This window comes from Coffea eugenioides, chromosome 9 (genome assembly GCF_003713205.1).
Source record: "Coffea eugenioides isolate CCC68of chromosome 9, Ceug_1.0, whole genome shotgun sequence".
NCBI classification, from domain to species: domain Eukaryota; kingdom Viridiplantae; phylum Streptophyta; class Magnoliopsida; order Gentianales; family Rubiaceae; genus Coffea; species Coffea eugenioides.
In genome coordinates this window covers 40,752,353-40,880,645 of record NC_040043.1, presented here as the reverse complement: position 1 = coordinate 40,880,645, position 128,293 = coordinate 40,752,353, and the positions used below count along the sequence as shown (strand labels likewise).

Here is a 128,293-nt window from a genome sequence, read left to right as displayed (position 1 = left end):
TTTTTTTTTTACTTGGTGGTAACAGTAAAGGAAAGTTCATTAATATTAAACTAGTACTAAATTACAAAGCGTGGGGCAGTCATGCCCCTAACGTCTCCATCCAGAATAGACATGATTTCTTTGGTTGGGGTGTGTGTTGTGGTGGCTGGGTGCGTGTGTTGGGTTGGGGGCCTTAATCGAATTCGAAACAAAAGAAACATTTTGATCACATTCTAATAACTTTCCTAAGAGCATCAGCCGCTTAGTTTCCTTCTCTGTGTAGACATGATTGAGGTCAATCCCTTCTATGGATGAAATCAGGCACCTGCACTCCACTTTCACACAGGCATCAACTGTGTTGTGTTTGCCTTAATTGCATTATAATCTTCCCTTTGCTTCCACTTTTAATGTTTTTTTTTTCTGGGATATATTCCTTTTTGGTTTTAAAAAAAAAAAATGAAATAAATAAAAAAAAGGAAGATAGAATTATAGGTAGCAAACAAACCCATTTAACTAAATTTATTCATACTTATCCATGAATAGATTGGTATGGGTATCTTAAATTTTTGCATATGAGTATAAATGGGTTACTCAATAATTAAATGGGTATTATTAAATGGATATTATTGGATAATTCATTCAACCGAATTAACCCATTTGAAATTGTTTTCCCCAGGTCTACTCTCTTCTCCCACCCTCTTTTTTTTTTTTCAAAATTTTTATTTTGTCATTATGTTAACTACATTTGTTTCATTATTATTATTATTATTATTTATTGGTTTTATTTTATCATTTTATTTTCTCTTAGTTTGTTAACTTGCTCAATTTATGACAAGTTTTAGTCTCTTTTCCTACCTTTTCAAAATGAAATTTTAAATTTACACACGAAAAAAATGCTGGGGGTTAAAAATTTTTGAATTAAGTTTTTATGTTAAATTATATGGTACTTAGTTCAAATTTTTATATTTTTATTGTTCAATTACTAAATAGTATATAGTTTTGCGACATAGAGTACGGATGGAAAAAAAATTGGTAATTAGACTTATTGAACATTACAAGTAAATATTTAAAACTAATGATGGGTGCAAATGGTGGTATAAATTGATAACTTAGTTTGCAAAAATGAATTTAAATGAGTTTATAAAAAGTTAAAATAAATGGGTTATAAATGGGTAATTGGGTTATCCAGTTCATTTTTTGACTTATCCATTTATACTTATATAATTAAATGGATATAAATGGGTTGACTCATTTATATCTATTATCCATTTTAACCAACCCTAATCCGTCCAAGTCACTCATTTTGACAGTTCTATATAGAATGTAGGAGGAAAGAGAGAAGAGGGAAATACCCCTACTGAGTGAGAAAGCCTATGATCTGCTATTGTGAGAAATTCTGGTCTCAACGTTCTGCACATGTTGTCTCCCTTTGTCTGCTTTCTAACGTCCCCATCTCTAAACTTCAATAAAGATTTAGCATCAGCACAGCATTTTAATTGATCAACGATTTCCTCAAGCATTAAAAAGGTATCATATCATATCTTCTCCTATACAATGAATTTAGACATCTTATTTTCAATCAACTTGTAAACCACTGTGGGATTGCGATGGGTTATTCGGAAATCCCTGCATTTTTTGGGGATGCGCTACTTTTGGATAGTGAAATTATTTCAAATATTATTTCACTTGCATCATAAACACATTTTCTAACTTACTTTTTTATATTTTCAATCACCTTTTTATCTCACATACATCACATCATAAAAAGTGTTACAGTAATTATTTCAAATAATATTTCAAATAATACTCTATCCAAACAAAGTCAAATTTTTCCAACTAGTGTTCATTAATATTTGGTTCCACTTTATTACTCCATAAAAGCACTTGTGTCTTTTTTCGACTAGGTACTTAATGAGCGCCGTTTACACCCTAATTTATATCTAACTTATAAATTGATACATATTTTATTATACCCGTTGTATTTAAATAAATACTTTTTCAAATTAACTAAATCATTGTTTGGAAAGGGATTTTTTACCAAAAAAAAATTTCTTTGTTTTTCGTAAACATATTTTTCAATCACTTTCTTATCTCACATATATCAAATCGTTACAGTACATTTTCTATAAAAACTTATAAAAATTACAAATCCAAAAACATGATAATATATGGTGCTTGGATTGCAAATTTCTTTAAGTGTGTCATAGACACTCCGAATATCCATTAGCCAAATTCAACTTTAAAACTAGTGGTATGGTACTCAAATATTATGGCCCCGTTTGGCACTTGAATTTTTTGGAAATTTTGTCTAAAACTTTACTGTAGTACACTGTAGAAGTTTTTGGAAAAATTTTTTAACATGAAAATTTTTTTTCCTTTTCCTTTTTTTTTCTTTCTTTTTCTCTTTCTCTTTCTTTTTCTTTCTTTCCTTTTTCTTTTCTTTCCTCTCTTCTTGTTCTTCTTCCTTCCCCCTCTCCCTCTCCCTCTCTCCCTCTATTCCCCTTCACCCTCCCCCTCTCCCTCCGGATGCCAGACAACTCGACTAAACCCCATCGATAATGTGGCCCAACTTCAGAGACATGTGCAATGGGATCCGAAACGATTAACGCTCTGTAAGAGCACGAAGCTGATCATAGGCAAATGGGTGGATTTATGAAAGAATGCAAATGAAGCTTCTCCCTTGGATCACCAAGAACTTGTAGCCCCGATTTTTTGTTTTTTTTGCTTTTTCTCTCCCCCTCTCCTCTCCTTCCCCCTCCCTTTTTGCCCAATCTGGTTGCGTGACTAGATCGCAGCTAGGGGAAGGGGGAGGGTGGCGGGGAAGGAGAGGGAAGGAGAGAGGGAGGGAGAGAAAAAAAAAGAAAAGAGAGGGGAGCACCAACATCGGGCAAAGGGGGAGGGGGAGGGTAGGAGAGGGGGAGAGGGAGAGGAAGAAACGAAAAAATAAAAGGAAAACTGGCGCCGGAAGCAGTGGCGGAGGTGGTGGCCGACGATGAAGGTGTGGTGGATGGGGTGGGGGAGATAGAAGAAGAAAAGAGGAAGTTTTTTATGTATTAGATATTTTGAAGTGTGTAGGTTAAAAAATTTGATAAGTTTTTTTGGGTTATTGTAGCTAAAATTGTTAAAAATCTAGTAACAATCAAATTTGACAAAAAATTTAGGTTCCAAACAGGCCCTATATTACTTGTACGTAATAGGCATAGAACACCAATTCTTGGCTTGCCCTAACAGTGCTCTTGACATATCACTGTAAATTGGAAGAGGGGCAGGAACGGTTGTAGGCAGCTCCTTGCAGTTCATAATCAAGATTTAGCCAAAAAAAAAATTTAAGATTCAAATTCATCTTGTATCTCATTTTTCACACTATATGTGAGGCTCAAAAAATTTTGTTCTATAATTGCACGTTATTGAAAATGAATTACTTCGTATGCAAACAGACAGAATTACGCTATGTGTATTTTACACAAAACTGCCTCGAACGATTTTCATGATAACTGTTCGGCCCCTTGTCCCTGAAAATTTTTCGAGTCCCAAGGTGGGGCTTCACTGGTGGATAAGGGCAGGGACGGTCATCAGAAGGACCATCCCTGCACAGTTCATGGCCAGGATTTTGCCACAAAAAATTGTATGGTCCAGATTACGTCTTGTACCTCGATTTTCATAACGTGTGTAGGACCCATAAAATTTTGTTCTAAAGTTACGCGATATGCAAAATGCACAAATCTGTCAGTAACGGTTGCAGCCGTTCCTGCCCGTGGTCCTTCACTGGCTGACCGACTGCTCCAAAAAGCTCGATAGAGTAGGAATCATAGGTAGGGCGGGTGGAGGAGTCTTCTTTCTTTCTTTCTGTCTTTCTCCAACTCTGGTAGTCGTTCTCATCTTTTCTTTTTTTATCGCATCCCCAACTTCGAGCTTATCTCTTTGGTATACAAAATATCTCACAATCCTCCTGGCTTCTTTCTTTTACTGATTTTTTTTTTTTTGCTTTTGCAAATAGACATAGTAATCCTTTGTACCATCTTCGATTCGTGTTTGAGTAATGGCTATGGGATATTAGTGTACTAGTTACTGTAGTAGTATGCATCCTAATTAATACGGAAAATTACTCAAAATTGTACATCAAGAAACAATTTCAAAATAATTCTTGTTGAGCTCTCAAACAATATGTTAGCATATTACGAATTGCAAGGATCGCAATTAATTTGTAAAGTTACCGTCAAATTTGCCACTTGTGCTGCTGCTGCTTCTGGTTAACGTGTTATAGGTTTGAATATACTATCGTTTACGTCTAGTAGTTTTACATACGGTGTACTCCTTTTAAGTGTTTCGTGTTTAAACGCGAAAAGAACAGAAAACGTTTTGTACCTTTATGTACGTGGCCCACTCCTGAAGTTTTGGCCATCTTCCAATTGGGAATGAAGCAGGTGGTACGGTCATGTTGTATGAAGTTGATATTTATTGGGGCAAAAGATCTGGAAGAGCTAAACTATTGCCATTGTCTATTTTTGGTCTCTCCTCTAAATTTTGTTTTTAATTAGCCCTTGAACAATTAGATTTTTCTTAAGCGCAAGATTTGTGAAGAAAAATCTAATGATATGGTTAAAAAATTGAAGGATTACCTCTTTTGAGAGTTTTGATACTGGCCTCAAAAGTTCAATTATGAATGGACAAAAATGTCCTTTAAATTCGGTCAAATTTATGTCTAAAATCACCCGAAAGTCCTTAAAGTGTGCAGTTTTAATTGTTCAAGAGCCAATCGAAAACAAAATTTAGATGAGAGGCCAAAAGTAGACGACGACAATAGTTTAAAGGCTCTCCAGAATTTTTACTCATATATATTTTTGTTACATATATACATACATACATATACATGTGTATATATATATATATATTGGTATACTCATATAAATTTGTTACACGTATCAACTTTGTTTGTATGCATCAACTTAACGTATGAATGGAATAGCTTATACATGAAAATGTATACCTAATCTTTTGAAAGTGCATCAACCGTCACTATTGTTGTCAAGCACTGGATGTGTTTGAGAATATGCTGATGACTAGACCAAGCACCTTTTTTTTTTTTTGCTTTTTTTTCAGGAATATGTTAACAAGGGGATGATGAGAAGCCATAGATATGTACTCCAGAATGGGAATGGTTAGGAGCGGTTTTAGACAACTATACTATCCTTTCGTAATGCTAAAACCTATTATACCGTCCTTCAATATTAATTCGTAAAAGGGTCTTCAATATTCATCCATCAAAGGGTCTACCGCCCATCTACCCACAAAAGTAAGGTTGAAATATTTTTCTCTGAATCAAGATTTTGTTTCCGCCTGAATCTGTGACATTATTATAACTTAGTAGTATAAGAGAGGTCTCTAACTATTTTGTTGGACTTTGAGGCCTGTAGTGGTTAGCGAACTCCTAAATCCTAATGCGTGGAATCTATGCAAAAACAGCAAGTTGAAGGATCATCCACAGGGAAGAAAAAAGGACAATCGAGAGTTGGTTGTTCTTTTTTGAAAGGTTAATTTGCTAATCTTCAATTGTTCACACTTTGTTTTTCTTCTTTAACTGTTTTTTTTTCTTTGGGTAAAAAACAAAAAAGCCCCATATGGTAAACCTAATACACAGAAAATCCCCTCGTGATTTTAAAATATACGACACGACACCCCGTACTTTGAACTAAATTGTAAAGGTGAAGGAATCCATTAAACTTAACGGAAATGGATGAAATGACAAAAATGCCCTGATATAATTAAGCAAAAGATAATTCAAAAAAATCATTTGTTTTATTCTGTAGATAGAGAGAATTGACGGTTAAGGGGTAGAACAGGTATATTTATTAAAAATTAGGTATAAAATTTTTTTTTTAGGCTCCAATAAGTCATATTCGTTAAGTTTAACGGATTCTGTCACCTTTACAATTTAGTTTAAAGTACGGGGTGTCGTATTGTATATTTTGAAACCACGGGGGACTTTTCTGTGTATCAGGTTTACCACAAAGGGTTTTTTTGTATTTTATCATTTTTCTTTTTATACTCACTCTGTCCCATTTTGATAGTTCTAGTTTTTTTTTTCACACAGTTTAAGAAAAAGTAGTTAACTTTGTTGAAAAAATAAATTTAGATTGCTATTTTCCTAAAATATCCTTACATTAAATAAAGTTGCCTTTTCATATATCAATATGTTTTGAAAAATCTAAATGCATTAAATGGGGTAGGTTATATTCAACACTAATAATCTATATTAAATAAGATAGTTTATAGTAATAACAACTTACATTGAATAAAGGTATTTTAGAAAAATTAAAATACAACTACATTCTTCAATTAGAAAGTGGACTACAATTTGGGATAGACGAAAAAGGAAAACAGGACTATCAAAGTGGGATGGAGGGAGTATTGAACAGGGGCCTCTCTTTTGTTGATGATTAGTGTAAGGTTTAATGCTAAATTCGTACCTTTATTACCAATCTTGTTTATTGTGGTTTTCCAAGGTGGGTTTTCGATTCTGAGAACCAAATAAATTGCAGTGTGTCAAATAGTTTGAGGATAGAAAAGTTTCATGTGCCATAGACACAGGATTGTTTTTGTCTTCGGGATCTCGGAATTATCATTTGTCTGTTTGTGCCCCGTATAAGTTTGGACGTTAATTTACTTCCAAAATAATAAACTTTAGTTTGCGACAAATTTCTATCAAGAATGCACGATAGAAAAAGTCAAAAATTATTTAGTTAATATAATGACAATTTTGGCTTAATACATCTTTTCATGTTATGTGGTAGCTCATTACACTTACCCATTCTAATAAGGATTTTACACACATATATTTATCTGCAAGAGTTCTTTTTTATATGCACAAAATTCTAGACTAGGTAAACATGATTGGGATGGATCCAACAAGTCAACTTGTCAAAAAGTAAAATATAGGAGTTTATTGGGATGATTTATTTGAAATAATTACTATAACACTTTTTGTGATGTGATGTATGTGAGATCAAAAGGTGATTGGAAAGATAAAAATTAATTGAAATTTGTGAAACAATTTATTTTATCTGAAATCATCTCAATCCAAACAATCCCACACTTGTGTATGTATGCAATAAGAAAACATGATATCCTTAGATTTACTCAAGCACATCAACCTATCTTCTATTAATCTTTGTAGCTAGATTGCATCTTCAAGTTCAAAAATTTTGGCAATCAAGATTCTATACTATATCTACTCTTACTCCTACTTTATTCTACACCAGGAGAAGAGGGGATCCATGGGATTCAAGGTGAATCCGGTAGACTGAACTGCCACCAATCCCGACAGATACCTACACAGTCCGCTAGCGAAATTCCAAAAAATCTTGAATTGATTGTAAGCAGCCAAGAGATTTAATCTCTAAACCTACACCTAAGTAGAACCTTAAGGATCACTAGAGTTGTTGGTTGCATCTTGTTAACTCATATGTCATTGAGGTATCCTAATCAGGCCGAGTACATGTTTGTTTATGCGAGTGGTGGGCTGGCATCCTACCAACCAGTAAGACAGCAATCGTGTATGTGGACAAGTAGTTGCAGTACCAAACAGCCAAACTGGAGCAGATACTAGCAGTTTGACTTTGAACGGCAGGTTAAGTAAAACGGCGAGCACCTGTGAATTAATTCCAAGTAGATTTTGAATCCCTCTGAAGTGGGATGGTTACTGTAATAAAAATCGTCATTGTGGCTCTATTATGCCTTGCGACATTAAACTAGCAGACAGGAATAGTGACAAATCATGTAATTGCCTCGAAGAAGCTATCCATCCAGAAGATACTCACTCCATTTAGCATTCAACGCGAATATGTAGATTTTTTTCTCACGTCAAACGATAAAGACAGTTGCAGATTTGACAAGAATATTGACGTAGCATATTATTATTATCTTCACGCACCTTTAAGAGGGGGAAAAATAAAAAATAAAAAAAAGGCAGCAACTTTTTACAGAAATACGAACCAGACAAAAAATTTTCCACAACATCTACACACAATCAAGGAGAAAATTATATATTAATACTCAATAAATTTTGTCGCAAGCACTACTGTTTTTCGCATGTACATATCACCCACGAAAAAGAAAGCCAAAGGTCTCTGTACAAAATTTCCAAGAGTATTGGTGGGAGCAGCACGTAGCAGAACTAAGAAAAGCAGGAGTGGTCTACTACTAGGGAGTATGTCGACCAGTCAGAGCAAAGCTTCAAAAAAGCAGCCTTTTTTTTTTTTTTTGTAGGGGGACAGGTGTTACGTTTGTAGATGGTAAGTCGTTAATGGACGCCGGCCAGTCGAGTTGTCGCCGTCGTCTTCTTCGATGATGCATCACCACCTGCGGGGGCGGCAGCATTCTCCTGATCCTCTTCTTGCTTCTCTTCGTCATCATCATCAGGGCCTCCTCTTCTTCTTCTTCTTCTTGCTCTGATGCTGTCGTTGGCGGGGAACCAGGAGTTGAGAAGCACGAGGAGGACGTCGTTAAAGCAGCCGAAAACGCCAGAGCAGTGGTGCTTGAGGTTCTGGAGGAAGCTGCAGGCGTGGGCCCGGCGATCGTGCGGCGTCATGGCGGGCTGAAGATAAGCCCAGGCGGCGTGTTGCAGGAGCGGGTCCTTGAGATTGATCGGTATGTCCCTCAAGCTGTCTTTCCTGCAGGCGGTGGCGGGGGACGCGATCGCCGGCGCATTGGGAGAACGAGGGGACGGGGGCATCAAGTCCTTGAGGCTAGTATAAGCAGCAGCCGCTTGCAAAGTAATCATCTCGATGTCGGCAGTGATATTGCTGCAGCACCAGCAGCAGCAGCTGTTGTTGTTGTTGTTGTTGTCAATGCCGCCGTTGGGGACCAAATCTTTGGTATTGGAATTGGGAGAATTTAGTCGAAAACCACCAATTTTATAGGCATGATGATGAGGCTTAATTGACGCTGCCGTTTCCATACTGGATCAGAATCATGCGTCTGCCTAATTCTAGTTTGATAAGAAGTCTTTTCTTTCTCGATTTTGGTTCGTTCGTTCCTCAAGTAACCAGGCGCCTTAATCCCTCCTCATCCTCATCATCACCGTCATGTTACGTGTGGGAATTGGGACTGGAGTGGACTGGACTGAGTAGAGTTAGTTGTCTTGGAGGAGAGGGAAGTCGAATCGGAACAGGAGGACAGAAAGAGAAAGGAAAAGAAAGAACCAGATAGAAAACGGAACGGGAAGAAGAACAAGCGAGTGAGGGAGAGTGAGGTATCAGAGATTCGGGTGGATATAGAGTTTGAGAGGATTTGGGGAGAGTGAGGGTCCACGCGCATTGGTATACAGGAGACACGTAAGTGAACCTGGGATAACTCCCTAACTCTTAAAATTTTTTTTTTTTTTTTTACAGAGATAAAATAGAGGATTGTGCCATGTGGAGATTATGGTGTCACCAAACACTACTATGACCAGACAATTGTTGCTCTTCGTACATTCTTACCAATTTAGTGCAAATATGTACATGTTAGGAGGAGGATTTGCATTTCTTCAACTTTGGGCATCCATGCTTGAGTAATTCAGTCCACACAAACCTCCTACTCCACTTAACACTTTTTATCTTGTACAATCACCAATGGAGAGTGTTACTTTTTCTCTAGAGCCATGCATTTCATGTTTTTTTGTAAGATAATTATGCATTAACTCATGACTCATATTTGGATAGATCCGATTTTTAAAAGTTTAATAGCCTAAATTGTATTACATCATCTCATAAAGTCGTGCGACACAATTTGGATTATTGAATCTTTAAAAATTGGATCTAATCAAGTTCTGGCCTTCAAACGAAACTTGTTGAATAAATAATATCCGGTGACTATAGTGTGAATTAAATTTTTTTGTAAAAAAAAAAAAAAAAAGACCTCAGCTAAAGTATCTAGCTCTAAATGAAATGAAGTGCTACTTCATTTAATTTTCCACATAGAAAATGGCAAAAAGAGTTATTAAACTATTCAGAATTTGGTGATTTGATCGCTAAACTATTTATTTAACTACAATTGCCATTCATTCAAATAACCAAAAAGTGCAATTTTTTTTGTGACTGAACTAATAAAAATTTATACTTTTTTAATCACTCAAATAATAAAAATATACATTTCTTTTATATCACGAGAAGTATGTTTTAATTAATTGAATGATCATTTTAGCTAATTAAAAGTAGCTAAAACAAAAAAATATAAACAGTATAGTGACAATTTGTGTCATTTGCTCTTTTCCATAACATTATATTGACTTAATGCTCGAACAACAAAATTTTCACTACTACCCTCCGACAATATACGCACTATCATCGTTAAATTATCTTTTTTCTCTCCTTGCTTTGAATGCCTAAGCTCTGCCGACAAAGCTGGATAAGGCTTCTAATTGAGCACCCAACAGATTTACAAACAAGTTTGACTCAAACATTCTGAATTATAATCATCGTGAAGACTGACTAGCATAGTAGTATAGTAGCTTAATTTTATTTATTTTTTCATAATTTAACTGAGCAAGAAAGTGCCTGTAAATTGTCAACTTACATTTGGAATCATCAGGGACGACCACTTACAGCCAGTATTATTGTTAAGCAAAATAGCTTGGATGAGTTAAAAAGCTCATTCACAATAGGGACTTTTAAACAGAAGCATGCCACAGTATTCCAACTCCATCTGATTATTTTCCCCTGTTTTGGCTTTTTGGTTGAGTGAGAGTAAGTAGGAACGCTCGAGCTCGAGCTCGAGCTCGAGCTCGAACTCAATTAGTTTTAATTATATTTTTTTTAATTCAGAGAAAGAAATTTAAAGGGCCTCCAAAATGAAGCGCGGGTACGAGCTGGCGAACCGCGGCGGGCGGGATTTTTGTCTAACGAAGTTGCCAAGCGGTCCAATTCCATTGGGCACTGGGGAGCAAATGATTATTAATGCTGAAACGCAGGGTCTTACCTAAATCGAAGGGACTCGGACTACCAATAAATTGGGGACAGTCAAGCCGACCACAACCTTAAATAGACTTTTCTTAACGATAAAACAATAATAATTACTATAATATATCCTCTTCCCCCACCCCCACACACTAAAACAAAACAAAACAAAACCCGCAAAATTAACGATTCCGTTTGAATTAGTTGTTTTTTAGATTATTTTTTAAAAACAGCACTGTAACATTTCGTTTTTGAAATTAACAGTTTAACCGAAACAAAACCAAAATGGGCAAGTCATCAATTGTTTGATAACAACCCATTTAACGGGGGGAAAATGAAAAATTTTTTTCCACACTGACTGGCAGTTTCGTCCTCCTTTCCTTTTTTTTTTTTAATTTAAATTGGTAAATGTTATCTTCCGCCTACAAGAATCCCAATTTCTAATCAGCTCTGCTTTTTATAAAAACACGCTAGCCACACGGGACAATTTTTTTTCTTTTTCTTTTTTCTTTATTTGATTAGCAGATGCTAATGACGCGTGTCATTACCAAGCCATTGCAACACTGTTCCCTCCTCCACGTATTCATTGAACGGTTGGTACCCAGTTGGTACATGGTAGCACTCTGCTTTTCTACTTTCGTCCCTCATTCCACGTTTTCTTCTTCTTCCATCATTTTCCCCCGTTAGTTATCAATTAAAGGTTGAAATACCCAGCAGAACAATTCCCAAGGCTCTCAATGATTAATTATGTATGCGCTCAATCCTTGTTGTTCTTGGTGTACATTTTTCCTCTACTTCTTATTTTCCAACTTTTTTAGGTTATTTTTTATGCTAGAATAATTTCATTAGTAGCCAATGAAGTCTTGTTCTTAGGGTATTTGTTAGCCAAAAATCATGTTAATTCGTTAATAAATATTTTAACTAATATTTCCTAAGTGGAGGATTGTGTTATCAAGTAGTTTTGTTGAGATTTTTTAAAGAATTGTCAATTGAAATTGTATTAGTTTGTTCTTTTGTAAATACTATAGATATATTGTTAATGAATGAAGAATTTAAGCTCATTTTTTAGCCTTCAATACAATTTGATATCCTTGTTAGTCTAAGGCCTTGTTTGATGACATAGTTCAACACTTAAATTTAATGGATTTAGATCTTAACATATTTAGACTATTTGATAACCAAAAATTGAACATCTGAATTAATTAAGCAACACTGAATTTTCTAAGCAAAACTTGGGTCCAAAATTAAGTGATAAGGATTTTCACTTATTACTGAATGTGATATGCAGTCAAATGTATTAGATTTACTACTTAACAATTCAATAATTTAATAAATTCAAACTTTAATTTTATCAAACGTACCCTAAGTCTTATCTTCCCCCCCCCCAAGAGTAAGTGAACCTGATGAGGATTCCTTTTCAGTATAAAATTATACACTCAAGCCTTCAACAACAAAATGCCTGGAAGCAACTTCTTGTCCAACCATCCAAGTTTTACTGGAGCTAATTACCAAATTTGGGCTATCAAAATGAGGTCCTATTTGATGGCTAGCGATCTTTGGGATATGCTCGAGACAGACAGACGCTATTCCTGTACTGTCTGAAGATCCAATGATTGCAGAGATAAGAGCCCATAGAGATACAATCGAAAGGAGATAAAAAACATGAGGTGCATCCACTCAGCAATTTCCGATGCAGTATTCACAAAAATTATGACTTGTGAAACTGCAAAAGAAGTTTGGGATGCTTTGAAAGTAGGTTCCGAGCTAATGACAGAACAAGATAGATGTAAATTTTGAACCTTAGGAGAGAATTTGAACTCCTTAGGATGAAAAACACATAAAACATTAAAGAGTACTCTGATAAACTCTTAGATATTGTGAATAAAATTAGATTGCTTGGAGAACAACCATCAAGTAACAGAGTCATATAGAAAGTCTTGGTGAGTTTACCTGAAATGTTTGAACCCAAATTTCCTCCCTTGAAGATTCAAGGGATCTCTCTGAAATCACGTTGTCCGACCTGATCAATGCTCCATAAGCACAAGAGCATAGGAGATCCATGATCCATCCAGAAGGAAGAAGTAGTAGAAGATGCTTTTTAGGCGAAAGACAAAAACCAAATTAGCAAGGTGGCAAGGGGAAGAAACAGCAGTGGAACAAGAAGAACAAGAAAGAGGGTGAGCCTAGCAGAGATGAAGGAAGAAGAGGAAAATTTCCTCAATGTCCACATTGCAGGAAGACTTCACACTTACAACAATGAATGACGACACGAGGAGCATTTCTGGATATTTATTCAACTTGGATTCTGGATACTTTTTCGTGGAATTCAAAGAAGCAAGATATGGTGACTTAATCTAACATTGAGACAAAATATGTTGCTGCTACTAGTGCTGTTAACCAAGCCTTGTAGTTTAGCCAATTGTTGGTTGATTTGAAGCATATTTAACAAGGAGCTACTAATATCTTTGTTGATAATGAGGGTGCCATAGCAATTTCCAACAATCCAGTGTTTCATGGAAGCACTTCAAGACTAAGTATTATTTCTTTCGAGAAGTTCAAAAGAGTGAAAATATTATTCTAGTTCATTGCAAGATTGCTGACCAACTTATAGACATTTTTACTAAGGTCTCGTTCAAAATAAGGTTTGAATACTTAAGAAAACAGTTGGAAATCTGCAGTAAAAGTGACAAGGACGAATGTTGGGATATGTCAATTTTTTTCTATAGATTTTTTAGATTATTTTTTATACTAGAATAATTTAATTAGTAGCTCAATAATTTTTGATAATAAAGATAATGTTAGTTTGTTGGTAAATATTTTAGTTTATATTTGCTAAATAGATGATTATGTTGTCAAGTAATTCTGTTAAGATTTTTTTAGAAGATCGTTAGTTGAAATTGTGTTAGTTTGTTCTGATGCATGAAGAATTTAAACTTATTTTCCGGCCCTCAGCACAGCCTTGACTCTTGATATCATTGTTTACAGTAACTCTATTTTTCAATAAGTTGAGAATAAAGTATTCTGCAGCATCTTCTCCTTTATAAGATACCCCTAGTCACTGCTCCGGATCTATTTTGATGTGCATCCCTCCAACCCAATTTATTTTTTGAGATTTAGCTCTATCTTTTCTGAAAGTCATGGTTCTCGGCCTTCTGGTTCTTCTGGTTGGGCTTTTGATACAGCCTTGCCCAATGTATAGCAAGCAAAAGCATTGGTTTCCAAATTTTCGTCCCTGTGTACCACATGATAAATTTTTATGCATAAAATAATGGACTCGGTTTCCATTATTGCGGTGCTAATTACTGCATTTATGGGATGGTTCTCAGTTGGCTAATATCATGGAACAAAGCCTTACATTATTTGAGAAGTTCTTTAAATAATCAAATATGACTTTAGTGGCAGACTTGGTGCACGATTATATGCTTATATATACTCTTCATCCTGAAGCCTTGATTGTTATCTGATATTGTGATGAAACCTGCTTCATATCTTCAGTTGTAAGTTAATGGCGCGCCATTAGATATGTGTTTCTAGTTGAAAGCATGATTCAAAGTCGCGGTCTGAACCGTTTTACATCGATCTTGACATATTGGTCGTGGTCTCGACGAGACCCAAAATTTTGAAACATTTAATATTCAAAAAATTGTAAAAAAAAATGATAAACAAATATAAATAAAATTAGAAGAAATAATAAATATTCGAGTTGAGTCGGGACGACTTGACCGTTTCTATCCGTCTCGGAGACGACTCGGCCAAGTATTCGGTGATCCATTATTTCGAAATCATTTTGTTCCGGTATTAGACCGGAAAATCCTGTTCCGGTGACGACTTGGTCGAATCGTCTTGGTTTCGGCCGAGTCTTGGAACCAGTTGAAAGAGTCCAATGATACCTACTAATGAGTAGATTGCAGGCGGTCAATTTGATTTGTTTGCCATACTAAAAAATTTAAGATTAAGGGTGAAATCAATCCACATGCAGTTTGCACTAAATTGGTTCTCAGGTCCTAATTTCTGTCTGTTTGACAGTTAATATTACACTACGAATATTCCAATCATTGGATTTAGCTACGAGAGTACTTTCTTTCGCATACAGATACCCAAGTGGCGTTCAACGGACAGGCAACAAGAAAACAAAGAAGCCCTGCAGCTCATATTAGCTGTCTTAGTTCGAAGATTAGCTGCGAAATGCTTGATTTTCTTTGCGGATATTCCAATACGTCCTCCTACCTACGAAGTACCGTTTGTTATCTGGCCGAGTATCGTTTCATCACTTGGGTGAATCGACAAGCGAGTTAAGACAAATAGAATACATCAGACATTGCTGTTCCCTCTGTCAGTATCTTTCTAGTTTTGGCACCTCGTAGGACGGTAGGAGCCTTGAGGGCGTTTTGTACTTTTCTGGACAATTACGGATGGATCCAGTGTAGCCTGAAGGTCGGAAGGAGGGAAGAATATTATGGGTCTGAGGAGGGACAGCCTGAAAGCTTGTCCGAGGGAGAAGAAGTCTATGACCTTGCAGAAACTTTTTGATCTTGATTCTCCCAGAAATGGTGCAAGTAAGCTTGCCAGGAGCAGGAACGGTTCTCCCAGGAAAGAATGCCAGGATTCTGAAAATGAGGAAATCTTCTCTTTGATCCCACATTGTTCCGTCATTTATACCTTCAATAATCCTCAGGAATCTCCTTCACAGCAAGATCTCAAGAGGCTTAAGCTCATACAGCTGCTTTCCATTATAAAATGCTCGAAAACCGCATTCAGTCGTGAGGTTCTGTCCTCTATTTGGTCGATGTTTTCGGCCAATCTTTTCCGCCCGCTCCCCCCCAGTAAGACTTCTCTCATCTGTATCCTGCCTGATGATGACGAGCTTGTTGCCACCCCTTCGGCTGCCTGGTCACATCTGCAGATTGTTTTCGACATCCTCCACCGTCTGCTCATGAAGACTGACCCCAAAGAGCTTCGTGAATACATAGATCATTCTTTCCTTGTCAATCTGCTTTCCCTGTTCCAGTCTGAAGATCCAAAGGAACGCGAAAGCCTCAAGAACGTGTACCATCAGATATACTCCAAATTCACATTCTACAGATCATTCATGCGAAAAGCAATGAATGATGTTTTCTTGCACTACATCTTCGAGGCGGATCAGCACCACTGCGGAATCGGAGACCTTCTGGAGATATGGGGAAGCATCATCAACGGTTTCACAGTTCCGCTCAAGCAAGAACACAAGCTTTTCTTGACGAGAGTCCTAATTCCCCTGCACAAGCCAAAAGGGATGCAGGCTTACCACAGACAGTTGGCTTATTGCGTCTCTCAGTTCGTGCACAAGGACGCAGCTCTTGGTGGGACTGTCGTTAGAGGAATTCTAAGATATTGGCCGGTGACAAACTGTCAGAAGGAAGTTCTGCTCATCGGGGAGTTAGAGGATGTGGTGGAAAACATAGATCCTGAACACTACCGGACTATTGCACTGCCCTTGTGTACCCAAATTACCAAGTGTTTGAACAGTTGGAACTCACAGGTAAAGTACTTTGTTGTCAGATTTCCTATTTGTTCGTCTCCAACACCAGAAGAAACATCTGATCTTGCGAGGCCCTGCCTGATCCAAGTCAATAGCAGCATTTCCTTCTAATTCAGTAAATTATCCAGATGGAAATTCCTCGGGAACGTCCTAAGGACAAACTTCCCTTGCTCTCTTTCACGGGTCAAAAATAAATTCTTTCGTTTTCTCAAATCCATTGTTTAATTTTCTACTCCTCTTTGATCGTACTCATCTGCACCAAACTTGAAACTGAATGGTTTGGAAACAGGTTGCGGAGCGGGGGCTGTACGTGTGGAACAACGAGCAGTTTGTGAAGATGGCGTCGCAGGCAATGGAAGATGTGCTTCCGGTGGTGGTTCGAGGCATGGAAAAGAATCTGAAATATCACTGGAGCAACAGCGTGAAGCAGTTGACGCAGAACGTCAAGGAGATGCTGCAAGGATTGGAACCAAGTTTGTACATCAGGTGCCTCTCGCGGCTTGAACTTGAAGAATCTGCGGCTCAACACAGAGAGATGACAAGAAAAGAGATGTGGGAGAGGGTAGAAATGGCTGCTGCAACTAGGAACCAATGCGTCCACCAATTACGTTGTATATGCGTTTCCAGTTGAACTGGAGACGACAAAAAACAGAAAAGAAAATCATCCCTCCCTGCCGCCTGCTGGCACTTGCTTACTGCCAATCATCATGTGTATAAATTCTTCCATCCCAAGCCATAAATGTAGCCTTTGATGTTCCACGTACATTTCATCATCTTACGCATCAAGCATGAAGTTTCCTAATTACCATTTCCTAAATACGTGTGCCTAATCACAAGGTACTAGTTGGTACTGCTACATTTCATCATCTTAAACATCAAAGCATGAAATTTCCTAATACGTGCACCAGTATGTTCAACTTTGGTTTGACTAGTTGGCGAATCAAATTTGAACGAACTTTTACCAAGTTGAATTCAATTTGAGTATCGCATAAGTTTGTTCATCTTTCAACGCTAAGATGTGCCTAATCATAACATACTAATATGGATGCGTTTGGACATACATTACTTGCAAATAATTAATCGTTTGTATTATAAATATGCTTTTCAATCAACATATTGTTACCTCGCATACTATATCAATATCTACGGTAATTATTTTAAATAATATTTTGAATAATCTCCTATCTAAATAGACTTTTTAATGTACTCGGCATCAAAAGAAGGGGGAAAAGATGAAAATGAGAAACAACTGAAATGACATCAGGACAAAAGCCCAAACACGAGAAACTTCACCCTGCTTGGGCCTTATTACTTTTTTTTTTTTTTTTTTTTTTTTGGGAGAAAACCCTAGGGTCTTGGTTAATAGACTAATGTCTCCTTTTGGTGAAAATTTTGTTGTCACTTTGAATACACTAATTTTCACTTCATAACAAAAATCTAATACTAAAAAATACATAAAAATAAAATACAGGATCACTTTAAATACCAATTAAAATGGTTGGGGGAAACATAAAAGGGACAAAATACGAAAAGAAATCGAGGGATATAGTTTTGAATTAGAATAATAAATAGGATCTTTTAATGCCTTTTCATTGATAGCAATTTTTTCTGACTTGGGCTAACTTGAAATATGTAATGGAGTGTGGTTGTTAAGATTCTCGAACTCCATTTGTTCCCTTTTTCTTCTTTAATTTTTCTTTTTTTATTCTACTTCTTTTGTTTCAATTATATTTTATTGTTATATATTTTTAATTAGACTTTCATTATGCAGTGAAAATTAGTCTATTTAAAGTAGCAAATTTTTTCCACCAAAAGCATTAATTACCACTTAAACTTTTCTGAATTAATTTTTTATACACTGATAATGTAGTGATTTTTTTTTACACTAACAGCTATGAATATATGCCAAATGTACATTATTTGAATTTTAACGTTGAATTCATGTTATGTAGCAATGATTTAAACCTGTTAGTGTGAAAATAAAAAGTATACATTGATAGTTTGTGAAAAGGTTATCCGACTTTTAATGGAGGATAGGTTGGTCGTTTCGTCAATTACTTAGATAAAATTAATTTTTTAAATTTTTTTTAATTGATCAAGGATACAAAGTGCCTTTTAAAATATTTTAAGAGGATAAAGTGCAATTACTATAATAGTGGGTGGAGGTTTTCTGCATTGAACCCTACTTGATGTACTAGATTGTTTTTAAACCCTCAACAATAAAAATAAAAGCAAAAAAAAAAGAAAAGAAAGAATCTGTGTTCGTCGAGGAGAAATGCTAAACAGCTTGATGACAGACCCGTGATGTGTAGACCAAATGCTGTAAATGTGTCAAACCACCTTTATTCTGCATACATAGTTTTGAGTTTTTGACCCACCAAATGTTCGACTGTATGTCACTGCCAAGATGCTATCCTAAAAGAAGCCACCTCTGCTTATTCACTCTTAGTTTTCTTTTGATGGCCTTCCTCTTCTTATTTTCCCAGTGTGAGTCTCCTTACTGATTACGTCCTGTCCGTGGTTTTTAACTACTGTTAAGCCTTTCTCCTATGTTCTTATCTGCACCCGACAGCTGTTTCTTTTCTTTCTTTCTTTCTTTTTTTTTTTTCTCCCTTTTCTAGTTTTTGTTCTTGATGTGGATACTCTGTGACAGAATTGGGTCTAGTTTTTTTTGCATTAGATGGCGCTCTGTTCCAGATGGATGCCAAACTATCAAGGTTCCTCCCTTAATTTTACGTATTGTTTGGTTTGTATATATATATATATATATATTGATATGCCTGATTTGAGTTGTTTTTTCTTCTCACTGGAGGCGTCATTTGCCCAACGATTGGTGTAATTCGTCCTCAGCTACCTTCCCGTATTCATTGTCGCAGTTGGAGCACGTTCAGAAATCATCAAAGCATGCCAGTGCCATCCGGCAAGGTAACTATCCTTGGCCCTCATATTGGTTGTATATCTCCAACAATTCTAGTCGTCCATAATTGGCGTCTATCTTTTTGGGTGAATGATACAAGTTAGCTGAAATTATTTATTACGTTATTTGTAGATGGGCAATGGAAGGACTCCGTGTTTCGTGCGGAATAAATATGCTTTATCTGTAGTAGGTAGAAATCATCAGCTGCCAAGCATTGATGATGATTTTGATCAGGAGCCCTTCTGGTCAAATGTGTTAAAGAAATCTTTCTGGTAATGCAGTTACAAATCGTATTCCCAAAATGTAAATCTTTTCTCACCAAGAAAAAGAAAATTGTCTTCTTTTATGTCCATGGGAATTTAGTCCAAGCCTTTTCCTATTGCGATTGGATTCTATTCTTGAATTTTCCAACAGTTACATTAATGGGAAATTCATTGCTCTGGTGGTGAAATTTTTATTTTTTTTCTCCAGGGCTCTGAAGTCTCTAAGTATATTTCTTGTTGAGCAGCCAAGTCAGTTAAAGTACATAGAATGGCCAAGCTTTCAGAGCACGGTAAGTCTAAATCAATGCCTTACCTTCAGTAATGACTTAAGCTGACTGGTTGCCCTGATTGATAAGGATAACAATGGTTATTGACCTTTTTTGTATGCCACTTTGTGGACTAGACTTTTGCTTAATCTATTTAATCATAAAATCACTAAAGAATTATGAACTAAAATTTAACAAGTTCTCCATATTCCTGATACTACAATAAGAAAAAACATTTTCTTGCCTGCTGCATCAGTGAAGATGATCCTTGATATGTTCACTCACTTTTCTTTCTTGTTTGGAAATATATAATCATCGTGCCTGCCTGATGTGAACGAAAAACTGGATTTGTAAATTCTTGAATTAGGTGCCCCTTTAAATCTAAGCATAAGAACCTTAGGATGGCAATGGGGAGAAGAAAGGGCGTAGTCTGAAGCAATGTCCTCAACTCAATTTCATCACCGTGACTTGTACTTATCCATCTTATAGTTGGAAGTTGCTCTGTTGCAAATATCACGTCACGAGAATGCCCTAGATCCTCAGATTTTTAAATTGTCCAATACACAAAGTTGAAGAGAACTTCTGAGTTTTTGCAGCAATTAGATATGTTTATAATGTTATATTCTAGACCTATGTTTGCTTGCTATGAAATTCTGATTTATGAACGTCTCTAGACTTCCATGTTTTCATAGTTTCACTCTGTTCAATTCATGCACGTAGTTTATTTGTAATAACTCTCATTTAAGCATTGATGAATCCGGAAACTTCTCTGATTTTTCAGCCCTAGAAACTTTTTCAGCCTTAAAAATTTTTATGTGGAGCTGGATGTAGGAGACTTTTCCTCCACCTTCTTCATAATTATACCCAATCATCAATGATCCATATTAGTAAATTGTGGCCACTCTCAATCATGAAAGTTGGGTGTCTTGGTGGTGCCATATGGGCTTTCCTAAGTATACTAATGAGCTTTCCTAAATTCTGTTTTCTCAAGATATCCTTTTTAAACATTTTTATCATTATTTCTTTGTTCTTTTTTTTTTTTTTGGCAAAACAACAATATTATTAGCCAAAATGGGAAAATTTTGTCTACAGCCAATTAGAAAGGTGGTTTTGCTAGAGAGTCCTAAACCAATCATTGTCAACCATCTTTTATACTCTAGGTGATTGTACTTTTCCTGTGGTTAATTACAAAAGTTCCCCCTAGGTTATAGTAGTTCATCAATACGTTTAAAATGCCCCTGTTTTAAGCCGTTGAAATTTGAGAAAAGTATACCTCTCAGCATAGCATTTTAAGAAACAACCCTAGGAGTTTTTTAGGGGAAAAAAAGAGCACCCATATGCACATCATTGATGATTTAAAATCCTGAAAGAGAGACTATATGTCTCTAGTCGTTTTTAGACTTTAGTAATATTTTAGACTAGTTTCATTTACTTTTTGCCTTCTCACATGAAATGAGTGGGACATCTCCCTCTATCTCGAACGTGTAATTTTGGGATAAATTTAACTAGACCCAGTTATATGGCTATATTGGTTTTTTAATTATTACAATGGTATCAATGTTTTTTACACATTATTTGTTTGTCTTGGCCATTATAGAAGAATATAGTTGACTAACAGTCTTAGGATTGAGAAAAAAATGACGTTTGGGGATATAGTGCAAAACAAACTATACCAGGGGCTAAATATGATAGCTAACCTTCAGGGGTTTGAATGTCTTTTAGACATAATCACCATTATAAAATTTTAGAGTTAGACCAAGGGTTTTGGGGGTGAAATGAGGAAAAAAAAAATTAATCTTAGGGGGCAAAGTGAAAAACTCTCTATACTTTAGAGGAATTATTGTAGTTAATCTTTTTTTTTGGTCGAAAATTTATTGATTACAAAATATTGATCTTTGGGAGTTGGCTGCTGCATATGCAAGTCTTACAACCCTCAGAAATTGCGGTACCTTGGATGTGACGAAGTCCTAACATCAAATGAAAGAGCAATCTTGCTATTCAAGCGATGGCTACTGCACTTTTTCAAGTACAATAGTGAAATGATTAGATGATTGAATTCTCTCTTTTTCTGCAGCTAAAGACTGCGACTCTCACTCTTCTTCTTGTTGGGCTGCTCATAATTGCGTTGTCCTCCGTAGATTCTGCTCTCTATTATATACTTGCTTTGCTGTCAAGGAGGCGTGCTTGATTCAGGTCTCTCTGGTAAGAAGAGAGAGTCGCCGGCATCCTGTTATAATTTAACAGAACGTCTCAGGGTCTCACGGGCATAAAAAATCAGATTGGCTGCGAAGCTTGCTCTTTGTAAAAGCATGGCAATTACACCGTGATGGGTAGGTGATAAGAGGCATACATAAACCAGAAGATTGTTTTATGGCTGAAACGATTCCGTGTACAATTTATGCTTTGAGAAAGGATTTGATGACCATTTTCCTTCATTTTGATCCCCATGTATGTATGGTCTTTAAGACATCAATGGGTTCCTTTACCTCCAATCCAATTAGCAATGGGTTCCTTTTGCCTTGGGGAAGGCACAAATTCTGAAACCTTTTGGCAACAAATGTATTACGCAATCTTCTAAGTAGAAAAACCTTTTTGTGAAACTAAATCAACAGGTCAATTTTAAGTTGATTGTGCGTCGCCGCATCTTCCAAGCATTAAAATACTCTCCTTCCCTGAAATATATAACTCGAGAATTCTACCTTTTTTTTTTTTTTTTGGATACAACAGACTGCTAACAGGAGGAATACATTCAATTTGACCACCAAAAGCATCCAACTCGAAACTTTGGTATCCAGAGAGAGACATCAATGCTTATTTTTCCACTCTCCTAATCCAGGAAGCAGCAACAGCATAAGCTTCAGCTTCAAAATGAACAAATATTACAGTTCTACAATTCCAAGTATGACAAATGAATATGATACCGCTCCTAACAAAATCTTGTGGAACTCAGCACACTGACCCTATTGACCAGAACATTTAGTCAACCATCACTCTTCAATCCAACAAGGAAAAATAAAATGTTTTTGACTTCTAAAAATAACTTATCCCCTGCTCTGTTCACAATGATCAAGTGAATCTAAAACCTTGAAAAGCACATCCCTGTACACCAAACCTACCTCTCCAACCTCTGCTTCTCCCTTTTACCTCCGATCGAAAATTGCTTGACAAAGAAAATCCTTCAGAAGCTGTGAAGAGTATAAAATATCTTCATGCTTCAATAGTATGCGTGAAAACAAGACCCAGACTCGGGTCTTTAGACAGAAACGCATGTATGACAATCCTCCACAATCAGATAATACTCAGAACTCACAATATTGCAACTGCAGGTTGATGTACAACTCTGAAGCATCATCATGCAATGGAGATGAGCCCAAACAAACAAGATATACCCTGTTAGATTTTTCGGAAGATTATTATACTCCATACTTTGCTAACTTCTCCTTCACGTGGGGCTCTAAATTAGACATGCATTGCTCCCATGCACCATTGTTGAGCATCTGGGGGACAAAAATTGCAGATTTAAGAACAGAAAATATCAGAAATTTCAAATTGAACAACAATTCAAAGGCAAGAATATACAAGACCAGTCTTGTGATAATTCAAGCTTAGACATGTAATCCCCTTTTTGTATAGTTCTATATTTTCTCAAACAAGTGAAAAGGGGAGTAGCAGCCTAGAAGAGAGGGAAGGATAGGCAATTCCTATAGATGATCAAGAAGGCAAAGCATAAGCTGCCAACCACAGAAAAAGGGAAAGACAAGTGAATGACTTAAACCACTTTATTGGACATCATCCCATAATGTAGAGAGAATCATGCACAAATAATGCAAAACCATGTTCACCAAAAAATGGGATAGAGAGAGAGAGAGAGAGAGAGAGAGTCAATCAGCCAGAGTTTCTGCAATCCAGATCTCATTACTAAGTTTATTGCGTGTCAGCTGTAAAATAAATGAAAATCAAGAAAAGATTTCTTTTTCCATTTTCACTTAATTTTTTTAGGGACTAAATACTACAATTAGTGACTTACTTGTTTATATCCCTGCAAAACCTGGCACACTTCGTTGTGCAAGTCCTCACTCCTAATTTCCTGCACATAGAACTTAGGTAAGACACAGAAACTTTTTTGCTCCTAATAACTTATAGATGAAATTGAGCGAGCAAGATATAACTTACATGCCAACTTGCAATGGCTTGGCAAATATAAACAAGTGAACTTAAAGCCCCTGATGGATTTGTTTTAACCTGTTAGCAAAGGAAAACAAGTTAAATATTATGTATATCATCTCCAACTATCTCCCTGGGAAAAAGAAAAGAAAAAGGAAATGCATACCATTGCGCATAAACCATGGAAGGCATCCTCCTTCTCCACGTCATCTCGTATCCTGTCAAGTGTTTTTAGCAGTTAAAAGGGTATTTTGCTTGCATAGCGAACACTGGAATCACTATGTAACATTCCTTGATTGACAAACAACTTGGATAGTAGACAACAATCTCAAGGAAAGGATACAAGGTTGTACAAAGACAACTGGTTATCTCTTCAACAAATGAAGATCTAATTCTACGTGTTAATTCTGACTCTATTAAGTCAACTAGTTCTTGCAAAAAATCAAGTGAGCTAAAACTTCGATGCATTACTGACAGATTAATCTCATGTAAATCAAACACTCATCTCTACATAATGAAATAATAAAGAATAGACAATGTATCTGAAGCTATTAAAACTTCCCAAGGAACCAGCAACCTTAAGATCAAAGAGTAAATAAATTACTGCTTTATTTGCTAATAATTTGGTTCCTTTTTCAGTGTTTCGCCTTTTATGCAAACATGTATCATATTCACACGTCTGATGTTCTGAAAAACTGATACAGAACAGCATCAATCTTTGTGGTAAAGCCAAGTAACTTACACAGACAAAGCAATGCACCAATGCTGCATGAAATGCCCCATATGTGGTGAAACAAGCTCCGGACAGACCCAAGCTAGACGACCAAGGGTGATTGCACTGTTTTCGATGAGTGATTTGTTCAGGCCCTTTGAAGCATAAAAAGTTTCAATCAAAATGTTCCATAATAAATGTGCATCAGCTTTATAAAACAGAAGTACCCAAAGAAGAAAAGGACAAGACAAATAGAATCAAAAGGCACAGAATTAACATTATGCAACAAACACAGGAAACATAATCACCTCTACATGCTGAAGTATTGGGAGTAGGCATGTTATAACTGTCATCACTATAGAGGCCATATCCTTTTGAACCTGAAACACAATTTTCAACATATAATCAAACACAGCTGCCCACCAAATTAAATCAGTACCTTATTTTCCATTTTACTTGTACATTTAGAGAAAACATGCAACGAGAGAGTCCAAAATGAATAAAAGTTCTCCACATAATGCAGAGTCAAGATGACCACCTAAATGATACCACCAAAAGTTGCATAACTGAGAAAAACTTCAAACTTGAATTAAGAAAAATGGTGTGCCTACACACACACGTGTGCGCGCGAGTCAAATGTCCCATTCAACAAAATATACCGAGAGCAAAGCTCCATGAGACTTGACTAAGAAGATAATGCATACAGTGAATTCACATTTCCCCAATTGAAATTCCTCCTATCATTGGATTGTCCAAAGACACACGTGTGTGTATCGCATTTTCCTATTCAACAAAATATACAGAGAGCAAAAGCTCCATAAGACTTAGTCTAAGAAGATAATACACACAGTGAATTCACATTTCCTCTACCATTGGATCGTCCAAAGATATTGTTGCCTTTCTTACCGTGAAATACTCTAGACAAGAAGAGCATAGCTCTTACCTTAATTCCTTAAATTCAAATAAATGCCATCCTAAAGATAAATACAGACCCATCAGCCCCTTCAGTGTTAGTAACTAAATGCTATCGTCAGCAATACATTGGGTAGACTTAAAGCGCAGCAAACTTTTAGAATTACTTAGACGGCGCAATCCCAGAATTTGAGAGAAAAAAAAGGCCCCCAACTAAAGGCTACAGATTTACAAATTCAAGCAACAAATAATGCATTTGCCTTCCTTCGAAAATCTAACTCATAGAATTTAAGCCATAAACCCGTTTCTAAGGCTTTAAAAGGACATCAATCTACCTTGATGGCTAATTCTCCAATTGCCCAACATGCATTGTTGGCTACTGACACATTTTCCTTCAGATTAGGGGTGCTCTGCATATCAAAACTTGCAAGTGAGAAGAGATTGAAATTATCAAAAATGATGACAAGGATAGGCAGATGATTACCCACTTACCAGTTGCTTAGCTGCAATATCAAGATATTCGGACAGCCGGGAATGCAAATGAATAGGACAAACCTAGTAGAAATGACATAAATGTATCAGACTGTATATGAACTCAGGAACTAAAAGTAAGTTTGATCATAATAGGTTTAAGCTACAAAGTCATAATTCTCAACCCACCCGTGCTAGATCACCAAGCAATGCAAAAGCACTCTGTCGAACATCAGAAGCATCATCCATGCAGCATTGCAGAAGTAAGTCCCTCAAATTACTTTGTGAGACCTACAAGTAAAAGTTCCAATGCAGGGTACAAACTGAGAAATTATACAACATTTTGTCCCGAGATTTCCCTTATCATGCTAAACAGTGGATTGGCAAAGAATTCTATCATTAAATGCATGTAGAAAAGAGACACACACAAACAGCCTGGCTGGAAGGGAAACGCTAGACCAATATATTTATGTGTGTATAAAACCAATTATCAGTGAGGACAACAAAATGCTGGGAGGTTTAGTCCAATGTACCATAGAAGTTAGCAACTTGAAATGCTTCCTTAGCCCATAAAAATGCAAAATAGTCTATTGAAACCATACATCAACTCACACCTTATTAAATAAATGAGCTTCGATAGAATCCATAAATATCTATAACCAAGAGAAAAACCTGGACTACAAAAGTCAATGTTCCTGAAGATGAGTGTAGTAATTTTGATGATTGGTGAGTATCCCATGCACAAATTCAACATTCTAAAAGCTGCCATCATATCTGAGGCCTCTCTATTTCATTGATCTTTCTTTTTCCCAACAAACAAGATCCATATCAAGAAGAAGAAGATTAAAAATTTTTTTGGACAATTTCAGATTTAAACATAAAAAATGGCTTTGTATTATACAAATATTTTCATTCATTGACCCAACACCACAGGAGGTCAGCAAAAATTTCGGAAAAGTACAAACATAATATTTTGTCAACCAGGATAACATCCTAACAGAATGCATTTGAAGTAGGTGCATTAACAGACGCATATAATGCCTGGAGAATTGACGCACCAAACTTTCTATTCCACTGCCAAGACCTTCTGCAAGTCCAGAGAGAAGATCCAAAGAACAGACGATAAACTCTTTATCATACTGGACCCCAGCTGCAACAGGATCAACCTGCAATTCAATATCTCAAATATAAGTGTGCCAAAGAAGTGTGGCTGGATAATTAAGAATTCAACTTTCAATGGTACAAATTGCTCTATATGCAACATAAAAGCACAAAATTGTGGTTTAAAGTAGATAGAGATCAACAGCGTGACATACCACATGATAATAATATGATACATTCAAGAATTTCTTTTTAATTTGCAAACCCAGTCATCTTTTTCGATAAACGGAATTACAGAAAGCATGAATACAGTAGCAGGGGAGAAAAAAAAAACCAAGTAAACACACAGACTAGGAAACCATTTGAATTAATTGGAAAAGTTATCCCACAGAAGAGTGAAAAGCCCAAAAGACAAAACCATATAGAAAAGAACTTAAAGAATGAATTAAGATGGAACATTAGTTTATTATTCCAAATCACATAATGGTAAAAAATCGTGAGAAAGCTACAAAGATAGCATAGCACAAAATGTGTGTCACTTTTTAAAATTGCAAATCTTCTCACACGTGTTAGAATGCCTCTTGTTACAAATAAAACAAAAAGTAATCTGACAAGTGACATGATAAAGACCATATAAAACGTAAAAGTGACAAAACGTAAAAGGTAGAAAAAACACATGATAAAGACCAGAAAATGCAACATGTAGAAGCATCATAAACCACTTGATTCTGAATACAGTTATGTCAAGAAAACAAGGATATCATATTTAGTAAAACCTTTGCCAACTGTTGAGTCTGGATGATGTTTATGCACCTCTGAAATACAGGATGAGCAAATTGCGAAAATCCAGAGCCCAGTGCCTGAAAACAGAGAAAGCAGTTGTTTCAAAACAAAGGAGGAACTCAATGCTTCTTTACATCTTCATTACTTAAATATGTAGCTCTGATGTGCATATTGCATTATTTATTCAGCTCAAAATGGGTTTCACTGCAACCCGTAAAGTAGGCTGGGGAAAGAGAATTCTTAAAAGGTTGCATTCAGCCTTCCACATATGAAGTCTACAAGGACCAGAGTTAGTCATACAGCGGCTTTGCTAAAGTCATATTCATTGTATTCGGAGACTCTCCAACATTATACTGCAAACAACATTCCTGAAACAATAACTCCTGTACAGATAGTAGAAGGATTAATCATGAAAAGAACCTTCCAAGTAACAACTATGCCTCATTTGCACCTCACCCAAGCATTCTTTCAATAACCCCTCCATCTTCAAATCTCTCAATTTAATGCATTATTGCCAAGAAATCAATATTTCATTCAGAAAAAGCATCTTTGCCATTTGACAACCAGTAAAAAATACTATAATCCCTTGTTGACACTCAGGACTCGTCCAAAAGGTACATTTGCCCCAAAAAAAGTCTCTTACTTTCCAATTTTTCTCAATCCTTCTATTCTCCTTTCATTTTCTACTACTTCCAAAGAAGAACAAAAGGAAGCAACAGCAGTTGCAGCCATGGCCAATAAAGCAATGCAGCAGCAGCAGACGGTGCCACTTATTTTAATTCCCCACTCCTTCCCAAATGTGGTGGATTTTACCAAGAAAAACGCCTATACACCCAAACTTTTACTCAAATATTTCAGCCTCAACATTGTGCTTAAAAACACTACCACCAATGAGCAAAACCCTACCTTCAACAACCGCAAATCATCACAAATCAATGAAAATTCACTCCAAACTAAATGCTTTAAAATGTCAATACGAACCATCAAGTGATCCATTCCAAAATTTATCTCAAGGAAACGAAATTGCAATCAACAAACTAAAATATTGCAAATATTTTCCCCACCGGCAAAGTTTGACCATATCATCAACCTCCATCTCTGGACTGTAGCCTGGTATGGTGGAGGTGAATTATGGCAGAGACAACAAAAAACTTGGAGAGAGCAGGGCTTACTCAGAATTGATGGTGACAAGGAGAACAGGTGATCTTGGGGCAAATCAAGAGTCGCTTTCACTTTCACTTTTGACAGTAAGTCATAGCAGCAAAATTAAAATTTTCAGTTTACTCAAATAGGTAATGGGTTAAGTGCACATTTGTTAGAGGATTATGCATCTTGACTCTTGACCCTAACCCACAAAGGGGTTTAAGGGATTTTACCATTTAAAAATACAGGTAAAGCAATTTTCCTAGAATGCCACTATTAAAAAGTAAAACTATCTGCCATGTTTCTCCTCCTCACTTTAGACACAAAACACACCAACTTCAAAACACACTTCACACTGAACACTAGAGCAAATACAGTTGATGTGCAAATGGGCCATAAGAGCAAGAGATAATCTTGTAATCAACAGCAGACAAAATTAACATTCGAAAGCATGCATAAGTTACCTTAACATGGTTCTTGCACCTCAAGATATTTAGCATGTATAGATATATAGGATCCAACTTCTCAAAGGTTTCAGTTTCATGACCCATAAAATATCCTCTCAGATATGGATATGAAAAAGCACTCAGGTAGTGAAAAAGTAACTATTGAATACCTGTGCAATTGATGTGAAGCATTCAAGCAGGGGGAAAATATCTTTGTCTGAATTTGAAAGTTGCTGCCACTTAGCAATTAATGGAGGCATAAAAATTTCAAGATACTTGGGCTGCAGAAGTCACAATAAAGTGCAATTAGATGCGGATTACTTCAATAAATGCTGTTCAATTACAAACATGCGAAGTCTGCCAAGGTAAGAATTCAGACATACTAATAACCATCATGCTCCATCCAACCTACCTGATTTAATTCCCGTCCAACAGCATCTGCCAATGTTCCAATTGCGTCGTATACTATTCTAAGATTTCGCCTCTGAATAAAAGACAAGGCACACATTAGACAGAGGTCAGAGAAGCATAAACAGATCCAACTCCAATATTGACTTGTAAAACACCAAAAATACGAAAATGCAACATAACAAATTAAAGAAAATTAGTATGTATGCCATTATAACATAACATAAAACCTGATATTTTGCAAAAGCACACATCAAATGCTGCAAAATGATATCCAAAAGTGGTGGTAACTCTTCTGCAGCCTCCTGAAAAAAACGAAAGCTCTCAGCTAGATCAATCTTAAGGACAATGACAATCAAAGAAAAGACATTTTTCATCAAGGAAACCTCTTCCAATGTGGCAAAGGCTGAACAAGCAGCTTCCTGCACCCGCTTGTTGTCGTCCAGTATTCTTCGTAAAAGACCCATAAGAACTTTGCTGAATTTCTCACGGCCTTCTTGCTGACTAGTACCCTGAAATTTTAGAAGATCTCCTTCAAGATCAAACCATTCCATCAAATTGAGTATGGTTGTATGTGCAACAGCATTCAGGAGATTAACGGATAGTTTCCCTAGTGTGTCAAGAAAGCTTTTGGAGCACAGATAGTTTCCCAAGTGCCACAAAGAAGGGTTGCCCAAAATCCAATACGGAGTAACTACAGATGATAGAAACAGTTACACCAATTACTAGGACCTTTCAAATGGCTAATCATAAGCAGCCTTACATATCGATGGCATGAGAGACCTTCATGGTAAGGCAACTCCTTGTATGCCCATGATTTATATAAATTAAAAGCCCCAAAATACTGTCCCAATTGGGTTTAAATTGCATGGAAGTTGAACCCTATACTAGTGATCCTTAATCTGCTTTTCCTAGGGCCCAATCTCTGCTTCTGCCAGTCCCTTTTATCTCCTTGTATGCATTACTGTGTTGCTTAGAGACATTGTACGTTTTGAGAACAAGATTAGAAGTCAACCTTAAACTATCACCACCTCTTAAAAAATGCTCAATCACGATCCTCTAGCACCTCTTACTACAACATGAGGACAAAATGTAAAAAAAATACAAGTCAAACCAGCATACGCCAATGCTAAAGATCACTTACATGCACAATATATTTGCTGAAACGGGAAAGTGTCCAGCAGGAAATACTTCGTATCAAAGGGAACTTGTCATCTAAAAGAGGAATAAGAAATGCAACAATCTGCAAAGGGGGGCCAAAAAAAAATTACACGTTATTTTCAGGGAAAAATACTTTTTCCCCGCAAGAATTAAAAAACAAAGAATCTGGTTCATATTCCTTCCTTTAGTGAGGGAAACTACAAGATGGTAAAATAACATATTGCATTGTTTATACAAAGCACTGAAACAAAGGTAACCAATACTGCAGTTTTACTGCACAGTATAATAAAGCTTAAGCTCAATGAGCCACTTGATAGCAGGTCAGCCATTATTAAGACAACTATCGGCTGCAGTAAACATCCAACTCACTTGTATTCATCTCAACAGAATAGCAAAAAGTGGATCCAATACTAAGTTGCACAGGAGGGTAATGTGTCTAATGCGCCCAGAAACTATGAGAAATTTTAGAACAATCCAATAGCAGACTAAGGCTCAGAACTTCATGGCTCTTAACATTTTTATAGATTTTTTAAAGGGGTTAATCAAATCGAAACAGCTTCCATTTTCTTCAGAATTTCTGTTTAAGTTTTTTAATAAACGAAATGGAACCTCAGTTTCTCATGCTTTCTACCTCAAGGACTGGATGGGAAGAAAAAAATGATGGTACTCCATTCTAGGAGATAATCATTAAAAGGTCCCTCTGTTCTTGATAACCAGCACAAAAATGTAGTCCGAATGTTTTTTGGAGAGGGGATAGATGAAAAGAGAGAGAAGACAGCAAGGAGACAAGTGAAAAAGGTAAGGAGAGGAAAGAAGAAAGATGGGGTGAGACAGAAGGAGATGGGAGGCTGACTAACTAAGGAGAAGTAAGATAAGAAGGAAGAACGGTTTAAAATTATGTGTTGGTTCATGCATGTCAGGATTGAACCGTCAGTGGTTTCAAAATACTATTCATCCATGACTTTGAAGTGCCTGGGAAATGCATTTTTCTAATCAATAACTATGTCCTTATTTCATAAACGATTTTATCAGAAAAGCAAAGTAAACAGTTTGGTCAACCAACGCTTCTTTACATTATAAACAGAAGAAGACGTGACATCAAACCAGACCTTAATTACTTCAACTGAAATTGGACAACCATCAATTAAGGTTTTTAAAGTTTCAACTTCACGCAGACTAAATTGAGTTCTTCCAGAAGGTTCTAGATGATTAATACAATGTAAAGCAACAACCAAGGACATCTCCTGGGAATACCCATGCATTAAGAAGGGCGCAGGAAAGCAACACATACAGGAAAGTGATGTAGAAAATTTATAACTAGCTTTTTGCACAAGACTTTAAGCCATAGATGGCAAGTAAATGAAGGCAATGTACACCTCTGACAGATGAGGGTAGAGCCCAGTAATGCAACCCTCAGCTATGGCACCAATAGCCAAAACCGCAGCTTCCCTTTCTTTCCATGCTCCATCATCTGTATTGCCCAAATTTGACTGCAAAGAGTCAACAAAAAAAAAATTCATCTGAAGCACAATCAAGAGTATCATGTCTCTAGCACAGAGAGAGAGAGAGAGAGAGAGAGCGTGTGCGAGGACTCGTGCTTCTGTCTTTGTTAAGGCTCAAAGTGTCAATCCACCAAAGTACAACATCAAATAGTATGAATGAAGGATCTCCATCAGGTCCCATTTTTAGGCAAAGCCATAAGAAATAAATGCTGCCTCCATCCCAATAATAGTGTCATAATTTCCTTTATGGTCTGTAGCAAAATATTTGTCACTAACTAAATTTGTAAAGGAATCTTTTTTTTTTTTCCATAATCTTCTTCTTTGCTACTTGTTTAGTGCATGTAAGGGCCCCGCTGTACATATCTACAGCAGCTGCCTGCATGAAATGCATGAGCAGTCCTTTTAATAAGCAGTGTTAACATGCACACGTGTGGTGTTGTGGAACTTCATAAAACAAAGTTGTCCCGCATGTCAAACCCATCATTTGGTTCAACCTTAAATATTATGAATGAAGGATAAAACACGAATTAGCACCCAATTCCTTTCCTAACCAACCATGTTTACTAATAATATGGAAAGCCAATGAGTGACAACTAATAGAGGACAAAGGGAGCAACAAGCTGCAAAATGGAAGTATAAAACTACACTACAACCCAGAGAGATGCAAAAAACACAGGCAGGCTTGGTATGTATGGGCAAGTTACCTGAATAATAGGCATCAAAGTGGGGAGAATCTCATCGCCAAAAACATTAGAGAGAATATCCAGAGCAGCTGCACTGCATTTTCGCAAATTCCAACTGTTCACAGTGTCATCATCCTGAGATGAGAAAAACCACGAGTATCATGCTTTGACAGTTTAGTCGAATCTATTTGAAACCCTTCGATGGAGTCCATTACCACCCCAAAAACATTACTCTCAAATACAGGACTACAAGGCAAAAACAAAAGGCGCATGATGGTAGAGGCAACGCAACAGTACAAGAAATACAAAGTCATATCTCATTCAAGCCTTTTCCCCGATAGCCCTTCTCCACCAGGAAAATGCCACCCAAAAGATCAAAAGCATGCAAGTCAGACTGCCAGAAAATTCACATGCAAAGGTTTCCCAGTGTCAGCCCAAAATTTGATCTTCAAACACCAAAAGAAATAGTTGGCAAGACCAAGAGATGGCCTGGTAATGTTTTGTCCTTCATGCATAAATGGTACTATTCTAAATTCATTTACGCTCATTTTTATCCTAGAGAAACCCCTTCAAAGAATGTGAAAAAGACAGAAAATCAACAAGATGCTTACATCATCTTCTCCATCCTCCGATCCATGAAAGCGTGATGCATGAAAACGAGGCTTCAGATCCTGCAGGTCACATTTTTCTAATAAGAAACATTCTGTAAAGGTGTTGTAGCAGCATGTCTTTGCATTGGTTGTGAAATGAAATGACAGAGTACCTGCTCTCGATCTGGAAGAGATCCATCTTCCTGCATATATCTTATGAAATTAGGAAAAGAGCATGACAACAAAATGGACAAAAATATCAGTGACAAGATAAATACAACAATATAACCTCAGCATCCACTAGCGATTCATCATCATCAGCATAGGCCATATTCGATAGCAAAACCTACAAACACAATATCGGTGTGCCACAAACATGATTGCCTCTCCATACAACACAGTGAGTTAGATTCAACTCAGAAACAAATAAAGAGGACCATACAGGAAGAAGCCGAGGCAAGAAATCCCTCAAGTTGTCAGGCGGCAACTGGGCATCACAATATGCTGACCTGTCAATCACCAGCAAAGCTATTATATTTTGCAAATAAACACAAGACCTAAGAAAGTTGCATGTGATTGAATCATATCAGCATGTCTGTCCCCTGGTATGCATGATGAACGTAGGAGTTAAGGAAAAATGTAAACCAATAATCAATCTTCTTTTGTTAAACCCAGCACAAGACAGCAACTTAAACTCTTGTTATAACCTACAACTAAGTAATTATTAGAACACTGCAATGAATAGAAATATGAGCAAGGCCCTAGTTTAGGACCTTTTAAATTTATGCATAGCATTGTACATGAATGCGACAATTATATGTTAAGTCAAAAGCTCCATGAGATTTTCGCATGAATGAGACAATTATATGTAAATTTAAAAGTTCCGTGGGCATGCACTACACAGCAAAGATGAAGTTATAATCTTAAATTCGAAAAGGATGCAGTTTAATCCCCAAGAGAACAAAAATTTTGTTTGAAGCATTTAATTTTTCATGTAATTACTGTGAAAAAAATATCTGCATAATTCTACTCAGTGGAAAAAGCTACTATTTTCATACTTTCTATTACCCAACAAAGGGTCAGCACGGTACTTAGCCTAAAGAAGCATATTTATGTGAGTACAAGCAACATAGGAACTCAAAGCTAAACATGGAATAAGACTCATGGTCCCTGAAACCTTTATTCAATAAAAAATCCTCCAAATCCCAGATCAAGAACAGTTAGATTGATGTCATGTCAGGGAACCAAAACAAGTGCACGTCCTTAATCCCATTATCAATGTAGCTACATTCAGCAAGAAAGCCTGCCAGAGTTTCACTCTCTAAATTATATGATCTAAAGCATACTCTCTTTTCCACTAATCCACCATGTAGTTAGCTTAATAGTGATATCCAATCACTAAATAGTCATGGCAACACCGCTCAACCAAATTTGAAATTGGCCAAAAGGGCTTGTATACCACTCATATAGTCAAACGCAACAATGCACACATTTGAACTGTTAGGAGCTCAATGACACAATAATCCAGCATAGTCTTCCAGCAACCTCAGCTATAATAAACAAACTACATAAACTTGTCAACATTTGAAGGGGAGGACGAGAGCTCAAACTTACCAAAATTCACAAGCTTCAAGAGCCACTTCATCATCACGGTCCTTGTTGACTTGTAACATATACTCAATTACATTCCTCAAATGTGGCTGCAGCACATCATTAATTAATATCGATGCAGCATGATAGAAATGGCAGAAATTCATTAAGGGATTAACAAAATAGATCCAACAATAGAGCATTTAAAATAAGCAAAAATTAACATGACTTCAAATGAAACAGTAAAAACATGGACATCAACTAAAGATTACGATATTGAGTAGAAAGAAATATAACCTCCAAAAAATCTGGACGAACATCAATCAGCTGAACAAATGCAGAACAAACCTGTCCAATGCAACAGCAGAAAGCAAACAGAACAAAGGAAAAGTAAGTACTTGAAGTGAAAAAAAAAATGATGTTACAAGGTCCCTAAGTGGTCAGGTCAATCAGTAAAACAGTAAATTGTCATTTAATCAAGAGTTCAAGGATAAAAATGCTCATGTCCAACTGAAACTTGTTCACAATTGTTCATAATCTGCATTAACACAAAAAATGACACAATAGCAAAATCAGAAAAATGATAACTACTAAAAATCAACACAGGAGGGTTCGAGGAAACAAGATAACATAGTACATGTACATGAACGGTTTCTTAGCCAATGGAAAAGAAAAATAAAAAAGTGAGGCCAGTGAAGTCATCATAATTGCATAAAAGCCCAGCATATATTATATTTCAACAGCATCAAACACAGAACCAATTCACCAAAAGTGCTTACCAACTTCCGAACCTCCGGAGCAGGATCATTAGCAAGAACAAACAAACCTTGCAAGTATTTATCCATGGATACATACAAAACCTGCAAAGTTGAGGCGAGTAACAATTGAAAATCAACTAAGATGTAGATGGCTGAGGAATGAAGAATGAGAAGATTAAAAATTCAAAGCTGTTTGCCTTGTACTCACAGTTGGCATTAGCATGATGTATTGATTTACAGAGTTCAATGAAAGCTTTCTTAGAGAAGCACTGGAAGACTGGAAAAGCTGACAAAGCACAAGAAGAAACATCTTGTGAGTTCAGTGTGCAAAGACAAGGCAAAGAAAGCACATAATTTGTTGCTAGCCAACCCTTCTAAAGAGCTGGGGGAAAGATGGTGGGAGAAAAGAGTAAAGGGGGAAAACAGAAGGCTACCTGGAGAAACCTTGGAAGGAAAACATTAATGGGCCGTTCAGATAATCCAGCAATATCAGAATCCAGTACTTGGGGTATATCCTCACAAATCTGAGTAAAGCCCATATGTTACACCATAATTTATAGAAAAGACAACTTATGTTTTCAAGGCACACATATCACCATAACCATCAGAAAAAGAAATCCAGAACTAGATGCATAAGACTCAATAGAAAAAGAATGCATACTCCTGTGTTTAACAGCTTTGTAAACTGGGTGCACGAGAAGGGTAGAGTTACCTTGGACAAAGCATCCATGGCACCATCCATGTGATTCAGATCATTACTATCCAAACACTTTACCAGGGCATGAAGCAACTCAGGCCAGCCAGCAACTCCACCAATCTGAACTAGTACACTAATGATTGTTCCGGCTGTAGACCTGATGTGCCTATCAGCAGCCCCTAAACAAGGTAGCAATTCTGTTTTGATGTACTGCTGATTTGCTGACGGCATGGTATTAAATGTAGTCCTGAGGTTATTCTTTAGAAGCAACCCAGCAGCTTGCCTGACATCCACTGATTTTCCCTGTGACAAACACCCATCTAGCTTTTTATAGTGATGGACTAACCAAGATTTACAATTCCAAGCAGTAATTGAAGACTTCAAAATGCATCCGAAGGACTACTCTTCCGACTCTTTGCTGTAATGTTAGCCTCTTTAGATAACAAATCTAACGTAGCAAAAGCATTTATCACTGCCAGTCTACACAAACAAACATGACACTAACTTTCAAATGAAACGTTAACTATAAATGTCGAACTCTTGGCTAATATCGAATTAATCCTGCATTTCACTGACTAGGACTCGCAATAAATTCAGTCAGACAGTACCGGTTAGAAAATCTGTGAACTTTGCTCAAATACTACTTGCTACTAACAGAAACGAATTGGAAACAACTGACTCAAACAAATCCCACATACAAGGATCAGCAGGCCGTAAGCCATCTTCCAAATCAAACACAGGTAGCCAACAAGTGACGTAATAACAGACTGATCGAAAGCTCAAGGAATTAATTTAAAACTCTTAAAAGTAACTACTACCAGTACTCCAGGACCCAACAGAAAAAGGGCTATGGAGCCACCACAAGAAGGATAAGGAGTGTTGCTTGAGTGCTCAAAATAAATAGATACTATAAGGAAAGCAAGAGAGGCAGAAAGAGGAGAGAAAATAGAAGACCTGAGCACGAGCGAAAATGAAAGCGAGGTAATTATTGAAATCAGGAAACTGAGAATAGTGCTGGAGTTGCTGCCAAATCTTAGACTTATCGGAAGTCGGAGAAATTTGCTGCTCCAGCAATCCGCAGATCTCCGTGAAACCTTCCTCCTGCGCCTGCCAACTTCCATTCGCATTGCTATTAATATTCGCCATCTTCTTTTCTTCTACCTCTGCTTTTCCAGAAGAGGAATAAATAAATTTTCTTCCTTTCTTGTTTATCTATGTATCAGTTCAGATATGTTAAACTAAAGAAGAAAAATCTTAAATGGGGAGAAAAGAAGGAAAGGGAAGGGGGCGGGGGAGCGATGCAGAGCCGACGACGACGAAGACGACGAGGAGGCTCTGTTTGGGAGAGAGGGAGAGAGAGAGAGAGAGGGAATTGGGTTTTGTAGGCCTTTTTCTGCTTTATCAGAGGGTTAGAATCAGACAGGTACGGGCGAAGAGAAACTGGTTTATCAGCCGAATTGGAACCGACTTTTAGCTCTCATGGTTTTCAAGGACAGTCCTCTAAAAATTTTAGGCTTAGTTTGGGAGTTTAGGATAGAAAAGAGCAGAAGGGAATACTTAATTAAGCTACGAGAGAAGAAAAGAGATTGTTATGTTGTTTGGAAGTTATAAAATTAGTGGAATGATTTTGGATATGAAAATCGCTAAATATTTATTCAAGACCCTTCTAAGGAGGCTTTTAAAAAAAAAATTTGACAAGCTTTCTTAAACTTTCTTCCCATTTCCTTTTAATTTGGAAGGTAAAGTTTTGGTTACTATTTATCCTCTTAAAATCCCTCCATTTTCTTTCTTTTCTTTCTTACTAAAAACTAACAAATGAAGGAAAACTTAACTTTCTCTTTTTTTCCTTTCTTTTCTGTCCAAATCCTCCGCTCCCAAACGAAGCCTAGGGTGCCTTTGATAAAACAGAAATCTGAAAAATTGAAGTTTGAAATCTGAAATCTGAATCCATTAATATTGAATTGGTAAATATTAAACCTAATGCATTTGAGTGCATATCATATTCAGTGATAAATAAATAGTTTATTATTTAATTTTAAGAGCAAATTTTGTCTAGAAAATTCAGTACCATTTAATTAATTCAAATGTTCAATTTCTGATTATATATGTTAAGATCTAAATTTATTAAATTAAAAGCTGAACTGAATTATCAAACAAAACCTTAACCACTTCTTAAACTTTGTCCCCTGGTTATAAGCGCCATAGAGCAACAGCTCTATCTTTCGTTTGAAGATAAATAAACCAAAAAGAAGAAGAAGAAAAAGAAAAAACTTCTTAATTCACCAACTTTGGCAAAAATTAGGAGGGCTAGTAATCATCGGTTTCCTCACAACAAACAGAAGGCAATGATTGGTTTGTCGCGGCAACAGTGTGAAACAAAGATGACTAAAGGGCATTTATCAAAAGACAGAAAGCTTTTAGATTAATTCATAAAAATGCGACTCAAATTTACATTACAATCAGAAAATGTCAGTTTTCCATTTCTTTTTCAGAACTTCGACGCGACTGAGATCATTCTAAGCAATCGGAGGAGGGCAAAATTCATATTCATTTTTCTGATAGTGTATCTAAAATTTAATGACAACGAGAATTAGATTGACAGATTGATTTACATTCGAACAATATCAATCATTTATACACATCTACTCTATAACTGTGAAAGTTACATGTCTCTAATCTGGATAATCTTCATGTTTTCCATGACAAATTGCTCAAGAAGCTTTCATAGAATGCCTGTTCTGTAGAGAAGGAAGAAAGAGTTCCCACCCATTCTTTCTTTTTCCACAGGTCCGTCCAGTCCCAAAAATGTGTCAATTAGGCTCATTCATCGCCGGCGCACAAACTTGTGAGCTTATAGCCCTGAAAACATAGCGAGCGCAACCGACACTTGAGAAGAATACAAACTCCAAAGCTGCGATTGGTATGTCAAATGCCTACCCATCCGTATGAACAATGCAAACAGAATATATGTCCAAGTACGGAAAATTACATGGATCTTATAGTCATGTCCTATGAACGTGTATCTACCACGGCCGAACATAATTTTGCTCCTTTCTTTCTGTTACAGAGTCCGCAAGCTGGTTAGGGAGTGAAATTAGAGCTCACGATCTCAACAATTATGAGAAGCAGTCACTGGATGTTGACCACTCGAAGAACATAAACCATGATGGCTTTGAAACTCCAATTCTTCTTCTTACCAGTTACTTCTGCTTCTGAGCAGCCTGTCCTCCGTGGAACATCATCAGAAATCATCCAAACATCAAAAACACCAATTATCAAGTCATCCAACTATCTTTCTTATCCCAATTTGATAAGGAAATTCAGCATTCTAACGTTCAAAGAACAAATTGATGAAAATGACCAGTACAGACGCAAGAACCTTTTCCTATTGCTATTCTACTCTTGTTCATTTTTATTATACTTTCTTGAATTTGTTTAACAGCGGTCGCTTGCAGAACACAAAACAGATATAAGCATACATGACACAACACCATAAAACGGTACATCAAGAAAGAAGAAGATAAAGCAATTCACACTAATGAAAAATAAAGGAAAATAATAATTGCATTTTTATGTCATTCATTCCTGTGAAAGCCTATGAAGTTAATTACCCAAATATCAGCCAACTTCACATCCCTGACAGCCAAGAATTTCCTTAAGGTCATAAGTTTCCCTAACATATAAGTACTCTAAACCATAAAAGCACCCAACTTTTCGATCTAATTCTTAAGAAACCTTCCCCTTTTTAAGAAAAAGTTTGGGTGGGTTCGGTTTCGGTCAACACCACGGGTCAGGACGTACTTCTGAGACCATAGATCGCTTACAGAGGTTTTTACAGATCTCCATCAACACAAGCCTCACATTAGCAGTGGGATTCGAACGCACAACCTTTTGAAAGGAAGTGGCCCGTCCTTGTTAACTGAGCCAACTTGTTGGCTCTTAAGAAACCTTCTTAGAAGTAGCTTGTCAACATCAAAAGTTAGAATCCTATGTTCCTACAGTGTTATCTACTGAAGATGAAGTCATTTCCTCAATTAATCGATAAAATTAAACACGACAACACTAGCAAACAAAAAATTAGATGAGCTCCCATTCCTAGTTGCACGACTTCACATAGACAACATACTAACCGGTAACAAACATACACAATTAATTAGCAGCTAGAGAATTTTTACTGTTATGGAACTGCCAAGAACAATTACTCCTTTCAAAGACTATTCGAAGGTGAACAAAGAAGCATCATGCTCAGGACCAAAATCCATGACACTAACACCCAAAAGCTATTTAAATAAGTGATAGCCATCTCCCTTCACTAGGCAAGTTTCATGTTATAGCCTTTCATAGCAAAATTCTGTGAGGTTACAAATTTCCTAAATTCAAATTATAGGGCTAACAAGTAGAAAAGAAAGGGGAAGAAAAACAGTATCAAAAGAAATATAAGATCATAACAATTTATTTATACCAAATATGATCAATAATATTATAAAAAATTATCAAACCTTTCTCAATTTGTCTAGCACTGAATCTTCAAAGGCCTGATATCCAGCACCCACTAAATTATTGAGTTTTGGTTCATCAGGTTCCACACCATCCTGGGCACAAGAGAATATAGGAGTAGTTTGAGCTGGTTTAAGCGGCAAAACTAGTAACGGATTGGATAAACTGCCTAAGACATTTCCTACAGCAGCAACCTGCAAAATGGAAATTGGTTAGAACAAAAGAACGACTATCCTTAACTTTCATTTAAAAAGCTTTTAAATACTCACAGCTGCATCGTTGGAAGCCATCACAACAAGGGCTGAACCTTTCTTCTTAGAACTCTTAATGACCACATCTTCAACCTCACCAAACCCTTGAAAAATTTCCCTCAATCTATGAGCACTATAATCTTCACCGACCTTTTCCCATGACACCTTAAGCACCTTCCCTTTATCTACAGTTTTCCCTCCATCACCAGTATTTCTCTGTGGCGATTTAGATGTATCCTTTTGAGGGGTAGGGGTAGGGGTAGGGGTAGGCATAGCAGAAGATGCCTTGTTAGTGAACATTGAACGAATTCTGGCAATCTCATCTTTCAACTTCCTAGCAATTCTATCCTCCTCTTCTCGAGCTCTCAACTCAGGGTCAACAGCAAAGGCAGCTCGTTCCCTTTCTTCGAGATCGGACATCATTTTCCGTCGCTTAGTATCCTGTTGGGATTGGCGTTGAATCTTCTCTTTCCTTATACGAACCAAATCATCGAATAATTTCCTTGCTTTTTCATCCTTGAGAATCTCATATGACGTCTTCAGCTTTTGGAAATTAGCATGGGCATTTGGATCATCGGGTCTCTTATCAGGATGTAACTCCAACGCCTTCAATCGATATGCCTTTGAAATTTCTTTCTCACTGAGTCTTGCCCCTTCTTCCTCCGATGGCAGGCCCAATACGACATAGTGATCTATTTCAATATCCATTTCTTTTCTTTTAATAGTGATATGCTGCGCATCAAGAAGACAGACAATTCAGTATTTTGTAAGATAAAAAGAAGTAATTACTGTCCTGTTATGAAAGAAATTATCATCAATACCCCAATCTTTAAACCCTCGCACTCTTTAGAAATCCAATCCTAGTTCCTATACTACAAAACGAAATAATAAAAATCTTCATTCAATTTTTACCAGCTGCAGAATTCGACGAAGTAATTGGCTTAAACACGACAAAGTAATTCGCATAATAGACAACAGCGGATTATAACATAACCTACCTCACGACAAAGTAATTCGCATAATAGACAACAGCGGATTATAACAGTGAAAAACCAAAAATTATAAATTAGGTTGAACATAACGTAATAGCATAACCTACCTCCTCTTCTTGTCAAACCGCCGTGAAACAAGTCGATGGAAGCTACCGGTATAGACCAATAATGCCAGAAGAGACCAGCACAGATTTTGCCAAATGTCAAGACAGATAGCTGAAGAGGAAACTGAAGCACTTATTCGATTATTCGCAGACGCGATGTCGGTTATTACTGGCAGGAGAAAACAGAGGTTGGGTGTGGAAACGTCTCCTGTTGGGATTTGGGGGTTTAGACTGCAAAACTTATTTATTTTTTTTTCCTCCTTTTATGCTTCGAGTATAATTTTTTGTTTTAGAGATACAAAGGCCTCGAACTTTTAGGTTTGCATACGTTTATTATTATTATTTTTACTCTCTCAGGTTTTAAAATTGTACATGTATATCCTCTCATTCATTTGAGTTTATTGATTTTTGCACAAGTCTTTTTTTTTAAAGAAAAAAGTATAAATAGAAAGTTTTGAATTTAAAACCTCTTACTTATACTCTTTTCTCTTCTTCTAGTACCACTTAATCCAACCACCAGCTCTTGGGCTTGGTGGGGAACCTTACCTCCCACCAAAATGCCACTCTTGTGGCTCTTCTTCAAATCCAGACGGGTGCGCAACGCACCCGTCTGGTCCGGTGATGGTTCTGTCCTCATCGATCCCCCGTAGGCATTGTGTACCCATTTGGTCCGGTGGTGGTTCTGTCCCCATCTGTCCCTCGTAGGCTCAGTTGAACCTCCCCCTAATTAGAGTAGGAGTAGAAGTAGAGATGACAATTGACAAAAAAAAAAGTACCACTTAATCCATCCCATTCTCCGAAGGGTAGTCGGATAAAAATGTAAAATGTACACAATCACATTAAGAGTTTTTTATTCAATACAAATTAGGTATCCATGACGTGAGAATTTTATTGGTATAAAACTATGGGAGAATTTGATGTGAATTGTGCATTGAAGTAGTTGGAAACTATAGTAAAAAAGTGCATAATTGTGTTACAGTAGCATATTAGAGAATTTCGTGCCAAAACTTTCATTAACATAATAGAGTATTTTTTTTTTTCTAAAATAATATAGTACAATATTTGTCAATCTTTGATTCTTAATATGATCGTATTTTGCGAGATTCATAGAAAATCAAGTCCAAAGTTTGATACTTACATTAAAAGCAAAGTCCACATGTATAACTTCGTTAAAATTTGACTCCAATAAAACATTAATCAATCTTTAATCAACACCAATTAATAGTTATTGATTAGGCACGAATAGTCATCAACAATAGTTGGTGGAAAAATATGTCAAAAGTATGCTGCTTGAGATAGGTTTCATTAGAATGTTCTTCTTTTGTTAGATTTTGTTTAAGTTTTTTCTCCAATTAAAATTTATGGAAGGGTCAAACTTTTTAAAATGTTAGAAACTAAAAAATACAATTAATAATTGAAGGGTTAAAAGTACACAAAATTAAATGTTCGATGGTCATCATGTTAAGAAAAGTTAAAAAAAAACAAAGTACTATAAAAAATTCTTTATTTACTTCACTTTCCAAAATAGTTATCGTATTTTTCCCCTTCCAAATAGGATCATATAAGAAGCAAAAAGATTTTTTATTTTTTTTTTGGTTTTTATGGAATGTTTTCCGTCTAAACTCGAAAGTTATTTTTTTTTCTTTAAAAAAAAAAAGGGAACGTTTTCCCGTCCAAAGTCCCACGGTTTAACATCTTCCCCAGTTAGTGGAAGGTTTCAAGTAGGGCTGCAAACGAATCGAGCCACTCGCGAGCGGCTCGAGTCAAGCTCAAGTCGAGCTCGTTATTAATCGAGCTCGAGTCGAGCTCGAGCCGGCTCGAGTCAAACTCGAGCTCGAGTTCGAGCTCAGAATATTAAGCTTGTTAGGCTCGCGAGCTTGGGCATATATATATATATATTTTTTTATTTTTATTTAATAATAAAATTACGTATATTATATATATATTTTTTTATTTTTTATTTTTATAGTAAAATTACGTATATATCCTTAATATTTTATTATTTATTAAGAAAAAAAATATTATTTTATTTATTTTTTTAAAATAAAATATTTATTTTTTATTTTTTTTCGAGCTCGAGCTCGGCTCGACTTGATTCGAGTCGAGCTCGAGCTCGAGCTCGAGCTCGAAATTTGCCGACTCGTCGAGCTCGAGCTTGGTAAAATTTAGTCGAGGCTCGGCTCGATTAGCTCAAAGCTCGACTCGGCTCGGCTCGTTTGCGGCCCTAGTTTCAAGCCTTGTCGGTGTCGGGGTTTTTAGGCTGTTAGCGAGGTTCATAAAACGGCGCCGTACCGTCAAACTGAAATGCGGAAGAGACGTAAAAATAGGCTACTGTGGGGAGAAACGACGATCCGGAGGCGCCCTCCTTGGGATTCAAGGGTCACTTTCTTCTTCAATACAAAGGTATTACTGCCGGGAAATTTCTGCATCCTCCCCACAACTCTCCCGGGCTACCATTCAAACCAGGCAATTCATTGCCAAGAATTGAACTTTGGCACAAAATATCAATCTCTAATTCATTTTTTAGTTTTCATTTTTTTTAAATTTTTTTTGGTGAATATCACAGAATCTCTCTCCTTTCCTTTTTTATGTTTTTTGGGTTGTAATTGTTAGCTTTCTAGTACGTATATCACTACCAATTGTCCAAAGTAGATCCAAGGGGTACATTGAGCTTTGTATCTTCAGTTGAGCTTTCTTCCTGTCAATTCTTGCTGAAACTTTCCGCTAGTTGAATAAAAATCACAGCTCCTTTGGATCCCTCCTCTCAGGAAACTTCATTCTGCTATTTGTCTAATCAGTATTTGGGATACCCCGAATTCCCTGAATCATTAATGCATTGAAATGGACAACGATTTTCAACGTTCCGTTTCATTACGGGCCAGTCGTAGGCCGGACCGAATTAATTTATCCTACCAGAAAGGTAACAACTTTTTTTTTTCTTAAACATAATCCGTTGTACTACTATTTTGTTGTATTTCTCTGACAATTTGAGTATTATTATCATGATTGTTATTTTTTAACTTTGTGGATTTGTATACTTTGTGTATGTTTCTTAGGTGGTGGTGGGAACTCAGCGCCAGATTTCTCAATGAAGATTATATGGAAGAAGGGTTTCATTAGATTGGTGTTGGTGGCTGGGATTATTTGGATGCTACTTATCCTTTCTGCTGTGCTGTTTCATATTTGGTCTTGTCAATCTTCTCTTGCTTTCTTTTCAGGTAGTCGTATTTTTTAAACTCATTACTTACTTTTTGGTTTTATATTTCTCGATTCTTTCTTGTTATGCACACTGCACGCTATTATACGGGAAGCATTAGGTTTTCTTTGTTATTTTTTCCCCTAAAAATCCAAAGAGGGAAGAGAGGAGAGATGCTTTATTGTAGCTGATACCGTCAATGCTCTGAAAGTCGAGAAAATCGTTGAAGTGCATAATGTCAACTTTATTTACCATAATAGGGGAGTAGCAGTGTTTCGCCATGAGTTTAAATGAATTTTGAAGTTCGTGTAACAAGTAGCTAACTTTTCACCATAAGGTAAATAATGAAAATCCCTCATTAGGCAAGGATAATAATGCCTTTAGGGTAGACATAAAAGAAATATCTTAAAATGCCGTCAGGAAATTGTCAGCACATTTGCCCACACTCCAGTTTAGTGTGGAATAGAGTGGTGGATAATGTATAGAAACTAGTGTGCTTTCTGATGTTATTTTTTGGTCTGCAGCTTTTTGTAACAAAGATAGCAAGGTATTCGGCAAGCTACACACAATGGGTCTTGTTAGACCACCACACCGTAAGATCGCTGCTGCTTATCATTGCTGCTACACACAAATCTCTGTTTCCTGATGTCCATAACTAGTATTTTTGTTCTTAATGTTTCACTAGGCTGTCCAATTCCTGTCGCTGATGACCCTAATACTGTAGTAATTCCAAAAAGAGGATCCCCTGAGAGATTTGTTCAAAGTTTATCCTATATAATGGAAGATGACATGGCTAGTAATAGATCTGAATCGCCTCCTCTCTTTGGAGGACATCAGACCTGGAAACAAAGAGATAAAAGCTTCAAAGTAAAGCCTACGATGAAGGTAAATAACACTGGTCCTTGCACATTTTCCCATTTAAATCTGACATATTTTGCTTGAATCATGTTTAGTAGGTCAAAGGACTATTACAGTTTGGCATGTAGCTCCTGTGATTGCTTTGAGACATGTATTCTTTCTTCAGGTGCATTGTGGTTTTATGAAAAATGGTGGTGCAGAAATGGACCCAAAGGATATCGAATATTCCAAGAAGTGTCGATTTGTTGTTGCATCTGGTATATTTGATGGATATGACCTACCTTATCAACCATCCAATATAAGCCAGCGCTCGAGGAAGCTATTTTGTTTTCTGATGGTGGTGGATGAAGAATCTTATAACTTTATCAAGGGAAATGTTACAGTTAGAGAGGATGAGGCTGGTGGGCAGTGGGTGGGTATCTGGCGTCTAGTTCTGCTGAAGCATCCGCCTTATGATGAGCCCAGGAGGAATGGAAAGGTTCCAAAGATATTAACCCACCGACTATTTCCTCAAGCACAATACAGCATATGGATTGATGGTAAAATGGAGCTTATAGTTGATCCGTTGCTAATTTTAGAAAGGTATGGTCCTTTTAATAATTTATGGTAGCCTAAACTATACTGGTTATTCTGTGTAAAATGCGGTAGGATTCATCTGTTGTTTGGAATTGGTTTTTGTCTTGGCTATTTATAACATGGTAAAGTGTTGGGTAGGACAGAGTTAATACCAAAGTCGGGGAGAGGAAGGATTGCTTTTCGTTTGGTTTTAATTTTCTGGGCATTGTTCATTTAGTATTTGAATAATGGTAGAATCTGCGCACGATTTTTAGGTCAGGTATAATGCCTCATTCTGTCATGATCAACTCACCTCTGGCAGTAGTAGTTTGGAGAGTTAGATTTTAAATCTGTATGCGACATCATATATATCATAGTTCTTTAACCTCAAGAATTTCTGTTGCTTCAGATATCTATGGCGGGGGAAGCACACATTTGCAATTGCACAGCACAAGCATCATAGAAGTATATATGAGGAGGCTGATGCTAATAAACGTAGAAAGCGATATGCTCGTCCTCTTATAGATCTCCACATGAGAATTTACCGCTATGAGGGGATGGAGCCATGGAATCCAAAGAAAGGCACTTTGAGTGGTATGAGAACTTCTCATTTTGCTTCATAATTATTGCTTGCTTTTATCTATGGAGAGAATTACTAAAGTCCTGCTTGTAGTACCACTGTTTGTTTTACTGATAAAAAAAAAAAAAGGCTAGCAGCACTTGCATTTCTCTTCATCATTCAGTGTTTTAATGGTGTATTATGCTCCTGACAAAATTCCTATTCCTTGCAGATGTGCCTGAAGGAGCTGTTATCATTCGCGAACATACTGCTATGAATAATTTGTTTAGTTGCTTGTGGTTTAATGAGGTTAACCTCCTTACGCCAAGAGATCAGCTGAGCTTTGGCTATGTTGTTTACAGGTTGGGAGGTCTCTTCAAATTTTTTATGTTCCCAAACTGTGAATACAGCTCAATTTTTATTCTGCACCCACACATTCGGGAACATTCGTCCCCAATAGAGTGGGTGAAAACATTAGAGGAGTTTGAGAAAGACCCTAGCTTGAAAGAGACTAGGGGAGGATTAGGCTTGTGGAACCCTTATCCTGGGAATCTTGATTTTGTTGTGCTACCACCTGTAGCTAGAACATCAAAAGCAGGATAACACGTATCTTCCTTCTTTTTTTTCCTTTGGGTGATTGCTGAAGTTTTTCACATTATTGGTCGTTTACCATTTTTCCCCATTTTTCAGGAGAGCATGAGTAAAAAAAATAGTACGAGATAATTACAATTTCTGACTTACCTTGGTTAATTGGTATAGACGATGGTTTTCACCAAGGAAAAAAAATTCATGGCAACTTTAACGGGGAACCTCTGTATGTATCATGTATGTTCAAATTTGGTTGTGGCCTTGCCATGGTCCTTGATGATGTGCAACAGCTTTTCATAGAATATAGGATGCGACTTGATTAGTTAAATCAGAAAATCATCAGTTAGTACCACCAGCTTAAATATCTGAAGCTTCAAGCTACGGGGGTTCAGGTCGATTATTAGTCAATTTCTCATGTAAAGCATCTTTATTTTTACTGTGACTTTTTATCTTTGGTAAATCCCTTGAGCAGAAAATTTCAGGAGGCTGAAAGTGTATTCATCCTAGACATAAATTTGTATTGCATCAGAATTTGTACAGCTGCATTAAGCTAAGCTAAGCTGAACTTTTGTAATCCCGCACTCCCGCGCACTTGTCCTATGGCTGTGGGACACAACTATGATCGAACCAAGTAAATTTGGCCTTAAATGTGATTGCTTTTCTTCGTTGGGAAGGATCAAGCAAGTTTTCTCACCTTTGTTTCTGATGGAGGCCCCTTGCTGCAATTAGCTATCAGAAATTGAATGATTGCTGGAGCATTGATATATCTCTAATATTTTCACTACAGAGATATATATATATGACATATCTAATTTGTCATTTCAATAATGCTAAAAGCAAAACCAGCCGTACACAGCATAAATCACTAACCCAGAATGTATTTGGTCACAATGACTCTTTCGTGGCCAACCCTTATCTCACGCTTTGCCAATTAATTGTGACTGTCACTAAAATGTAGCTCTTCATCAGTTAGGCCTCTCTTTCTCTCCCCCTAAATTAGGCTAAAATAGGTTATACTAATACTATCGTTGCGACCAAACAAAAAAAAAGAATCCTTCATGAAAAACACAAGAATACATGTTTCGAGATGCAAAACAGACGTAACAATATCTTATGGGCGTCGAGTGTCCTAGAAGCCCTCAATATCCCTTCAACTTAACAGGCAAAGCCCGTGATATATTTGGGCAACGACAATAATGATAATAATTACACACACTAATTGCGCTCAACAAAAGAATATCTGTGTCTTTCAGCTTTTCCGGAGAGTGTTGCTCTAGGGGATCCTAGAAGATGTAAATTTTATTCTCGAACTCGACAGATAAAAATACAAAAGCTCATGCCAAGGCAAAGAAATCGAGGAGATCAAGTAAGTGCAGACATCTGTGTTTTGGCATCAATTAGCTGACTCTCTACTGTAATATTGGTCAAGCGTCTTCGCCGGAATGCGGTGGAGAAGCTCGCGTGGAAAGATGCGGAGCAAGGTCCATGCTATATCAAGTGACTGGAAAATGTTCCTGGTATCATATGCTCCTTGAGCAACAAACTTCCTCTCAAATTTGTCAAGGATATCAATTACTTCAATTGAATGAAAAAGAAACAAATTTTCCTAAACTGACCAGATCCTCAGAAGAAAGAGCTTCTTCTCCAACCACAGCTTTCATTGCCTGCACATCCTTCCCAATTGCATAATTTGCGTACAGCTGAAGTTTTCATAGGAAGACAAATCAATCAAGCAATTAACGAATCGATACCATGAAAGAAAAATTTATAGCTTGAACTCCTCTCTCTTAAAAGTTTGCAAACAAAAGAAGGAACAAAAATGAAGGTACAGCAAAGAAAGGCTTGGAATGCTAAAACAACAATACCTGGTTGGACACATCAGCATGATCCCGGCGAGTCATCCCTTCACCGATGGCACTCTGCAGCATTTTAAGCAATGACAAGTTCAACCATTGATGATACGTACAGTCAAAAAATTGTCAAATCATCAAGCTAGCATACAGCCATTAGTCTTCACTTACCTTCATTAAACGAGACAACGAAGGAAGTACATTGATTGGAGGATATATCTGTTTGCAGGGAAAATATACTGTTTTAGGCAATACTATACAAAATTCAACGGAAAAATATGTTAAAATTAAATAAGAAAAATGCATCAGACAGTGAGAAAACAATTACACTCAATATCATGGTCAGTAGCCCAAAAAGCCAGCACAAGGTAAAAGACCGATATCCAGCAAACCTCATGCACTAATTCATTTAGCAATAGGTGAATCAATTGCTTATTTCCTACAAATATATGCTTTTGGCCTTAAATTTGACAAATCCACAACATGCATGTAACCAATGCAATGGCTTACTTTGGCTAAAAATTCGCTATGATTGTAGGACTGGGTTACTCACCATGAGACAACTTCTGGTACCTACCTCATTTAATAAAAATTCAGGACAACGCAATTCTAACAATGCCCAAACAAGCAACTTGATGCATTCCTATACAATCCTAATATACCAAAACAGATGCATATAATTACTGGCAGCATGTACCTGCCTATTGTGAAGCTGCCTGTCAATATATATCTGCCCCTCAGTGATGTAACCTGTAAGATCTGGAGTTGGATGTGTAATATCTGACAAATAAGCACAATAAAAAAGTCAGGAGGACCCCGTAAGTGCATACAATCCAGTGAAATTGAAAAAAAAATCATAAAATTGATTTTCATTTTTAAAATATATTACCATCATTGGGCATAGTCAAGATAGGAATTTGAGTAATAGATCCTTTTCGCCCTTCAATACGTCCGGCACGCTCATAAATGGTTGCCAGATCAGTATACATATAACCAGGATAGCCACGTCTTCCAGGTACTTCTTCTCGGGCAGCAGAAACCTGCAATACAAGTACTTAAACTGTCTCAGACATGTGCTGGCAAATCTACTCAGTAAAGGTTTTCAAATAGCAGCAGTTTTATTCATCATACAGTAAATGTTAAATCAGGCCCATACCTCACGAAGAGCATCAGCATAAGAACTCATATCAGTCAAGATGACAAGGACATGCTTCCCACATTCATATGCCAGATATTCAGCAGTGGTCAGAGCAATCCGAGGAGTAATGATACGTTCTATTGTAGGATCATTTGCCTGGAAGACATACAAGGAAACAGATCAGCATTGGCAGTTTTCAACCCAATTTCACCTAGGGTGCATTTGGTTCAATGACCGGATGAGAGGGGATTACTTTTCCTCGGATTACTCATCTTGGGTTGAGTCATCCTCAGCTGAGTAATCTTATTATCTAGTGTTTGGTTGGTTTCATATTAGATGGGATGTGATAGGAAATAACATCATCCTATGCTTGTTTAGAGATAGGATGAGGTGGGATTATGTAATTATAGACCAAAATACCCTTTTGTCAAACCAACAATTAGGAGTATTAATTGGGTTTGATAAACCCAAACTCAGCTTGTAAAAAGTAGAAATTTTTTATTTTGGGTTTCGGACCAACACTATGAGACCATACTCAAATCACAAATATATTGGAGTTTTGAGCTTAGTTCAGATTAGGCCAAACTCACAAGTCTCAAATGACATATCTAACCTTTCATGAACTGAAATTGACCAAGAAAATAGGGTTTTGTTTTTAGTAGGGATAAATCAGTCTAAAATTTTTAGTAAGCGCAAATTAGTCAAAATATTAATTTTATTAATAGTAGGGGTAAATTAGTCCAAAACTTAGTTATTTCATTAGCATGGGCAAATTAGTCGAAAACATAAATTTTTTATTATTAGGGACACATCTGTCCAAAATTTTAATTATTTCATTACTATGGACAAATGAATAAAAAAATTAGTTTTGTTAATAATATGGGCAAATTAGTCCAACAATAAGTTATTTCATTAATATGAGCAAATTAGTTGAACATTTAATTTTTTATAAGTAGGGGCAAATTTATCCAAAAATTTTTATGTCATTAACAAGGCCAAATTAGTCCAAAATTTAGATTATATTATAGCAAGAGAGTAGAGTTATATAACTTTTAGAATAAAGTATTATTCTATTAGCAAAGATAAATAAGTCCAAATTGGTATTATCCTACCTCTTACTCATCCCATGATAAGTTATACCACCTCCCCCATGGGATTATTTTATCCTCCATATGGGGGATTAATTCTGTTAAGTGGGATGTATCATTTCATGTAAAAAAATCAACCAAACATGGGATGACACGCGATTAGTAATCCAATCCTGTGTCATCCCATGAACCAAACGAACCCCTATATGACGAAAGTAATCTCCCCAACAAAAGACACCACTATACTCACTCAAATTTTAATTTAAAATTAATTACCAGGTTTAGGAAGAGAGTCACTCTCTCCATAGATCCATTTTCCTCAAAATCACGTTTAAAAAACTGTGCTGTCTCCATGTTCACTCCCATAGCTGCAAAGACAATTGCAAAATTGTCCTCTTCTACATCCTGTAAGATTTAATTAGATTCAGAAAGTAATCTGAATACGCAGAAAACAGCGGTAGTAAGACAGAAGGAAACCAAGAACCCATCAATAATCACACTCATAAATTACAAAGGCAAAGGGGACTAGAAATTGTCACAATAAGCTGTCAAATTTTCAAAGTAATAAAACCAGCTAATTTAGCAAATGCTACTGACTCAAAGCAGGCAACTCATATTTCTACTAAATAGAAAACAAAAACATCAATTGCACCAAAAGATTTCTATATCATCGCTCTCAACTGCAAAGTACTCCAATTATATACCTCAAGAAGATTGTCAGATTTCTCCAATCGCTTCACCAAACCAGCCTGACGACAGATCTGGGCTGCAATTTCATTATGCGGGAGACCAGCAGCTGAGAAAAGCGGAATTTTTTGTCCCCTAGCAATTGAGTTCATGACATCAATTGTAGAAATCCCAGTCTGTATCATTTCCTCAGGATATGTTCTCTCACTAGGATTGATGGAACTCCCTGAAGTAGCAGAAGTCAACATGATTTAAATGTATAACAGAAAATCACAAATCTAAACTTCTCCTCTAGCAATACTTGCCAGAAATATCCAAGTAAGCTTCAGGCAAAATAGGAGGGCCATTGTCAATAGGCTTCCCAGAACCATTAAATATGCGCCCAAGCATATCCAGTGAGACAGGAGTTTTTAAAACCTGCAAAGAATTTGTCAAAAAGGAAAATTAATGTTATAATGAGGTACAGTAAAACAGGAGAAAATCAACTAGAAGCAATCGGTCAGAAGAGAACAATGCTCCACGATAATGTGACACAAAATCACACTATAAAGGCAGAAAAGATCTCCCTCTTTCTCAATTCTATCATCTTAATATCCACCTGAACTTATGAAATGGGTCCAAATCCAGAAGTTAAAATGAAAGACCAAGCAGAATTCCAATATTTACCTCATTAAAAGACACTACTTCTTTGTGCAATACTTAATGCGATTAGCTATGGGAAAAAGCCATTTAAAATGCATAGATTTAGTTGAAGTACATCTTATAAAAAGTTGAATTTTAATAAAGGATAACAATATTGGGACAGATAGTGTAGTGAAATTCAAGGCAAGATATGCTTACAGCAGAAACCAATGCAGAATTTCCTTTAAGTGAAGTGCTCTACATGTAAACGTTGTCCCAGAATCAGTGGCGGAGCCAGAAATTCTTCTCAGTGGGGGCAAAACTTATTAAGCTATATGCTTTAACGATGATTTCTGTATCTTGTATATTTTTTTTTCAAGTCCAATTTCGTATACCATTTCAAGTTCATTTTCAAGTTGTCAACCAAATATTTTCTCATTTTAGAATCATCCACATATGTTTGTCTTATTAGGATACCTTTGATATGAAACGTATGGTAAAGTGTAAGAAAATTAGACCGATGTACAAGTTGCAAGATGATAAATAGTTTACATTAACTTTCAGTTTGAAAGAATCCCATCGGTATTTGACACTATATATTTATCATGAATGTTTCTATCATCTTTTGTAGGTTTTTTACAATATATATATATATATATATAGCTGCCAAAACAAAACTTCATTCTAAGTAATTTTTCAATCAAAAAATAAAAGTTTGACAAAAGTAAAAATCAAGAAAATAATGTATGTTAGTCATCAATACTTTTTTGTAGTTTAGATGATCTAAATGATACTCACTGCAAATGGGATAGACCTTAAAATTACATATATTTAAACATTATTTATACCTTAGTGGGGGCAAACAGTTGAATTTATTACTATGTTTGTAATTCTTTCAAGTTTATAACCTATTACGCAAAGGAGCATAATGGAGGCAGTGGAGGCAAGTACCCCCATTGTGGCTCCGCCACTGCTCGGCATTCTATTAGCACAGGGGTAAGAGGGCAAGAAATAAATACTTCACCTCGCCTGTAAACTGTACAGTTGTGAACTTATTATCGATTCCAGAAGTTCCTTCAAAAACCTAAACACAGACACATGGAACAAATATCAAATAATTTATAAAATTAATTAATAACTTAATTTAACAAAAAGAAGAGATAATAACAGTGGGAGGTTAACGTACACATGTTTCAAGACAAGCATGCAGCTAGGTCAATAAAAAGAAGAATGCGAAGCAGAATCTTCGAAAAACACAAATTAAAGGAAAAGAAAAAAGAAGCAGAATCTTCGCAACAGATACACAAGCATAAAACAATATGAATTCAATAAATCATGTAATAATATAATCTAACAAATACTACTCTCCAAAGAAATTAAAATGTCACACCACATGAAAAAATTCCAGGGAGAAGAACACGCAAGCAAAGAAAATATCCCCAATTATTGATCCGAAGAATTAAAACCTGAGTTGAAACCAAATTTATAGTATCCTAGAAAAGACATGCAAAACCCAACTAGCAAGATCTGGTCAAATTGTATCCAAGAACAGTTCCATGTAAGTTTATTTCTTGAGCTATTGGAAAAAGAGATATCTCGTCACAATTCTGGGAGATCACCAGCAATGACCAATATAATTTGGCAAGCAGTGCAAAATTTTTGGCACTCATTTGTTTCTTAGACCCAATTACCAGACACAACAGAAAAGCATCTCAGAGGTTACTTAAAGAAGGAGAAAATAGTCGTCAGAAATTTTCATTTATTCATTTTTCATATTTTTCTATCTTGTAACTTTTCTTTATTTTTTCCTCCAATAATTTAGTGGTTTGCATGGGGGTATCAGAGTGCAGCAAAAAAAAGAGGCTAGTGTTATCAATTAAGAAAGGTGTTCAACTCAGAAGCCCTGTTAAATCCTCATTGCTCAAAGGGATCAGAAGACAAAGAAGAGATGCACTGAAACCCCAGGGATCCCTATCAGATGCCCAGAAAATAAAAATAGTTAATTAATCATATGACAAAATATTGCTTATTAAAGAAAAAAAGCTCAAAAATTGTATTAAAGTTTATCACGAGAAAACCCCTTGATAAATTGACTGGAGTCTTTAACTGGACAAAGGGTAAACACCTGAACAACTGCTTTCTCCCCATCTACTTCCAAGACTTGTCCACGCCGAGTAGTTCCATTTCCTAAACGAATATTAACAATCTCCTGGTATTTAGGTCCCTGAAATGCAAGGACGGATACAATTCACTATATGTCATACTCAAAGTTTTTCATTACTTATCTATTATTGCATTTGTATGTAAAAATCCAGTTCAAAGCAAAGGATATCCACCTTGACTTTCTCAAGAATAACCAACGGCCCAGCAACTCCAGAGACTGTTCGGTATTCTGCCACACCAAAAAAAGAAAAGAAAAAAATTCAGTGAATAAATTTCAGAATCAACACTCCGTAAATCATTTACTTGGTTGGAAAAATACAAAGAAAAGAAAGAACCAAATTCCAACTACAGAAATCAAATTCTTTAAAGAACCATATCTAAAACATGCAGAGTAAACTCTATTTTGAGAACTAGTTTATAGAAGAGATCAATCTGTGATAGGACAGTTAAGAATATACTCAGCTAAAAATATATATATAATAGGATAAGGCAAATAAAAGCACGCTTCATTATTATGAACACCTGAAAAGAAAACTTCACAGATCTCCAAAAAAAGAATTTTTGTCTTAAGGTAATCAAAGTTATTTAAGGAAATAGAAAAAAAAAAGTTGCTGCACAGGCTATGTCAACTACTAAACACAACAACTGATAGAAGAGAAGATAGAATGCTAAAGGGCTTCAATCTTCAGTTCCTAGATTTAATGCCTGTTACTCATTTTCAGGCTTAGTAGCATTAGGAAACCTTAAGAAAACCTAACACAACTCAAGCGCTAAGCACATATTTAATACTATCAATACATTAGCAAGTGCCAACAGCTTCATCCACGAAGTAAGCATGATAAGCTCATTTCGCAAATCGAAGTGTCCAGTAAAGTCCTGATCACAGAGGTTCCTAATGAGTACTTGCAATCAAAAAGAGTACGTCAGAGCAATTAAAAATCACATGCTGGCAGCATCATATCATCTGTTTGCTCAAGCATTAATCAAACAACAGCATAGAGTGAGCAAAAAACAAACAGGTATCTCAAAAAACACAAACGCACAAAACTGTAGACTAAGCATTAGTTAGAAAGCATAGAAGTTACCCATGCCAATCTCCAGAGTTCCCTCCTCCATATCGATATTGTTTTGTGCCACGCCCATGCTATATATTAAAACCGAAAAGTCAGCCACAAAATTTTTAAAAAAAAAAAAAAAAGCTGAAAACGAAACGAAAGAATCAAGGACGAAGTACAGTGAACTGAAACTCATTTGTTCTGACTTATCAGATCAATTAGCAAGTTTTACAGAACAACATATGACGATTAGAAACAAAACAAACAAGCAAGTTCGTCCAGATTGGCTACAAAACGGTACAAATTCTTAATTGAAATCGCAAAATTCCAGCGCAAACAAAATAAACTCAGAAGATTGAATTCAAGTTCGGAGAAAAAAGCCTAACTGTGAAAGGGACGATCATATAGGCGTAAGAAGATTGAAGATATGGATCTGAACGGAAATAAAAATGCGCACCTCTTTGGATTTCAATCTCAGACGCACCAGCCAAGAGGACAGATAAGAGTCAGACACAGAGAGAGATGGACCGAGAGAGAACAAAGAAACCGTGAGATCTGATGGTTGAGATAAATAATAAAAATAATTACTACAGCTATAATTTTATTATATAATATATAATTATCGGGGACTGCTTAATTTAAGTACTGGGCATATTGTAATGTAATGAAAATTTTTTAAAACAAAATTATATATTTTTGGGGATGACGTGGTCCAATTGCTAGTCGTCCCTGACTGGGGGGGAATTTATGGCGATCGCGACTCCAATTTCACTTTTCATCCACCCCAGGAATGGACGATATATTGCCCGTAATTAGTGGTTTCATGACTTGGCTCAATTTAATTAAAAAAAAAAAAAAACAAGAAGAGTACTACTATTAAACTATCTAAATATTATCTAAAATATGTGTCCAAGTGTTAATGAAGCTTTGAAATTATAATGATTAATAGTAGGGTTATTATCACTTTACCCCTTAACGTTCTGTGCCACTATCAATTTTCCCCTTAACGTTATCTTTTAATCACTTTACCTCCAAGACTAACGGTCAAACTTAACGGAGTTTGTTAATTAAAGTAAAAAAATAAGTTTAGCCCTTAAAGTTATTATCATTTTACCCTCATAAACTATACTCTCATTATTAATTTACCCCATAGACTTATTTTTTAGACAATTTATCCCACCATTAAACCAACTTAACAAGTTAAAAAATTTTAGAAGAAAGTACCCTCCTCTTTGTATAACAAACAATAAAAAAATTTAGAGTGACTCTTCTCCTCTTTAATATCAAGAAAAAAAATCAAAATATTAATTTCTTTCTTCTTGGCAATTTTATTAATATTAAAAAAATAGAAAGATCAGGATGAGGGAAGGGAGAGGGGGGGAGAGAGATAGAGATGGAGAGAGAGAGGGAGCTCAATTCTTTTTTTCGAAAATACAAATAAGAAAGAATTAAATACTTTTATTATTTTAAAATTATTTCACTTTACTGTTTACCACCAGATTTCAATCTTAATCCCAACAGTCTTAAATTAATACGATAATGTTATACTTTTTTTTTCTTTGCAAAATCTAATTTTCCGTCTCCTTCTTTCCTATCTCTTTTTCTTTTCATAGTATTAATAAGTGTGAAAAAAGAAATTTGATAAAACCCTGTTATTTTTATATTTTTTGATCTCTTAAAGTGAAAAAAAAAGAAGAATAATCATTCTAAATTTTTTATTTTTAATTATATATATAAGGGTAAATATATTAAAATTTTTTTACCATAGTAGTTAGATTAACGATGAAGTAAAATGCCAATAAAATAATGTTAAGAATTAAATCGATTATATCACTATAATTTAAAGGAATAACGTAATAATAACGGTGTACTAATGTTATAGAATAAAAAGGTATTTTTGTCCAAAATTTCTTAACATGTTGAGTTGAATTACTTATGGGGATGAAATGACTAAAAGATAACATTATTTGGTAAACTGATAGTAGTGGTATAATTTAAGTAGGTAAAATGATAATAACCCTTAATAGTATATCTTTTTGGATTAATTTTATATACACTGTTAGTGTATATACTATTACCATTAGATATATGACATATGTGCAAAATTTGAATTTAAAATTCAAAATTTCCTCATGTGTCATTTATCCAACCCTGATAGTGTATACATTGATAATATATATAAAATTTACTCTATCTTTTTTGGCATTTCCTGATACAATATTCTGTTTATTAATATTTTTGGTTTGTTTGTCCTTCAAAAAATTAAATGTGCATGCACGCACGCGCACATAGGGGTGGCAATGGGGCGGGGGACACTTCCCCCAACCCCCGTCTCGTTGCATTTTAATTCCCCCCGCCCCCGCCCCCGCCCCCGCCCCGTCCCCCGCCTCGCTTCCCTCGTGGGGTTAAAAAAATTTTATTATATAATTTCATTATAATTAAATTTGAGCAAATAATCAAATACTAAAATATCAACACATCACTAAATTATTATTCATTGTAACTTTACAATTGAAACTCATAAAAATAATTAAACAAAGGTTATTTGAATACAATCTAATATGATAAAACAAATATAACTAAAATAATCAAGTTTTCACTTTTGATACAAATACAATCATTAAATTATTATTGTATTTTTTTTAGAAAAAAGTGTTATTGTATTAAGTGTAGTTAGGAATTTAACATACATGTATTAATAAATTTAGTATAAATAATTAATAATTTTTATTATTAGACATGTATAATTAATAGTATAATTGATAATATCATTATATATATATAATTATGTACATATATATGTATATTTTCAAACGGGTGGCGGCCCCGCCCCGTTTCTAAATGGGGGAAAAAATTCCCCCCCGCCCCTGCCCCATCCCCCGCCCCCGTTGCCATCCCTACGCGCACACATAGCTATCTATAAGACACTCATCAACATTTGTTTCTTATACTAGAATCTAAATTGGAACAATCTTTAAGGCAATAGCAAATGTCAATCATATGATATTAGGGTTTCGAGGAATAAAAATAAATATAAATCAAATAATTGGCAAATTGAATCACTACAATATTAGGTAAGCTTAATTTTATATATACAGATCGTGTATATACTAACTGATATGGATGCATGTTATGTGATCCCGTTTTGAATTTGAACTTCAATTCTTATATATGTGACACATATTCATAACTGTTAATGTATACAAGATTAATTTTATTAGGTACTCCACAAATTCAAAATTAGAAAGGTTTATATTTTGAAAATTTGATTAATGAATAATAATTTTGTTCTAAAATAGGTTTTGATATTAAACATTTTTTTCACGGTCAAATTTAAGGTTCAAATCATGGGATTAGGGGTGAAAAAGGGTGTAGGAGCTGGGGAGAGATTAAAAAAAAAATCACGTATATAAGAGAAAATTGTGGCTCTGTACCACAGTGGTCAACTACTAGCAGTAGGAGTAATAGACTAATTGGTCCCAAACGTGGTGGAAGAATCGTGAACGCGTTGTATTGATTGCTACGAGAACCCGAACGGCGGACCCATGGGGGTAGGCTATAGCTCCCGTCCAATTGCCGGTTGCCACTTGCTGTAGCTAGGGGGCCATTACTTACCCAAATAATTGAGAAGGTTTTGAAGTTCAAAACATTTCATATCCTGCCACGAATGAATACAGGAAAACAACAAAGAAATAAATGAATCCCATCCGCTGTGTAGGACCGGATTCGTCAAATTATTCCGGGTACGAGTAGGGATTTAATTCCGTTATTCGAATCCGGACCCGGATCCGTTTTGTCAAACAAAAAATGGGTCAGATACGAAATATAGTATCCTGACTCGTATCCGATCGGGATCGGGATATAAATGGATTAATAATTTAAAATATACATATTTATCAATATAATTTGATTAGGGTGATGTATTTGAGTAAGATCAATTTGATTTCTTTTCTTATTTGGTTTTTTTTGTATTAGTTAGAAGTTAGTTTACAAATTTTTTTTATTTTTGTTAGAAATTGTAAGTTTTGATAGATTTTTTTTCGGGTAAACCCGACCCAGATCCGAGGCTCGTCGGGTAAACGGGTCGAATCCGAAATAATGAATTTCGGCCCGGACCCGGCCCGTTAACAGGCCTACCGCTATGTAGGACTGAAGGTAATCAAATCGATCTTCTCGCGAAATCGAGTGCGAGTCGAGTGCAGGTAATTCGATAATTATTCAAGTCGAGTTCGAGCATGAGTATTGTTTTTTCAAGGATGGTGGCTCGTTGAATCTTATCGAATACAAAGTAATTAATTAAAAATTATATATTTAGTTATTACAATTTTACTGTTTTAGACTTAAAGAGTTGTATAAATTATCAGAATTACTCTTGTAGTCGAATCTAGTACTAGGGATTGATCATATTCGTAAGAAAATTAAGCACAATCGAATCGATCTTGAGTTTTCGAATTATTTTTCGAGTTCAAGTTCGAACTCATTTCTGCTGCTCGTTCGAATTTGAGCAATATCTCTTTACTGTCGAGTCGAGCTCGATTATAGCGATATTTACTCTGACTCGATTTGATTATATCCTGACAGGGAGCACAAATGGTAAGCCCATGCCCACCACCTTCTTATTTCTCTTTTGTGGGAGTAAGCCCACAAAATGGTGGAAAAGAAAAGCAATAACTTCTACTTTTTGAAAAATATGCGATATGTGAGAGCTACCGCCTTGTGGACGAAGGGCTAAAAGAATTCTTTTTTGTAAAGGTTACAGTGATGGAGAATCAGCTGGAAAATGATTGCTTAAATGATTAGAACTACCCATTTTTGTCACTTTCCATTCTTATCGTTCAGAATTCATGCAGACCAGCTTCTTATCGTTCAAATTTCCATTCTTATCGTTCAAATTTACGAGATTTATGTATGTAGTAAAAAGATGGTTAAGGGTAATATTGCCTTAGTCACTGTGTGAATGACTGCAATAGATGGATCAAAATGCAGTAATTGAATCAAGCTGATGAAGTCAATTTTTACAGTCCTCCATCAAAAGATTGCTAATCTCGTGAAGCTCATGATACACCTAGCAACTAGTAGAACATTTTCCAGTCTTGATCCGCATTTTTGACAGATCAAAGAGGTAAAGCGGAAACATATGAGACTGTTGTATTGTTTCCTGTTTCTATGGAATTCCACCTCTCCTAACACCACACCACACCACAATTGTTGGGATCTGAGAGCATCTATTTAATACTGTTCAGCAAGGAATATTCCAAACCGCGCAACAAATGCTGAACATCAATCAGAAGACAGAACTGCATCATTGTAGAAAATAGTCTGACCATGGAAGCTGCCCCCTCAATTCATCAAGGTTCCTGTTTAGACTCCGAAAAGCTTGAATGTGAGGCTCATCCTCTTCCACAGGTATTATTTTAGCAAAAGTTCCCACCTCAAGATAGTCCACCACCCTGTTAGCTGCCTCGAGTCCCGTAACAAAAGATTTCTCCTGTCAAGGTTCACAAAAGAGAATGAACTGCCTAACATCACACAAGCATACCAGCAAGTTGTCAATCAGTGAATGACATCAGTTCATGAGCTTAAACCTGTGACCATGAACCATGACGGCTTATGATCCAGTCTCCAGCCATGAACAGATTTGGGAACGATGTAGAACCACGCATCATGTACTTGTAAGAACCTAATCAAGAAGAACAAGGGGAAAGAGAGAGGGAGGAGGGGGGGTGAGAATGAGAGGGCAATATCCTGTGGTATTGGCAAAGAAAACACTACCAAATCATTACAAGATCAGTTATTGAGAAGTCAAAATACTGTGCTAAATTCCATGTTGTGAATAAAGAATTTTCATGGGGTAGCCATTTGTCTATTTTATTTGATTTGGGGCAATAGATAATGCGTGGAGACAGTTAATCATATAAAACCTCACATGTAGTTCCCCCTGCTGACAAGAAGAAGTTTCCCAGATGCAAGCTTGTCTGAGTGAAAAAGATAGTAACCAAAAGGCAGGTTGAATTTATTGGCTTTGAAATGCTACCATAAGACAAGAACAATAAATGTAACCCATGGCAGAAAATTAAAACCATGTCACTCTTTGGGAACAAAAAGAAAGTGGTAAGAGGACAACCTGGAAAGAAGTGTGGCAAGTACTTGGGAAATCTTTCAATATCTTTATCAACCACCACAGCCTTCTCAAAATCGCCAATGCACTTTGAAAGGCAAGACATTACTCTCTTGACTATTATTTCATCCTTGAGAGGCAACAGATCATTGGCGTGATACTGCACCAGTTGTGCATCATTACATAAACAGAGATCAGACGATCATATCGTATCATATACCAATTTAAGAAACTTGTTGTCTCTAAAGGAGCAAGAAGCTAGCCGACACAGGGAGAGACGGAGGAGGGAAAAAGGGTTATGCGTGCTTACAAAATCAGCTTGAACAACTGTTCCTAAATCGTCATTATGCTCATCGTAAATCATGTTCAGGTTGAAAAAGGTCCACCCAGTTGAATCATCAAATCTGGAGGACACATTGCTTGCATTTGGTATGCTAACCTGGTCATTTAGAACTTACTCAATTTTCTAAGAAACAAATGTATAGCTGTCTGCTAATTAATGAACAACAATAAACTGAGACAGGTCTATTTTGCATGTGCAATGGATTTGAATGATTTATATGGTCAGAAATTCAATTAGATAGAATGAGCAAAAGAAGAAGAAAGAAAAGATGATGTGCCTCTGTAAATGATTGCGAGGCAATAAGCAACAAAATAAAGGGAAATGATCCAGAAGTTGGGATTTCCAGTGTTAATTGTTTTTCTTGACTGCTTCAACCAACAGCAAATTCATGTGAAATTGAAGTCGTAAGGACACAATTGCATGTCCTAAGGACAAGCAAGAGATGACAGGAATATATGACACTAATCATATGAACAGTTTTAAGAAAAATTCATTGCATATACCTTTCTGTCCAATTGCAGCTTCACAGTGAGGATATCAATGCTGTCCAAGTTTAAAACTTTCAGAAACTCTTCCCTTGTACATAATGCTGCACTAGTATTGGAAAAGAGAAGCCAACCGAAGTAAGAAGAATTCTTCTCTTTCAAGATATCTTGCAGTTGTACGTTGCTTTATTTAACATAAAGAACCTCTGAGGAATGTTTCATTTCTAAACCATAGAACAATATCCAAAACTTTTTATTCTTTGTCTTATGGACTATTAAGCTTAAAACTCAAGATTTAACAGCAGCCAAAATGGTCGCAGTCGATGGAACAGTAATAGAGTAGCACTTTTAGGGTTGTTAACCCTTCTATTTTTAGAATGTCAATAATGAACTTATATCATGATACGTGCCTGTTTTCAATTATTTCCTGCATAGTGGAGATTCCAATAGCAAAAATTACAGCATCAGCTTTCAAACTTTCTTTCCCACAAACGACCTCAGATATGCAACCTGTCTCTTCATCAATAGTTATATCCGTAACCTTTCTTCCCGTCAGGAATTTACAGCCTTGGGATTTAAGTGAATCCATCCATGGACCAAAAATCTTATCCTTGACTGTCCCTCGACACAATACCAAGTCAAAATGTCTCTGCAGCAACAAAGCAAAAGTAAAATGCTAAGATCACTCCAGGAAGAAGTAAATAAGAAAACAAGAAGACAAAAAGATTGCAGAAGTGAAATGCATGTTATATATTTTAGCTCCAGAATGTTGTTGATTCCCTTTTGATTGGTGAATTTCCAACAGAATTTTGTACTCACTGACAGTTTCATTAAGCAAAGATTGCAGCAGATCATTCTATGAAACAAATAAACTTGTCAAGCATCTTTTTGCAGTCCAAATTCACAAGATGTGATTTCCAGATATCTACAAGTACTCTCTTACTGTTTTTTGAGACATACTATATCAAGTTCGGAAGCATGATATATGAAGAAATAGTTATTGAGAAATCGATAATACAGCATCTACAGTTAGGAGCATCTAAAATAAGATAATAGCATCTAGAACTGTAGGCATGACACAGCATAATCCAGTAATGTATGGAATTCAATGATAAAAAATAATAAAAAAAGCCGCAAAACCTGCTGAGCAAGGACAAAATAGTAAAGTATTGCCAGAGTCGCTGCAGCACTACATCGCTCTGCAGGAGCAAACAATCCCACTTGTAGCAGTGGATCAAGCACATAGCGATACAGCCTCTCTGAGCAGCCAAATTGTCGAAAGAGCTCCCTTGCAGTAACTAAAAGTTCCAATCTATATATGAGGAAGTGTAACAATGTTCTAAATCTTACCCAAAAACTCCATCTTTTTGAGGCATAAAGTCCGTGAGGTACAGAGTGTACTACTTACTTGGGTCGTAGTTTTCCCAGGCAGCGTCAGTGTTGTCGAAATCAATCACTGCAAATACAATATAAATGTTTTTCTCATCTGTAGAGAAGGTAGTCGTGGCTCATTAAGATGCTTTTTCAAATTAAGACAAGACACCTGAAGAGAACATACCAGCAGCCATTAGAGGAAGAGATGTCAACATGTCCACCCTTGACAGTCGAGCAAGCTACAAAAGTGAATTACCTTTGGAATCGATTTTATTCTTGAAATAAAGATGTCCATAATAATTGAAGACAAACCTGAGTATATAACAATGTCCCAAATGGTGTTGGCAGTTGAGGTACCTCTTGAAATAGAGGAAATTTGACCTGAAGAATGGCAGCAAAAAGCATTCAAAGCAGTTTAAGTTTGGAGCAATATGAGACATGCAAGGAATGCTCATTGAAGAACTCATCCTCTATCTCATTGAAATAATAGCTCATATAGTGCAGAGAAATGGCTTAAAAATCGTTGAGACAATGACCAAAGATGATAAAACAAGGGTAAAGCAATACATTCTGTGACATATTCTATGTTTTAGAGCAAGTTTCTGCTGTATTGCAAGCTGAAAACAAAGAAAATACTGGCAATAATAGTTACCTCCAATCCGTCTCCAGAATATACTGCGGAGGTCGTCCACTTTGTGAAAGGCTTAATGTCCAGCTCATCAACTAGATTAAAAATATTTTTGTAGGGATACCAGAAGCCTGGAAGCAATGAAGAAATTGCACGATACATAAACATGCAGGAGAGACCTATTTGGTAAAGGGTAGTAGAAACTTTGCTGTCTTAATAACTTAATTCTCCCATTGATTAGACCACAATCATTGACATAGGTAAAAAGCCTAAAACTGCCATGTTTGATATGAATAAAGAATCTTTCCTCTTTAGTGGGCTACCAATATCTCACAAGAAAGTAAACTGAAGAAAACGATCTCTCTGGCGCAGGAAAATTTTAAAGGAGTGGAGAAGTTAGAGGATAATAATCTCACCTCGAATGCCAACATCATCTGGAGCAAGAGTTCTATTTTTGGGCCCAAATTCGTAGCCACCTTCAAGAACCGTCACATCCAACGCCTGAAATCGAATCATGAAGCATCATGAACTTCAGACATAGATGGTTAGTTTGGCAGTAATGATAGTTGTGCCGGGAACCTGTTTGCAGAGATGGTGAGCAGCGGCCAGACCAGCCCAGCCAGAACCCACGATCACTACTTTTTTCTTGTTCTGACTTCCACTGAGGGTAGTAGAAGTGAGCTGAGTCTGCTGTTGATCCTCCAGGGCTCTGCAGTAAAATCCATATCCACTAGTGGTGGTGGTAGTAGCAGCAGCACTATATTTACGTTTATTTGAGAAACAAGGTGGTGCGATTGTGATTGTGAAGGAGAACCTCCAGCTACCCCCCAACATCTTTTCTTTCTTCTAATTCCTCTAATCTGCAAAAGACTAACGGTATTCAACTGCCTCTTCTTCTTCTGCACCTCTGTCCTGGCCACAAATCAATCGCTTGATAGAGCATTTTATTTTCTTACAAGAACACCCCCCCCCCCCCTCCCAAAAAAAATCTCCTTTTTTTTTCTCTTTTTCATTAACCGAATTTCTGAAATTAACCACTTTTCTCTATATAGCATTTGATTGACGTTCTGATTTCATTCTAGTTGTAATATAAAAAAAATGAAGGAGTTCTACAATCCGCTTAATATGTATATATATACTTTTATTACAAAAAAAATGTGACATTTCTTTTAAAAATTACTTTCTTTTTTTTTTTCCATTTTTTGTGGTAGATGTTACTTTACAAAATGAATGTTGCCATGTAAAATGGAGACAAAAACATCACAAAGCAATTCTTGAATTGAATTATGGACTCGAAGAAGCAAACATCTGATGGTCCACAAAAATTGGCTAAACACAGGCGAATCCAAATTCCAAACGCATCCCACCTCAGACTCATTCCCCTTCCTTCTACACTACTCCAACAACAGAGGATGCACCAATTCAACACACAACAACACCCACAAAATTCTCTTTGATTTGCACAAATCCGCCTCCCCTTCCCTCCGGGGGAAAAGATAAACACTCAAGATTGAGTTCTACTACTGAAATCCACTTACTAATTTCTCTGCACGAGCAAGAATATTACAAGCGAGTACTATAGACCTCTACATGGTGGCCTCAACTCTCTCGGTCCGGCCAGACCGTACGATCATTGGTCATAATCCGGCTGGCCCAGCCCGGCCTAGACCCCACCTGAGCTCAGCCCATGTTGCCCCCAGGAACCATGATCGTCCAAGATGGTCTGCACTCTTCTCCCTTAATCGCCGCTTGCTAGCTGCAGCTCCGCAAGCTGGCTCCAGAGCCGACGACTCAGCTCCTTTCGAGATGTCCCTGGAGAGTGCCTTGAAAGTTTTGGGCATCTCAGAAGGAGCTTCTTTTGAGGATATTGTCCGAGCCAAGAATTCGATTCTTGCCTCTTCCAATGATGACAAAGAAACTATTGCCAAGGTTCTTCATTTTAGTCTTTAATCGACTATTTTTGTTGAATTATTACGTACTGGTTGCATTGGATTTCCTAGATATGCTTTAGTGGGATGAATATGAGTATTTCATTTTCTGGAAGGCGAGGAAAAAAAAAAGGTTCTCTTTTTGCCTTGAAAGTTAGGATCTTTTTCTCTTCGTGTTGTTGCTTTTAGTAGCTTGTAATGCTTCACTTCTTGATTGCTGGTTCATAGCCTGCTGATTTTCTACGTGGATTGTGGTGTTGTATTTTTGAGTTCTGATGGGGCTTGGCTCTGTCTCTGATGATTTTAAGTGGACTGGTTATGTAGCTTGAAGGAGTAGTATAGAAAATCCGGCACTCTTTTTCCCGGTAATAGAAGTAATTCTCAGGGAATAAAATATTTATTTCTGTAGTTGTTTGGGACGCAATTCGGATAGCTACCAGTGACTTTTCCCAGCTAAAAGTTTATCAATATAAATATCAGGAAGCTTAAAAAAAAATTCCTAATGATGAAGTCTGCAATTTTAGTTTCTATATATATGTAGAACATGTCTAGTTGTATGCCAGTGCCAGAATCTGCTGAAGACGTTGTTGCTTTGGAGGATGTATCAATTTCACTTCATTTATACTCTTTTAGCAATCGGATGGTGTGCATCCCTTGCAATCCTGGCAAGAGTTTTGTTGTGAAGTCATATATTTTTTGTTGAATGCTCAAAGGCCTAGAAAAAATGACAATAAGGATGTTGGACTTTGATCTTCTTACAAGTTTGCTTTGGCTGTCTCTTCTTCTTCCACCTCCCTCCTCACCAGTAAGGTGTTAGCCTTTGGTTCTAGGAAAGGAACATGGGTGGGTAAGATGGTAGAGTGGATGAGCTACCAGAAGGTTTCTTTTGCTTGATCCTTTCTGGTATGCGTGCCCATCTCGCGTGGTGATAACAGCAGTTTATTCCTGGTCTATTACTACCATGAAAACTTACAGCATAAAATAGGAATATGAAGGTGATAAAACGAACTTAGTTACCAATATTACTGTTCACAGACTGAAACACTTTATTGCAGTCTGAACTGAAAGCAATTTTTAAGCTTATACCTGAGTTTCTGCTCCCTGAGATCTGACTACTTGTAGCCTGCATGAGTGCCTGTATTCTTACTTGTTTTCACACAGGGCAAGTGGTGAAGGATTGGTGATGTTATTTGATTCTCCTATTCCACAAGGCTGGATATTTTTTGGAACAACTAGAAGCTAATGGGTTAGGGTTCGGCCTTTTTACATTGAGTTAACCTATTGGACCCATTAACATTAGTATCACGAGCTGTTTCGTCAATTACAATGAAATATCAATGAGTGCATTTTTTTCCTGTAGTTGAATTGTTAGAAAGGAGTAGTTCTCTCTCTCTCTCTATCTTTCTCTCTCTGCGTGTCTCTCTCCTGCTTTGAATAATAAGCATAAGTTAATGATGGACCAAAAACAATCTTAATGCTGGTCTTGCATTTTCGGTAAAATACTAGGTTGGTGTCTATACATTGTTACCTGTCCTTTAGTTAATTATCACCGTATGCAGAGGATTTGCTTGGTTTCAGAATATAATGTGTTCATCTTTTTTTTTTTGTGTGGGTTAATAGCCTTTTTGGAGTAATAAGGTCATTGTTTCCCAGGTAGAGGCTGCATATGATATGCTGCTAATGCAGAGTTTATCACAGCGAAGAGCGGGAAAAGTTGTAAGCAGCAGCATCCGCTATGCTGATGTTAAGCCTGTAAGTGCTCCTAAGCTGGGACCAATGCCCCAGTGGCTGAAAAATTCAGTCTCTGTTGAAGCGCCTTCAACTGGAGATTTAGGCATACAAGCAGGAGTGTATGGAGCTTTAATGGTCTTAACCTATGTAAATGGAGCCTCATCATCTGCAGCACCATATGCTGGAGCTGATGTCCCTGGACTTATTCTAGCATCGAGTTTTGGGGCATCCTTATACTTCATAACAAAGAAAAATGTCAAAATAGGTGAGTATATGTTCATATTGAGAATTTTTATGGATGCTTTTATTTTGATTTTTCCATTTAGTATTACCATTACACACATTTTGGTATGTGGATAGTCACAAAATACATCAATCCTGGCACTGGTTTCAAAGGCTGCACCTTTGACCATCTCTATTGCAAACTTCAGTCCCAGAACATGCTTCTATTTGGCTCTCTTCTTTTTGGCATGTATTGCCAAAACTGTATCATGTGTGATTTGAGCTCATACAATGATAATTTACTTTATAGAAAAGAAAATCTAGTGCTATGCATTGGGCACAAACTGTTTAATGTTCATTATATGTAACTAGAGGTATACAAGGAACAATATGATTTTCAATGTGAAAATGTTGATGTAACCTGCAGTAAGAAACTGCAGTTGTGTGTCTGAGGCTGTATATGGACAATGGAATAAAAGGAGAGGAGATTTCAATAGCCTCCAATTAAATGCAAACTGGCCATTTGCATTCAAATGTTGCTGTATATGTTTAGCAAATATTGAGTATGTGTGTTTGCTGTGGCCAGTTTGTTTTGCAACATAAGCGGCAAGCTATCTATATTGGGTCTTTGGCCATCGTTTTTAAAATCACCTTTTGTTGGTTGGCATACTATAAGCGTGCATTTCAACCAAGCACTAATCATCAATTCAGATGATTTTATTTCAATTACTTATCAGGATGCTGTAGATAATGCTTTAAACCTTAAGATTTGGCTTGTTTTGAATGTTTTGTGGAAGTGATGCACCCAAACATAAAATTGGAGGTAATTGGTTTTGCCTGCAGGGAAGGCTACTCTATTTACAATTGGAGGGCTGGTGGCCGGTGCCGTGGTTGGCTCAACAGTTGAGAACTGGTTGCAAGTCGACATTGTCCCCTTCCTGGGCATAAATTCTCCTGCCACTGTTGTGAGCGAATTTGTGCTTCTCTCTCAGTTTTTGGTGTCCTTGTACTTAAGATAGGACAAGTCTTGGGCTGCATAATAACTGGAAGTGCCAAGCTTAATCTCTTCTTGGTCTCTCTTACTGTATGCATGTCTAGAATACGTATCATCCACACGGTGTACAAATTGAACATTTATTTTTCAATAGATTGTTGGGGACGTATAGCATTTGTGCCTCTGGTGCAAACTTACTGCCATCTCTGCCATAGTTGTGCTGCTGCAGTAGATATGGATTATGGGAAGTGTCAAAAGAGTTTCCCATCCTGTTCGGTACCTTACATAAGATGTCGCAGAAAAGCCAAATGGCTTGGTTGGTTATTAACGAAGTGAATTAGCTTGTTTTTCAGGATCTGCAGATCTTTATTGAGCTTTGACTGTTGGCTTTGCATGGATACAGCTATCACTTATAATTCCCATCTTTCCTATATGCGCACAGGAAGCAATGGAGCACAGAATGCGGTCGAGTTTCATTATTTGGAGAATATATTAAGAATCGTGGCTTTCTTTTTTTTTTTTTGGGTTGATCATTTAGGAATTAGGATGAATAATGAGCAAATAAGGAGATGGAATCACCAAACAAGCCATGCCATAAATGCAATCAAGGATTGGCCAACTTAATTAGATGGATCATGGATGGTTAAGTTGGTTAACCTGTTCATTGCTTGATATGAAAACGGTGCCAGGCCAAGGATCATGCCTGTAACTACCTATCTTTTTTCCAGGCCAAGGACTTTTGATATTTGGACAAACTTAAATCCCGTGAGAACCTATAAAAGCCGGCAACTTTTGAGAGTCTCACAGGAAACTTATCTACTCTACTCCAAACCCTCCAAATCCCGATGTGGGATATCAACCTCCACAAGGGAGCTTGCTGCTAAGACCTAACGAGATCCCAACCCCTCGAAATAAGGCTGATGTCTTTTTTCCAAGCCCAAAGGACTTTTGATATTTGGATAAACCTAAATCCCGTGAGAACCCACAAAAGCCGGCAACTTTTGAGGATCTCACAAGAGACTTATCTACTCTACCCCAAACCCCCCAAACCCCGATGTGGGATATCAACCTCCACAAGGGAGCCTGCTGCTAAGCCTGTAACTACCTATCTGCTGCTAAAAATTCTTACCTGTGAAAATTAGCACCGAAAAGAAACAAGAAAAGCAAAAAAAAACATAAAAACACCATAAATAAGGATTCAGTCGACAAAACTATGAAGTGGTACTAGAGTATCAATTGAACAGAAAGGAAACCTCAATTAAGCTACTCTACCCTATTTTCTTTTTCTTTCCTCGCAGGTTGGAATCCAATCTCTCTCATTATTAAAGTGATAAAAGGGGTTCCATTGCAAAACAACGGGAACAAAGGGAGATTAGAAAAGCTAAGTTTTCAAATTCGGACTAGACTGGCCGATTCAACCGATTGAATCGAAAATCGGTTAGACATCCGATCCAAGCTTAGTTAGAAAATTGGCTGGCAAATGGCTCGGTCAAACCCGGTCAACAACCGGGTTGAACCAAGAAAAACCGGGATTTTGAAGACCCGATTCTTGGTTTCCTAAAGTTTTGCAACTCTTTTTCCCGAAAGGAAAGAAGATGAAGAAGAAGAAGAAAAGAATCAACCTTTCTTTCCTTGTTTTTCAAGCAAATCTATAACAGTGGACTTGTTGCCATTTATAGATCTAAACAAGTAATACAAATCTAAGATCAAGAAGGAAATTTTGCAGATCTAAGATCAAGAAACAAAATAAGAGAAGAAAAAGAGAAATGCAAATGGATAGAAGAGAACGAAATTAATAAGTTTTCATGTTTTTGTTTGATTAATATAGAAAAGAGAATCAAAGATGAAGACCCAGAACTACAAGACAAAATTGATAAGAGAAAAGATTAAAAGACACAAGGAAAGCTAGAAAACGAAAGTGTGAAAGAAAGGGAATAGGAACAAAAGTTCCAGAAACGTGAATGCAACTATATTGATAGCATATGTACAGCATAGAGTGAGAAACTAGAGATGGCTACCTTATGTTTTTGAACATTTCATTTTTCCCCTACTTACATTTCAAATTAGTATCAAAGTTCCTAAAACTTTTTCTAATGTCATTTGCATCATGAATTTTGATGTCTATTTTCAAACAAGTCTCATACATTTAGTTATTGACTTAGAATTTGAAAATATCAAATTGGAGTCGAACTTTAGTGCTTTTGAATTTTATTAAGCTATGTGTTAATCCTAATTTGTGAGGTTATTGGTTGGGTTGTATGTACTTGAGTTTTCAAAGTTGGTTTTGTTTTGTGTGTATGATATGTAGGAAATGTGTAAGAAAAAAGGAAATACCAAAGTATATGTACTTTTTATAACATTTAACGTTACATATATTTAATACATATTTATGACATCATGATGATGTCATCTGATTTTTAAACAGGTTCGACCAACCCCTGACCCCTAAATTTGACCGAATTATTGCCGGGTCCGAGTTTTAAAACATAATAGAAAAGACGTTTTAAGTTATAAGAAGCTACATTACATCTATATGAAATGAAATATTAATGAAAATAGTGAGGAAATATATTACTCAAAATAATAAACAACAGAAATGTATTACTCAGAATAATAAACTAAGTGTAAAAACGGTAGAGAATGAAGCAGTTATAAACAAACACTACTATCTGTCTGCTGCTGTTTTTGCCTTTTTGTGACCTCTTCCAAACAGTTTAACACTATGGCCCCTCAACTCTCAAGGAAAAGACGCAGTTGGTACTTATAGAAATCCGAGGCCAGACTCCCAAGGAGGACCGCAGTCGGCAAATTTGAGTTGAGGTTCCCTATTTAAAATCAAAGGTAAAGGCGAGGCTAACCCCCCAGTTTACCTCCGATGCTTAAATTAGCGACAAGAAGGATATCGATAAAAGATAACCAAATAAGAGTTCTTCAAGTGTGTTACCTTTGGAAGTTCAAGGAGGGTATTTATAGTAGAGTCTCAGAGAAGATCATCGGGTTTTGAGTTACTTTAATGAGGTAGGATGCTACGATAGGTCGGCTATAGACTTGGTCGCACAGCAGAGTAGGCCTGCAAAAGCCTGTATAGATGTCATGTCAATCATTTCTTGTCGATCGGATACTCGACTCACTGGATATCCTGAGTTAAATCGTGACAATGATACATGGTGACATCGTCCCTGGCAAATTGACTTCTTATCACTCAGGTATTCAGCTCACTGGGCATCCCGAGTTAAACCATGGCAATAATACATGGTGAGATCGTCCCTGACGACCTCATCTCGAGATGAAGCTCTCGGGAGGATCTCGGGTACCTCAGTACTCAAGTCCAGTGAGTTCTCATGCAAGCCAGAAGGGGGATGCCGTTAAGTGAGGAGGGTATTTCCAACTCCAATAGTGCTGGGGTTTCGCCCTGTGGCACTCCTGGAACCCCCGCCTCGGCAGTCCCCTCGGGCCGTGACTTCGGCCCAGCTATCACCTCGGTCAAGATCTTCTATCATAAGGCCGAAGTAAAGTATAGAGACCTGACCACCGGAGTTGCGGGACCTGACCTCCGACACCTCTGACACTTCTGATAAAGCTGCCCTGACATGCACCGCCTGACTCTGACAACTGTTCCGGCGCGCCTTTTTGCAGAAGCCCATCACATCAACTTGATGTTCTGCCCATGGCAGATCTCTAGGGACCAGTGCCAGCAGTCCCTCTTTCCTCTCCATCCTCTATAAATACTCAAGGCTTCTACTGAGAAAGGGGATGACCAATTTTCTGGTAAAACCATACACTGATTTTCTCTTCTATTAAACTATTTTCCCAATCCCGAACTGACTTAAGTTTCGGAGTTCTACAAGGGGATTCAGCCCCTCTCGTAACCTAAGCAGGTGACCAGGACCGCCGTGACCTTTCCAGCTATAGCACTACCAGCTCACGGTTCACTCCAACCGGTCAGAATTCACCTCTTCAATTGGCGCCGTCTGTGGGAAAGCGAAAACATCAAAGGATGAAGCCTACGCGTTCTAGGAACAGGAAAGCTCTCACTATTGGGGCTGAGCAGAGTAATGCGACTCAGCAAGAAGATATTTCCGAAGGGCAGGAGTCCCCGAGGACTCAGCTCGCAAACGAAGAAACCATAACCCGTATGGCCGAGTTTGTAACCGAGAACCCTAACATCTTTGAGGAGTTAGGGAGGTATCTTAAGAGACATGGCAAGCAGAAAGCCGAGTTCTTTAAAAGGAAGTCAGATGGATCTTCTGAAGGCTCGTCTGAAAAAGAATCTGACGGGAGGCGCTTGAGCCGAAGTGCCTCAAAGAGACCATTCTCTAAGGCCACTTCTAAGGTAGCCTCCCTGACCAGGTCATTGTCAAGAGGGCTCTTGGGCCGACGACCTGAGGAACCTCGACCCATGGAGAGAGTTGGGGTGGATTACCAGAGGGCTCCACCCTTCACGGATGACATTAACGAGGAGAGGTTTCCTCCCAACTTCAAGCTCCCCTCGATACCATCTTACGACGGTCGAGGTGATCCTGAAGACCACATTCATGCCTTCATCTCGGCCTTCCGCCTGTATTGCATCCCTGACCCCGTCATATGCCGGGCTTTCCTAGTATTCCTCCAGGGGACAGCTCGAAAATGGTTCTGGGATTTAGAACCTATGAGCATTTCAACCCTGGGGGAATTAGTGGAGAAATTTCTTCACCGTTTTGTCTCCTCCCGACCTACGACCAGGATCTCGGCTTATCTATTGAACATGCAACAGAACCCGGGAGAATCATTTCGGTCGTACGTCTAGAGGTTCCACGAAGAAAGCGTGCAGATACCTAATTCTAATGAGCAGGTCACCATTGCTGCTTTTATCCATGGGCTCGTTGCCGGGGTATTCAATACGGGGATCCACAAGAAGTATCCCCGCACACTCCATGAACTGTGGTTGAAGGTCGAGAAGGGCATACAGGCCGAAGACCTCAACCGCATGAAGAAATAGGTCCAGACCACCCGCTCAAGGACCGATCCCCGAAGGGGAAAAGAGGTTGGCCGAAGTGAAGTGGGGGCAGGGAGTGGCTTCCAAAGCCCTAACCGAGACCGCCGCAGCGTGTTCGACCGAATCTCCAAGTGGAAAGCATCCATCCCTGAGTCCGAGTTGACTCCTTTGAACACTACTCGGTCCCAGGTGTTGTCCGTGATGGAACAGAACAATCTCGGGAAGGCCCCTCCCAAGATGTTCGGCAGCCGGGATAAGAGGAACTCGAACCTCTACTGTCTGTATCACCGGGATATCGGGCATGAAATCGAGGACTGCAACGATCTCAAGAGGGAGATCGAGAACATCATCAGGCAGGGGCACCTGAAGCAGTTCATCCGCCGAGGTGGTGGTCACCAACGTAATGAACCCCGACGCGAAAGCCGGAGTAACCAACGCCAATGAGGAGAGGCGGGTATCAAGAAGCAGCTGTAGGCCCCCTGAGGATCCTAAGGAGACGAGAAGGCCTCCCGGAGACGGATCTTCGGGTCAGGGGTTGAGATATGGGTCAAATATAGCTGGGGTCATCAACACCATCGCCGGAGGTCCGACGGGAGGCGACAGTCAGAACTCCCGGAAAAGGTCCTACAGGCAGGTCAATTCGGATCAGGCCGAGTCAAGCTCTCGCCTATCCGAGGTGATCTCCTACGGACCCAGTGATCATGTCCCAACTGCCTCTAGCAGCCATGAGCCTTTGGTGATTGAAGTGCTCACCAACAACTACATTGTGAAGAAGGTCTACATTGACCCGGGAAGTTCGGTGGACGTCATGTATCTCCGCACGTTTGAGAGCCTCAAGTTGGCCAGGGAGCACATGATCCCGGTAAAAACTTCTCTCGTAGGATTCGGGGGACACGTTGTGCATCCCGAAGGGATGGTGACCCTGACGGTAATCGTGGGTCGTCACCCCCGTTGCCGAACTATCCCTGTCAATTTTGTTATGGTGAAGGCTGACTCCCCGTACAACATGCTCCTATGACGACCCACGCTCAACGCTTTGCGAGCGGTATACTCAACATACCACTTGAGTTTTAAGTTTCCCACCCCCGTAGGGGTCGCCGAGGTAAGCAGCGACGTCTGCGCTGTCCGGGAGTGCTACCTCGCCACTTTACAAGCGGCCTCCCCATCAACTTCTAATAGAAGGTCCGAAAAGAGGTCGGACATTCTCTCAATTGATTGCATCGATCCTCAGCAAACGGCGAAGCTCCAGAGGCTGGAAACCGGAGATGAGGTGGAGGAGATTCTCCTGGACCCCACGAATCCGGATCAAACGATTTGCGTCGGCATCTGTTTGCCTGACTCAGTTAAGAAAGGAATGGTGGATCTTCTTAGAGAATACCGGGACGTCTTCGCTTGGGCCGCAGATGAGGTCCAAGGAGTCCCGCATCACATCATGCTACACGAACTTAACGTTGACCCCCAGGCATGTCCGGTCAAACAAAAAAGAAGGCACCTCGACCCTGAGCATAGCCGAGCTGTTGGTGAAGAAGTGGACAAGCTCCTGCCCGCAAAGATAATCCGGGAGGTCCAGTATCCGACCTGGTTATCCAACCCAGTCATGGTCCAGAAGGACACAGGAGCTTGGAGGATGTGCGTCGACTTCACCGACCTCAATAAGGCCTGCCCCAAAGACTGTTACCCATTGCCCAAGGTCGACACTTTGGTGGACTCGGCAAAGGGTTATGAGGTCCTCTGTTTCCTTGATGCCTTTAAAGGGTATCACCAGATCGGAATGAGTCCAGAGGACCAGGAGAAGACGGCCTTCTACACTGACCAAGGCACCTACTGCTACACCACCATGCCCTTCGGGCTGAAAAATATCGGGGCCACGTATCAACGCTTGGTCAACCGAGCTTTCAAATCCCAGATCGGGCGAAATGGCGAAGCCTATGTGGATGACATTCTCCTTAAAAGTCAAACGATCTCCATTTTCCTTTCTGACCTGAAAAAGGCCCTTGAGGTCCTCCGGAAGACCCGAATGATGTTAAACCCCAAGAAATGTGTCTTTGGGGTCACCTCGGGAAAATTTTTGGGTTACCTCGTCTCAAGGCGAGGCATTGAGGCTAATCCAGATAAAGTAAGAGCGATCCAAGAAATGTCTCCACCTCGGTCCATCCGTGAGGTGTAGAGGCTCACAGGGCGGTTGGCAGCGCTGAACCGGTTCCTGTCGCAGTCAGTCTCCAAGGCGTTACCTTTTTTCAAGGTTCTCAAGAAGGCCGACAGCTTCTCCTGGACTGAAGAATGTCAACAGGCCTTTGAGCAACTAAAAGAGTATCTTCACCACCTCCCAACGCTCACCTCGCCTCGGCCAGGGGACAAGCTGTTTTTGTACCTGTCTGTCGCGGCCGAAGCAGTAAGCGCAGTGCTGATAAGGGAGGAGGTTGTACAAATGCCAGTCTATTATGTCAGTCGAGTCCTCCGGGGTCCAGAAACCAGGTATACCCAGGCAGAGAAGCTCGTGCTGGCCTTAATCCACGCTGCTCGCAGGCTCAAACCCTACTTCTTGGCTTACCACATCTGTCTGAGAACTGACCAGCCCCTCAGACAAGTCTTATCACGGCCAGAGGCTTCCGGACGACTGACTAAATGGGCCATCGAGTTGGGAGAGTACGACTTGTCTTACGAACCTCGTACAGCAATCAAGGCTCAGGCACTTGCGAACTTTCTAGCCGAGCTCACTTTTGATGATGTGAATGAGAGTACCCCGGTTACTGCCGAACCTCAGCGGTGGATCCTGCATGTGGATGGCTCGTCTAACAGTGAGGGTAGTGGAGCGGGCTTGCTCCTCGAAGACCCCCAGGGAGACGTGTGTTCATATGCCTTAAGATTCGACTTCGCTGCTTCCAACAATGAGGCCGAATATGAGGCGGTCATCGCCGGCCTGCAGCTAGCCCGTAAGCTCGGAGCCGTGCACATCTTGGTCTACAGCGACTCACAACTCGTCGTGTGCCAGATACTGGGTGAATATGAGGCCAGAGAAGAGGTCATGCATCGCTACCTCGCCAAGGTCTACCAGTTGATCGCACACTTCGAATCTTTTGAAATCCAAAGGATACCACGGTCGCAGAACAAACGAGCTGATGCCCTCTCTCGGCTCGCTTCCACCTCGTTCTCTGACTTGAACAAGTCAGTTCTCGTGGAAGTCTTAGCCGAGCCGGGATATTTAGAAGAAGTCGTGTGCCCCGTTTACCCCGGTGACACCTGGATGGGCCCCTTGATCCGATTTTTCAGTCGGGGGGAACTCCCCGATGATCGAGCTGAATCAAGAAAGATTCAGCGTAAAGCAGCTCGGTATGCCCTTCGACAAAATCTCTTGTACAAGAAGTCCTACCTCGGCCCGTGGCTGCGGTGTATTACACCAGAAGAGGGCCAAAGAGTCCTCTAGGATATACACGAGGGACTCTGTGGTGCTCACGTCGGCTACAGGATGCTCGTCAAAAAAGCTCTGTTGTTAGGGTATTTCTGGCCCACCATGAGGGTAGATGCCCAGATCATGGTCCTTAACTGTCCTGCTTGCCAGCACCACGCCCCTGAGCACCACCAGCCGACCAACCTCATGATCCCCATCACCTCGCCATGGCCGTTCGAACAATGGGGGACTGATATAATCGGCCCATTCCCCAGAGCCCCAGGCAATTTTGCATACGCGGTGGTGGCGGTAGATTACTTCACCAAATGGGTTGAGACCGAGCTTTTGAGAAGTATCACCGGATCGGCAGTTCAAAAATTCTTCTGGAAGAGCGTGGTTTGTTGCTTCGGCCTATCCCGGGTTGTCATCTCGGACAATGGGAGGCAGTTCGTTGATAACCCCTTCAAAGCATGGTGTGAAAACCTTGGGATCAAACAGCATTTCACCTCGGTTGGACACCCCCAGGCCAATGGGCAGGCCGAAAACTTCAACCGCACTCTCCCCATGGCCTCAAAACTAGATTGCATCGAGCCGGAGCGTCCTGGATGGAGGAGCTCCCCAGCGTGCTGTGGTCTTACCGGACTACCCCGAGGTCAGCAACACAGGAGACCCCGTTCTCTCTAACTTATGAGTCTGAAGCGGTCGTCCCAACCGAGTTCATTACTCCCAGCCCGCGAATGGTCGCGTATGCTGCCGAAGTTAATGAAGAAGAGCGGCGAGTTGACCTCGACCTCGCCGAAGAGAAGAGTGATATGGCAGCGGCCAAAGTTGCCCTTTACAAAAATATCCTAACTGGCTACTATAATGCCCGGGTCAAACACCTACGGTTCAGTCCGGAAGACCTTGTGCTCCGAAAGAATTCGGTCAGCCGAGCTGAACCTCAGGGGAAACTCAGCCCCAAGTGGGAGGGACCCTACCGTGTTGTCGAGTCCAGCCAAAACGGATATTGTAAATTAGCTTACCGGGATGGTTCTCGGGTGCCTCGAACTTGGCACGCTGAGAACCTCAGATTGTATCACCCCTAAAGGGTATGTACTCTATTATTTATTCGACTCATCTGTTATTTCTTCCTTAGTATTATTTCATGATATTCTAAGTGAAAAAATAAGGGGACAGAACGGGTACATATTAGCCGAGATCAAATAAATAGCCGAGATCGAATAAAAAAGAAGAAAACAATTGAAAGTTATTGTATTAATGATAAAAACAAGTTACATAGTACCGAGGTCGGGTATGATTCTAAGAATCTGTCACCTCGGCGACTCGATAAGTTCAACACCTACACACCCCCTACCCCGGCTTCCTGGTTGTCCCCGGTCGCCTCGGCTCCTCCACCTCCGCCCTCAGTGCCGTCGTCTTCGTCATGGAGTTCAGCCTTATCCAGATCAAATTCAGACAGCCATTTGTTGAACTCCTCCTTCACATCGGCCAAGTCCCTCCCGGTCCGGATGCCCTCAGCCATGCGGTCGAATAGTTCCTTGGCATCATCGTTAAAATTATCCTTGTTGTGAAGGGACTCCAGCTGTTCCGGAGTGAGAAAGGGAGCCGCATCATGAACTACGGAGGAGTATCCGAACATAAAGCTCGGCAGTGTGAGCTCGCCGAGGTCCTTGAGAAAACCCTCTGATTTCCTGAAAGCCTCCAGTACAGAGGTCCCCGTTTTCTCAATGGTCGCCTGGGCTGACTGTTCCTCTTGGGCCCTCCTATCTTTTTCTTCTTCAAGGGCCGTCGTCAAGGAATTTTTGGTAGCCTCGGCCTGCTCTCGCGCCGCCTCGGCCTTATCAAGTTCCTGCTCGGTCGCCTTCAATTTTTCTTCCAGCTCGGCGACCTTCTTCTCCAGCTCGGACGAGGGCTGATAGTTTTCGACCAGTCTAGCATAGCGATGAGTCAGTTCGGCGAGGAAAGCCGTAGTGGAAGCTCAGGAGACGGAGGCGCTCTGCATCAGTTCGCCCGGAGTGAGCATCCTGGCGTAAGTGTTATCCCTGGGCCGAACTGAATGGACCAGGAGCTCCTGAGCGACCAATGGATTCTTGCAGCAATCGTTCACGTTGATCTCTTACTCCGGACACCATTGCGCGCCGGAGTGCCTTTTATCTTCCCCGACTTCTTGTGAAGGCACGTTGTGAAGGTTAAAATGGATGACCCCGTCACGGGGACTACGGGAAACGCCGTTGTTCCCCTACACCGACGTAGAGAAGCTATAGTTATCCATCTGATGGGCACCCCGACAGGAATGGCCGAAGTGCGGGAACCTTCCCCGGTGATTATCACGGGAGATCTCCTGCTCGCCGTGGCTGTAGTAGTTGTTGCCGGGGTCGTCTTCTTCTTCGATCGAGTGGACGGTTCGGCCGTGTCCTTGCGCTTGGGTGGCATCTTATTTACCCCTGACGTCCCCGCGGTGATCAGGTCGGAAACTTTCGTCACTGCGAAGCACAAAGGTAGAGTTAGTTAGAATCAAAAGAGGAAAAACAGAGTAAGGAGCGAAGAAGTATAATGTTTTTCAAGCCTATTAGAAAAAAATGACGGACGATTTGGGCTGATGAGAGCTCGACTGATTCCGCCGTCAACAAGAACTGCCTCGGAAAAATCCCAGCAGTTGATCCTGAGGCCCGACTCCATCAGCTTTTTGAAGTTATCCTCCACCAGTTTGCCCGGAGAGGTCTCTTTGACCGGGGTGGGAGGCCTCCACCAGAACCCTCTTGGGAAGTCATCAGCCGGGACAAAAATGAAATTCCTTTTCCACTCCTTGATGGAAGAGGGTGCATCTACCACTAACTTCGGGACCTTGTTCCCGAAGTAGTACCATCCCTTTTCACTCCCATTGTTCTTCAGTGAGTAGCAGCGGCGGAAGAGGTTGACTGTGGGAGTTATCTCTTGATGTCGGCACAACATTTGGAAGCCGAGCAGGACCCGAATCGCATTAGGGGTGAGCTGAGTGATTCTCACTCCCCAATATCTCAGGCAGTCCCGGAGAAACCTCGTGGTCGGCACTCTGAGTCCGGCCTCCAACTGGTCGAGGTATATGGCCACTCTACCCCGAGGAGGGAGCTCGGCTGACTGGTCCGGTCGAGGAGGATAGATGCTGTAATCCCTCCTCCAGGGGTACTGACGGATCAGCTCGGCAATCAGGACTCGATTCATCACGCTGCTGAACATAGGGACTAGGCCGTAGTCAATCGCCGCCAAGTTCGGAGGGGTAGCTGGTTCTTGCACTCGCTCATCCCTAGGAACTTCGTTGCCGAGGTCATCGTTGTAGAGGACCTCCGCTTCGACCTCGGTTTCCTCGTTTTGTCCCTGGGGTGTCTAGACTTGATGAGACGCTTCGGCTCCTCCTTCCCCGGCCTCAGAAGCGGTTCTCTCCGCGGAAGGATCGGGCCTCTCTGCCTCGGTGAAATCGGGCCTCACGGTCTCTTTATGGGTACGAGCTGTCCTAGCCATTACTAAAGAGGGAGAAGTAAACTTACTCAGAAGATGTGGTTTAAGAGATTGTCGAAGTGAAAAGACAGAGAAACAAAACTCTGAGGTGATTTTTGATTTCTGGTAAAGAGTGAAACGGTAAAAAGGGACTCCTATTTATAGGCTAACAGGGAGAAGATGAAAAGGCGGTACCTTTGGCATTCTCGAGGGCACGACCTCTCTCCTCATTAATGAGAGAACTGTTCATCTGACCGTTGATTTCACGTCCATCCATGGATCTGACATTAAAGCTGACAGCCATCATTTCACTTCCTTCCCAGTCCCATCCGTGCAGTCATGACGTGTCCTTACTGTATTCCATGTCCTACACTCTTGTCAGCCTCGGGAAGTAGCTATCTCGGAAAGCAACGACCTCGCCCTTCCCAAGGCTTGGGGGGCTTAGTGAGGAGGGTATTTCCAGCTCCGATAGTGCTGGGGTTTCGCCCTGTGGCACTCCTGGAACCCCCGCCTCGGCAGTCCCCTCGGGTCGTGACTTCGGCCCAGCTATCACCTCGGCCAAGATCTTCTATCATAAGGCCGAAGTAAAGTATAGAGACCTGACCACCGGAGTTGTGGGACCTGACTTCTGACACCTCTGATAAAGCTGCCCTGACATGCGCCGCCTGACTCTGACAACTGTTCCGACGCGCCTTTTTGCAGAAGCCCATCACATCAACTTGATGCTCTGCCCATGGCAGCTCTCTAGGGACCCGTGCCAGCAGTCCCTCTTTCCTCTCCATCCTCTATAAATACTCAAGGCTTCTACTGAGAAAGGGGATGATCAATTTCCTGGTAAAACCATACACTGATTTTCTTTTCTATTAAACTATTTTCCCAATCCCGAACTGACTTAAGTTTCGGAGTTCTACCGGGGGATTCAGCCCCTCTCGTAACCTAAGCAGGTGACCAGGACAGCCGTGACCTTTCTAGCTGTAGCACTACCAGCTCACGGTTCACTCCAACCGGTCAGAATTCACCTCTTCATTAAGTAAGACTTTGTGCCAGGATATGTAACCACAAGAACAAAAGATAAAAAACTTAAAACAAAAAACTAACAATCAACTAAAAATTAACATAGCCCAAATGCTACAGAGCTGACCTACTGTATCATGTGTTTGACGGATCCTACAGAACACAACATAGTCGGGAAGGGTCCCGAGTGGACATTGGGGGATATTTACAGGGGAAGCTGTAACTCCTCGTCCAATCTGTTCATTTGGTACAAAATGACACGTGGCATGATGTAATTGACCCGGTTCACCATCTAGCCACAAATTGCCTCTACAGAGTTTACTTTTCAGTTTAGTTGCTACTATTTTGAAATAATTTGTAGAAAAATATACCGCAATGTAATGTGTCAGTTTTTTCTTTTTTGAAATATATTAGTAAATGATATAATAGGATGCATGTGAGATAAAAAAAAATGATTGAAAAGTATATCGTGAGAATATTTCAAGAAATTTTTTTGCGAAAACCATCTAAGATTCTCTTGCCTTGTGCCAACAAGTTCCTGTTCATGGAGCGGGCAATTGTGGCTGCTATTTTGATTTGGACTCTATTTGAGGCGTTGTTGCTGGTTGGGATCCTCAGACCACAGACTTGTGGCTATTATCTTGGACTCTATCTAAGCTGTGGTTGCTGGGCTGGGGTCTTCAGACCAACGGCAGATTGAGACTCAGTTTTGTGACTCCGTTTACCCTTTTCTTTGTTTGGTACTGCTTGAGTTTTGTTTGTGATCACTTTCTTGACAATTGAAATTAGTGGTGTGTTTCTCAATAGGTTTTCTTGACTTTTGGTATAATCTTATTGCTTCATCAATAAAATTTTATAGTTTGCATTAAAAGGGAAAAAAATATGGAGTGTAACATTCGTGCCTCCTCGTGCTTTTAAGATCTAGGGCCGAAAATCTAGCCAAATAACGAGATGCAATCATCAATAACACCTTTCTTTAGCACATGAAATTCTCTATGTCACTTTTCAGTACCAACTCAATGTCATTTCTATATTTATATCAAGTTTCCTATTTTTTTTAATTGTCATGTGCTCTTTAATTTTTTTTTTTAATAACTCAAACTGGTTCTATTTGACTCAAATTTCCTTTACCTCACGTGATAATTGAGAATACTTCTATATTTATACCAAATTTTTTGTTTATATAAATTATCACGTGCTCTTTAATTTTTTTAATAACTCTAATTGGTTTGATTTAATTCAAATTTCCTTTATCCTCGTATGGAGATTGACACTGATAATGGCACTGAATATCCCAACGCTTTCTCTAGATTTCATCAGGGCCTCACATGAAATAAACGTCTCTAAACCATGACCCATACATGTTATTACAATCGTCAAATAATAGTGCTCCTATAGTCAATACTGGTGACCAAACCACTGAACCAAAACTCAGTAACTATAAAAAATGGACTAAATCTCTCTTTAAACTGTAAGTCGAAGATTCGAATCCCACCTGCAATGAAAAAGTTCTAAAAGAGATGTCAGAGCACCCCTTTAGTTTAGTCTAAGTCTATATACTTGCCATACTGCACCTCCTATTCTTGCATCGTACGTAGGTACCATTCCCAGGACACAGCTCGGAATACCTATGAATATCAAAAGTAAACTATAACTAATATGGGGATATATTCAATTCTTAACCATCTTCTTACCCTTTGTAAAATGAGACTATTTTACAAATTCGACCACATACTCCAGTCCTCCAAAGTTGCGGGAACATGTAGACACATGGGCTGCCCACCCAATCTCCCAGCTTACATGGATTTTTCGCCCATAGAGATGTGAGAATGAGGAAATAGGCTACAAACTTTGGCAACAGAACATCTACAAGGCAGGAGGGAAACTCCCAGTGCCCCCTACTTCCAAGTACAAACACAACTAAGAGCATCTCAGCGAGCTGCTTAGACGCATTCCCAGTGTACAATACCCTTCAATCGGGCGTTCAGCCTAAAAGAATTCAAAATGAAAGGAACGGGGAAAAAGAATAAGAAGAAAGCCCGAGCCATGTCAGTCACAGCATCTCCACTTCATTTTGCGAGGTCACCTTTTGCCATCTTCAAGTTGGGAGCCTTCGGAATACGACGCGCTGCTGAATTTCTCAGCATCGTGACTGCTGCTTGATAGATCATTAAACATTTTCAATGTAAACTTGGAAAACTCGGTCATAGACTCGAACACTCTGCCAAAACCTGTCTGAAATCCATTCAACGTTATCCTTTGAGTTTCTTGCATGCAGTTCTGGTGGTTTTCCTTTTCCATGTCAACTTTTTCCCTGAAGTTGTCCAATAAATCCTTCCTCTCTTTAAAGTACTCAGCTCCACGATCACTCTCCAGATCCAATTTATGATCTGTTAACTTTAATTCATGAAATTTATTCTCAGCCTTCTGAAATACAAGAATCTTTCTATCTAGTTCTTTAGACAGGCTATCAACTTTCCTTTTCTGTTGCTGTTCCTCTCCCTGCTGAACCCACAGAGCTCTAATATCCTTTTCACAGCTTCTTAAGGCAGAGCCAACATCCTTGTCAGGCAATTTGTCCAGGGAAGCTAACCAATCACGGCAAATGGTGAGAAGAGGTGGTCCATTTTCTCGACATGGTGGAGCAGAAATTCTGCTTCTCGAATAGAATTCAACTTCAGGGACAACAAACTTTGAAATCCAGTCATGCAGTGCTTCAACGTATGCCTTCTGGGATGCAACATATTCGGTAAAGCATGTCCGCCAATTCCGAAGCTCAGCACCAAGCTGCAGAGTTGAAAGCCGGTGAGAATCATTGCAGAACTTTCCAAATGTAGGACATTTGAAAGTTTTCACTTCAAACATGATCTTATTCTGGATTTCATGGGATTCCAACATGGTTTTCCAGCACCTCATCATGCTGCAGCAAAGTAAAACACTTTCAGCAAACCAGGTGACAATATTAGTAAGCGTATCAGGTAATCTTCCTTCTTTCACTCCAGAATACCTCCTTACCCTTGAAGCAGTTCCATAATTTGGGGCTGGAGCTCCTCGTCCCTGAGTTTCTCAATTCTTTGGGATATGGTTTCAGCACTTCGAATTGCAACAAGGATCCTGCTATACAAATCTTTCACTGCTGCTCTTGTTTTATCTACAGTGGCCCCTTCAACTCCTCTGGCATCTTGGTTTCTTAGTTGATTGCATTTCCTCTCATATAGTTTCCTAGTGTTGTCCCCAGCCTGAGGGCAAACAAATTTCAGGTCAAATGCTATAAACTAAATGGGAAGAGAATAAGGACGAAAGTTATGGCAAGAACTAGATCATCTACCTTAACTTCTTCATAGAGCTTCTTCTCCCAAGCATATATCCTTCCCAATGTCAGCGAATGGCTTCCAGAATCCATTCCTCCATAATCATCAAAAAGATCATTCTTGAATTCAGTCCATGTCAAACAGTTTTTGGAACTCGACGCTACAAGACTCTTACATGATGAAGAACGAGAAGAAGTGGATCGCCAAGTTATAGCCTGGATCATTTTTGTTGAGTTCTCTGATCCACACAAGAAATGAATCAATTGCATCATTGGCAACTGGAAGTAAAACTTGCAATCTTTAAATATGCAAATCAGAAATGAATGAAAAAAATGCCAAAAAAAAAACTGAAAAAGAAAACTCATCATGCCATACATGAACTCAGCCTTATCAGAAAAGAATTCAGTACTCCAACATCTGAAATTAATTGCCATTTCCATGGCAAGTAAAGGACATTTCTGTAACAATCTCCCTGGGTTATTTATCTTTCATTGTTATTTATCTTTTACAGTACATTTCCGTAACAAGGATGAAACTTGCAAAAGACATGCAATCTATACTGGGTTGCGATAGAAGAGAGTGAATGTGCCCCATAACAATCTCACTGTGAACTATTACCAGTTCTTTTGCTGTCAAAATAAAAAGGCGCAAAGGTGATGCAGGGTATTTGTAAATGTTAACAGAAGCATGCTACACATTCTTACTTAAAGGGGGACAATGTAGAGCCCCACCAGACATACAGAAAGAACAATACGTAGTGATAAACACGACTAAAGCACTCTGAAGCCAAATGTAACTTTCCAAGGTAAGCGAGAAAAAATTTACAGCAGCACATTAGGACTTGGAGGTCATACCACCTCATCATCTCCAAGTCTCTGAAGCAAAAATTAATGATTCAAGAAAAATGTAATGATATACTTTTAGTATGTTAACCAAGTAAACGAAAGTTGACGGCTAACACATCATTACAATCGAAAAGAGCACACAGGACACATGCGTCTATAATTTAGTTGGTTGAAAAGAAGGACGGAAGAAAAAGTTTATACCTTTTATCTCCTCCAAGTTAGATTGCAGCTGGACCCTATTGACCTCTAACATTCTAGACAATTCCTTGCCAGAATCGTAAGCTCTAATAAAATGGTCTTCAATATCCTGAAGAGCTTCCAACAACTCTCTCCCTCTCACAGGCGTGTCAATGACAGTTAAGCCCTTTTGCTCCACCTGGCTCACATTACTATCATTCACTGCCTTGGCAACCTCAACCCTGCTGCTTTCCTCATGATGCCGCCCACCCAATTTCTCTTCTACCACTACTGCATTACTTTCTTCCTCAAATCTTTCCCCTTCTTCTTCCAATTCGGGAATTCCTTCTCGCTCCCTAACAACCCTCAAATCCTCCTCAGATATCCGATTATACCCATTTATTATCTCTGGCCTAACGCTAGTAAAAGGGTTAAAAAAATCCCAACCAAAATCTCTATGTGGAGAGGGCATTGATTGAGGCATTTCCATGTAAAAATACCCACAAGAGGGCGGTTCTTCTTTCTCCACTCTTTCTTCTCTTTCCTCCTCTGAAGAGTCTGATGCAGTTGAAGACTCACATGACTCACAGGTAAGAGCTTCCTTGGTTGGTTCCGATGGTGTTTGCTGAAGGAACAGGGGGTTGGAGACCACATTTTCTGGGGGAGGAGAAGGTGGAGTAGGAGGTGGAAAAGTGATCATAAATGGAGAAGCAGGAGAAGAATGGCGAGCAACAAAGAGCCTAATAGCTGCTGAGACACCATAGAGTGCTTGACAGTATCTATAATGTGCATCTGCCAGAGCATATCTTCTCTCTACAGCCAACTTCAGCTGGTGCTTTCTATCTCTGCATATGGACACTACTTCCTCTTCCTCTTCTAACCTGGAAGCCACACACCCCATTTCTCTCCTGTTTACGAGAAAATATCGGGGAAATGCGTATATCTAAAAGACGGTAAAGAAAAGGTGGAGTCTTGGAGCAATGTGGGTCGAAAAACTTTGGATTTTCAGCGAAATAAGGGAAAAAAGGTTGCCTTTTAGGGAAGGTTTAGACCAGCCCACTTTCCATCTGGAAGTCGAAAGATGGTTCCGGCCAAAAAAATAGGTTCTTGAACATGGTCGCAGATCAGCCCACATTGAGCCATTTCAGACCTGGGAGACGAAGGGGAAAAAAGTTCGGTTTTTTCTTCTGTAAACAAGGAAGGCGGTCACTGGTCACTAGTCTCACACACACACACACACATGCATTACATATCACACACAGACACGCACAAAAACAGAGATTCTGCACAAAAAAAAAAGGAGGTGGTCGCACAGTCAGAGAAAGAGAGGGACCTGTCGCTAGTCACAACAAACAGGAAGGGATGGAGGGGATATTTTCTTTTACTACCAATTTCATCTTCTCTTTTCAACTTTTGTTCTGCAGGTAAAAAATTATGATAAACAAAGGGATACTGTTGAAGAAGTTCCTAGTACTATTATAGATGAAGGCTTAGACACTGGGAATTTTCTGGTAATAAAAAGTAATCTAATTGGTTACAAACACTTGAGAAAGAGAAAAAAATAGAGAGAGAATCAAGGGAGAAGGTAGGAAGGTTGAGGGGGGCTTGGGGCTCGAGGAAGTAGAGATGATGGTGATTCTTGTGTCTAGCAAAATGTTTGTTATTGGTGGTGTTGTACTTCTCCTGGTTGTTGTTGTAGTCGTAGGCCCGTTTGTGATGAATTTTTTGGTTGTTTATTTAAAATTTAATTATAAATTATTATAAAAATTATAAAAAATTTAAAATATATAAATTTTTTAATATTTTTAAAAAATTAAAATTATTATAATTAAAATTATTAAAAAATTTATAACAGATAAATTTAATCAAAAACTTGCTTACCAAACAATGTCATAGTTTATTTGACAAAAAAAAAAAAAACAACAATGCCGTAGTTTGTAGCTGTACAACCCGAGCGATTGGTGCTAATTTTATTTTATTTTTTTGATTGACGAGAGAAAAATATAAAAGGTAACTGCCAAAATTTAGCAGAGATTTTTAGAGGGAGACAGATAGGCTGATGAGTGCGAGTGTGAGAGAAAAGAGGAGTCAAACATGGTTTAATGCTGGTAAAAGGGTGGTAATGTCTTTTCACTCACTAAAGACTTGAGAGTTGAGAAAGATGGTGTGGTGGGGCTTTAGTTTAGGAATTACTAGTACGACAACTTAATCTTTTTTTTTTCCTTTTGGGGGCACTTTAAGTGTCTGGAAACTTGTAATCTAGTGGCTAATCTTGCAATTATGGGGGTGTAATGGTTGTTTGTTTGTTCCTGATTGTCAGTTTGTCCTTTGTTGGTGGGGCTAATTGTAGAATGAACTGACCAGATTCAGAGTGAGTTATATAAAGGGAGAGAACAATAATCTTTTCAATTTTTATGAATTGAAATCCGCATTAGCTGCCCTTTTTTTTATCTATTCTTTTTTTGAGATCATTAGCTGCTTATTACTGACAACTTGGAAACTCAATTGTTGCCAAGTAGCAAGACATTTAGATGCGTGCTTAGGAACGAACAATGGGTCCAGCGTTTTAACCTTGCGCGTTTGTTTGGATTGCTTCATATTTCCTCAATTTTATTTGCTTACATCATCTTTACAATTTCCAATACACCTTTTTATCTTCCCAATATCTTTTTATCTCACATACATCACATCACAAAAAGTGCTACAGTAAAAATATCTCAAATAATCCCAAATAACTTACAATCCAAACAGATGTGTTCGTATTAATTCGAGAGATAGAGAAAGAACGGTTGATATATATATAAGGATCCGAAACCTAATAATTTAACTTTTTATATCAAAGTTGAGTTCCTGACTTACATATTAAATTTTTCAATGAGTTCTCTCGAACTGTTGCTCCCTAACAGAGAATTTGATTTCTATCTCAAAATTAACTATTTCTCCCTAACAAAGAGTTCTATTTCTATATCAATATTATAAATTTTATCGCAACTTGATAGGTCAGCAGACAGTTCTGCAACAAAAAATAGAATCCAAACTAATCTCATTAATATTAGTTGCCTTTGAAATAGGCTAATTCCTTAAAATATACGCATAAAAAAAAATTATCCGTCAAATGCACGTCTGACTGAAGGGCTTTCTTATTCTATACTCAGCACGGCCGAATCACAAAAAAATCTACCCGGTCAACATCCAATTTGGGCTGAGCATTTGTGTCAGCGGACGTGCTGACTGGGCACGTCCGCACCTGACACAAACAGGTTTAGGATTGTGTCAGGTGTGCTGACACAAAGGTCTCTCGCACAACATTTAAAAAAAAAAAAGTTTTAGGCTTTAGGATTTTTAGAGTTAGGGTACTTTAATTTGGTACTTTAAAATTTGGTACTTTAATTTTCAAATTAACCTGATTAAACTAAATTTTAATCATAATCCTAAATATACTTCATTTCATTAATATTTAAAATAAATACATTAACCTAACCTCATGATTCATGTCCCTAGATGCCTTTTCCACATGTATTATTATTAAATTATTATTAAATGCATAATAGTTGTTAATTAACGAACGATTCATGTATTCTAATAAACAGGAATTAATTATTATAATCGCTTTGTGATTGTGATTGGCATACATAATAATACAACCAATTCAGATAATTATTTTTTCGAGACAACATTTTTGCATCTATATTTTTACTATATTTTAACTACATTTTTAACTATATTTTGGATAATTATTTTAACTATATTTTTACCTTGCACGCAGCATATATGATATCTTACAAAAGTCCTATTACGTACATGAATTATTCATCTACATCAATATCAATCCAAAATTTTTTTTATTAATATTTGCAGATTACTTCATTTTTTTATGCAATCCAAAAATTTCTTATGTTTAGTTAATTAATATATTTTATGCATGTAAAAAGCAATAATTTTAATTAGATATTTCTAGTATTCCTATATGAATTATATTACATAGTAATTCGCCAAAAATTATACGATTAAACAATAAGTCGTAGTCGACAACATTGTATCACTATATACACTAGTTAACTCTTTTTTAACACTTCAATATTGTAAAATTATAAATAAATTATCACACCTTACATTAACTATTAATTAATAAACTATAACAACAACACACAATGCAGAAAACAAGTTTAATTAATGTCATTTTATGACAGTATAATATAACATGTAAATACATAAATAATTAACATAATATAAATAATTACCATAATTATTTAACATGTTTAATTAACATAATATAAATAATTAACATAATTATTTAACATGTTTAATTAACATAATATAAATAATTAACATAATTACTTAACATGTTTAATTAACATAATACAAATTAATATTATTATCCACCATTCAATCTCAATTTTTTAAAAATTAACTAATCAAGGTGACGAAGCACAGATGAACCTGATGGAGCTGCCTGAGTATACTTTCTGCAACCTATCAAAATTAACGAACAGAAGTTGTACTACTACCACCCTATTAAATAAAGTTTCGGCCAACAAATTTTTTCAAGCCTTCATCGTCTCTGTCTCCAGCAAAACTGACTAGCCACGGGCTGCTTTCAACGACTCCGCACCTGACAGAAGGAACGAAGCCAAGCAGTGGCTGCTTTCACCGAATCCGAAGCCAAACTGAAGGAACGAATGCAAGCAGGAGGAGGAGCTGCTATGCTATACATGAGACAGAGAAAGCGAGAACAGCGAGACGTGCCCAGTCAGCACGTCCGCTGACACAAATGCTCAGCCCAAATTGGATGTTGATCGGGTAGATTTTTTTGTGATTCGGTCCGTATAGAATAAGAAAGCACCTCATTCAGACGTGCATTTGACGGATAATTTTTTTTTATACGTATATTTTAAGGAATTAGCCTTTGAAATAGAATCAGATTCCCCTTTCTTCCCCTCTTATAATAGAACAGGACTTAAAAAAAAAAAAAGGTACGTACTCGTGTTGTACCTGCACGTCTAGAATCATTAAAATCTCCGAGGTGTCAATGGGGGCATCCTACCTTTCATCTTTAGACTCCTCGTGTGAAAACTAGGATAAAGTGACCATTTTAATGTGAGAATCGAATGAATGGATATTGGTACGGCATATTTTTAAACGGTTATTTACTTAAATGGCGTATCATGTAAATAAGAGTAATCCCGGATTATGATGATGTAAAACTATTAAGGAATTAATGTTGAAACTTTCTAGTTTTTTAATGGTTTTCTTGATTATTTCACCATGTGTACTGTGAAGTACACAAAAAATTTTCCTACCTTTCATTGCATTAATAGTCGCTATTCTTTTTTTTTTTAGGCAATGAGCACTCCCTGTTTGTAAAGTTATAATTAAAATAAAAGGTCGGTCTACTTGGATCGAAAATATTTAAATATTTTTTCTATTGATCATTGTATCACTTTGGGTGTGATGTAATGGAAATAATAGAGGTTTCACTCTACTTTGTACCCTTCAATTATATTTCCAACAGTAGTATTGAGTATAATTTATACCACTTCAATTCCTAAAGTATAAAATGTGTCTTGCTTCGGTCAATGATTTTATTTAATTGGGACAATATTTTTTTGGGACTAAACTATCTTATTTTAAGGTGTAGTTGAAGAGTGTAAAGTAAAATTAATTCGAAATAATATAAAACTAATTGAAAAACATGCTTAGTGAAAAAAAAACCTTTTTAGAAAATCACATATCCAACACACGACATTTTATCTTTGCGCATGAGTTGAACATTAATAGGATCTCATTAATCAGCGACAATTCCTATTCGCAAATGCCAATTTTATTTGATTTGATTGCCCCCCGTGGTTAGCTCGACTGGGACTAATCGCCTGTAGTTACAGCAAGATCTCAGGTTCGACCCTCACGTGCTACCGTTGTTGGGTATCTTTGGGGCAAAGCTCTGCCCAACCTGGGGGGATTAGCCTCCAGACATGAAAAAAAAAAGCCAATTTGATTATTTTATATTCTATTGATTTTTCTTAAAATAAATAATCAAATCCTAGCAGGACTAATCAGCTGTACAAGACCTACTATTCTTCTCCAAACATTTGGCTTCTATTTTTTTTAGTTTTATTTGTGTTTTAATCGGATGAGGCCTCATTTGATCATGAAAGTCCCCCATTCAACACTCATTAGAATATAAATTAGGTATTAAATTTTTAAAAAGATAAAGTTAATTAAAGAATGTATATAAATATAAAAAATAGTAATAATTTTTAGTTCACGCATTCATATGATGAGTTGTGTGTGATTTAGGTATACAACCGTGTAGCCATTAAACACTCATAATACCTTTATAGGGGAGTAGTTAACTGTACGCTAGGTCTATAAATCGAATCAACTAGTTTGGTACTTGATTTGAACTCGACTTGAACCAAACTCATTTATATTTGTTTGTTTAGGTATCAATTCAAACTTGAAAATGATTTTAAATTTGAAAATATTAACAAACCAATCACGATCTTCACATTGTCCAACTCGATTTGTTCAAAACATATAAAGTAAGTAAATTTTATAAAAATATACCTATAGTTTTCTTTTTGTATATTGCTTATCTTATAAAATAGCAAGCATATAATACTCGTCTCTTGAATAAGTATAATTAATTTTAATCACATCTTTAATTCATTGTAATAGATTTTTTGAATAGTCATAATTGACTTTAATCACATCTCTAATTTATTGTAATAGATTTCTTAAATGTCATAGAGCAAAATTAAGGGAAAAAAAGCAATAAATTAAGGTGAAAATCTCTATATAATACAACATGAAATTTCAAGCCAAACCAAATTTTGATTATATGTGCTTGAACTCGATATTTTGATAACCAAACCAAGTTTTTTGTGAACATGCATTTGAAATTTCGAACTAATCTCAATCAATTTCTTTAAAAAAACAAGTCAAATTCAAACATTTCTTTTAATTTTCAAACCAATCCTGAAACACACTTCTATCCAGTTAGTTGAAACTTGTTTTCAACCCTACTGTAAATTGTGTATGATTTAGGTGTATTAATGGGTAACCAATAAACACTCATGATACATAGAATCTGAACTTGATTAGGTATCCATTGTCGAAAAGGAGCCAAGTAGGTCAAGGGATCATATCCGCACCTTATGCATTCCCCAACTCACTTAAGATGAGTAAGTTGGAAAGGACTTTATTGACTCCTAATAATTTTACCTGTTGTGGCCATAAAGGTATGTATGAAACAGCTATAACCAACAACACAAGGATTTTATTTTATTATTATTATTTTTTAAGATCACAAGGAATTGAAACTCAAAGTACTAAAAATGTTTACTTAGTGGATGATGCATGAAATGAATTTACTGAATTCTCTTCTCCTCGTGAGAACTTAGTATAAGATGGAGGGACAATTTCAGAAACCTCTCCTGAGCTTTTTGACAGTCTCACTGCCATCCCCTAAGGTTTTTAAAATATTAGAAACTTCCCTTGTCAGGTCATTGGGGTCTAATTGTTACATCAATCACAGAAAAATTACTTAATTATCACATAACTGAGGAGATATTTTGCAATTATGTTTACATGATTAGTTAAATTGTTATTAACTATGTTTAACAAAAATAATGACATATAGGCACATTTTTGTGATTGATAATTTATGTGCGTGAATAAAAACAATAATTAAGAGTTTAGTGATTTTTGTGGAATAAGAGAAATAGAGATTCTTTAAGCATATCTAAGGATTTAGGAAATTTGAAGAGGAAATTTGCTCTCAAAATTTTGGTGATTGTGACAATCTCAAGATCAGTCTATAAGATTTTTTTGCTCTTAAATTTTGGAAATTTTTATTATTTGATTGCAGATGTTAAGGTAATTATTAATAGCCATGCTTAATAGTGACCATACAAATGAAAACGAATAGCTTAGATCAAACAAAAAATGAAAAATATGACATTTATATAGCTTGTATTATGTTCTACTATATAATGTGCTCCATTTGATGATTGGTATACAATTATAGTGTTTTTTTCTTTTTTATCCTAATTGTTACTTTTTATTGTCATGGAAAACAGGTGTTATATGAAATATAGATAAAAATTGTTAGTTGTATGCTACTAAATTGAAAAACCTTTTAATGATAACAAATTTTTTTCTTGTTTGTGATTATTCAATGAATGGTCTTTTTTAAATCGAAATGTTGGCTGTAACAGAATTTACATGTTTTGTTTTTCTTGTAGCAAATTATGCAACTGATTTGTTATAATAGATATAAAGTATAATATTACACCTGAAATATGTAGATGAAACTTTGAGTTGTTAAACTTATTATAGAGTTAGAAAGTTAATCTTTTGTTTATGCTCTATGAATGTAGTAATAGTTACAAAATCTTGAAATTGAAACCTTACTTTTGCAAAGCAATTTCACTTACACCCCATCGCATTTGATAAAATTTAAAATATATATATTGTTCATAATAAATTAACTAGCTAATACAAAATTTGAGGGTAGTTATAGAATCAAATTATTTTATCTCTTCTAATACCAAATAGATATTTATTTTTGTATTTGAATTGGACTGATTTGTTACTAGCTAATTAGTTATAGGGGAGATTTCCACAATTTTGAAAACCTCAGAGGATGGCAGTGAAACTGTTAGAAACATCAAGGAAGGTTTCTGAAATTATCCCTAAGATGGACACGGGATCTTTTGACGCAAAACGGGAAACTCATGATCTTACATTTAGTCAATCAGGGACTAACGCGTGTCCATATACGGGTGCACAAATCACAAGAATTGATGATATTACCACCAAAAGAGTAAAGACTAAAGAGTTGTGCTTTGGGGGGGGGGGGGTTGGAAGGGGCTTCCCGTCCCACATCGAAAGATCGTGGGACATTAATCTCTGAATTTAAGGTTCGTAAGTGCTCAGTTCTGTCACCAATTGATTGAATCGAGTTACTTTGTGATTTCTCCTTAAATTGTTCTTTGGACCGTTCTTTGATGTCTGCCTGATTGTTGACTGTACCTGTGTGCGTGCGTTCTTAACTCTTGTGAGAAAAAAAAGAGTAAAGACTAAAGAGACACTACTAATTTTTTTTAAAAAATAATAATAATAAATAAAGAGACACTAATAAGGCACGGGCTGGGTTTTATTAACTAGGCGATTGGGCCATACACTAATAATGCCTCATAGATTGACAGACACCCATTAGCTTTTATGAATCCCCACAGTAATAATCATGGGTAAGCGGGCCTAGTCTATGGTCAGAACAATCTAATTGACTTCAATTTTGTCAGAAAAACCTCGTTGATTAGTCAGAAAACTACAACATAATACCGCACTAATTACTCTTGCCTTGATTACTGAGTGATTAGTCTTGTCTGGGGAGTATGCCTGACAATCAAAATAAACTAGTTGTATTGCGGTGTGACTGAAGCCCCCGCGTAATAGATGTCTAAAAACTCCTTTTACTGAAAAAAAAAAAGAAGTCTAAAACTCCGACAAGAAATTTGCAATATTGAAATCTCCTTCCAACCTGATTATTTTTCTTTTTGGGGGGCTCACAAAAGGAAAAACACCTTTGAGCTCTAATCTTCATCTCTTAGATAATATTTACCATCTTTTAGATAATATTTACGACCCTACGAAAATGTGCATGCCTTAAACAGCTAGATCTAACTCATAAAATAAGAGAACAAATATAAACCTAAAGATGTAATCGAATCGAGTCAAGTTCGAGTATTCGATAGTAGAGAGGTATTGCTTGAGCTTAAATTCGAACGAGTAGCAGAAATAAAATTAGAACTCAAACTAGAAGAATGGTTTGAAAACTCAAGATCGACTCGATTATGCTCGATTTTCTTACGAGTATGATCAAGCTCGAGTACTTGACTCGACTAAAAGAATAATTCTGATAATTTATACAATTTTCAAATCTAAAAGAGTAAAATAGTAATAACTAAATATATAATTTTTAATTAATTACTTTGTACTGGATAAGTCTCGACAAGCCATCGGATTTGAAAAATCAATGCTCGAATTCAACTTGAATAATTATCGAAGTACTCGTGCTTGACAAAATTGAGTGTGAGTCATGATTTTGACACAAGTAACTCGATTCAATTACATTTCTATATAGACCTATATAAATTGTCTTTTGTCATGACTAACGATCGCACTTACAATCATTCTCACCTTATCATCCCACCCAACTCTTTCCCCTATAACAAGATTCAACACACCCGCGGCGGGGTGAAGAGGATTCATTGCTTTCTTCACGAAACATATACCTTACATATGTGAGTACCAAGTCTATACGAGTTATTATTAAAACCCAAAAGGAGAGGGGGGGGTACTTCTGCCGAGAAAATCGGCAAAAGTAACCTACTTGTTACATCAAGAACCTTAGATGAGGTGAAAGAGTACGACACATCCTGCACGGATCCAAGCACCCATCAAAATGATTGAGGTTTGTAAAGTTAAGATGTTGTGATAAAATAACGGGATAATTTCAGAAACCTCCTTGAGGTTTCTGACACTTTCACTGACATCCCCTGAGGTTCTCAAAATTTCACTTACCTCCCTTGCTTTTGATTTTGTGGTAACAATCCAGTCCAAATCAGATTAAAATATTATTTTCATGTGTGAGAAGGTATTTTTATTCCATAGCTACCCTTTGCAGAAGTTGTATTAGTAGAAGATTCAAAGAAGAATAAATGATTTGGACTAATTAGTAAAGTTGAGGGGGGGTAAGTGCAATACAAAAAATTGCATGCACCAGATGTGCCATGCAACAGTTATTTGGCAGATTTTGCAACGGCTAGCTGCAAATTGCAACGGCCAGAAGGTTTGCTGTTTCAGTAGCAATAGCATATAAAGCAAAGCAACTTAACTACCTCTGAGGTTTCAAGCTATTAACATTCTTTGCTACTAATTTGGAGTGATAACAAGTGCATTTGCTGTGCTACAATTAGAGCTCTGAGTAAAAAGTTTTAGCTGCAACCATGGCCTCTTCAAGCCATAGGGGAGAATCATGGAATTCACCTACATCTTTCTCCATTAAAAACAGGTTTTGCCGCTGTAATCGCAAAGCAACCGTAATGATATCAGAGAGTGAAAGGAATCCAGACAAGTTGTATTTCTATTGAGAAATTTCCAACTTTGTGATGAATTTTAAAAAAATTCTACAAAAGGGGTGATTTTGGGTTTAATTTCCGTCAGGGGTGTCTTCGCATTTGTGAATTTCACAAATGCGAGCTTACAAGAGCTCGCATTCGTGGAATGCGAGCTCTGGTTATTGAGCTCGCATTCCACGAATGCGAGCTCTTCTCAATTTTTTTTTTTCCTTTTTTAAGAGCTAGGGAATTATTTCTAGGAAGCAAATGCGAGCTCTTATCTTTTTTATTTTGGTATTTTTTGAGAGGTAGGGAATTATTTGCAGAAAGCTTCTAATTTTTGTTTTAAAAAATGTTGCAAATATTTAAAATTTTGCAAATAGCTCGCATTTGTTAAATTTGACCTGCAAAAATTGTATTTAACTTTTTTGTTAGATTTCGCATTTATAAGTATGACTTGTAGAAAATTAGATTCAAATTTAGATGTATTAGGGTTTTAAAAATATTATATAAGTGATAAAAATTTTATAAATTGTAAAAATAAAATCAAACTGCTTGGATAATTAAATGTTATATTTGCATAAGAAATAATACAATAATCATAATAATGATAATACAATAATATTGGTGTAATAAAACTGCCATTAATTTAAATATTTACTTATAATGCCCAAAGAGCCTAATTACCAATTTTTTCTTCTCGCGCTCAAATATAACATTAACCCGCATGCGAGCTAACCTTGAAATAGAAAAAACACAGAATCCCGCTTGCGGGTTTCAGGAGTATTCGGATATTCTCATATGCACCTATGCAAATCGAACCAACCGGATATCTTATCCGTATCCCATTTTTTTAAATAAAAATCTTATAAATTTGAAAAATAAAATCAAATTTAGATGTATTAGGGTTTTAAAAATATTATATAAGTGATAAAAATTTTATAAATTGTAAAAATAAAATCAAACTGCTTGGATAATTAAATGTTATATTTGCATAAGAAATAATACAATAATCATAATAATGATAATACAATAATATTGGTGTAATAAAACTGCCATTAATTTAAATATTTACTTATAATGCCCAAAGAGCCTAATTACCAATTTTTTCTTCTCGCGCTCAAATATAACATTAACCCGCATGCGAGCTAACCTTGAAATAGAAAAAACACAGAATCCCGCTTGCGGGTTTCAGGAGTATTCGGATATTCTCATATGCACCTATGCAAATCGAACCAACCGGATATCTTATCCGTATCCCATTTTTTTAAATAAAAATCTTATAAATTTGAAAAATAAAATCAAATTTAGATGTATTAGGGTTTTAAAAATATTATATAAGTGATAAAAATTTTATAAATTGTAAAAATAAAATCAAATTTAAATAATTAAATGTTATATTTGCATAAGAAATAATACAATAATCATAATAATGATAATACAATAATATTGGTGTAATAAAACTGCCATTAATTTAAATATTTACTTATAATGCCCAAAGAGCCTAATTACCAATTTTTTCTTCTCGCGCTCAAATATAACATTAACCCGCATGCGAGCTAACCTTGAAATAGAAAAAACACAGAATCCCGCTTGCGGGTTTCAACGTTATTCTGCGCTTCGTGTGTTTGCTTTTGTTTTGCTTTTGTCTTTTTTTTTCGAAATGGAGGGTTGGCGGTGGAGCTTAGTACGAGCTCGCATTCTGAGAATTGAGTTAAGTTAAGACATAATGATTAACTCAAAAATCCACTTAACAACCAAAATGAATGTTCAATATCAACATTTAGACAAAAGACAGAGGTGGAATTGAGCAACACTAGCAAAGGTGTCATGTAGCTTTTCGCAGCACCAGGAAAGGAAAGTTAAAGGAACAAATAAATTTGTACCTTTCCTGTTGTGTTTGCAACTATTTCAAAATAACAATTAATTATTCACTTTGTTGCCGCTACTCCAGTGCATATTAGGACCACTGGTTTGATCACAATTTCCTTTCCATTTTTGTTCTTGTTATTTCCTCTGTTTCTTTTCCTATATCCAGAATGTCGTATAAGACCACATATAAGTGATCTTATATGTGATCTTGTTATTTCCTCTTGTCAAATCACACCAGGCACAAAAAATGGCGCCAATATTGTAGCTCAATTGGCGCCTTACTCCCAAAATGACTGGATTAATTCATGTATCAGGAATCAAGTTTCTATTATTGTTGTTAAGCTTAATTAATCATATCAGATGCCATTATGTAACTAAACGGTAGTAATTAACCCCAACTACTTGGGATATATCTGTAATTTTGGCCCTGATGACGTCAGAAAAGGGGCCCAATTTTTTATCAAGGGAGGTAAGTGAAATTTTGAGAACCTCAGGGGATGTCAGTGAAAGTGTCAGAAACCTCAGGGGAGGTTTCTGAAATTATCCCTAAAATAACCACAGGATCAGCTCCCTGGAAATGGATTCATCCAAAGATAAGCCAAAAATCCAACTATCAGATATTTACCCAGTTGCTGCTCCATTAAGTCTTCAGGTTCCAGGACGCTCTGTACATGCCAAACCCAATATCTTCCATCCTGCCTTCATCGTTTTCATGGAGAAACATTCATATGATAAATTAAAAAAGCACTTCAGATATTTTCACCTCTGCGGCTGAGATTTTACAAAAGCCAGAAATACAATAAATACAAAAGTAAGTACGTGAAAACAAAGAAGGCTGAAGCAACATCCCAATGGAAGTCGTCACTATACTGGTTTTAACAGTGAACTTCTCTTTGCAAGACTCTTTTCTTGGGCATATAGGAAACCAGTTGCAAGTTTACAGTTAAAAAAGTGTTGCTACATTAAAAGAATCGACCCCATGCTCCTGTCCTCCTTGGGGACTACCACGTATTCACAAGAGAATGTTGCAACGTACAATGGACAGCAGGCAAAACTTCATCAAGCTGAGCCAACTTCGGTTGGCATGGCACAAGGAGCCAGAGTGTTTAGTGGGAGATTGACGCCACCCCCCTTCACCGATAGATTAGGAATCTTGACGGAGCTGGCTCTGCTCACAAGATGCGAGTCAAGAAACACAACCACCACCGTGATGTCATCGTGGAAATGCCGACGGACTCCGCGGTCAATTTTCTTCAGGTCTGAGTACCTCATTTCCCTCTTTTTTGCTGCTTCTTGTAATGCAGCCTTCACTAACCTCCGAGCACTCCCCTGCGTAAACAAACAAATGCAGTCATGAGTGGAATGAAGTTTCTACATGTTTTATTCTGAACAAATTGAAATTTCTTCACATATTCTGTTCTGAAATCTTATAGAGGCCGGAAACCATGAAAACCCTCTGTACATAAACACATGCAAAAACTGTTTTCAGAGATAGCTTGATGCAAACATATATCCCTAGAGAACACCATTTACGGAGCTTTTCACATTTAGGGCAATGTACGAGGAAAACCAGGTTCACATGGAGCTTGATTAGAAAAGTCAACGTCATAACAAAATGACTATCCAGAGAGTAGAGAAGATCAACTGCCAGAATGGGCTAAGCTCAGCAAGGACATTCATCTTAAACGATTTGACTTGTGAGTTGTGGCATAATTCTGTAACCTTGACCAAATTCTAAATAGCAGCTGTACATAACAACTTGACACAACTCAAACTTGACTCCCCTGACTGCAATATCCAATCTTCACAAGAATAAAGATTTATAGTCAGCATGCTTTTAGTGCTTTTGAAGTGTTTGCTCTCTTACATTTCGTGGATGATTTTGAACTATATCAACAGCCTCCTGGTTACTGAGGTGTTCCCAGAGACCATCAGATGCAAATATGATGAATTGGTCATGTGATTGCAATTGTTGCACTGAGATTGATGGTTCTGAGCTCAGTATTGGTCTTCTAAATGGTTCACGAAGTCGGAACTTTGCATATAATGGCTCCCTGTTGAATTCAGCCTTTTTTAGATAAACATCGCCAATAGATCTCGAAACCTGAAAAAATGAAACATTTGGCTCATCTAAGAATGCCAATATTATATGATGCATCATACAGAAGAACCGTACATAGAACATGAGTGCATAGCTATACAACATGAATCAATTTATCTGCTCAAGGGCATTCAAGCTCCAAAGTATAGGTTCAAACCAATCAGCACTTGCAAAGTATGATCAGACAATCACATAATTCCAAAAAAAAAAAACAAAAAATTTGCACCAGGTATCTGTGTGGGTGAAGGACAGAGATAAAATGGGCTCCTTTCATTCCATTATTCCAGTATCAAGGACAAATTTTATTTAATTTCCATATGACCTTAATAGCTTTACTCCACTAGTAGACACAACATTAACCTACATTCGAAGCTATACCAAAAAGTGAAGTATGTTGTGTGGGTGACTAGATCAGATAGCCCACATTGAATAACACATGAACTAGAAGGTTGAAACCCCTAAATCAGCAAAAATCACAAGTGGTTCTTCATGCAGTAACTAAAGAGTATTCTGTGGACCAGAAAATATCAAGAAATGGCTAAAAGTCATAGTTTTCCACTGAATTACAAGGCATACCAAACTTTCAGCAGATAAGATAAGTAGACTTCCCAGGACAAAATTAAATAAATGCGGAGAATGTCAACATTAATTCATCTTGCACCAATCAAAACATGCTTTTTCTGGCTAGGGGGAATAGTCATTTAAAAGGTACAAGTCATTTGCTCCATTTTACTCATCTACAGACCCCAGTCTTCAGAAACATGTGCAAATAATTAGTCGCATGATATGATCTATACCTTCTTAAAGAGCAAAAGTATGCAATATGCATCAAGTCCGAAACCTTCTTACTCAAGGAAGATAAATCAAGCAATGAGGACAGTCATATGGCATATATAATTGCAATGAACATCCTTAAAAAAAATTGAAAAAAAAAAGGGAAACACTAAGTTGTAATTCGAAAAAACAATTTATAGTTATATTAAGCTTTATCCAAGCCCCAGGATTCAAATATACACTGAAAGATGTTGAAGCAATTTCTGTGGCTAAGAAATTCACAAACACAATGGTATGCATATTTCTAGTAAACAGGCCACTAAACAAAAACAGCATGGAAAGACAGGTACAAGCACGGGACTGATGCATGGACCACCAAGTATGCGTTACAACAAGTAAACCAATTTCACCCCCTCCCCACCTATCCACCCAAAATCACTAACACTGAGGGGCAAAAGGAATCAAGCAACATAATCATCTCACCTGGATGAGGCCCTTTACTCGCCAGACGTTATGCTTTAGAACAACTATGTGTGAGTCATCTGGGTGCAAAGAATGCAGCTCCTGCCTCACAGACTCAATACTAGCATTATGCTCAGAAGACAGCTGAATAGGCAGCACTTCCCCTGTGGCCTTGACTAATCTCCCCAAAACAGCTCGGGAGTCACCAAGGTTGGCAATATAAAGGGTCCCACTGCAGATTATTCCAACCAGACAGCAGGATCCAACAGCTGCAATCTGTGGCTTCATTGGCCAATTCCTTGTGACAACAGAGATAAAACCCTCTTCAGTAGCTTGGAAAGCCTTCCGTATTACCTCCACAGATATAGACTGTTGCTCAGAAGTAAACCCTGTGCAATCACAAGTTAGTTGAAATTGAAGCCTAAAACAACCTTTATAGAGCAAAAACTGGCGGCAAGCTTGAAGACATTTGAGATTTTTATTTCCTTGCAATAAAATTTATGTGTACAGTGAAACCAGTCAAACTGAAATGCTTAAAGACATCTTGATTCTACCACTATTGTGTTAAATTCAGAATCTAAAAGAGTGTATTAACATCAATATCACTTTTTACCCTAATAAGCAAGAGCTAAATTGTCACTTTAAAATTCAGTTCTAAAAGGAAATTATCAAATGATCACCCCACCAAAAATAAAATAAAAATAAAAAGAAAAAAAGAGGAAAAAGAAAAGCAAAATAGAAATAAACAAACAAATAGTGAAGCTTGTCCCACTCTAACCCTGCCCGATAGAGTTGTAATAATACAAATCAATTTCATGCACTAAATCCTTCTAAATATCAGAAAATCTCAAGCGACTTACTCTTGAGATGCTGAAAAAGGTGTTCATTGATGAACCGGGACGTCTCAGGGCCACCATGCCCGTCATAAATCCCCACGAAGGTACCATGAGGTCCTGAATCAAGCAAGCTCAAGCAGCCTGATTCAAGTTGGCTCTGATCCTCAAGTAAATTATTAGCCTGAACTACAGCCATGGAGAACTCTCCATTAACATGTTGCCCTGTATCCTTATACCACAAAAGCCCGTCTTGACGACCAATGGTATCTGAACCTGAATGAACATATCGATCTGTTCTTGGCCGAAAGCAGGCCCTCAAAAAGTTCATTAACCCAGATAACATACCTCATCTCATCCAAAGCACCCTCTCAATTATCCACATCTAATGAGGACTAGAGGCAACACTTTTGATCCGAGTAGACCTCAATTCTTTACCACTTCCTCCAATTTAGCAATACGTTATGTACTCTAAAAGCAAAATAAAACAAACAAAATCAGAACTTGGCAATCACAATGTAGGCGTGGCAGTCCATAAGTGCAATAAGTAGATTTTCTAAGGTCTGTAATCGATGCAGCTGAGAAATCCACCGAAAACTAAAAGCAACAAAAGCTGCATACGTGCAGCCGAACTCTCTTATTCATAACGAAAACCCATCCCCAAAACAGCCGCAGAAAATGAAAAAGCCAACTTCGTCACGAGAAGCAGGCAGTGTGAAGAAAGCATCAGTAGTCAAAATTTACTTTTACTTCGAATAATTAGCTGGTTTTTCCAAGCAGTTGGAATCCAGAATGTCCAGCTCTCCCAAAAAATACACTAGTAGTAGTAAGCAAACAAGTGAATCAAATGAAGACCCCGCCCCAGGAAAAAGCAACAAAATACTGGTAATAAGTTTCTAAAATCCCAAAAATGAAATTCTCCAGTTCAACAATTCAATTGACACGAAACAGGAAATAAATATAGCCCAGTTGTCAATTAGGCTAAAAAAACTTACCTTTAGAGCTGAAAGGGGAAGATCTGAAAGTGAAGGAGGTTAGATCTAATGATCCATCAAAATCCAATCAAATATGAAGTGGGTTCTGATGGGTCTTTTGTTTTTTTCTTGGGCATGAGAAAGATTGATGATGATGACGACGACGACGACGACAAAGTGCTATGAGGGGAAGGGACTTAAAAAAGGAAGATATTGATACACAACTACTTATGAATAAAGGGAAAGAGAGAAGCCAGCCAGCCACTAAAGAAGTACTAATAGTGGTCTATTAGCAATCCCAAAAGTAGAAAAATGGTTTTGATTGGGGCAACTGAAACTCTGGTCTCTCTCAGCAGCAGACAAGCGCCATTAAAAACCAACAATGGAAAACTTGAAGCCAGCAAAGCAGAGAGGACCAACTTGGGCTCCACCCCCAAAACCCAATGTTAGAGAGAGAGAGAGAGAAAATCTAGCTAGCCTAGTCCTAGTCTAGCAGCACCCAATTTGTTCCTCTGCATCTGCAACCGATAGAAATTTAGTAACATGTAGTAATTTACTGTACTCCAAAACCACAAAAAGAAAAGAAAAGAAAAAACTCCAAGTCTCATTAATAACATTACAATATTTATCACTCATGTGACCCATTGGTGGTGATTATACATCCGCGGCAGAAAGAGAGTCAATTGGTGTTTATCTGAATGGATAAAATAAGTCGGAGCCAACTTACCTTTGATATTTCTTGGCAATGTCCTCACGTTATGACACGTTGGACCTTTGCTACAAAACTCCTGCCGAATTGCCAAGCCGGTCCTTATATTATTATTTCACTTCTATGGCAAGTAAGTTTTTAGTCAAGTTTTTCTGTTATAAGTCTTTTAATAATTTTAATTATATTAATTTTAAAAAAATTTTAAAATTTTTAAACTATACACTTCAAAATATTCAAAAAAATTTTTACAGTAAATTATAGTAAAATTTTAGACAAATATTTAAAAAACTCACTTGCCGGACAACACCTCAGGACAGAAGCCAGTTGTTTCCAAATGCAAAAATATTACTTCCTTCGTCCCAATTATATATACTCCTTCCATCCCAATTATTTTATCATGTTTTAAAAATTCAATTTTTTAACAATTAGTGATTTGATTGTGATGTTTATGCATTTTTTTAATATTTAATGATTAAAAAGAAGGATGATATTAAGAAAAGTGACTTAAAAAGTGTTTTGACTTTCTTTATGCGACAAACATTTTGAAACATCCCAAAATGTTTTCGAAAGTGTGCTACTGTTTTGGGATGTTCCAACATGGCAATGCAATACTAGCTAGTAGCAATATTGGTATTTGATGATTAACTTGCACAGTAAACCTGAAAGTGTGGAATTTAACTACCCATGCAAGCAATTAATATGCTGCAGGAACATATAATATGCCCCCACATCCAACATTTCATGATCTAAAGGCCTGTATTTCATCTTTTTACATCATTGTTTGGTCGTATTGCATTCCGCAGTAAGACGACAATGACACTGTATGTATTTGTGTTGCCGTTAATATAAATTGATCCACCGCTTCCTGCAGGGGAAAGAAAGAAAAACAAAAATCTCATGGTAGAGACCTGTAGCACGAGTTCAGTGAGAGCACACTATTGATAGTTGATACACCAACAGGAAGCAGATGCGTAGAGAACACAGTCGAGAATTTGTTGTTGAAAGGTTGGGTTGGGTATGAATTAGGCAAGGGATGTGAAGGAGCCAGTGAGACCAATAAATACTGCAGTACTGAAGGATGAAATTAATAATGGTGGTGTACTTTCAATATTCATTCATGTGTCCTTCACCTTTTGCTTGAAGGCTTGTCTGGATGATGATCATATGATAATAAAATGTGAAATGCCTGTTGCCTCGGTTTCTACTTGTGAAAGACAAGCAGTAGTCAAAACTGGGAATGCCAAAAGCTTACCACCACATGAACTGATCGTGATCAAACGAAATCTTGGGGTCGGACTATCATTGCAGCTCGTACTACTAGTATTCCAATTCCAGTACTACAAACAAACTGATTCTGGTCGAATAATTGAAAGGGTGAAAAATTTTGAGGAGGGTTATAGAAACGTTATCGTTACGATAAAAAAAAAAAAAGAAAAAATGTTGAGGAGGATAGGAGAAGGGAGATATGTCCCCTCACCCAACATTAGAGTATGTAGTTTGGGGGATGACTCGCGAATGGACAATCACAGTCCCATCGATCGGGTGGTTGGGGCGGATTCGCCTCCCCTCACCTTCCCTCCTTCTTTGGTTCAGTACTGCCTCCTTCTTTGTTTGTACTAGAAGACAAAGAAGAGAGGATTGAGGTGGGCTCAGTGCAAGTATATATGTGCATGCGGCATCAGCACATCCTCATCTTCTTCCAGTTCCAGGACGTCCCAACATTAACGTCCAAGCCAATTAATCCCACTCCCCACCGCCCTCCATCTGCTAATTCCTCCCTTGAGCACTTTTTTGTTTTCCCCTACTGCATTTAATGTTTTAAAAATAGTTAAAAATATTGTCTTGAATTATTATGGGACGGTGTCATCGACCTTTGGAGTTCCTTTTCTAAACTTATGTGGTCCTTGATTGAATCATTCAGCAATCAGATTCAGAAATTGCTGATGAGGGCATGATCTCGCGGAAGACTAGCTCCTCGAGCAAATTATAAACCACAGGATGAGCCCGTTGATGCAGGATTGCATTGCAGCAACCTACTGCTACTGCTACTGGGGTTGACCCCAATAATACTCAACAAAAGTGAGGCTGTTGCCATGCAGAATATGCAACAGCGTTGCTGCTGGGGTCGTCAAGCAAATTAATAAGCCCGTTGAATTTATGAAAACTTTGAGTCGTGGGGCCTTTTGTACGTTGGAATGGATAATACAGTATCGAAAATGATTTTGTGATAGAGCACGACACACGACTTAATTATCATGTTTCCTTTTCCTTATCTTAACCATCGCAGGATTGAAGATGCATGGTGGCCTCCAGCATCCAGGGATAAAAGTATACTACTCCAGCGTATAATGCTCCTTTACCTGAATCACTCACGACTCCCATTTATATATGTATGTGTGAGTGTGTAATATGATACATGGATCTCCATTCTTCAGTCAGCTGAGGCCAAAGCATGCACTAATTAATGTCCGACTAATCGTCTATTAGTACTAGTTTAGTTCACGCTGTGCTGTGCTGTTTTAAAAATGGCGGCCCCTGAATTACATTCTACGTTTTCTGAGCTTTTACAGCAGCTCTGTTACAGATGCAATGAGTATTTCCCGTCTTTGCTCTAGATGAGCTCTTGCAAGCCAATTTATATGTATCCCTTTCTAATAGTACAGTACTTTTACATTCGTGACGCATGCCTATGTTGAATCTCAAATATAAGAGAAGTAGGCAACCATATCCTTTCGAATTTGATTTTGATTAAGGGTTATTATCACGTTATCTCCTTAAAGTTTAGTACTACTATCAATTTTTTCTTTAACATTATTTTTTAGTCATTTTACCCCCAGAATTAATGGTCAAACTTAGCAGAGTTTGTTAATTCAAGTAAACAGACATCTTTAGCTCTTAAAATTATCATTATTTCTTTATCCCCATAAACTATAGCCTTATTATCAATTTACCCTTAGAGTTATGTTTTAGACAATTTATTCCACCGTTAAATCAATTTAGCAAGTTACAAAATTTTAGAAGAAAGTACCCTCCTCTTAGTATAATAAAAATAATAAAAAATTTGGAATGACTCTTCTCTTTTTTAGTATAAAAAAAGAGTCAGAGTATTAATTTCTTTCTTCTTGACAATCTTATTAAATATTGAAAAAAATAGAAAGGTCGAGTGAGGGAGAGATAGAAAAAGAGAGAGTCTTATTTGTATTTTTTTTAAAAAAAGTACAAATAAGAAAGAATTCAATATTTTTATTATTTTAAAATTACTTTACTTTTCTGTTTATTACCTAATTCCGATGCTAATCCTGACGACATTAAAGTAATATAGTAATATTAGGTTCTTCCTTATTTTCTTTCTTTTCAAAATCTAATTTTTTGTCTCCTACTCTCCTATCTCCTTTTCATTTCCTAGCATTAATAAGCCTGAAAAAGAAATTTCAGAAATTTCTTTTATTTTTATGTTTTTGGAACTCTTAGATTGAAAAAAATGAAGAAGAACCATTCCAAAATTTTATTTTTAATTATATATAAAAATGTTAAATACATTAAATTTTTTTTTGAACATACTGGTTAGGTTAACAATGCAGTAAAACGCCTAGAAAATAATGTTATAGAGTAAAATGATTGTATCACTAAAATTTAAAGGAATAAAGTGATAATAACAATGTAGTAATGCTATAAAATAAAAGGGTAATTTTGTCCAAAACTTGTTAATATGCCGAATTGAATTACCTATTGGCATAAAATGACTAAAAGAATAGCGTTAGGGAATAAACTAATAGTAATAATATAATTTAACGGGATAAAGTGATAATAACCCTACTTAAAAATGATAATTTTTACGTTGTAGTAGTGTGAATATTTATTTATTTTTTTGTTTAACCATCAGTCCTAATTATACGTACACACATGTTCAAATTAGCAAAAAAAATAAAAATCATATGTAGCTGTTCTATCACTAATGCAAACGAGATCATGCATTATACATCAAAACTTACAAATGTATAAAATATTTTACTGCAACATCACTAGCATAGGAAACATTAATTGTTTCTAATTGGTTCCATGTATTGAAGTTGAAGATTCTAATCGAAAAAAAGAAGAATGAGTGATAGTAAAAATAAAACCTTCCCAATTGTAAACACACATGACGTACGCCGTGATGCACATTGTGAACTTGCAAAATTTTGAATTCTTTCGGCCCCAACAGTCCAATGTAGGATTTGTTATTACGGTCGGACGAATATTTATGACTTTTCCTCTTTCAGTAGTCAGAAGAGATATTACGACGTAAGCTCATACGAACAAATCTTCAAATTTCAATCCAAAACGTGTTTGGGTAGAACCCTGCCACGGGGAGACCACAATATGAATCTAATTGTGGGTCCCTTAAAAATTATTTTTTTTTGGTAATGAAACGTTTAGATGGATTCGATTCCAATCATCACCACGAGTCAGAACATGCCTTCAAAATCATAGATTCCTTACAGAAGTTCTTACAAATCACTCACCAACACAGCCTTCATATAGACACAGCACAATTCCAACACACATCATTTGTGAGGATACAACTTATGATTACCAACTTGTGTTGTCATTGCTTCTCTAACCATTTCAATGCATCTCAGTTTTTGAGTTCAGCTGTGGAATCTTAGACTAATGATAGACAACTCATTTTGGAAAAACAATTGGGAGGGATGGGGATCTTCCACGTAGTTAGTTAGTTAGTTAATTTGTGATTGGATTAATTAATCTTGGCCCATCAATTTTCGGTCTTTGAATACGGATTTGGTGATGTTGAAGTTGCTTGTGGCTTGGATACACTTCATCATGCTGTTGCTGTTGGTCCGTTCAAAATTATTATTATTTTTTGGGTAATGAAAAGTTTGGATAGATTCGATTCCGATCATCACCACGAGTCAGAACGTGTCTTTGGAATCACAAATTCCTTACAGAAATTCTTATAAATCGTCAATTAACACAGCCCTCACACGGACAGTACAATTCAAACACACGATTCTTTGTGAGGATGTCGCCCGTCATTGCTGACTCGTGTTGACAAAACTATTGGGAGGGATGGGGATCTTCCATGTAGTTAGTTAGTCAGTTAATTTGTGATTCGATTAATTAATCTCGGCCCATCAATATTCAGTTCTCGAATACGGATTTAGTGACGTTGAAGTTGCTTGTGGCTTGGATACACTTCATCATGCTGTTGGCGACTACATATACCGTACTTTTTGGTAAATGACAATAGTCCATCAAAAAGAGAAAATATCTTGGACCGGCTGAGCTGTATTATAAAAAAAAAAAAAAATGCCCGTCAAAATTGAATCCTACACTCCATAGACCTTGGACTTTTTTTTTATTATTTTTATTTTTTGATAATTATAGACCTTGGACTTCGATAAAGTCAAGTCCCCAATATTTTTGTTTGTTCATTTCGTTTTTCTTTGGTAAAATTTGGCAAGAATAGTTAATGCAACGTCACCTCTAACATAAAAAGTTGAACTAAAGAAATATTCACCTGAACAATATTGAGGTTTGGCCAAGTTTAGGGGTGTTCACGAATCAAGCCGCTCGCGAGCGGGCCAAGACCAAGTTCAAGGTAACTTTGTGTAGTTATGTTCAGTTATTTGTTTAGTATATAGTCTAATTTTCAAATTTTATACTTATCAAGTCTAGTTTGAGAAGTACAACAAATAATTTACTAAAATTTTATTCAAATTAATCGATGCATTCTGATCGAGGAATTTGACGAAAAATTTTAAATCCTCTCAATTCTCTCTTGGTTGATGGGATTAATTGAGATGATGTACTATTTGAATTTATAATCACCAATCAATTATTTTAGTATTTAAATGCACTTCAATAATTGACAAATCACAAACGTAAAATATCTCCCAAGTTATCCAAACAATCTGGAGGTATATGAGACGGTTTCGAATGGGCGAAGCAAGCTGAACAATTGGGCGCACTACCTGCGTCTACTTCCAAGCCCAAGATAATGGCTGCCCGAAACCTACTTGTAGAAATATGAAAATTTACTACTACAAAACTTCACTAACACAGCCCATTAGGCCATTACTAACATTTTCTATTGTGCAATTTATTAGGATAGCCACTAAACTTTCAGAATCATCGAGTTTTAATCATTTAATTATTAAAAAAATAGTTTTAATTATGGCTATTAAACTACTACTTCATGTATCTCAAGCACATGATCATTTTTTTCTTTTCAAAGCTGGTTTTCCAAATATTACGTTAGCCAAAAGAATTAAAATGATGCAAAAGGGGAATTCTCGTTCTAAAAAATTTGTAAAAGTATTCACAAAACTAAACATCATGTTGTTTTATCTTCTAATGGTGTTGAGTCGAGAGGTTGGGAGTACATGAGTAGTCATCTTGATCGAGTTCGATACGACTCACCCAAGATATAATCGGAACGGAGGGAATCGGTATAATACTAATTTTCGAATTCTAAATAATTCTATATATATAGCGACTCACTCGATATTGATCAATTTGAATATGTGATGCATGAAATTGGATATTCAGGCAATTAGGTATTTTCTAGTTGGCCGAGGCCCAAGGAGCAGAACCTAACTAGAGCCATATTGATCCGCTTAACCCGATCCTTCTGTTTTTCCCGGGCCAGCGACGTCGTCCCGTCTTCTCAGTCCCCCTGTCTGTTCTCTAGTTGTTCGCTGCAGATTTCTCGATTAACTTGTTTTCAAGTTTTAACTATAACTAGGGTTCTAGTTCCGAATTCATGTGGAAATAAAATCAGGGGGAAAAAAAAAAGAGAGAGGAAGAGAAATGGCATTTTGGAGGCGAGTCAGGCGATCTCAAATCGATACCAAATTGTGGAACCAATTCTCAAGGTCCTACCTTCAGATTCACAGTCCTATTTCAGCCAATCGTACCAAGATTTCAGTTTTGCACTCTCCGAGCTCACCTGGCCACACACCTCAACTCGACTTGCCTACCAATGTCAGATGCTTCGCTGCTCCGGTTCAGGTGACTACTCGTCTCTGAATTTTGTTTGAATAAGAATCTACTTTGACAATTTAGTTGATGGAGCAATGTCTGGGCAATTGCAGTTCATGAAAAAGAAGGAAGAGAAGCACGCCGACGGGCCGAGATTGAATGAGCAAGTCACCGCCGATGTTATTCGACTCGTCACTGACGAAGGTGACAGCAACTAGATACACCCAAAACAAATTTGTGCTCACTTTCTGAATTTTGACATGTCCTGCATTATTCACTTTAGCATCGAAATTTGTTCCAGTTCGAATGGTAATATGGAGGAAATTATACGTTGTGTCTTCTTGTCTGTTTACATGGCACCATGGTGCTTCTGCATTTAGTTACCCCTGACGAGGATCATCTCTTGTCTTCTTAATCATTCTATTTCTATTTGCCTTTCAATAACTCAGTTGTTGATTTTTGAAGACTAGAATTTAGGGGTCCCAGGGAAAAAAAAAGGGGAAGAAGAAGCTGGCTACAGGCTTTAAAAGCTGAGGCTCGATCTGTTAAACATTATCCATGTTAGGGAAGTTTCATAGGCTTGACCAAAATTTCAAGCAAGACCTAAACCTCCGCGTTAGATGTGTTTTGGCATGGCTTTGTTTTGATTGGTTTCTATGGATTCTAAGGAAGAGGCCTCATTTTAAATTGATTTTCATTTTGTGGGTGAGTCTGCTCTAATCGTTTACTTAAACTCGTTTATATTCATAGGCCACTCTGTTGTATCAAGGTATGAAGCACTAAAGCGTGCGAGGAGTTTGGAGCTTGATTTGGTGGAGGTAAATCTTTTTCACCTCAATCTTGATATTTGTTGTTACGACATGTTGTCTTGATATTTGTTGTTACGACATGTTGTGGCCTTCCTATACATCAGAGCATGTGGCAGCTTGTTAATAACCAAGCAGATACTGCTAATGTAGAGCGGGGGCCATAAGGTTAGTTTAGTCTGAGGAATATTGAGCTAAACCTTTGGAATTTGAGAGATAGTTTATTTATTTGGTAGGAAAGGGAGTTCCTTGCACTGACCAAAAAAAAAAAGATAACCAGAACAACAAATTCGAGCTTAAGTGCTTGATTTTACAAAAGGGGGCAAACAGGATGCCCTATAATCATTCTCAACTAATTTCGAAATGGCTGCAGGCTGCTCATTGAAAACCTTGAGTCCTTATTCTTCAGCTTCTGCACCCATTTTTGCCAAAGGATCTGCGCGGCAGTTTGCTTCTCTGAATACATGCTTAACAGTGGTTGTGAGGAAGGTTCTCATGATAGTCCTGCAGTCATTAATAATAGGATAGTAAGAACAAGAATCACAATTATCTTTAGAGATCTTTTGAACTAGCACACTAGCATCCAGCTCAATATGAATATGCTGTATGCTAAGGGATTTTGCCAGCAGAAGCCCATTCCAGATTTCTACTAAAGCCACTTATCCATTCCCTAAATGATTTCGTATGATTCGTCCTGGCCCTACTGGCCCGGGGTTACCAAATGAAGCTCCATCACTGTTTAGTTTGAATGCATGAGGTGGGCGTGGTTCCCAAGCAACCAAGACAAGGTCCTTGTATCTGGTGGTTTTCCTGCTCAAAGGACCTATGCTTAGGAATTCTGTTGCTCTAACAATTGTAGCTATGTACAAGTTTATTTGGGGGGGGGGGGGATTGAGGTTTGAAGATAGTCCTGTTTCTATCCTTCCAAAGCATCCAGCAGCCAAATTCTGCCATGGTTCCCCAGGGAATCCCATAATAGGGTGAATGGTCTGGCATACAGCATACTTTCTTTAGCCAAGAGCATAAATTCTGACCAGCAAAGGACAAAAGTTCCAAGGGACAGCAAGTCTTTTCCATAAGATTTTGGCCTTAGGACATAAAATCAGATTATGGTAGGTGTCCTCTCTGTTGTGATCACACAGTGGGCAGCATTCTTCCTGGACAATGGATTTTTCGAGTAGATTGCTTTTTGTTGGGAGTTTATCTTGGCATGCAATCCATAAGAAATGTCTTACTCGATTGCTAGCTATCACTTTCCATATCCAGTCCCTTTCTGAACTATCATCAGCAGTGTTATTCAAGCAAATTAATTCAACTGCTGTCTTAAGACTGAACTGACCACTTGGGGTAAATTGCCACTTCAAGGAATCTTCTGCAGGAGAGGTGGTCTGTCTAGGAATGGTCTTGATAACCATAATTACAAGCTCTGGTAGTATGACAGAAATTTTGTTGAGGTTCGAAGAATCTCTCTCTCCAAATATCTGAGCGACCACCATAGTGTCTTCCCCTTCAGTGACAGGGCCGGAAATGAGATGTCAGAGAGGTCCTAGTCCCGTCCAATCATCAAGCCATATTCTCACAGTATTGCCATTCTTAATTGTCCAATTTTTTCCTCTATTATAGAGATCAACACCTAGCTTCAAAACACTTTTTGTTAATTGACCCCTGTTTCTCATTCAGGGTGAGTTTTCTCTGGTGGTTAGAACAGTCTTCCTTGACATACTTGTGGTTCAAAATCTGAGCTGAAGGTTGGTCCTTTTGACGTCTTAATCTCCAGCAGAGGCCAGCCATAGCAGCCTTATTCACATCAGCAGTCTTGCGAATTCCTAGTCCGCCTTGACAGAGAGGGGTAGCTACAGCATCCCATTTAACTAAATGAAGCTTTTTCTTATCTGTGGTGGAGCCCCATAGGAAGTCTTTTTGTATCTTGTCAATAGTATCACAAGTGGACTTAGGTAAAGGAGCACAATGTGCATAAAAGGAAGACATGGCAGAAGAAACTTGTTGAATGATAGCTTTTCTTCCAGCAAAGGAAATAAGATTTGCCTTCCAGCCAGCTAGCTTTTGTCTAATTTTGTCTACCAGGAAAGCATGATTTTGTGGAGAGATTCTGGTATGGGAAAGAGGCATTCCTAGGTATTTCTCTAGATCATCTGTGCTGTGCACGCCTAAGAAAGAAGAGATTTTGGTCGGGTTGGAAGGATCAGTGTTTTTGGAGAAGAAGACTTTTGATTTCTCAAGGCTGATGGTGAGACCAGAGCGCAGACAAAAATTATCCAAAATGGATTTGACCTCAGAGATAGAAGAGTTACGACAGCTAGACAAAAGGATTATATCATCTGCAAACATACAATGGGAAATAGCAAGCCCCCCCCCCCCTCACCCACCCACCTATTGTTAAAGCTTCCCAACTGCCCTGTTGGACTGCCTGCTCAATACTGAAAGAAAGGTACTCCATACGTAAAAGAAAGATATATGGGGAAATAGGGTCCCCCTGTCTGATACCTCTTGAGGGAAGAATCCAATTTAGTAGGAGTGCCATCAATGAGGATGGCCACTCTGCAGGAGGAAATGCACTTCATTATAACAGAGCATAAGGTAGGAGGGAAGTCAAAGTGATGCAGGGCTTTGATAAAACACCACTCCAACTTATCATAAGCCTTTTCCAGATCAATTTTCAAAGCACAGAAGGCATTCCTGCATTTCTTTTTGTTTAAGCAGTGTGTGGCTTCTTGGACAATAAAAATGTTATCTGAGCCTCTTCTGCCAGGTATGAATCTGGTTTAGGTAGGAGAAATAATGGAATCCATGAGAGGCCTGATTCTGTTGACTAGAAGTTTGGATAACACCTTGTAAGGGGTGTTGCAAAGGCTGATGGGCCTGTACTGTTGGATATTCTCCAGATCACTGATCTTAGGAATAAGGCAAATATAGGTTTCATTGGCTCCCTCAGGCAAATTGGAGGAAACAAAAGATTCTTTGACTAGCTTATAAATAGAGCCCTTGATTTCAGTCCAGAAAGATTGAAAGAAAGCAGGAGGTAAGCAGAAAGATTGAAAGATTCATGGGTTTCAGGTCCATGATGGCCTAATCTATTTCCTGAGGAGAGGGAACTCTACCCAGTTGCAATTTTGTACTAGCATCTTGAATTCTCCTCATGACAGGAAACCCATCGGGTTCCCTAAAGGAACAAACCATATCTGTAGAAAAGAGCTTCTGGTAGTAGAGACAGATATGGTCCCTAAGCTGACTGTGATCAGTAATCCAATTTCCAGCAAGGGTTCTGAGTGTGTGAATACGGTTCCTTTTTCTCCTTTGAATAGTAGCAGCTTGGAGAAATTTTGTGTTTAAATCATTCCAGATCACTTGGTTAAGTCTAGACTTCATACACCAGAGCTCCTTTTCTTGGATAAGGATCAAATTATACTCACTCAGAGGTTGGGCTTCAAGGTCAACAAGGTGATGGGAGATGTCGTTCTGCTGCCTCTGTTGGATGCTCCAGATTCTGGCCAGCAGAATCCTTTTTTCCTTGAAGATATTTTTAAAAGTGGTTTTACTCCAAATTTGGACAGAGTCAGTAAACTTAACAATAGAAAGCATCAAGCTATTATTATCACCCCAAGATTGTTGAACTACCTCTTTTAAGGAAGGTTCAGCCAACCAAAATTTTTCAAATCTAAAAATTTTCATACGTCTAACAGGAAGGAAGAGATTGACTAAAATCAGGCAGTGGTCCTATCTAGTTCTAGGTAAATGAATAACCGAGTCTGGGAACAGGGAGTTCCAGTAAGGATTGCAGAACACTATCTATTCTCTCAAGAATCAAACCCTTATTAAAACGTTTATTAAGCCAAGAAAATCTAGGGCCAGAGTAGCCCATGTCTAGCAAATTACAAAAGTCCAGACAGCTTTGAAAGACTGTAGCATGATTTTGATTGATGGGGTTGTCCCTAACTTATCCAAATTGGATAACTTTTCATTAAAATCTCCCAGACACAACTAGGGAAGGGAGTTCTGGGAGGCTACATGTTTTAGATTCTCCCACAGAATGACCCTATTATTATAGTTTGGGCTAGCATACACAGCTGAAAGAAACCAAGAGGGAGTATCCGAGGATACTTGCACTAGAGCATGAATTTCTTGTTCTGTTTTACTGATGATGTTGACCCGAACTTCGTTAGGATGCCATAAGAGCTAGAGACCTCCTCTCCTTCCAACTGAGTCCACAATCTTGTACCCACTAAAGGGTAGGCTCACGTACATGTTCACAGCTGCTTGTCCTCCTATCTTAGTTTCTACAACTATGACTACATCTGGGTTGTGCTTCCAGCCCCATGCACATTCCAAGTGATGATCTTCATTTGGCTAAACTTCCTGATCAGATTGAACCCTGGCACATGCATCGCCTGTCTATGTATTCGTCTCCCTATATTCCACATTCTGGCCACTCTCCTCTGCCTTCCTGGGTCTCGATGTTCCTCCAGAAGTGGCCAAGCTCTCATCACAAAGTCCATGTGGTGTCCCACCTCTTCTCTGTCTATTTTGATCCTTAGTTCTGCTCCTATTATACCGGGGGCAGGGAAAATGAACCTCCCGGCTGCTTCTCGCCAGTCTATACCCAAGGTTAAAGGGAAGAGAGAAAGAGACTCTCCTACCCATCTTCTTCGTGGGTGATAGTTTGACCCCAATTGTGTCGTGATAAGGCATGGCGTTGCCTTCTCCAATTGCTGATTGGCAGTCTTCCACTCCATCTCTTCTGCCTTCTACCCTCTGCAGCAGATTTGGATCCTCCTGCACTTGTCCATTCTTGTTGAACGGATCCAGATCCTCCATGATGTCCAAGCAAGTGCTGGTTGCCCAGAGATGCAACATCCCCAGAATGTCTCGAGTTTACTTCTCTGGGGTTTGTCCTGAGTCCACACAGAGCCCTTTCCCGTAGATAGTTGGGAGCCCACAGATCCTGAGAGATAGTTTATACATCAAGTAAAATTGGTTATGTGCCTGTCTGTACCTTTGTCTCAAAAAGGATATAGAGCTTTGCCTTCGATAGGCTAATGTTAGCAGTTTGTTTAATTAAAGGCACTAGTTTCTAAATGAGGTTCATTAAATATGTAATTGAATCAAGGCCTACCCTAGGTCTGTTGCTTTTGAACACTACAAGCTCCTAAAAAAGCAATATCCTTCTTAGTTTCTCAGGTCCATAAGCATATGGTTTAATTAGTCCTTTCTTCTTGTGGGTTTGCATATGTGTGTGAGAGAGAGAGGGAGAGAGAGAGAGACATATGGCTCTTAATCTAATCTATGTTCTTGTTTTTTTTCCCCCCTTTGGCTGGGGGATGGGGTGCTTCTTCAGGTTCAACGAAATGCCAAGCCTCCTGTGTGCAAACTTATGGACTACTACAAAGAAAAATATAAACAAGAGTTAAAGGAAAAAGAACGCTCCAAACAAAGGGTACGATACCTTTTTACTTGCACCTTTGCCTTTTTCAAGGGGTTGAATTGAATCATTTCACTGATTAACTCGACATTTTTGTCCTTTATTGAGGATTTTACTGCAGCTATCTTTTTATTGTTTGTGGATCTCATTTTTTTGCTCGTGTTTAGGTTCCTAATGATAGTAGCGTGATTTATATTTGAAATGCACTGTAGTCATGTGGATTTTACTGCAGCACGATCCTAAGTAGTTTACCAAGATTACTGTTTCATACAACTTCCTAGTTTATTGCTTTATTTGACACAGTTCTTGTGCATTTGGGCCTATATGGTTGATATTGCATAGAGATATGTGATGAGAAGTCAAAACATGCTTATGCATGCATGTGAATTATGAAGTTACATAGTTTTCCTGCTTGGATATTTCAGACATGTCGGTTCACTAATTCTTGTAGTATGTGAGATTATGAATTAATGATATAGTGCCTTTTCTCTTCTTTTTAATCTGGGGCCAAGTTTAATCTTTTTGGTCTATTTAACACAGTCTAAAGTTAGTTTACGCAACGGAGGCTGCAAAGAAGTTCGATTTGCTGCTAAAATTGTAAGTGTTTTATTCCTTGCCTTTCTGGACACCAGTAAGTCTTATTGCAGTTGATATTTTTACCATTGTTTTGGTTTAGTGCTTGTGGGAGCCCTCAATCTATCAATAATTCTTGTCCACTTGTTGTGAAATTTTATCTGAAAAAATTTATAGGGCCTATTTTATATCTGTTGTTGCATACAAAGTGTCCCCTTTTAGTCGTCAAAACTGTATCTGGTGATTGCTGCATGATTGTATATGTCTATTGCCTTTTCAGACTACGTTTCTTTTTCAGAGTTATTTCAGCAAAATCAACAAGACAGTGGCTTGAGTTCTGATGCTTAATTTGGATCCCACGGATACTATGACAGTATTTTTTTACCCCCTTTTCTTTTCCCTTTCCAGACACCCAATGACTTACAAATTAAAGCGGACATGGCAAAGAGACTAATGGAGAGCGGCTATCGTGTCAAGGTATTGTCCTTCTTCCTTGTTATAGTTTAGAGCTAATGGTTTTCCCTGGAATGAGCTAACGGAGTATTTTATCAAGCCTATACTAACGGAGCGATCGCATCATCAAGTGTCAGAATACCTGATTGTTATTGGAAATTGTGCTAGTTTTATATATAAACTTGGAAATAAGACTGAATCATTAGTTTCGTTCTGACACTTTGACACTTGCAAATTGCCCATTTGCTTAAAATCTTCTTTTCTACTGGAATTGGTTTATATTTCAATTGGAAAATATTTTTCATGTTTCCTTTTTTTGACCAGTGTGTAGCTATTGGTAATGTGGATAAGGGTGAGGACTCTGCAACATTGTTTTCTCGATTCTCTGCTTTGGTAAGTATACTTCGTAATTTCGTGGCTCTGCACAAACCTCTTTTACTTTTTGATTTTGGCAATAACACTTTGATATTTAGATTGAAGATATATCTGTTGTTGAAACTGATACCCGAGTGGAGGAAAAGGATCAGGCACATGTTATTATGAGGCATGTTAAGTATGGTCCATTAAAAAAAGGCTCATTAAAGAGAGCATCTATGGACAAGAAAGCAGCAAGTGCTAGTGTTCAAGAGGTGGAAGGTGATGATGACGTTCTTTCTGAAGAAAGAGATGATGTTGAGCAAAAGGAAATATCTGGCTGGACAACAGCTAATGCAGATGATGATTTTGATGAACTTTTTGACCTCAACGACAATGCAGATGGGGTTTCTAAGAGTTCAAGGAGTGAGAAATTCTCAATTGCACGTGAACCATCGAGCTCATCAGAAGGTGGTTCTTCACATTATCCACGACCTGGTGGGAGAGACACATTGCAGTCAGGACCCCAGTTTCCTGATAGGGTAAGGCAACCACCATTGAATATGAATGCATCGCCCCAAAGAAGAAAAACTGAAGGTGTCAATCATGCGTATCCTGCATCTACAAACTCCAGGAACCACGGACAAAATTTTGCTCCAAATAATCCTGATCCCCAGGGCCCAAGTTATGGTGTCTTCAGAGCTCGACAAGGCAATGACGCTCATGGGAAACAGAATGCACCAGCAGAAGTTAATAGATACAAGCAGAGGAATGCACCTGATAGCAGGAGGAATTCCAGCCCTCCAAGGGCGGCCGGGCATCAGAATGGACCCATGTCTAACTTCAAATTTGGCAGGGAGCAAGCTGTTAATAGGGACGAGCAAGGTAGATGGGGTGTATTTAGTGGGGAAAGCACAAACGTTATACCAAACAGGACTTTTGATGGCCAAGCTAAGGTGCAAAGATAAAAGCCTCGTGGATCACTTGGTATTTGAAACACTAGTATTCGTATTGAGAATTCATACAGCAATGGTTTTTCCCTGAGAAGTCATACAGGAATATATTTATTCATCAGGCCTGGTTTCTGTTCAGCAGCTCTCGAGAAATTTCCGGTTGTGTGCTGGAAATTTGTTCATCCTTCTCGCAAGGGAGAAATAACACGTTCATGTGTTTGCTCTGCAACATTCCTCGTCTGAAAGGAATGTATTAGCATTTTACTGACAGGTGAAGCAAGCAATCAGAAGGTCCATCTGGTCCCAATTTCCTCTTTTGTTGGCTTCCAAAAAATGACCACAATGGGTGTGCAAAATAGCTCAATAACTTAAATTAATGGTTTAAAACAGCAAAGGAAGCGCGAAAACTATACTAAGGGGGCGTTTGGTAAGAGGGTATCGGATTCGGGGAATGGAATGAACCCCATAAATGGTGTTTGGTTCACTGGAATGGGAATTGAAATCTTGGAATGATTTCTAAAAATTTGGTGTTTCTCCATTCCCAAGTATTTTGGTGGGTTTTGTCCGATTCCCAAGTTTGATTCCAAGAAACAAATCCAATTACATATTATAATTATACAATGATATAATTAATATTTATATATATTATATATTATAATATATACATATATATAATATATTATAATTATAATATTAGTACATTATATAAATATATATTATAATTATTTAGTTAAATATAATTATATTTATATAATATATATTATAAATTTATTAATATTATATAATATTAATATTATATAATAATATATTTATAATATATATGTATATCTATAAATGTATATTATATGTGCATATAATTAAAATAAATACATGTATATAATATTAATAAATTATATAATTATATTTATATTTATTATTTTAAATATAATAATATATAATAACTATATCTAATTAATATGCATTATATTTATATAAAATATTAGTACAATTAATATTTATATATTATATAATTATAATTATATATTTATATTATAACTTTCATATAATTATAATTAATTATATTTAATATTTAATTTAATTAGTTACAAACTTATAATAATGATATTATTATATTATATAATTATTTAGTTAAATATAATTATACTTATATAATATATATTATAAATTTATTAATATTATATAATAATATATTTATAATATATATGTATATTTATAAATGTATATTATATGTGCGTATAATTATAATATATACATGTATGTAATATTAATAAATTATATAATAATAATTATTATTATTATTTTAAATATAATAATATATAATAACAACTATATTTAATATGTAATATATATTACATTTATATAAAATATTTGTATAATTAATATTTGTATATATTATATAATTATAATTGTATATTTATATTATAACATTTGTATATTTATATTTAATTATATATATAATATTTAATTTAATTAGTTACAAACTTATAATAATAATAATATTAGTTATATATATTATATAATGTATATTAATTTGTGTAATATAATTAATATTATCAATTATACTAATAATTATACATGTTTACTAATAGAAATTATTAATCAGTTAGACTAAATTTACTAATACATTTATACTAATATATTTAATTAGTAAAAATTTCTTATATCTCATTTACAAAGAGCCAATAACTATCATTTACAATGTGATTTATAATATATTTATTATATTCCATTCCGAAAGAGTCGACGAACCAAACATCAACTATAGTAATGATACACATTCCAGGTACTTGAACCAAACAAATGTATTGGAATGAATGACCTCATTCCAAACCCAAGATATCCGATTCCAAATCCGAATCCAATTCCGATGTGCGAATCAAACGCCACCTAAGTGTTTAAAACTCCGATAAAGAAGACTGCTCGCTAAGCAGGTAGAGTAAACCCAGAACCATTAACCCAATTACCCAACACCCAAGTTGGAACGCCTCCATTTCCGACTTTGGGTCGTTGTCACAGTTTCCTTCACTCTCTCGACTCTGGGTTTGTTATTTTATTTTGTACTCTTTAAGTTTCTCGGTTAAAAATTCTCGAGCAATTTACTTGGATAGTCATAGTTGAACTTTTTGAATAGTCAAGATTTGGCTCCTTAATTAATTATTATTAATATATAGTTAAAATTTGGTCCCTTAATTATTCATAGTATGTTTTTACTTACTGAACAATCAAATGCGTAAGTTTTGCACCATTTTATCTGATTTCATCGTTAATTCTAACGAATCTAAGGGTTCCTATGATTTGCAAGACATACTACTATTAGTTAGATCTGACAAAATTAATGGTAAAATTAGATAGAAAGGGCCAAAATTTATACTCTTAATAATTTAATGGGTAAAAATATATTATTAATAGTTGAGTAGTGAAAAACTGGACATCCCTTATCAGTGTATGGACAGCTATTTCTTGAGCACAGGTTTAGGTTTGGCCTCAATGGGAAAAAATGGAGCACCTAACAATGCATCTTCACAGACCAAAAATTACGAGATCACCCCTTTCATTTTTGGGTGATGGAGTGATCGTATCATTCGAGCCATTTTTTTTCATGTCTTTTCGGGGGGTCTGGAGAAAGCTGCAATCAATAGAATTTCCCTAATCCTCCCTTCCCGAAAGGAAGAGCGTGAAATTCTTTTCCCTTCCGCAGGGACCGAGAGATTGGATCTAATCGTAAGAAGAATGCTTGGTATAAATAGACTATCGGGAAAGTTTAGTAGTTACCCGTTAATTGTCCTCAATCCCATTTGTCCAAATTTGAACCCATGACACGCTCATTTGTTAAATTCATATATATTACTCTTTATCACATTCAAAAAGGTTTGTTGTACATTTGCAAGTTGTAGTTGTAACAAGAAAAAGGATTTCATTCTTTTCTATCTATTGGTTTTTTTTTTTGTTCCTTTTCTTTTTTATATACCAAAGACTAGAGGTACCTCGACTCTGCAAGGCACAGCCAGGACCCCCTAGAAACTTAGTTGAATACATAATAACAAATCATTTTGGTACATAATGAATAGAGATATAAGAGAAAATTGAGTATAAAAATAATTAAAAATTTGTTGTGAAGAAAAATTTCAATAATCAAGTTAGCCCCCTATTTTTTTGTGATTTGAACAAAGATTTTTTAACTAGTATTATGTACATATAATGGTACCAAAAAAGAAGAGAAAACAAATCCATTATGAGTGCATTGTTGGTTTAATAACAACATAATTTTAGTTGTAACTAAACAAAAAGCAATCATATTATTTCTAGCACTTTAATAAACAGAAAAAGTTTAAAAAACCACCAAAACATGTTACAGTTTTCAACATCAATAAAAACATATAAACGTGCACATTTTTCTTTCTTTTTGAGAGAAAAAGCAAGTTAATCCACTCATTTAAATCATGCCTAATAGCATTACAAATAGGTGAGAACATTATCTCACCAAATAGCTCTAGAATACAAATATTAATTTTAGATAAAAATATGAACTGCCATATTTCCAGATCTACATATACAAATTCAAAACAACAATTAGTTTGATAGCAAAAATGTCTTCTTAATTAAAATTAAATTTTCTAATAATACTTTATCAAGTGACACTCTAGATTGAATGCCTCAATGCTAACTTCCACCACTAACTACAATCCTTTGACAATCGCAATCATTTCTACTAGTTAAAATATAATATCAAAAGAAACTTTATCAACTCCTTCAGCCAAATAATAATGATATGTCTAGTTCCACGCCTAGCAAGTTAGCAATTATCTCAAACTCTAATTAAATTATCTATCATCAGGGACAATAAAAAAGAATAAGATTACAAAGTCATATAGAACCAGTTTAAACAAAAGATTCTGAAATCTAATTTTACACTTCTTTTATTCTCAAGATATTATTTGTTAAAATTTAAAATTATGAAAATAAACTACCTATCATGGATATAGGCTAGTAATTCAAAATGAAGAGATACGAAATATTTTCTTCACATCCCAAATTACTGAGCCCAACAATTATTTTACATATCATCCACTTGATCCATTAAATAAGCACTTTTCATTATTAAGAAACTTTATATAAATCAAACTATCAAAATATAATTATCTATCCATAAATTAAGAGACTTTGATTAATTTTTAATTTATCAAGCCTTACCATTTCCTTTCTGATCATCATTTATCTTAGACCTTCACTTGTCAGATTCTTCCTCCTCCACTCTAGCACTATTATCCTATTATCAAATAACAATTTTAATAATTAAAAAATTAAAATTGGAATGAATATGTATAATGGCATTTATTATTTTACGGGGAAAAAGTAGTTACAATTCTTCATTGTCAACTTGAAAATTTGTCATGTAATCACCACCAGTCCTTTTTTTAGCTTTAGGGAATTTTTTTCCAAAAATAAAACAAGCCAAAAAAGTAATTTTAGAATAAATAAAATTAAAAAAAATAACACATTTCTTTAGATTTATGGGGAAAAAGTAGTCACAGCATCGCATGCAAACTTCAACTTGTCTTTTTTAGGGGAAAAAGAAAGTCAAATGAAGGAGGAAACGGTAAGAAAATGAATGAGCAAAGGCTTCTGATCAGGAGGCAAAAAGTAACAAAAAATATTAAATAGTACGTATCAAAGAGAGACGGTAAGAGGAGAAAATCATGAATCATGATTACTGGATTAAGTAAGAAAAGAAATGTCAAACTCTTCCTTCAGCTCCTATAACGAAACCGTTTATTTAGTTATATATGGATAACATTGAAAGAAAATTCATCAACCGATCCAATAGAGAAAAAAAGCAGAATAAACGATTAGGATGAAGGGGAAAAAAAAAAGAAAGGAGTACAAAGTGGAAACTAAATGCAAAAGTTGCAGTGTAGATAAAGGTTTGTTTAGTTATTTTTTTTCAGAAAGGAGAAAGGAAATAAGGTGATAAAAAAAGAAAGTAAAAAAAAGAAAAGAAAAAAATGAAGATAACTTCCTCAAAAGAGGGATGTGGCAAATGTCAAAATGAAATGAAAACCAATTGGCAATTATTGGAATTGTTATATTAACTCCACCTTCTTTTTATATATGTTAAGAGAATATAAGTATTCTTGTAGATAATAAATTAGTAAGGGTATTCTTGTAAATAATTTGTTAGGTTTGTACTTCTATAAATACTAGTTGGTCACTCATAATACAGTGATTAGATGTTTTCCTCCCAAAATACCTGTTAACATGGTATCAGAGTTAAAGTCCTAGGGTTAGGGTTAAACATCTAGCAAAAGTACTGTTCAGCCGTACTGTTCATCGCGACACTGTTCACGGCGCAGCACTGTTCACGCCGTTACTGTTCACGACGTACTGTACACAGGGGGCACTGTTCAAGTGTGCTGTTCACGGCGTAGCACTGTTCACGCCGTTACTGTTCACGACGTACTGTATACAGCGCACTGTTCAAGCGTTACTGTTCATCTCGAGTTTTGACCCTTTCTTTGGTTTAAAGTGCTATTCGCTATGGTTGAAAAGTTTGTTAATGCGGTTACCACTGACCAAGTTGAATTGAATTTCCAGAAGACTGTTACTATATTCGAGAAAGATTATGTTAAATTGCTACAGTACTAAGTTACAAATCACGCATCTCTTCCCTCTGTTTC

At 37.3% G+C, this 128,293-nt stretch overlaps 12 protein-coding genes across 20 annotated transcripts; 6 read left to right on the top strand and 6 right to left on the bottom strand.

The window, feature by feature from the left end:
• The first annotated feature begins 14,894 nt into the window (after window positions 1-14,894).
• Window positions 14,895-17,242, top strand: LOC113783491 (serine/threonine protein phosphatase 2A 57 kDa regulatory subunit B' beta isoform-like). Its single transcript, XM_027329640.1, has 2 exons — window positions 14,895-16,431; window positions 16,721-17,242. Exons 1-2 carry the CDS (start codon window positions 15,370-15,372, stop codon window positions 17,060-17,062), a joined length of 1,404 nt encoding a protein of 467 aa, XP_027185441.1. The 5' UTR covers window positions 14,895-15,369; the 3' UTR covers window positions 17,063-17,242.
• Window positions 17,243-18,678: 1,436 nt separating this feature from the next.
• On the top strand, window positions 18,679-22,408 carry LOC113782771. Of its 4 annotated transcripts, XM_027328689.1 has the most exons (6): window positions 18,679-18,918; window positions 19,085-19,148; window positions 19,244-19,356; window positions 19,481-19,620; window positions 19,820-19,901; window positions 21,952-22,408. In XM_027328689.1, the coding sequence occupies exons 2-6, from the start codon at window positions 19,112-19,114 to the stop codon at window positions 22,063-22,065; spliced, it is 486 nt and encodes a 161-aa protein (XP_027184490.1). In that variant the 5' UTR covers window positions 18,679-18,918; window positions 19,085-19,111; the 3' UTR covers window positions 22,066-22,408. The 4 variants fall into 4 exon arrangements, with proteins under 4 accessions (XP_027184490.1, XP_027184489.1, XP_027184491.1 ...); XM_027328688.1 differs by having other exon boundaries at window positions 18,679-19,148; window positions 19,282-19,356; XM_027328690.1 differs by having other exon boundaries at window positions 18,679-19,148.
• Window positions 22,409-22,603: 195 nt separating this feature from the next.
• On the bottom strand, window positions 22,604-38,404 carry LOC113782770 (transportin-1). 2 transcript variants are annotated; one of them, XR_003469856.1, is made up of 30 exons: window positions 37,953-38,404; window positions 37,014-37,301; window positions 36,736-36,825; window positions 36,510-36,587; window positions 36,323-36,403; window positions 35,841-35,891; window positions 35,568-35,653; window positions 34,396-34,462; window positions 34,243-34,299; window positions 34,127-34,156; window positions 33,975-34,034; window positions 33,385-33,498; window positions 32,555-32,668; window positions 31,162-31,260; window positions 30,404-30,529; window positions 30,248-30,322; window positions 30,022-30,093; window positions 29,780-29,890; window positions 28,014-28,097; window positions 27,195-27,302; window positions 26,326-26,427; window positions 26,158-26,220; window positions 26,001-26,075; window positions 25,062-25,133; window positions 24,784-24,908; window positions 24,208-24,259; window positions 24,051-24,119; window positions 23,905-23,964; window positions 23,188-23,374; window positions 22,604-23,062 (listed from the first exon to the last, which is right to left on the bottom strand). XR_003469856.1 is itself a non-coding variant. In XM_027328687.1 (29 exons), the coding sequence occupies exons 1-29, from the start codon at window positions 38,142-38,144 to the stop codon at window positions 23,291-23,293; spliced, it is 2,685 nt and encodes an 894-aa protein (XP_027184488.1). In that variant the 5' UTR covers window positions 38,145-38,404; the 3' UTR covers window positions 22,604-23,290. The 2 variants fall into 2 exon arrangements, 1 of the variants encoding a protein (XP_027184488.1); XM_027328687.1 differs by having other exon boundaries at window positions 22,604-23,374.
• A 1,167-nt stretch (window positions 38,405-39,571) lies between these two features.
• LOC113781984 (dnaJ homolog subfamily C member 17) lies at window positions 39,572-43,045 on the bottom strand. The gene is made up of 4 exons (XM_027327890.1): window positions 42,846-43,045; window positions 41,765-42,478; window positions 41,498-41,689; window positions 39,572-40,219 (listed from the first exon to the last, which is right to left on the bottom strand). The coding sequence occupies exons 2-4, from the start codon at window positions 42,452-42,454 to the stop codon at window positions 40,199-40,201; spliced, it is 903 nt and encodes a 300-aa protein (XP_027183691.1). The 5' UTR covers window positions 42,455-42,478; window positions 42,846-43,045; the 3' UTR covers window positions 39,572-40,198.
• Window positions 43,046-45,076: 2,031 nt separating this feature from the next.
• On the top strand, window positions 45,077-48,665 carry LOC113748440. The gene is made up of 8 exons (XM_027291994.1): window positions 45,077-45,245; window positions 45,611-45,762; window positions 45,899-46,060; window positions 46,563-46,631; window positions 46,724-46,923; window positions 47,063-47,478; window positions 47,861-48,045; window positions 48,243-48,665. Exons 2-8 carry the CDS (start codon window positions 45,684-45,686, stop codon window positions 48,611-48,613), a joined length of 1,482 nt encoding a protein of 493 aa, XP_027147795.1. The 5' UTR covers window positions 45,077-45,245; window positions 45,611-45,683; the 3' UTR covers window positions 48,614-48,665.
• A 973-nt stretch (window positions 48,666-49,638) lies between these two features.
• LOC113783828 (V-type proton ATPase subunit B2) lies at window positions 49,639-57,770 on the bottom strand. Of its 2 annotated transcripts, XM_027330059.1 has the most exons (15): window positions 57,658-57,770; window positions 57,231-57,289; window positions 56,319-56,374; window positions 56,108-56,206; window positions 55,007-55,066; window positions 53,667-53,778; window positions 53,379-53,587; window positions 52,951-53,079; window positions 51,605-51,742; window positions 51,338-51,488; window positions 51,146-51,228; window positions 50,620-50,667; window positions 50,464-50,517; window positions 50,211-50,298; window positions 49,639-50,173 (listed from the first exon to the last, which is right to left on the bottom strand). In XM_027330059.1, exons 2-15 carry the CDS (start codon window positions 57,286-57,288, stop codon window positions 49,992-49,994), a joined length of 1,467 nt encoding a protein of 488 aa, XP_027185860.1. In that variant the 5' UTR covers window position 57,289; window positions 57,658-57,770; the 3' UTR covers window positions 49,639-49,991. The 2 variants fall into 2 exon arrangements, with proteins under 2 accessions (XP_027185860.1, XP_027185859.1); XM_027330058.1 differs by having other exon boundaries at window positions 50,161-50,298; window positions 57,587-57,769.
• A 4,388-nt stretch (window positions 57,771-62,158) lies between these two features.
• LOC113748441 lies at window positions 62,159-67,082 on the bottom strand. Of its 3 annotated transcripts, XM_027291997.1 has the most exons (14): window positions 66,728-67,082; window positions 66,565-66,649; window positions 66,173-66,279; window positions 65,833-65,901; window positions 65,705-65,759; window positions 65,555-65,602; window positions 65,287-65,444; window positions 64,557-64,795; window positions 64,165-64,255; window positions 63,629-63,757; window positions 63,325-63,478; window positions 63,127-63,175; window positions 62,786-62,880; window positions 62,563-62,688 (listed from the first exon to the last, which is right to left on the bottom strand). In XM_027291997.1, exons 1-14 carry the CDS (start codon window positions 66,980-66,982, stop codon window positions 62,654-62,656), a joined length of 1,569 nt encoding a protein of 522 aa, XP_027147798.1. In that variant the 5' UTR covers window positions 66,983-67,082; the 3' UTR covers window positions 62,563-62,653. The 3 variants fall into 3 exon arrangements, with proteins under 3 accessions (XP_027147796.1, XP_027147797.1, XP_027147798.1); XM_027291995.1 differs by lacking the exon at window positions 63,127-63,175 and having other exon boundaries at window positions 62,159-62,688; window positions 66,728-67,081; XM_027291996.1 differs by lacking the exon at window positions 63,127-63,175 and having other exon boundaries at window positions 62,159-62,688; window positions 66,173-66,243; window positions 66,728-67,081.
• A 366-nt stretch (window positions 67,083-67,448) lies between these two features.
• On the top strand, window positions 67,449-71,378 carry LOC113782847 (protein CHAPERONE-LIKE PROTEIN OF POR1, chloroplastic). The gene is made up of 3 exons (XM_027328779.1): window positions 67,449-68,077; window positions 69,730-70,072; window positions 70,873-71,378. The coding sequence occupies exons 1-3, from the start codon at window positions 67,739-67,741 to the stop codon at window positions 71,046-71,048; spliced, it is 858 nt and encodes a 285-aa protein (XP_027184580.1). The 5' UTR covers window positions 67,449-67,738; the 3' UTR covers window positions 71,049-71,378.
• Window positions 71,379-79,509: 8,131 nt separating this feature from the next.
• On the top strand, window positions 79,510-80,070 carry LOC113782581 (uncharacterized protein K02A2.6-like). Its single transcript, XM_027328462.1, has one exon. The coding sequence runs from the start codon at window positions 79,510-79,512 to the stop codon at window positions 80,068-80,070; it is 561 nt and encodes a 186-aa protein (XP_027184263.1).
• A 5,534-nt stretch (window positions 80,071-85,604) lies between these two features.
• On the bottom strand, window positions 85,605-88,831 carry LOC113783699 (nitrate regulatory gene2 protein-like). The gene is made up of 4 exons (XM_027329903.1): window positions 88,232-88,831; window positions 87,203-87,423; window positions 86,890-87,113; window positions 85,605-86,794 (listed from the first exon to the last, which is right to left on the bottom strand). Exons 1-4 carry the CDS (start codon window positions 88,695-88,697, stop codon window positions 85,957-85,959), a joined length of 1,749 nt encoding a protein of 582 aa, XP_027185704.1. The 5' UTR covers window positions 88,698-88,831; the 3' UTR covers window positions 85,605-85,956.
• Window positions 88,832-101,934: 13,103 nt separating this feature from the next.
• On the bottom strand, window positions 101,935-106,915 carry LOC113782652 (probable protein phosphatase 2C 60). Its single transcript, XM_027328525.1, has 5 exons — window positions 106,371-106,915; window positions 105,403-105,846; window positions 104,564-104,931; window positions 103,073-103,309; window positions 101,935-102,534 (listed from the first exon to the last, which is right to left on the bottom strand). The coding sequence occupies exons 2-5, from the start codon at window positions 105,719-105,721 to the stop codon at window positions 102,265-102,267; spliced, it is 1,194 nt and encodes a 397-aa protein (XP_027184326.1). The 5' UTR covers window positions 105,722-105,846; window positions 106,371-106,915; the 3' UTR covers window positions 101,935-102,264.
• Window positions 106,916-113,719: 6,804 nt separating this feature from the next.
• LOC113783776 (translation initiation factor IF3-1, mitochondrial) lies at window positions 113,720-122,935 on the top strand. 2 transcript variants are annotated; one of them, XM_027329983.1, is made up of 8 exons: window positions 113,720-114,072; window positions 114,156-114,246; window positions 114,793-114,860; window positions 120,202-120,300; window positions 120,826-120,882; window positions 121,267-121,335; window positions 121,636-121,704; window positions 121,785-122,935. In XM_027329983.1, the coding sequence occupies exons 1-8, from the start codon at window positions 113,872-113,874 to the stop codon at window positions 122,631-122,633; spliced, it is 1,503 nt and encodes a 500-aa protein (XP_027185784.1). In that variant the 5' UTR covers window positions 113,720-113,871; the 3' UTR covers window positions 122,634-122,935. The 2 variants fall into 2 exon arrangements, with proteins under 2 accessions (XP_027185784.1, XP_027185786.1); XM_027329985.1 differs by lacking the exon at window positions 120,202-120,300.
• Window positions 122,936-128,293: the final 5,358 nt, after the last annotated feature.

Bases quoted from the DNA above. Each gene is read 5' to 3' on its own strand.
- LOC113782770 (XM_027328687.1), bottom strand. From the start codon at position 38,144: ATGGCGAATATTAATAGCAATGCGAATGGAAGTTGGCAGGCGCAGGAG. The intron at 30,530-31,161 runs GTAAGTGATCTT...CTAAAATTTCAG, and splicing joins TCAGCAAATATATTGTGCAT to GGTACTAGTCAGCAAGAAGG. The intron at 24,260-24,783 runs GTAAGTTACTTG...AACACTTGACAG, and splicing joins TGGTGCATTGCTTTGTCTGT to GATACGAGATGACGTGGAGA.
- LOC113783776 (XM_027329983.1), top strand. From the start codon at position 113,872: ATGGCATTTTGGAGGCGAGTCAGGCGATCTCAAATCGATACCAAATTG. The intron at 114,073-114,155 runs GTGACTACTCGT...GGGCAATTGCAG, and splicing joins GCTTCGCTGCTCCGGTTCAG to TTCATGAAAAAGAAGGAAGA. The intron at 120,883-121,266 runs GTAAGTGTTTTA...TTCCCTTTCCAG, and splicing joins TTCGATTTGCTGCTAAAATT to ACACCCAATGACTTACAAAT.
- LOC113782581 (XM_027328462.1), top strand. From the start codon at position 79,510: ATGAGGGTAGATGCCCAGATCATGGTCCTTAACTGTCCTGCTTGCCAG.
- LOC113781984 (XM_027327890.1), bottom strand. From the start codon at position 42,454: ATGGATATTGAAATAGATCACTATGTCGTATTGGGCCTGCCATCGGAG. The intron at 41,690-41,764 runs GTGAGTATTTAA...TCCATTTTGCAG, and splicing joins TGGCTTCCAACGATGCAGCT to GTTGCTGCTGTAGGAAATGT. The intron at 40,220-41,497 runs GTTTGATAATTT...CACGGAGGACAG, and splicing joins TGCTAGACAAATTGAGAAAG to GCTGCTCAGAAGCAGAAGTA.
- LOC113782847 (XM_027328779.1), top strand. From the start codon at position 67,739: ATGGTGGCCTCAACTCTCTCGGTCCGGCCAGACCGTACGATCATTGGT. The intron at 68,078-69,729 runs GTTCTTCATTTT...ATTGTTTCCCAG, and splicing joins ACAAAGAAACTATTGCCAAG to GTAGAGGCTGCATATGATAT. The intron at 70,073-70,872 runs GTGAGTATATGT...TTTTGCCTGCAG, and splicing joins AAAGAAAAATGTCAAAATAG to GGAAGGCTACTCTATTTACA.
- LOC113783828 (XM_027330059.1), bottom strand. From the start codon at position 57,288: ATGGGCGTGGCACAAAACAATATCGATATGGAGGAGGGAACTCTGGAG. The intron at 56,207-56,318 runs GTGGATATCCTT...CTTGCATTTCAG, and splicing joins TTATTCTTGAGAAAGTCAAG to GGACCTAAATACCAGGAGAT. The intron at 51,229-51,337 runs GTAATATATTTT...CTTATTTGTCAG, and splicing joins CTTGACTATGCCCAATGATG to ATATTACACATCCAACTCCA.
- LOC113783491 (XM_027329640.1), top strand. From the start codon at position 15,370: ATGGGTCTGAGGAGGGACAGCCTGAAAGCTTGTCCGAGGGAGAAGAAG. The intron at 16,432-16,720 runs GTAAAGTACTTT...GTTTGGAAACAG, and splicing joins TGAACAGTTGGAACTCACAG to GTTGCGGAGCGGGGGCTGTA.
- LOC113783699 (XM_027329903.1), bottom strand. From the start codon at position 88,697: ATGGAAATGCCTCAATCAATGCCCTCTCCACATAGAGATTTTGGTTGG. The intron at 87,114-87,202 runs GTAGATGATCTA...GTTTGCCCTCAG, and splicing joins AGCTCTATGAAGAAGTTAAG to GCTGGGGACAACACTAGGAA. The intron at 86,795-86,889 runs GTAAGGAGGTAT...ACTTTGCTGCAG, and splicing joins ATTATGGAACTGCTTCAAGG to CATGATGAGGTGCTGGAAAA.
- LOC113782652 (XM_027328525.1), bottom strand. From the start codon at position 105,721: ATGTTATCTGGGTTAATGAACTTTTTGAGGGCCTGCTTTCGGCCAAGA. The intron at 103,310-104,563 runs GTGAGATGATTA...TCATTTTTTCAG, and splicing joins GAGTAAAGGGCCTCATCCAG to GTTTCGAGATCTATTGGCGA. The intron at 102,535-103,072 runs GTAAGAGAGCAA...TTGTTTACGCAG, and splicing joins TTCAAAATCATCCACGAAAT to GGGAGTGCTCGGAGGTTAGT.
- LOC113748440 (XM_027291994.1), top strand. From the start codon at position 45,684: ATGGACAACGATTTTCAACGTTCCGTTTCATTACGGGCCAGTCGTAGG. The intron at 46,924-47,062 runs GTAAATAACACT...TTCTTTCTTCAG, and splicing joins AAGTAAAGCCTACGATGAAG to GTGCATTGTGGTTTTATGAA. The intron at 47,479-47,860 runs GTATGGTCCTTT...CTGTTGCTTCAG, and splicing joins CCGTTGCTAATTTTAGAAAG to ATATCTATGGCGGGGGAAGC.
- LOC113748441 (XM_027291995.1), bottom strand. From the start codon at position 66,982: ATGTTGGGGGGTAGCTGGAGGTTCTCCTTCACAATCACAATCGCACCA. The intron at 66,280-66,564 runs GTGAGATTATTA...CATTGCTTCCAG, and splicing joins AGATGATGTTGGCATTCGAG to GCTTCTGGTATCCCTACAAA. The intron at 64,796-65,286 runs GTTTTGCGGCTT...TTGTTGCTGCAG, and splicing joins ATTTTGTCCTTGCTCAGCAG to AGACATTTTGACTTGGTATT.
- LOC113782771 (XM_027328688.1), top strand. From the start codon at position 19,065: ATGTGGATACTCTGTGACAGAATTGGGTCTAGTTTTTTTTGCATTAGA. The intron at 19,149-19,281 runs GTTCCTCCCTTA...ATTCGTCCTCAG, and splicing joins ATGGATGCCAAACTATCAAG to CTACCTTCCCGTATTCATTG. The intron at 19,621-19,819 runs GTAATGCAGTTA...TTTTTTCTCCAG, and splicing joins GTGTTAAAGAAATCTTTCTG to GGCTCTGAAGTCTCTAAGTA.